The sequence below is a fragment of the Abrus precatorius genome, unplaced genomic scaffold (genome assembly GCF_003935025.1).
Source record: "Abrus precatorius isolate BTA unplaced genomic scaffold, Abrus_2018 Scaffold11, whole genome shotgun sequence".
Classification (NCBI taxonomy): Eukaryota; Viridiplantae; Streptophyta; class Magnoliopsida; order Fabales; family Fabaceae; genus Abrus; species Abrus precatorius.
In genome coordinates, this window is record NW_020874303.1 from 11392227 (window position 1) to 11536405 (window position 144179).

Below are 144179 nucleotides of genomic sequence, written 5' to 3' on the forward strand. Positions count from 1 at the left end.
ATTGTGTGGCTGAAAACAATAATGCATATTTTAATTAGCACATTATGGTTTATCAATGCATATTTCTTACATCAAAGAATGTTTGTGTTATGAATACGACTGTTTATTATTACTATTACTATTATTATAAGTCTCGATTTTGTAAAATCCTCTCTTTAATGCCTTTTCACCGTCATAATAACTTAAAATATAAAATCTACAAAATAATGTTATTAAACAAATTTTAAATACTAAGAGCTTGTTTTTGTATTATATTTTATTTAAAAAAAAAAACTGTTTTTAGAAGGAAATCAAACCAGCCTAAATATATAGCATTGTTTTCAAACATTAAGTTAACTGAAACGATGTTATAAGATTTAAATTTCCTCAATTCAATTATTAAATTAAAAGCTCCCCTTTCAATAGGTTAAATATACCAAAATTTATATAAACAAAAATTATTTAATAATTCATCAAATAACTTTATTTTAATATTACAATTTTAAAATATAAATAAATATTTAATTATACAATTATATATTTACAGACATCTTATTTATTAAAATATTAATATATATGATTAATATGGATAGTAATTTTTTTTAATTTCGTTAAATTGATGAAATTTAGTTTTTATAAGCATTAAATTTTGTCAATTCAACTCTTAAATTAAAAATCCTCTTTCAAATGATTAAGAATATTAAAATTCATACAAATAAAGTTATATTTATAAATGCTTAATTTATCAAAAACTTAATATGAATAATCAACATGAATATATTATTTTATTTAATTGTTGGACCGATAAAATTTAATATTTATAAAAATTTATTAAAGAAATAACTTGATCCCACTCTTACTAACTTTAATCCTAGAAAAAAGTCCCTTTAGTGATAGCACCCCTCATCAATCCCCCAAACCTTTCATCACAAATAAAAATAAAAAAGAGATAAAAGATCACCTTGTTTAAGGCCTCTACTAATCACGACTTCCTTCGTGAGCTCCTATTAATAAGGACCGATAAATGACCACTATATGTACAAGCCTCCATCCACCTTACCCACTTCTTCTTAAAGCCAAATTTTCGTAACATATATAATATGTATTTCCAATTGATTGAATTGTACACTTTTTCATAATCTACTTTCAACATAAAGCATTTATTTTTACTTTTCTTAGCATAATCCACTACCTCATTGACAATAAGCACACCATCTAACATGTTTGTCCTTAGTATGAATGTCGATTGTTGCTCATTTATTATGCCTGCTAGCATATCCTGCATTCTATTTGCAAGCACCTTTGAAATAATTTTATCAAGACATCCCAATAAAGATATAGGTCTATACTCACTTACACTTTAGGGATTCTTTGTCTCTAGAATGAGTGCTACAAAATAGAAGAGCAACACTTTGGGAATTGCGGCATTCACTTATGAACATGAAGTTGAATCCGTCAGGACCTAGACTCTTATCCCCCTTGCACTCTCTTACCATACTTGACACACCTTTCACAAACCACTTCTTCCCTACCTTTTGTGCCAAGGGAATATCCCTATGCCTCCTCACCTACCAAATACCATCAACCAAGTCTTTTTGCCGATTTGACTCCTCCCCTAACAAGTCTTCAATTTCATTTTTGTATCTAACACTGTAAGCTCTAATGTCATGTCATCAATTTTCTTATCCACATCTCCAAACACTTCTCGATTCCACCCCCTAAGAGCAATTTTAACATTAGTTAACCTTCCTTTAATGCGTTTTGTTGCCTATGACTTGCTAACATTGTCATTTCATATATGCCTTCTTAACTACCTTGTGAACACCGATAACATTGATCATTGATTGGGTTCAGACGATTTTGCACAAATATGGTCAACTAAAGGTAATCGAATAAGTTAAGTTTATATCCAAATTTATCCAACTACTGCTATTGATTTGATCGAGTTCGGATGATATGGTTAATGTGTAAAACCTTAATTTAATTCTCAAATATAAATAAATTTCACAAAATGAAAGTAATAAAAATATTTCATTCAAATAGTTTCCAATGCATTGTTCATAAAGTATTTCAAAATAAGGATGAATTACAATTTGAATCAAATAATAGCTATAAGACTTAAATAATACATTTCAGCTAAAAAATAGTTTAAGTCCTATAGCAGTATCATCCATTCCTTCACTGAGCTCAGTGCTGATCATCTTAGTCACTTGAAAAATAAATGTAATGGTGAGTACTCTACATTACTAAACACACAAGTATAGAGTCTCACCTGATATATTTCCACACATTCCTAACCTATTTTAGATCATTCATTAACTAACTCAAACCAATGATTTAAATATTACATTCTCATTCATGCATAGGTGCACTCACTGCACCATCAAATAATCCATACACGGGTGCGCTCACTACACCTTCAATCATTTCACACTCACATGTGTGCTCACTGCATGTAGCCACACTCACTGTGGCACTGTGATTACAAATTTCTGATGCCCTCAACCTTAGGGACTTAGTTCACACCATGGATGGTCGCCAGATAACCCCTACCTTATGGATACAAAGTGCGCAGTCATGAGCTCCTTAGTAAAGGTGTTAGTTAGAGGCCGAGTCAGGAGGAGAGTGTGTGGCCTATGGTGCACCCACGCTCACTATTGGTGTCACTACCACCCTCTATTCTCCAAGGTATTTCTACCGCCCTCATCTTCAGTGTATCGTTGAACCATTCATGGTTTCTAATCATTCCAAACATCATCACAATCACATCCAACATGTCATTCACACACGTTTCCAACCATTCAAATTATTCAACATCAATCAATGGCCAGCAACCACACACAGTCACCCATAAAAGGTTCAACCATTTCATCACACATCATATTCAACATTAATCACATTGTATTCAAACACAACATTTTCTATCACAATCCCACTATAATCAAATCACTTTTATTAAAACACTCATATTCCAATATTCCAATCATTCTCATCCATAAACATAACCGTACAAACGAATTCTAAGCATAAGAGATAGGGTGAGTCCTCCCTTACTTCAAAGTAAAGACCCACAACTTAAATCAACAATGAGGTAGTTCGCAGGCTCTTTTTCTTGAACTTCCAATGTCAAAATTCAAAATTTCTTGGTTCATTGTGTTCCTAGTTCAGAGAGAAGTCTATCAAAATCCTTTGAGCCAAAATGACCAAGAGCTAGTATTTTTTAAAAAAAAAATCAGAAAGAGTCATGCACTTATTACAGAAAACTAAAAAACTTTAGATTTGCCCAATGTTTGTAAAATTATGCATAACAGATTCAAACGAAGTCCAAATCATGATATGCAAATTGTGTTAGAAAGCTAAGATCTTAAGGATCAAAATCAAAATTTAAAAATCCAGATTTGACTCACAAAAAAGTGCAAAAAAAATTAAAATACACTCTTGTTTACGCATATTTTTTAGCTTTGCACTATTTTTGTAATTCATTTTGTAAGGCATTCATATAAAGTCCAAAATTAATATAAAAATATGAGTTGGAAAGCTATTCTCATTTAGTTTATGAAAATAAATTTTTGGGATTAAATAGATTACTCAAAAATTTAGAAAAATATTTTCTTCCACTATTAATGCCGAAAATGTAAAAATAAAGGTACCCACATATTATAGGTGATTGAGGGGACAAACAATGTCAAATTTAAGCTCAAGATGTACTATTGGAAAGATAATTCTATAAGGAACATATATCATATTTGCATGTCAATTTTGGAGACCACAAAGACGAGAAAAATAGCCTCCTTTGCTACTAGAACAATAGAATGTAGAACAAGGAAGATATCTCACTGTTTTCACTATAACTTGTGAATTTTATGTCCATTTTGAGTGAAAACACTTGCATTTAAAAGCTAATTTTGTAAGGATCACAAAGGAATGATTGCATTCAAGTTTTTGAGACCAGAAAAAATGAAAACTAATCTCACTTGTCGCTACAACTCAAAAAACGCAGAATAACAAGGAGTTTTACCGTTTTCCTTGTAACTTAATGATCTGATATTTGTTTTGGGTGAAATAAGTTGCTTTAAAAAGCTTTTTCACTGTACAATCTGAATATGTAGATGTTAGGCTAAAAAAAAATACATTCAAATGGTCAAAATTGACTCACATAGTAGTTGGAAGCAGAAAGCTCCAAACTTTTTCATAGAGAAGGTGCAAAAATTGCATCTCCTTGTTTTGATAAGTGAAAACACTAAGAAGATGGAAACCTTGTTTCAATGTTCAAAAAGACAATCTCACCTCTTTAACATGCAAGAATGGGAGCAACTATCTTGGTTCAATGGCGGTTGCAGTTTGGTTTCTAGGAGGAGAAAAAGTGAAAAGTTTGGTTCTTTCTTGCTTGGAGAGGGAAGGGGTTCTCTTTTTGGTGATGAGGAGTGGCAGTGTTGGGTCAGAGCTCATTGTAAAACAAAGGTAACTGGTAGGGAAGAAAAAAGAAAAACAAGAGTGAGGTTACTAGAGCGAGAAAGAAATCGTGAAATGTAACTTGGTGTTGCCACCACCATTCTTCCTTTTCAAGCCACCTTCTTCAACACATGACATTATACATGCTACCTTTCAACACATGGCTGCCACCTTGCAAGGTTTTGCCACCTTTTGACACACGACGTTACACATGTCATTCCTTCCTTCCTTATAACACATGCAAGAGCAAGATGAGATTTTCTCCTTTATTTAGAAACAAAATTACCACCAAGCCAGGGAAGAGATTCATTCGGGTTTGAACTTGAGATCTCCAACTCTAAACTAAAGGCTAACCCTTTTATCACTGCACCACCTTTGCCAATGCATATAATATTTACAAATCAAATATAATTAAGGAATTTCTAAATAATCCAAAGCATTGAGAATATTCATCTTTCAAATAAATCAAACATATATTTAAAGATGAATTATTTTAATGAAATAAAAATAAATATTTTTATCTCAAAACTTCTTTAACTAAAATCCTAAAATTTTGTAAAATACATTGAATTATTTTTAAAAGAGATAAAATCATGTTAATACACATGAACATGGAGGAAATAAAAATTAGAATGCTACAACCTGCCTCTTACCTATCCCTTGCCTCCATCTTAACTAATTTATTAATCACTTTCATAGAATTTCTATGTACTACTAGACCCACATCTTCTCCAATTTGCAATATTTTTTTACCAATTCTCATTTACTTGAAACTGACCGTACCTGGAAACAGAAACAAACTTGCTTCGACGTTGACACTACGACGTGTCCCAAACATTTCATCCTAACTTGCATTTAGCGGAGTGGATTGAAATGTACTTATATTACATTTTAAAACATGTTAGACGAAGGTAAGGTAAGTTCACACGTTGAGTTAAATATTTTATAAATTTAATAATAAAAATCTTTAAAATAATGTTTTTATATATTATTTTTTTACATATATAAATTTAATAAATATTAAAAGTTGAATTTTATTTCTAATAAAAATGGTTATTATGTAAGTTAGAGTTTAATTATATATATAATTTAATTATTATAATTTTTTTTTATAATTTTAAGTAGGTCATCTCGCTAATAAAATAGAACGAGTTGAACCTAGTTATTTTTTTAGAACTTCAGAAGTTCATAACAAGACGGGATAAGGTGAGGTAGATTGACCCTTTTGTCATCCTAGTGTCTTATTTTCTATAAGTGAAAATTGTGTCCAAAATTATTAATTAATTGACTTACAAAGTTGAATTATATATATTATGGCCAGTTAAGTTTAAATTTATTTTATACTTCATCAAATAAAATAATTTTAAAATACAATACACATTTTAAAATATAAATAAATGTTAACAGCATAATCACAAAAATATAATATATAACTCAATAAGTTAATTAAAACTATTCTTGAAATAACTAAATTCCTTACTAATAGATATAATGTTCTATGCTAACGTATCTATAATATATAGCATCTATAATATATAAGAAAAGAATTTTCTTTTATCAGTGTAAATCTAAACTCTTACATTTAATTTAAACTTTTTAAATATTATAATAATTTTTTAAATTTAATGATTTTTTTCAAATATTTTTAATGATCTATAGTATGTTTAATAAAAACTAATAAATGTATTATGATAAATAAATATAACATTCAATAGCATTATATTAATGAAATATGTATTACATTTAATAAGTTTGATATTTAATACCAGTATGTAGAAAAATTTATTTATACATATACGTAGTTATTAAATTCTGTAATGAATAGTTTATGTTTAATAGTAATTATTAAATAAATTTAAGTAATTTAAGAAGTCATAAATTTAATAATCAAATAATATATTTAATAAATCTTATAAAAATATTATGATTAATAAATATAACATTTTAAAGTTAATTGTATAATATATTTCTTACAAATATAACATTAAATACTAATATGTAATAACTTTTCTATCTCTATATATATTTGCTAAGTAATTAATTTTTATCATGATTATATTTATTTATTATTAATTTTAAATAAATTTTATTAATATAAGGGGTTATACATGCAATAAATATATAGATATATAATATTTAATAAATCCAATAAATATAAGTTTCAATGAAATCGTTTTAAGTTAATTGTTAAAAGATAAAAGAGAATTAAGAAGTCAAAAGATGAAAAAACAATAGAAAGTATCGAAGTCTTTATTATTTGAAGATTTTGTAGTGCAAGTCGTTGTTCCTTATTCAACATACTGTGAGTGGATAGCTACCAATTCCATGTATGTGTCGCCTAACGCACCATAAATGGAAATATCACCGTAATATGATTGAGTACTTTATTCTATCTCACCTTAAACATTCTTTCTACGCTCAACACAAAAATGCTTATATAGTCAAACTAATAACTTCAAAATAAATTAAAAGAAAAAAGAAAAACAAAATGACACAAGAAAGTTTTAATAAAAATAAAATAAAAATATCATGTGAATTTCTTACTGAAAAAATTAATGCCAAATAGCATTTCTAGTGGAAGAGATTTTAATAATATACAAGATTTAGGACCTATACGACTGCAGTTTTATATTATATTAAATATTTTATTATTAATTATTTATATTGTATTATTAATAATATAATTTTTTAATCGTATTAAGTATATATTTAATAAAAAGGTTTATATATATATATATATATATATATATATATATATATTTGAATTTAATAATTCCAGAAAAATTATCACAAAATTGATTAGAATGTTCTAGACGACATAAGAAAGTAGAATTTTTCCTTTTTTTAAAAAAAGAACATAGATAACAAATTTTATTGTTATTTAACATTTACTTTTACACTTTATAAAAGTTTTAAATCTTTGAATTATTTTTAAATTATAGTCGTTAGGAATTAACCTTTTTATTTTTTTCATATCTTAAATTTAATTATTCACTTTAAAAATTTTATTTGTTTGTTGAAAATTATATATATTTAATTTTCTTAAAATAATTATTTTTATGATTGTTTATCACCTCAAATTTTAAATTTTTTCTTACTGTCAAATAAATTCTATTAATTTTTAAATTTGTCTTTATATATACAAATTTTAAGTTATTTATTCTTTTACTTTATCAAATGAACTATTCATATTTTTCTTAATAATTTTAAAATTAAATTAAAAATAGTACTTTCGAAACAGTGTAGCTTTTGGTTATGAAAATTGCATTAAATCCTCTGATGAATATCCAAGGTAGTCTTACTTTTTTATTTTATTTGAATATGATTAGTTCGTATATAAAAGATAAATGTTAGCCAAATTAAAATATAAGCATATATACATGCATTTTAAAAGTTTTAATTCCATATGCTATATATTTCCATTTTCAATTCAATCTTAATTCTGAATTATTTAACATAAAAATTAAAAATCTATGTCACTTCGAAATTTTTGTTTTATGAAAGTCAATTTGAAAATTAATGATTTTTAATTCTTAAATCTCAATCAATTTGAGAATTTTATATTTAAGATTTGAGATTGAATTGAAAATTGGGGTATGTAAAAACATAAGCAATCGAAAAATTTTCAAAGAGTATATATAATTTATTCTTATGTTATAAACTAGCAAGTGTTGTATGCATTTTATGGATATTTTTAAATTTTTTCTATTTTAAAATATTTGAAATAATAAAAAATATGTATAGTCAACTTAAATAAAAAAAAAAGTTATAAATAGCTTAAATTTAGACAAAAACAGAATATTCTTTAAATTAATATATCTGATTTGAGAGTAAAAGCAACTAAAAATTGAGATGATATTACAAATTTTAATACTAAAGGAATCATTAAAGGTAATTAAAAATGGATAATTTTAATATAAAAATAAAAATTTAAAAGTAATTAAATTTGAGACTTGAAGAGGGAAATGTTTTAAAATTTTAAAGGATATAAAAAAAATATATTAAACAATAGTGAAATCATGCATCAGAAAGAGAAACAAAATATAATAGATGTCTTAAAGCATAAAGATAAATCTTCAAACATATAATATAAAAGTTTATTTGAGTCTTTTTCTTAAGAGTGGCAAAATGTTTATACATATTTTCCTTTTATTATGCAGGTTAATATATGTCTGTCTCAATTTTGTGACACATGTTTTGTTTGTAAGCTTCTATATTACATCAAATCAAAATTTACTTCTTCACTTAATTATTCAATTAATTGTGATTTTATGTTTTTAAATATTTTAATTTATACTTTTTCAATCAACATTGTAATAAAATATTTACCAATATTTTCTAAAACAATATTGTATTATTAAATTAATGTTAGAACTTGTCAAATAAAGTTTCAAATATTTAATATTTTTATATTTATTTTTAGAAAAACATTATTTCGTCAATATATTCAAATTTATATATTATGTTAATTTATAATATCTGTATAATTTGGAGAGAGAAAAAAACCTTATTCGCATATTTTAATTCTATAGTCGCCATTTTAGCTTGGATCCTTTTGAGTTTGATCTACTAAAGAAATAGTTTAAATTCAGCTGATTTAGTTCCTATCTAATAAGTGACATGTTTTCGAAATAATATTTTACAATATTAATCAATTATATATTATATAGTGTAATCTCTATTTACATAATAACAGTATATATATAAAGAGATTATAATATGAATGTTGTTAATTAGGAAAATAAATAAATCCCTTTACATTTATAATTTCCTTAAGCATGAAAAGCAAATCTGGTCTGCGATGATTGAATTGAATGTTACCCACTTTGAGGTTTTTTGATAAAGTAATTAATCTCTGCACAATTGATGTTGCATACATATGGTGGTAGAAAGACATGAGTAATAGCAATGTGCAGCACAAAGGGGTTGACATTGTTGGTAAACAAGCACAAAGCACCCGAAATGAACAACTAAAACTAATTCGAATTTTCTTTGAAACTTTCATTGATTCCAAATTCTGGTAACACCCCAGTGTTGGTTTCGTCTCAGTCTCTAGCATCCAATTTCTATAATGACACTTTCCTTCTATCATACAATTCATTCTCTCTCTAGAAAACCAGCTCTAACTTCCCTATAAATATATAACTCTTGCTTTGGCATTTACCAGAAATCTATCTATCATCCATCCAACTTTTTCTTCCCTTCATTCAGTTTGTTCCTTTTTTCCATAAAGTGAAAACATATGATCAGAATGTCTCCACAAAGTGTACCTCTTTCACTTTTCATCATAGTCTTTGTCTCATTTGGCTTGTGTCTTGGCTCTCCCCTAGAGGACACATATCATCTAACAAACTATCAACATTACTCTAGGCCAGGGAGGTTGATGAAGCAAAATCATCAACATTTTGGTACCATGCAAAAGGGTCATGGATCAACCCAATCTACAATGCCTCACAAAACGGTTAATGTTGATGACTATGGAGCCAAAGCTTATAATGGAAGTGATGACACTCAGGTAATTTAATAACATTAGACATATATTATATTAATTTAAGTCTATTCACTCATCAATCTCTCACTTTACTTTTCTTTCTCTCATATTTTCCTTTAGGCATTTGAGAAGGCTTGGAATGAGGCATGTTCTAAAGGGGGTGTTCTTGTAGTCCCTGAAAAAAAGGTCTATCATTTAAAGCCAATAATTTTTTCAGGACCATGCCAACCCAAAACTTCCTTCATGGTGAGACTAAAAATTTCAACCAATAATTAGTGATGAATTAGCTAATTTTAATTTACCCTTTAATGTTCAAAAAACTAATTGCAATTTCGTGTTTGCTTCATCATGCTAACTAGGTCTATGGAACAATCAAAGCATGGCCTAAATTGTCAGCATATGAAGATGATAGACGACTCTGGATTAGGTTTGAAAACGTCACGAATCTCAGAGTTGATGGTGGTGGCACTATCAATGGCAACGGGAGAAAATGGTGGGATAGCTCATGCAAAACTAACCAAAGCCTTGTAAGTTAATGAATTTGATTAACCAAAGATAATAATAATAATAATAATTATTATTAGTATAGGTTAATGGTTTGGGTTTTATCAACATTTAATTATCCTATATCAATATATAATTATTCTTGTGATTTTCGATACTGACCATTATTTCTTTACACTCCTTTTGTTTCACAGCCGTGCAAAGGGGCGCCAACAGTAAGTTTATGTTTTTCTTCGTAGGATGAACTTTTATTTTATGTTAATGCACGGCGCTCTGTTTCTATACTAACTATTTTTCTTTGAAATTTTATTAAATAGGCTGTGACTTTCTATGAATGTAACAACTTGACTGTGACAAACCTAAGGTTAAAAAATGCACAGCAAATGCATGTAAGGTTTCAAAGCTGCAACAATGTTATAGCTTCCAATTTGATCGTAAGAGCACCAGGGGACAGCCCAAACACAGATGGAATTCACGTCACCGATACACAGAACATTATCATAAGCAACAGTATAATTGGGACAGGTGAAAACCAAAATCAACACAAAAATATATAAATATAAATAAAATACTTCAATTTTAAAATTTCTAATTTGTTTATCTCACCATTTTATTGAAGGCGATGATTGTATTTCCATAGTAAGTGGCTCCCAAAATGTTCGAGCTACAAACATCAAATGTGGACCAGGACATGGAATAAGGTAATTATGATTAATTAATTATACCGCAAATAACTCAAGTTGCAGTTTTCTTTAGGTGAATTAGACATTGATTGGTTAAAAATAATGATGTTGTATTATGTTGCAGCATTGGAAGCTTAGGAGCTGGTAACTCAGAAGCAGAAGTCTCTAATGTGTTGGTAAACAAAGCCATCTTAGCAGGAACTACTAATGGAGTTAGGATAAAGACATGGCAGGTAAGTGTTGAACTTTGCTGTTAGGCACTCTACAACATTTGAAACGGTTGAGAATAAAAGCTATTTATGAATTTAAACTGCAAAAAGTGGAATTGAAATTACCCACTTAATTTAATATTTGGCTTTACAAATAATTAAACTTTATACGAATTGGGGACTAGTGATCAGAAATTGCCCAAATTTTAGGCACAATGAGACTATTATATTGGGATTTGACCAATGATACAGGGATTGGTGACATGAGGCAATAGTGCACCCAGGTTTTGCAAATGTCAAATTTATTAGCTTTTTACCTTTGATTTGACCTATAAAGTCATGAAACAAGTTTTATCTGGTGGGTCACCACTTCTGACTGACCCAATTTTGACCTACAATACTTCAACCAACCCAGTTTGGCAATTTTGCAGTCCACCAATTCCCAACTTTCTTCACACAAGTCAACAGCAATTTATTTTTTAAAAAATAATTGTAGTTCAACTCTCTTCTATCCATACCTCTCAACAAATTCGAACCAGTAAAGATTTTTTTTTCATTTGTTTTTCGTGGGATTGCATGACAATTCCCATGGCAAAATTCTTTACGGTTGAAGCCAGAAAAACACCACATTTTCTAAAGCTTAATGCTCAAAGCATTTAATAGTCAATGTTTTATAAAAGATATTCTTTCAATCGCTGGTGCATAAGCTAAATTAACATTAAACAAAAAGTTTAAATTATGTTTTTTTCTTAATAATTTCTTTCATTCTCAAATTCATCTTTATGGTTTAGAAGTTTTCGATAAAAACCTTATACTTTTATGAGTTTATCCTTTCTTGCTAATGGGTGTTGAACAATTGCCGGCAAGTATGGACAAAATCAAAAAGTTCTAGCAAAGAAAACCCATTCAAAACCTCAAAATTATATTGAAGTAAAACTAAAGAAACCTACAAAGTAATTTAACAAAGAATATTGAGAGAGATTCTTCATTATATTCAATACATAATTAGTAACAATGGAAGATCATTTTTTTTTTTTGAAAGATGAGAGGTGTTTTGATTATGATATCTTACATATTTTTCACTCAATCCCACCACAGGGAGGTTCTGGCTTTGCAAAAAACATCAAATTTCTGAATATAGCAATGCGAAATGTGACTAATCCCATAATCATAGATCAAAACTACTGTGACCAGGAAAAACCATGCAAAGAGAAGGTAATTTTTAAAGCTCTAAAATTTTGGCATTATAAAATTGCATAAAAATTGTCACAATCACAACCATCTTGGAATTGAAAAATGGCAGGATTCAGCAGTGCAATTGAGCAACATTGTGTACCAGAACATTAGAGGAACAAGTGCATCAGAAATTGCAGTGGCACTTAACTGCAGCAAAAGCATTCCTTGCCAAGGAATATACTTACAAGATGTGATTTTAACACCACAAGACAGTGGCAGAACCATTGCTTCATGTGAAAATGTAAAATATGTCCAAAGGGGAAAGTTTTTTCCTCAATGTTATTCTCGAACAAAGAAGGAAGCATGAAGTTATTAGAATTTGTAAATACCAAATTAGTTATTCAGGACTAGGCACAAAGGCATTTATATTGTAGTCCAAAAACAATTTCAAAACACCATTAATTCAATAAAACATTTGTTCTTGTCAAGTTCAATTATTGTCATTAAGGGATTTGTTTTGTGATTCTCTGTAACAGTAGTAATTTCGTAAATGCAAGAGATCTTATATAATTATGAAGTTTAATTTCATATTATCATGAAAGCTTGTATTAATTTAACAAGATTCTGTCTCTTATTAGGAGATTTAATCATGCTTTGTTTTGTTTCGTAAAAGGGGAGCAGGGAATCTTTTGATACTTAATTTTTGATAGAATGTGAATTTTAGAATGTTACTCTTCAGACAATGTAATGAGTAAATGTAAGCTTTTAAATGGCAAAACCCCTTTAATCCCCTCTCTCTCACACAAGAATCAATGTCCCTAAAGGCATTTATTAAAAAAAATTATGCTAAAATATATTAACAATCATGGTTAAAATACATTTATGACATTTTTAATAAATTTTAATTTTAATTTTTGTAAGCAATTCTTGTAGCAATGGTTAGTAATTTCAAAAAATATTTTATATATTTAGAAGTTAAGTTTTAGGGAACAAGGTAAATACATATTTTAAGTTCAAATATTTGTATAATATTTATACGAAAAATAATATATTAAATTTATATTAATTATTTATTTTTATTATAAAAAGTTATGATAGTAAAAAGGCATATTTTTTCTTTATCTTCCAAAATTAAATTATCAAATATATTCTTATTTTCGTAGTACGGGTATTTTTAGAAGATGTAATCTTAGCAATTCGTGTTTAAGTTAATGTATTCGTGCTTGGTGATATTCTAACTAACTTTTTCTGATACAAAATTTAACGCTTGTTGACTTGATGTCGTGTGATCCTTCTGTGACGTTCTCAAATATTCATCATCACAAAAGGATGAAATAACATCAATGCTTAGTTAGATTTTGTAAAAAAATGACTAATCTGGTATTTACAAATTATTTATTTAAAAAATATTTCTTAAAAATACATTTTTCATAGAATAAATTATTATAAAATTATTTTTTTCATTTTATAAAATATAATTTAAATTATTTTATAATTTCTTTTGTTTGAATTACTATTTATTACAAAAACTATTTAATTGTAAAGAAATTATAATTTAACATCAAATTTTAATATTATATAGATTTATTACTTTACGTGCATTAAAGGTAACATAAAATAAGATAAAAGTCAATATTTTTGTTAATTTTATCTTATCATTATCCAATTTTTGCTGACACTTATAATGTTATATGATTCTGTCTATTTATTTATGAGTAAAATCAAGTATATTTTAATATTAAATGATGTATCTATTAAGTAGAACATATAATTAATCTACATAATAATATCAAGTTTTTATATTCATTAATTATAATGCATTTGTGAAGTTATAGTTTTTATATTACTAAAATTTAATTAAAAATAATTTTTATTTCATAAATCTATATATAAGAAAATTTAATTGTATTTTAACATATTTGTTATTTAACACCCTTATTTTTGTTATTTATTAATTTTTTATTTTGTGATGGTTGTTAATGCATGTTATTTGAAATTAGGAGAGTTTTAAGTGTGTAAATTACAAAATTTATCCCTGTAGTGAGATTTGGCTCGCTGTAGCGAGAGAAGTCATCCAGAATAAGTCTCTCTAAAACCCTCTTGCTGTAGCTAAAATGACAAACAACAAGCGGAAAATTTTGTCTGATTTTTTTGTTGCAGCGAGAGACAGCTTGCTGCAGTGAGAATGTCGCGAGTTAAGAGGTATTTAACAATTTTCAAGTTAAAAAACCTAGATTATAATCCAAGTGATGACCCATCTCCATTTCCTTTGACCTCTCTCCTCCCTTTTCTTAGAAAATCTTTGACAAAACTTCAATCTTTCTCTGATTTAAGCTTGAGAGTTCACTTTCTTGCTTTTTAGTAAGTTCTTGAAGCTTGATTCTCTATTCCGTTGGTTATTGTTTTGTTTTTCACCTCTAAATAGGATTTCTTGTGAACCCAACCTTTTGAACAAAATCTCTCATAAACCCTTTACTAAACTTTCATTTCAAAGTAAGGATGGTTCTATCTTATTACTAAGAACATGGTATATTTGTGCTCATAAAAATATTTTGATGTATACATGATTTTGAATATACATTGAATAAAAACATATTTTTATTGTGTTTGAAGATGTATATGATCTTTATTTTGAGCATGTATGCATGTATGTATGGTGTGGATTGAGTCTGAAATTGACCAATCCTCGATAGTGATTGATTGATGTATGTTATAATAATAACTTGAGCAAAATAAAGAGATGAAAGGATGAATAATACGTTAGCAGAAAAATAATGAGTTCAAGCTATGACGACTAATGAGAGGAGTAGAGTCATAATGAAAAACATAAAAATAAAATATAAAAAGAGAAATAGAATAGACTCTGATTTTTATATAGATTTATTGCTCAACATGCATTATATGTACATAAAATAAGATAAAAATTTATATTTTTAGTTAATTTTATCTTATCTTTATCCAATTTTTACTACACTTGTAATGTTATATAATCTTGTCGACTTATTTATGATTAAAATTAAGTATATTTTAATATTAAATGATGTATCTATTAAATATAACATATAATTAATCTATATAATAACATCAAATTTTTATATTCATTAATTATAATGCATTTGTGAAATTATAGTTTTTTTATTACTAAAATTCAATTAAAAATAATTTTTATTCAATAAATCTATATATAAGAAAACTTAACTGTATTTTAACATATTTGTTAAATAAAATATATAGTTTAAACTACACAATTAAATATTAAATTCATTAGTTATAATATATTTATTATGTTATGGATTTTCATATTACTAAAATGATTATTAAATTAAAAATAGTTATGGATTTAATATCTTAAAAATATACAGTCTAAGTATTATTTTTTATTATTATTTTAAACAAAATTATAAACATGTTTCTCAAAAACAAAATTTTATAACATAGATAAATTGGTAAAATATATATGGTAATTCATTCCTTTGTTTTTTGCTTAATTATTGTTTTAAATAAAAGATTAGCGTTAATATATATATATATATATATATATATATATATATATAATAAATGTAAATGTTATTAGTTTTTAGTTAAAATAACTTGAAATTTTTCCACAAATAATTAGATAATAAAGTAAAACAATAGCTATCATGAGACTTGCACTATTTTTATAATATAAACGAATGAAATTATATTGGTGTATAGACAATAAATTTAAAAATTATTTTAAAATATAAATAATATGATAATATAAATTCATATTTAATTTTTATCCTTCAATTTTTTATTGTGCAATTTTATTTTATTTTTTTACTTTTGTTATCATTAAGCAAATTTCATTTATTTGTTAAGTTATCATTTGCGAACAAGAAACTCACGAGAAAGAATAACGTCCTTTCCATCCCCTTCACAAAAATTTGCAAATTCATGTTTTCTTCATCTCTTACTCCTTTCCCATATCACTCTTCTAGTTCTTCTCCTCTTCCTTCTTATCTTCATTGTTGTTACGATGATAACTCCTTTTTCTTGAATGTTATGTGGGAACAAATCACCTTAGAGACATGACACAATGAAAAAGAAAAATTCCTCAAAAAGTTTTTGAGATTATTTTTAAAAAATACTTTTATTTTAAAAATGGTAACTAACATTTAACATGTAGAAATAGATTTCCTCCCTTTATAATAAAAAATGGACAACAAAGAAATAAATAGATAAAGAAATAATGCTAAAAAAATTAATATAGAAAACTTCCTCAACGTGGAAAAGAAAATATTAAAACATCTCATTCTAAATTAAACCATCCATCATAATTAAAATACTATGACATAAAGCAAAATATCTCATAATCTCATTTAATAGTAAGAGTATTTACAGGTTGAGTTGAGTCGATTTTGGCACACACAAAACTATCCAACTTGATTAAAATATAGTGAGTTAGGATGAGTCAGTTTTTCTTAGTTTTCAATTGGTGATCTAAACCAAACTCAACTCAATCATGAACAAGGTGGTTCGACTTGGGTAACATAATGAAATTTTTTTGTAAAGTACATAAAATTGAACAATTATAAAGTTAAAAATTAAAAAAAAAATTATTAATATAATTATATAGACTTGATTACCAAATTGAGTCTGTTAATTTTATTTTTAGTTGGTAAGAGATTGGATGAGATTATTAGATTTACCTGACTCATGAACTCCCTTGTTAGTTAGAATGCAATGTCAATTCTGATTGAGTATAGGAAAATCTAGAATTGAGACTCTTTCTTAAATAGGATTAGAAAAACTCACTAGTTCTCACTTCTATAATCTTTTATTTGCTTTTAGGATGAGATGCTCCCTTCACTGGCAATAATATTTAAGAAATACTAGCAATTATTAACTCTAATTTATTAAAATACGTAAAATTCATTATTTTTATAGTTTTTCATTAAATGTTTTCAAGTGATTTCATTGTAATTGTTGTGCGTTTACTGCTTCATGATCATCTTAGATTCATGAAACAGCCAAAGCATAGCCTAAAATGTCAGCATGCGGAAAAGACAGACAACTCTGGATTATGCTTGATAGTGTCACGAATCTCAGAGTTGTTGGTGGCGGCACTATCAATGCCAATGGAAAAAAAAATGGTATATGGTAGAACTGATCTTTGTATAAAACAAACCAATCAAAGCCTAGTAAGATAGTGAATTTAAACTCATATTCCAAGCACGTTGTCCATTATGTATATCTTCACTAAATTGGTCAATAATATGCACATTTGAGTAACCATTTACTATTATTTTTAGTAGCAGTAGTAGTTTCAATTTTAATAACCTATGTATGACTATCCTCTATCTATCTTTCTTCAATTGTTCTCATTTTAATTTTGTCTTCTTTTATTCGTGTGATTTTTAATGTTGACCATGGTTTCTTTTGTCTATTTGTTTCACAGCCATGCAAACTAAGAGGCGCTAACTGTTAGTTAATATTCTTTGTAACATGAAGTTTTACATACTGTAATATTTTTCTCACTCTTATTTTCATTTGTAAACAAAAATAAGAATCCCTAATAGAAATATTATAACATATTTTAGCTATTTAGATTTTGTATTCAAAATAAAGATCTCATATTTCTTACCTATGTTTTAGAACTCCCCCAAATCTTTCAAATCTCTGTGTATCTTTACATATCTTCTAAACATTTTTCATAAATCTTTCATATCAAATTATACATGACAATCATCAATCAAACTTGTACTAACACAATAATGCATGGCCCACCTTGCTGAGATGTAATTACTGAATGGTATAGAATTTTCATTCTCTGAAGCATAAAGATTTCATTCGCATATAAAAGAAACATGTGGATAGTTGCAGTTCCAAATTCAATTCTAGCAGATAAAAGAGAGTCTTTAGGGATGAAATTGTGAAGTTTCGGAAACAAGGGTGTCTCCATCTGTTACCCTCACACACACCTAGTATCAACTTTCTTCTCTTTTTTTTTTTTTTTCCATTTCACTAGCACTTTTGTATTACAATTACATTGGAGTGATGGAAGAAGGAAGGGTGTCTTCAGGAAATGAGAACCAAAGCAGGTTCAAAAGGATATGTGTTTTCTGTGGTAGTAGAGTTGGACACAAGTCTGCATTCAGTGATGCTGCTCTTGAGCTTGGTAAATTGATGGTATTTCCTACTCTACTGTTGTTTACCAAATCATCAAAGAATTCTTATACTTTTAGGGGTTTTGCATGTATGTTGTCGTTTACTTGATTTGATTTGTTTTGAAAGGTTGAAAGGAGAATTGATTTAGTCTATGGAGGAGGAAGCTTAGGACTAATGGGTTTGATCTCTCAGACTGTGTTAAATGGAGGTTGCCATGTTCTTGGGTATGTTTGTACATTTTTTTCTTAATGTATAGATTCTTATAGTTTCCTTTACGAATTCATGAATATGATTGTTTATATTCTCTTTGTTAGAGTGATTCCTGAAGCTCTATTGCCTCCTGAGGTACCATTTCATCTTTAATTACTATGATCATATGCATCTTTCAATCTGAATTATTCCTCATGAAAGGCTGAGTCTGATCAAAGCCCACATTTAGATATCTGGAGAAACTTTTGGAGAAGTGAAAGCAGTTGCCGATATGCATGAAAGGAAGTCAATAATGTATGAACAAGCTGATGCATTCATAGCACTTCCTGGTATATTAAGCTTTAAAATTTCAATGTTCTGTTTAGTATTTTAAAAATTTTGGTACTAACTTTATATCAATAGAAATTTTATCAAAGTTGCACACTGTTCAGGAGGCTATGGAACCATGGAAGAGCTGCTAGAAGTGATAGCTTGGTCTCAATTGGGAATACATGACAAACCAGTATGATTATACTTGCTTTAAAATGGCTGTGAATTTGGCACACGGGTTTTGTTACTAATTTTCATTTCAACATTGAATCTGCAGGTGGGATTGTTGAATGTAGATGGGTATTTCAATAGCTTGTTGAGCCTATTTGATAAGGGAGTGGAAGAGGGTTTTATAGAAAACTCTGCAAGGCATATTGTGGTCATAGCAGACACAGTAATAGAACTCATAAAGAAAATGGAGGTAGGATATAAAAGAAAAACATGCAATTTGCAAATCCTCATAATGCCCAAGATAGACATATATAGTTAGTCTTCATTCTGAATTATTAGAGTGAATGAAGAAACAAAGTTGGAAGTGAAAAAAGTAGGGAATGATTTGTCTTGTTCATTTATTTGTTTTCATTTTTTTCTTTCTTGCAGGAATATGTTCCTCCAGTCCATGGCATAGTTGCACAAAAATAAAGTTGGGGAGTGGACCAATTATTAGAGCCTACTCAAAGTGGGGAACCTCTAGGATCTTAAATCTCCATCATCCATCACTATGAAAAACAAAATAAAACACATAATTCAGTTTAGTTCCATTTTGCTGAGAAGAAAATGACACCAAAGTACCCTGTCTCTTTCTCTGCTGTGCAAGTCTCAAGATCCCACATCTCAATTCTCAACTACCCTTTTGTTAAGCATGAAAATCGAGTGTTTCTCATCATCATCATCAATTTTGAGTGATGCTAAAGTTCCTGAAATTTAAATTCCTTGCAAAGGATAATTTGCTATGTGTTTGGAATAATTTCTTCTTTTCTTTTGTCAAAAACTCCCTTAATAAAAATAATAATTAAATATGAACTTATTATGTTATTTAAAGTGTATACCTTAAAACGTTGGGTGGGGAAAGAGTAACACAACGTTGTTCTTAATTATGATTTTATTTTAATTTTTTTAATCCGGTTTCAAGGGACTCTGTACAATGGAGTTTATGTTGTCTTAAGGCAACTTTTTTGTTTGGTCCACATTGTCTTTGACAACTTGGAGCCTACGGACTTGGCTGTGTCGCTTTCGTTGTGTCTTCCGATTGGAACTAACCATTACACGTAATATAATTGTCACAATTTACTAACATAAAACATTAGTTTTTTAAAAAAATAGTTGTAAAAAAATAAAAATATTTGAGGATATGGGATAATTTTTATAAAAACAGTGAATTTCATTAAATTTAGTTTTTCACAAATTAACGATTGTGACGAAGAGAAATATATTGTTTAGATATTATTTCAGTTATGGTCGTCAAGAATCTATGGCTACTAAAAGAAATAAAACGCAAAACTTTGACTGGTGTTAACAAATACAATTCTTACCCACACACTAAAATTAAAATTGTAATTTAGTGAAAAAGATTAGTTGAGGAAATAAAAAAATAAACTGTTTCATTTTTTATTTTTTGCTAACAAATATTAGTTCAATTTAGCATAAGGTATAATTATTTTAAACCCACTCATAAATATAAAAAGAGAAATCATTTTATTTTTGAATATTTGAATTTGAATGCTTTCCACCCTCACTTTACACAGATGCTATCCCTACTCCTAAGATATAAGCGAAGAAATGAAAAGGTCATATGCTAGTTGCTTTTCAATTTATCATGAAATTGACTTATAAAATTACAATTATATAAATCTAAATTGGTATCCAAACAGAAAAAATCAAATTAATATTTCTATTTCAAAATCCAAGCTCCCCAACAAAATTAGGACTTGTCTTATGCTATCTTACAATACACATTTCATTCAAAATTAGGTCTTAAATAAATTCTTCTGTTGAACTCATTCAACTGCAATCAACCTAAGCATTGAAAATATGGGATTGTTCACGGATGAAGAAATATCAAACAGGTATCCAAAATTACAAATTACAATTTTCTAATTTTAGTTTTTAAAATTACGAAGGAAAAAAAATACATCACTATGGAAAAGACATTGATAAATGTTTAATGAGAAAATATGTATAGTCTTTCAAAAACTACATTTGTATTAATTATTAATACTATAAGAAAGAGTTAGAGGATTAGAGAAAGAGTTAATAAATGCTATGGAACTCCAAGAATGAATGCATTAAAGAAGGATGAGAATAGATGACTTGAGAAAAGAAAGAAAGTAAACGAATCAACAAATATACATCACCCATGACAACTGATCTTATCAAGAAAGTAAGAGAAAGAAATAGATGATCTTACTCTGAGTCATTTTGATCCTTGACTTCAATCAATTTGAACCTTATCAAGACCAAATTAATTTATAGTTATCAAGTTGAAGGACCAAATTGACAATAATTATTAAATTTAACTAAATTGATTAATTTGATAATGTTAAGAGACCATATTGACTGATAGTGCCAATTTTAGGGATTAAATTAGTTGCTGATCGTGACAGTCAGACTAAACTGGTTTTTTATAACATTATGAATTAAATTATTAGTACTTTAAATTTCAAAGACTTAAAAATGTTTTAGTCGTTGTAAATATGAAATGGTAACTACCCTTGTTCTATCTCTTTCCATCTTGGGCGACCAAGTTATCATTTTCCCAGTAGAATCATAACACAATGCAGCGGTGGCGTCCAAGTAGTTGGCCATCAGAACCAGAGATTAGCATGCAAGAAATATAAATTCAATTCATACTAGTTTATAAGATATATAAATTCAATTCAAAGCATGTCATGGGTCATCAATTCATGCAGAGTAATCATTGAAACTTAATGATAAACAAAAACTGAAGAGGACCATTGACACTTAAGGTAGAGCAAGATCAAGTAAATATAATAATGATACTATAGCAACTTGAAGGAAGTGCTTTAGCCGAGCTTGCATGCCTACCACACTGGTTCAGGTTGAATATATTATAACATGATGAACACGCATAGCTTAATAGTGCTAGTTTAATATAAAATTACTCAAGCCCCATAGGAATTGAAAGTGTTGTTGTCTAGCACATATCCATTACATGTCTAGAAGGCATGAACCTAGAAAAGAACATGAGTTGGCATTGGTGATGGTAGGATCAACACTAATTAGGGCATATAAGTATTTTACTCGCCATAGCCATGAGACCTATTGACAAAATATTCGAAGTCTAATATGGAATCGGCCTAAATGCAAGTTCAAGGGTATAGGTTTCATGCTAAAGAAAGAGAATCTGGCTGGCGTTTCTCAGCACTAGTTGCATTTAAACCATAGGTACACTAAGTTTATTATTACAACCGGGTATTGTTTTAACTTTATTGGATGTCCCCTAAGGGAAAGTTGATTTGCAATTATTCAGTATACTTGTTCATTCACACCACCTCTGTTGACCAAAACAATAAACACCACTTCCTTTATACCTGTGCAGGTTTGAAATTCTTTTATATCATGTTAATAGCCTTTAAAATGTGTTGTTTGTTTTGACTGATTAAACGATATTATGATCTAAGAATTACAAATTACAAGGTAAAAAAAGTCAAGTTACTAGGTAAAAATTAGTTATATGCTATAATAGAAGCGGTGCAGAAAATCTGTGCAAGTAGTCACCGAGGACCAAACTCAACTCTCGCAGGCTTGCTCATTACAATGATAATGTTATTATTGCTGCAGCATATCTATATACGATTCTATCATAACAATGCTTAACTGAAATCATCTACTTGTAGTGCCTGGGACACCCGATACAATTGCATTTAGTTAATGGAGATCCACTACAGTTTTTAAATTCCCACAAGTACCTGAACATCTAGCAAGACTAGCATTTAGAATCTAAAGTCAAATGAGGGCCTATCACATGTACTGATACAGGTGTAAAGAAACTGGCTGCTTGAGGAGATCATGCATATGAATTCCATCAAAAGCATTTCCGGTGAACAATGGAAGGCCCAGTTTCATCATACTCCGCCTTGGTCACATGCTGATTTTGAGGAAAAACTACTTTGGCAAGTATGGCACCTCCCACCCATGCAGAATACGTAGTTATATTTTCTGGCATGTATTCTGGAGGCTGCAATATGCCAGAGATTATCCACCAGGGGAAACATGATTAGAAAGTTTAGAACGAGAATAACGATAGTGTACAGACAAGTATAAGATAAGAATGAACAACAATAAAGTTTAGCCCACAAAGCTTTATCCGGACAAAAGTGGTGTGGGGGAGGTTGCCGGGAACTATGTTTCTAAGCACGTGAATAGCAAATCAATGAAAAGAAACCATGGATGGCAGACATTTGGATCCCATATTTCATTACCATACGTACCAGATTTCAAGAATTATTGCCACAAAATTGCAGCAAGTTCTTTCAATAATTAAAATACGCAAGTTAACATAAATATAATGACTTGTTACATTATTTATTTTACAAGACAACAAAATTACCTTAACCAAAGTTGGTCGAACAGCAGATGAACTTAAGGAAGATTCCTTCTGAAACCTCTCTTCAAAACCTGCAGGAAGAAGCAATATTAGCATGCTAGAATGTACACGTAAAACAACAACTTCCTCATAAAAAAGTGGTCAGATTGCTGTGCGATGACCCTTGCCATGACCGTACTGAACAAATTGATTTCTTACACAGAATAGGTTTACTTGCTAATCAGAGAAAAGCTAAATTCCATATGCATCTAAATTAAGATTGATATCTAATTGATGAAAAGACCAATAACAAATGGCTACAATAAATAAGAACAAGCAAATAGAGGGCATCTTGCTAATCAGAGAAAAGCTAAATTCCATATGCAACTAAATTAAGAAGTCAATGAAGGCATTGTTGATATCTTATTTATGAAAGGACCAATAACAAATGGCTACGATAAATAAGAACAAGCAAAAAGAGGGTATCTTGGCCACAAGAAAGTCACCATTATCCAGACCACAAATCTATGCGTAACCTATGGCTACCAGATGAGCCTTCAGCTGATCCACTTTGCTATCGACCAATTGTCTAGATCCATGAGCAGCCAACCCAATGACAGACTGACTGGGAGGAAGAAGAACAAGGTACCAAATATCACTTTGTAAAATACAAACAAAAATGTCAAAGTGAGTTTTTATTTTACTATAAAATGACTGAAAGATAAAATAAAAGAAAAAATTTCTTTCATTAAATAAAATCATGTACAAATCATCGATGAAAGTGACAGTATTTTGACCCTAAAGTAGAAATAATACGACTAAGACCTCAAGCATTTGAATGAACAAGAATAAGAGGACAAAGTCCAACTAATGAGAAAACTAAGAAAGAAACTACAGCATGTTTGTCTAATAGCTTCAGGTTGGCAAAACTAGGATGACCTAATTAAGCATGAACCATGACAGACAATCTACCATGGAACCAATGAGAGGATTGTCAGAATCAGGGTATACCTCGAGTCTCATACAAAGCCAATCATCCTCTCCAAACTCTAGTGTTGCAAAGAAACAGATATTTGGTAAATGAAGCAATGCAATGAAGAATGTGAACGAGATAACTGATAAATAGGAGACAAAAAGAGACTTGGGAACATAAATAACACCATCAATGAAAACAGAAGGAAGAATGGGAACAGTGTCAATACCTTGGGGTTGTGTTTAGGAAGTCAGTGATAGGAGATAAATAATAAAAAGAAGTAGAAGAAAAAATAGATTTATTATCACTAATGTGATCAGTGACCCCATAATCAAGAATTTAAGGACCCAAAGGAAAATGAGAGATATCAATAAAGGAATTACCAGTCAGCATAACCAACACAGTAAAACTGGAGGTCTAATGGTATCACACGACATTACTTCAAAAAATCGTCATACGAGACAAACGTTGTCTGAGGAATAGGCAGCAATCCAGCAGAATCAGAAAGCACCTGCAGAATAATGTGAGTAACAGTGGCCACGTGAGGAGGGCAAGCATGAAGTGTAGCATTAATCAATGGTGTGACCAGGCTTATGACAGCGGTCACACTTAATACGAGATTTCTCTAATTTGCAATATCGAGTATGATCACGCTGGTGATACACTAGAGCAGAAGAGTCCATAGAAAGAGGAGAACAAACAACAACCTCAGGCGATATCTTAGCCAAGACATGAAGCAGGATGGATCAAGTAGAGTCCATAGTAGGAACAGTGGGACACTTCAAGATTTGATCACAAACATGAGAATAAGCCTCTAGCAAACCATATATGTAAAACAACATAAAGAATTGTTGGCATTGCTTGAGCTCCTTGCCAGTTTTGTCAACAGGAGATAAGAGCTCATTGAAATCATGAAAGGCCTGAGACCCGACCAAAGTAGGTAGCCAGAGAGCCATCTAGAGAGTGAGCATTAATAATGGTCACAAGGTCAAGTGCTATTGGTGTGCAAGGACTTAGCCTGTGCCCCAGATGGCTTCACACGTCTCATGGGCACACAAGACAAGCCAAAAGAGGGATGAAGGGTAGCCTTATTGGTGCAATAAAGCTGAGCATCAACCTTCCAACAAGAATCAGTCTTAGTAATAGTATCAACCTTACTAGTGTGATGGTCATCATAATCGTGCATGACAAGCCAAAGACTTCTTACTGTCCAATTCCTCACTAGAGAGAGGAGCAATGACATGTTTGGTAAGGATGGCATGTTCAGCCTTGAGGGTGTCAAGGGCAGCCATGGGCAATTCTGAGGAGAGACAAAACGACCATGAACAGAACCAAAAGTGCCACATGGGGTACAGGACCATGGATCAGACAAAACAACTACAGATCTGGAAAGAAAACGTGCAGTGATGCCGACAACGTGAATGATGGTCAAAAAAACAGTTGGACACGCTGCCTCTCACAGCAAAAGCAGCAATAGAACACAAAAATAGCACATTGTTGTGGGAGCGTGTGTGGGGCCGTTGGGGCTCTGATAAAGATGGTTCAGTTGGGATTGGGTTGCACAGGTGACAGTGACCCAGATCCATTGGTCGGTGGTCGGGAAAGTCAGTAGAAAAAGTGGGTGAAAACGATTAACAGTACTGATTGAAAAAACAGTCGCCCAAAGATGAAACTAGATACCAAAAACTAAACACACTTTCTCAAAAATTAACATCAATGGGCAGTAAGTAGGCTCACTGTAAATGCACGGATTAAGATTGCCCTCTCATCACAACCATGTTAAAAGAGGAGAAACAAGAAAGCATAAATTGAATCTGTGTTTGAATATACAACAGAACTCCCTATTTATAATAACTGGGCACATTAAATACATAATTTACAGCTATTTAAAACACGCTAATTACATAATTACCTTATTTATAATAATTACCCTATTTACTGTAATCTCAACAAAAATATACATCGTTCACTACCCTATAGATTTTATAACTAAATTGGACCAGCCAAAAAAGTAGGAATTGATCCTCTAACCATTCCAAATTTGTCATCGATGTTATTATTATCATTTTGTTGTTACTGTTGTTGTTTGTTATTATTAATACTGCCTCCTAGCAATTGTTCCTATGAGAAGCAGTATCAGCTCTAGAAGCCACATGTAACCTGTCCTTAAAATAACCACAACAGGAAATACCTGAAGACAATCACAAACAATTTCTCACTCACATTCAAAAACTTATCCTGCCCTGTGATAGGTTCACAAAGGTGTACCATAGAAAAAGATGGAAGGGAATAGGCGGGAAATTGAATAAATAGCCGTTCAGTGGGTATGCCAACTGTAATGTTTGTATTAGTCACTCTTATAAATAAGCATATGAAGGATTAGTGAGTAAGTATGTTTTTGCAATTGATAATTGGAAAGGTTGGGAGAGTGGAGTTCTCTCAAATAACTCCTGTAGAAATCAGTGTAACATTTTCACCTAAATTCTGAATCATTATATACATGGTACTGGTTTGGGAATTAAGGTTTTCTCAATAAAAATTCAAGAACACTTTTCTGTACATCGGTACCAGTTCTATCACCCTGCCCAATATTTCACATCAAAATTTACTTATGTTGAAAGCCTTGTTAGTTGATGTCAACATTTAAGACAATAGGAATGATTATGGTCTAATATCTAGTTATATTTCACTCCAATCAAACAAGAACATAGGATCCCTAGTATAAAAGTAGAAAAGTTTGTGATTCCATTTAGCATAAATTTAAATGCATAGACCTGTCCATCATGTTTTCAACAAAAATGTATATATATATATATATATATATATAACAGGTTAGAATAGAAGCTCTAATCAAGCTAGTATTAGATTCAACAGAACCAACCAAGTATTGATTTACCAATCATAGAAGAAGTGCCACCGCAAACCACAGTATTTTCCAGAAGTTGCCTATGATTATCAGATGACACAGTTGAAATAGTACGGACAAGCTGCTCAACAATGCCATGAGCCTCTAAACCCAATAGACATGGCTGGAATAAAGCTTCACCAACAGTATATCTTTCTCTTCCAATTGTTATCACCTACACACAATTCAACTACTAGGTAAAGTCATAAAATGCCAAGGATCCAAAGTTAGAATGTGAGAGCACACAGTCAAGGTAGAGAGAATTAAATCACTGGTATGGCAGTCAAAGGTAGGATAGGTGGACCAAAAAATCATAAACCAAACAAAAATGCTATTTGAAACTGACCAAAAAAAGACTGTATCCAGCAAACCAGTTTAGTATCTGTTGAGAAACATGGTTAAGCCCCAAAGGAGAAGAAAAAACTTGAAAGGAAAAGAAATCATAGTTTATTATTGGTAGAATGAATGAGAGATGATACAAGTGTGCCCTTACAATGATTTATATACAAGAGGTAAGCTAACAAACTAATAATTGTGCTCAATTCAATTATTCACAGGGAAATGAACTGCATTTAATTATTATTTAGAAAATCATATCTTCCAACAGTTAACACTTTCAACTTTTTCTATTCCACTTGGTGAAGCTTCTGTTTAGTGGCTTAAAGCCATTGTTCCCATTCAAAGCTTCCACCTCCACATAAACTGCTTGAAGCCCCTATTCTCTTGGTTCAATTGTTCGGAGCCTTGAGTGCCATTGTTCAACCATTCAAAGTTACAGTCAACTGCTGTTCAACTGTTCAAAGTTTCCATCATGGACTCAGGCTCAGCCTTGGATTTTGTTGAGCTGTGGTACATATTGTTCATCCTAGCATTCTTGAGTTGTAATGAATCACTGTTCATCCTTTCATATCGGGGTTCAGCCCATTCAGCCAAAAAGATCACATTTGACATTAAGGAATTAAAACAGAATGTATTCCAACGTAAAAAATATCAGCGATCTTCTCTCCAGTCTCTTCTGTCATAAGCTTTGTTTAAATCAAGAATCACAATCTAAAGTAAGCCCTTCTCTCTCCTTACTGATTCTTCAACCCACCCTCCCTTTCATTTGCATCCACTTCCCTATTCTATAACCAGTCCTAATTCACACTATGATTGTCAGATCTCTACAGTAAAACAAACTTCATTGAATTGATTGAATATAACATCAGGAAAAAGTAAATAAGCAAGCATCACATTGAGTCATAACTATTAGATAGACGAACCAAGAAGCATACCTGTCCATCAGGAAGAGTATGAGTCTCCACAGGACAAGAATTTTGGGTATTCTGATAAGCTAATTCATCTTCAGCACAACACGAGTATTGCTGTTTTATTTTCTCAACATCAGAGATGCTGATATTCACCAGTGGATTGGATTTGCCAAGTTCTTGGGCCAGGAAATTAGTTAGATCAATACCTCCAAACTCAAATCTTCTTGAGGCAATATGGTTAACAGCACCCTCAATCACCGGTGCAATATCTGGTTACGAAGTCAAAAAGATCAAGCAGCAGACAGAAACTAATAAGTTCAAGAGCAACCTTATTTTGAAAAAGAAATGTTTACTCAGCCATCTACTCATGCACTTAGATAGCACACACAATATTTATTTCCTCAACATCACATAGTAGCACTTAAATATCCTCTTCCTAATAGAAGAAACAAATCCAAATAAAGTAAAACAGATTCTAATAAATCCCAATTTCTAATGAAATTAACATCAAATCCTAATTGGATTTGCAAATAATAACGCCAAATAAACCATGTCCATGTAAGGTCCAATCCCTTATTTTAGTGCATCTAACCAAAATCTCTTTTAATAGTTTTATCTCTAGCCCAAGTTTCTTAAACTTGTTCATTTAAAGCTTCCTTCAACCTTTTAACTTTTGTTCTTGTAATGGGCCTACTTGGAATTTGAAATAGACTCTTGAAAAACTCAAATTAAGTTGTATCAATCCTTGATCATTTGTTACTATTTGAGTCATTTCATTCCCTCTCTCTACAAAAGAATTTGAAATAGATCTCCTAAAGAACTCGAATCATGTTCAACATCACTTAGAAATTTACCAGGAAAAACATATTCTAATTCCTTGCAGTCAAACTGCCATCGACAACCCAAGAATATATACTCTGCCTCCATAGACACCATATCACAAAGAACCTTATCTCTATACTTTCTAACAAATAAAGACACTAGAACTTACTTGTCAACCTTTAATTCATCATTGTCGCTAAACCATTGCAGCTTGCAAGAACTAGGATGTCCAGCGGCGTTCAAGTTCAATTTTTACACTATGGTAGTACTAGTCACATTGGTACAACTTTCATCTATGATCATGCCACACACCTTTTTCTTGGACAAGATGCCTATTACAGAAAATGCTTTTTCTTTAAGATTCAGTTTCCTCCATCAATTACATATTTATAACTCTCCTTACAACCAGCATGTTTCCGTATGGTTCATTTTCTCACCTAGGACACAACTTGCTTCACCATTTGATGCATACGTTCACAAATTCCCTCAATTTTTTTTATTAATTAATCTTTTAAGATCATTAGACAATACTTTCATTTGAAATAATGTTAACCCTGCTAGAGCATTTTCTTGATTTCTTATCATGTTGGTGAAAAAAAGATAGATAGAAAATAGGACCTCACAGTTCACTTGCGTTTGTCATTCTATTTTGGCTTTTTTCTTCTCATAATATCACCACTCTTACCTTTTCTTACTCAACTTTGTCTTGTGAGCTATTAAGAAAGTAAGAGTAGTTTTAAAAAAAGAAACAATAAGGTAAACTTACATCTGAAAATCAAGCAAAGCTCTAATTACCAAATGATATGAAATGAAAAAAGTATCTCATTGTTTTTCAGGTTTAAGAAAGGATATTAGCATCACTTTCAAGAAAATAGATGAAAAGGTGAGTGATAAGCCATGGATTCATTGCCACAGATTGCCTTGATAAGATCGAATTAGTTCTTACCAAATTTGTTTCATATCATTCAACTTATTTGGGAACCCAAAATTTCTAATGGTTTCAAGCTTCCAAATGTTCCTGATGTATTTGGAAAAATATTAGTTCTTACTGCATATAATTAGCTTGCCTGGAAATTTCACCAATGATTACTCTAGCAAAATTTCTCCTTTCTTGGTCATGCACAATATCACTCTAACCATTTTGTTGAGTTGTCTTTCCAACATCCTTCAATTGCCTTTATACCCATGTTTGGTACATCCCATATTATATTTTTAATTTTACGTAAAATAGGAGTTTAGTTGTAACAAGCTAACGTAAGCTTTAGATTGAGGGAAGCATTAGAATATATGAAGAATAATCAATAATATAAAAACTGTGCTTCAAATAATTTAGAATATTATGAAACACCTATGAATTTTTCATCTTATGTCGGCTATGAAGCAGTCTAACTAAAGGTGTTTGTGTGGCTTATATTTGAATTATACAAGACATGTATGATCAGATTACTACAAGTGTGAAAATTTTGAGAGGCACAACTAAGGACTTTCCTATAAAAATATGTTTACATAAAGACTCAGCATTGAATCCTTATTTGTTTAACTCAAGTCATAGATTTTCTTACCAAGACATACAAAATACTTTTCCTAAATACATGTTTTTTTGCGAATGACATAATCTTGGTTGAGTTGAGGAGTTAAGAGAAGAGGTTAATTCTAAATTTGAGCTTTGGAGACAGACCTTGGAATTAAATGGTTTTTGCTTGAGTAAGCAAGACAAAGTATATGCATTGAAACTTCAGCAAGAAACGAAATGAAAATTATTTGAAAGTTAAATTTGAAAATGAAGTCATATCACAAGTTTGTAAATTTAAGTATTTGGATATATTTTACAGAAGAATGAGGGACAATAATGAAGATATTACACACACAATACAAGTTGAGTGATTGAAATTTAAAAAAAAAAATCATGAGTTATTTGTGACCACAAACAACTATCCTTTAAGGTAGTGAATATTGAGCTTTCAAGAGAATCCACAAGAAAAAAAGTAATAACAGAAATGATAATGGTAAGATGAATATATTGCCATTTGAAAAAAACAAGATAAGAACATGATTGTTAAAATTTTGATACATCGAAATTTTTATACATCTAAGTTTATGCACAATCAAATGAGTGGAAATACCACAATTGCTGAGATTCTTGCTAGGACTCTTCAAAACAAAGGAGATTGCAACGCTCTGTAAGCACCCACCCAAAACAAAGGAGATCGCAACACTCACCCAATGGCCAACACCCAAGAACTTTCACCCATTTAACATGCATTCCAATTCCTTGAGCATTTTTTGTCATTTGGTCAATTTTGTGTTAGCTAAATGGTGTATTTAATGCCTTTTCAACCTCAACCAAACATTTAGGTCAGTCACTTGACGAGGTGTAACTCAAGCATTGTGTTATTTTGTCTTTTAACCTGTAATGTGTAATCTCAATGAAGGCCCATAATATATATTGTAGTATTTTGTACTAACAAGATACTAATGTTTAAGATGTATGTTTTTAATTTGGTTTTTTGAATTAAATTAATTATTTATTATATTTTATAAAAATTTTATAATATTTATATATATCCTAACATTCGTATCTTATGTTTTTCAAGGAAAGATGTATCACTGTATCAGACCTATCATCAATTATCTCTTAGGATTAACTTCCATATTTCCTAATATATTGTGATATGCTTATTTATTCAATTAGATTATCATCTAGTATTAATAAAATTAAGAGTTAGTATTTCTCCCTTTCTCTAATACCTAAAACACTATAATTTCAACAGATTGCTCATCTCTCATTTGTCATTTCTTAAAATTGTGCTAGACTTAACTCAATCCCAAAAGTTAGCTCATAAGAATTGTCTAAGCCCTTAATGCTCTATTTTGGACATATCTATAATCGATGTGGAATTTCAATACATACCCCTTATGAAGTTTAGAGTCTTTAGACATCTAGAACATAGAGATTGTTGAACTATTTTTTTTTTATATTTTATTGGGAAAGCCATAGAGCCAGGTAGATTGCAGTGGGAAAGTTGCAAGGCTAGGTAGATCACATCGGGAAATCCAAGGGATCAAGTTAATTACATTGGAAAACAAGTGAGACCAAGCTCAATTTTTTGGACATTTGAGAAAGTATATTCTAGAAGGAAGAAGGTGGAGCCAAGAGACAATAATTAGTTTTATTTCTTTACTCCATTGCAACATAGAGAGAGGATATAAGCACAATGGATGTCTAGTTACTCATAGAGGCCTAAGTGCATGAATATCACATGACTAAGTGCTAGACATGACATTTAGTCCCACATTCAAATTTGACAATCAGGCATTCAGCATATAAAACAAATAAACGATCTATTCATTGCAATATTTATTCATATTCAAGCAAATCTTGAATTCCCACTCCTTCAGAAGAGATACCTATTTTTCCATGACCAATATCAACTGTGCATCCAGAGATACGTCCAACAGCATATAGCGACAGCACTGCTTGTTCAGAGGCATAAAATCCAGATATGTTGAATGTTTCAAACATCAGTTGCACTAACTGTTCCTTGTTAGCCTGGAAAACAAAAAGTTGAATAATAACATGCATTCAAAGAACACTACAAACTTGTTACCCTCAATTTTATGTTCAAGGAAAGGCAGCTGGACCATATCAAATAGACAACCCATGATGCAGTTGGTTAAAATCATAAACGAAAACACACATTTTCCCTGGGCCTAGCTAGACCTAGATGAAAACCTAGTACACATATGCATAAAAAAACAGTCATCAAAATTGTCTGGCAGTACATAATAAACTTAACGGAGTAACGGAGGAACGGAGGAGGCAAATAGATGAATACACAAGCCAACATACATACACTCCAAAGACGCTTTAAGACCCTACTAGGATAAAAGGGTATATAAGTACTTTATTCAAATAAGGCTTGTAAAAATAATGTGCCTAAAATAAGCTGAACAGGAACAGATACTTCAAGAAATGGTAACGTAGGAAGGAATTTGAACAATTCAAGGATTATTTTCATAAGCTTTAATTCATGGCATTGGAATTGCGCCAAAAATAATATCATCTAGATAAGGCCAACATTGTTCACAGTTGCTTATTGCAGCTATAAGCCCAAACGAGCTGAAAAGAAGGTCATCAAAATGGGACATTGAATTTGAACAAAAACAACAAAAATCATAAACTTCTAAACCCAAAACCTTTGGGGTACAAAGCGGATCCGTGAACAGTATTTGTCCTTCATTGCCTATTTCCCATCCAAGACCAGTATACAACACATAATGTAGCAAATCCTCCATGGCATCCCAATCTCTGATATAACCTCGGTACACCGGATCGATGGCAACGTCATCAACTGCCGGGTTATCCGTCACTGACCCATCATCAAGCATTCGTTTCATCTGGGTGGGAATTATCTGAATCAAAAGAACCATCATCAGGGAACACATTGCTATAAGACACAAAATTAACGCAATTTTTAGAAAAAGTTTTTTAAGAAATGAGAACTTGAAACAATTTTGGAGGGCTTAACTGACATCATACCATGGCGGGAGTTTGGTCGGGAATTGCAAAACCGGCTTTGAGGATGCTGGAGCCCGGGTCAACAACTGCGGCTTCCATGGCTCTGCACCAAAACGAAAACCCTAACCCTAGGTTTCCCTTTCTGAAAGGATCTCTATCCTCTACTACAGACACTGAACTGAGTGATAGCGAGAAGTTGCAGCTGAAGAAAACGAAGAAGAAGCAAATGCAATTATTAGCGGGTTTAAATTTGAATATAGGATACCTTTTTTTTTTTTCACCTTTACTTTCCACTTATAATAATTTTTATCATATTTTTAATACTTAGAAAAATTATCATATTCCTCCTTATCATAATAATATATTTAAAATTTATCTATCAAAATAATGCACTTTAAAAACTAGCTATCAAAATAAATTTATTTAATAATATAAATAAATATATTTAGTAAAAAAGTAAAAAATATTACATACTACATCACATATAGCATGTTATTCTTTTAAAATCGTATTATACATAAAAAATATTAAATTTACATATTAATTCTTTAAATTGTTAAAATTAAATATTTTAGTCGATGCAAACTTAAAATATCTTTTAATAGTCTTTAAAATTATTTTTTATTCATCAATTTACTATTAAAAAACAATAATAAACTATTGAAATATCATGTTATATGATATAAAATATAACATGAATGATTAATTGCATGATAAGAATGACCATCATTATATTTTGACATGTGTTTTTTCTTTATTTTGGTTGATCTTATTCTTAAATCTTTCATAAAGTCATTCATCTTCTTTATTCTTCTTTAGCTATCATCAAAAACTATTGTTATAAGAAATTATTATTGGTGAAAATCACAAAGTCAAGTGCTAACTTATTTAATTGCTCTTTACATTTATCTTGTGTGAATGAATTAGACTTCAATTCTTACAATTTTGAGTTATCTATCCGTTTGCGCCTAGTTTACAAGACTTGAGTCTAGCTAGCGCGAAGGTTGAGCAAAGTGAAGGAGAAAAATCATTTCTAATTTGGTTCACCAAACCAGAAGATTAGAGTCGTTTCATAATGACAATAAAAGATTGGTTGAGTTTATTGGAATGTAAAATACTCTTTAACTACAAAATCTCTGAAGATGTGTTTGAGAGTGTAGAATCCTTAGAAGGATCATTGATCCCTTGCATCCTCAACCTTCTATCGATCTTTTCAAAGTGTTTCGGCTTGAAAAAAAAATTGATAGTGTCAAATAAACTCTTCTTAAGTGTTATGATTCCTTTTTGCCTAGCATAAATAATAGTTCTTAATGGTGTTAAGGGATTTATGGTTTTGTCATTGGATAACAAGTTATCTCTGCTACTCATTCCGTGGGAATCATGGTGTGATCTTGAACAATGATGATTTTTTACAATGGTAGTGTTAAGGAAGAATAAAGATAAAAAAGGATAAGTATATGAAAGATTTTGAGAACTAGGATGTTACTTCTATAAAATTGATTTAAAAAGTGGTTATAATCAAATTAGGATTAGAGAAGGGGATGACTGGAAAACGGCTTTCAAAATAAAATATGGTTTGTATGAATGGTTGGTTATACCTTTTGGTTTAACTAATGCACCTAGTACTTTCATAAGATTGATGAACCATGTTTTGAGAGAATTCATTGGAAAATTTGTTGTGGTGTACTTTGATGATATTCTTATCTATAACACTACTCTTGAATTGTATGTTGAACACTTAAAATCTGTTTTGTGTGTGCTTAGAAAAGAACAATTGTATGTCAATCTTGAGAAATGCATTTTTTGTACTGACCATGTTGTATTCCTTGGCTTTGTTGTTAGTTCTAAAGGAGTGCAAGTGGATGAAGAAAAGGTCAAGGCCATCCAAGAATGGCCCAAACCTAAAAATGTAAGTGAAGTGAGGAGTTTTCATGGTTTGGCAAGTTTTTATAGGAGGTTTGATAAGGACTTTAGCACCTTAACAACACCTCTTAATGAAGTGGTTAAGAAAAATGTGGGTTTTAAATTGGGTGAGAAACAAGAAGAAGCCTTTGCTGCCCTAAAACATAGGCTTACTAATGCACCCATTCTTGCTTTGCCTAATTTTGCTAAATCTTTCAAAATTAAGTGTGAGGCATCCAATGTAGGGATTGGGGCTGTTTTGTTACAAGAAGGTCATCCAATTGCTTATTTTAGTGAAAAGTTAAGTGGGGTTGCCCTTAACTATTCTACTTATGATAAAGAATTGTATGTCTTAGTAAGAGCTTTAAAAATATGGTAGCATTACCTTTATCCCAAAGAGTTTGTGATCCATAGTGTTCATGAGTCCCTAAAGTACTTAAAGGGACAAGGCAAGCTTAACAAGAGGCATGCCAAGTGGGTTGAATTTTTGGAACAATTTCCCTATGTCATAAAGCATAAAAAGGGAAAAAGGAACTTGTGGTCGATGCCTTATCTAGGAGACATGCCTTGCTTTATATTCTTGAAACTAAGTTGCTTGGACTTGAATCTTTGAAAGAAATGTATGTGAATGATGAGACTTTTGGTGACATATATGCTGCATGTGAAAAATTGTCTCAAAATGGATATTTTAGGCATAATGATTTTTTATTTAAAGAAAACAAGTTATGTATGCCTAAATGTTCCATTAGAGAATTGCTTGTTAGTGAATCACATGAAGGGGGCTTGATGGGTCATTTTGGGGTTAAAAAGACTTTGGAAACTTTGCAAGAACATTTCTTTTGGCCTCATATGAAACGTGATGTGCAAAAATTTTGTGAACATTGCATTATGTACAAAAAGGCTAAATCTAAAGTGATGCCACATGATTTATATACTCCTTTGCCTATTCCTGAATATCCTTGGATTGACTTATCGATGGACTTTGTTTTGGGGCTCCCTAGAACAAAGAATGACAAAGATTCTATTTTTGTGGTGGTTGACAGGTTTTCTAAGATGGCATATTTCATTCTTTCCAAAGAGGTTGATGATGCTTGTCATGTGAGTAATAGGGACATCAAGTTCCTAAGTCACTTTTGGAGGACTTTGTGGGGTAAGCTAGGAACTAAGTTGTTTTCAACTACTTGTCACCCACAATCCGATCGAGAAACTGAGGTAGTTAATAGAACATTAGGCACTTTGCTTAGGACTATCTTAAAGAAAAATCACATGTCTTGGGAAGCATGTTTGCCTCATGTTGAATTTGCATATAATAGGGTTGTTCATAGTACCACAAATTGTTCTCCATTTGAAATTGTGTATGACTTTAATCCATTGACTCCTCTTGATTTGTTGCCTATGCCTAATATCTCTATGTTTAAGCATAAGGAAGGGCAAGTTAAAGCGGATTATGTGAAAAAGTTGCATGAGCATGTGAAAGCTCAAATTGAAAAGAAAAATGAGAGCTACGCTAAGCAAGTCAACAAAGGGAGAAAGAAGGAAAGGTTTAGGTACACATGAGGAAGGAAATGTTTCCGGAACAAAGGAAATCAAAACTCCAACCAAGAAGAGATGGTCCATTTCAAGTGCTAGAAAGGATCAATGATAATGCCTACAAAATAGAATTGCCTGGTGAGTATAATATAAGTTCAACTTTTAATGTGTCTGACTTATCTCTCTTTGATGTAGATGAAGGAGACTTTGATTTGAGGACAAATTCTTTTCAAGAGGGAGGGAGTGATGAAGACATAACCAAAGGCAAGGACCAAGAGACACTTCAAGGGCTTAGAGGACCAATGACAAGAGTAAGGACTAGAAAAGCAACAGATGCTCTACAATAAGTGTTGACAACAATTCTTGAAGTTGGGCTCAGTTAGAAGAAGGAAAGCCCAAATTAGTGAATTGCATCATGGAGGACTAAATAGAAATGGCGCCATTAGCATCTTCATGGAGTGATTTATTTAGTATTTTCCAAAGCAAATAAAGGCCTAATTTCTTGTCAAAATGGCTACCAACTCTTCTTTTGGGCTGCACCACTTGTGGGCTTATTTTAATTTAATGTTTTTTAGTTGTAATAAGGCCCAATTTTGGAGGCTATTATGCAACCCTTTGGCTGACCAAATAGGCGCACTTTTCATATGCTTTAGGGATAAATTTTTAGTTACAATTTGGTTTTTTTAATAACATCATCAATTAGGAATTATTGGTAATCCTTTAAGCTTCTCTAATTGTAACCGAAATCTGAAGGCTAAAGCTTATATATATGTTGCGCCATTTATCAATAAAAAGATAGACTAGAATTTTAATTTTCATTCTTCTTCTAAGTTGTGAGAGAGATTCTCCCGTGTTCTTGAGTGATTCAAGAAGTTTGGCTTATTAAAGGATTCTCCACCTCCTTTGTGTGACGCCTTCACCAGAAGCGTGATACTTCCTCCATCCAACCTCTACCTTCTTCTGCCACCTTCTTTATATTGATCTTGTTTATCTCATAATTTTAAGAATCAAATTCCAGAATTTAATAATTTCTAGGTAGCCACCTTTTCTTTTCATTTCAGAACCTTTTCTTCACCATTTTATGAATTTTCCTACAAGGTTCTAACCCGAAAGATCCTAAGTCAACCCTTATGCAGATTAGGTTCATATCACGTTACTTTTTATTATGCGTTACTTTTTAGAGTCTATATCAAATGTCAACTATGTATTGAGTTATCTATCTTAATTATGTGTCACTCTTACTGTCAGTGTCATATGACATTATATTGTTAGTGTTGATTATGAAATATGAAAAAATAACTACAAAAAAGACATTCACATCTTTCACTGTCGATTCTCTTTAATTATATTTATTAATATTTTATTTTTAAAAAAATTCACATATCACAATTCAACCTATTCTTTAAACTAACTAGATCTATTTAGCTTGCTATCAATATCCCACAACATTTGGACAAAAAGGTAAAAGAAGAATAGAGAAGAAAGAAATAAGATGATGAAAAATAAAGTGAAAAATATTTGATGATTAAATTAGTTGAAATAAGAGAAAAATAAATAATAATAATTTTTTTTTAACTTGTTTAGATAAGTAAAAAAGACAGCAGAACAAAATAATTGAATTATATTAAAAATGTTTGTGACAAATTAAAATTAATCTTAAAATTTTATTTTTTTATTATAATAATTTTCTTAAGAAAAATATTATTTTTATTTTTATTATTTTAATATTTCTTAAAAATAAAAAAAAGTAAAAAAACTTTCCTGCCCAATCGTTCCAGGTTCTATTCATTTCCACACAATTCGAGATTTTTTGTGGTGTGATAAAAAATAAAAAAAAACAAAAGAACTTGGGGCTGTTGGGATGGAAGTATAGAAATGGAAAAAGGAAAGAAAGGAAGAAAGTTTCCATGTTTAGCAGTGGACAAAGAGGGAGTCGAGATTGCTAGGAGAGTTTTTTTTTCTTTATTTTCTTTTTTTTCCTTATTTTCTTTTTCTAAAATACAAGTATAATATTAAAAATTATAAAATTATTTTTTATTAAGAAAAACATTATAATAAAAAATATATAATTATTTAAATTAAGTTTTATTTTTATAAATATTTTTAATATAATTTCATTATTTTTTCAGTTTTATTTTACATTTATTCATATAAGTGAAAGAAAATTTTTATCATTCTTATTTTAGTTAACCCAAATATCAAATATTTTTCATTTTATTTTTCATCCTTTTATTTATTTCTTTTTCTCATCTTTTTATTTATGTCATTTCTCATCCAAATAGCTTAATTTTTTTTATTTTTTTTTACACTTCAACTCAATTCATTTCCTCAACTCATTCCTAATTCTCTAACTTTCAAACACTTATCAAGTATTTCTATTTTGTGACTTATTTTTTTAATATTTTTAAAAAATAAATTCTTAAAATAATATTTTTTGAAAACATATTACGTATAAGACTTTTTTGTCATGTTAACACCTATTTTATCAATTGTTGTACATATAAAATTAATTTTTTAATCAACTTTCGTTTTAAAAAAAAAAAACAAAATTATAAGATTGTATTACATGTCATTATCTAATAAATTTCGTTTGCTACATGGACAAAACTAATAAAATTACGCTATATGTTATCTAAGCTAATTTATGAAAATTTTGCTAGTATGAACCTTTTTTTGAATTTTTTTAAAAAAATTTATAGGTGAGAGAGACAAAACTTGTCTCTATATATCAGACTTATTTAAAAATGAATATACAATAACTTGAAATAAATGCGCATTCAATAAGATCTATCTTTAAAATTACTTCTTCTTTTTTCTAAAACCAGTTTCGTATGTTAGGTTGACATAATATATGGCACAATATTGTTAGTTTCATCCTTATAATAGACCAAATTTACCAAATTATAATATGTAATATAATTTTATAATTTCATCTAAAAATAGAACTTTATCAAAAAAATATTAAAAAATAAATAAGCCCCATTTTGGGGTGGTCTATTCAAAAATAGTGATTTCAGGAATAAAATTTTTATTAATTCAAATTGCTTCTTGTTAAATCTGCAAAACCTGCTTCTTTTCATCTTTATGGACTGAAAATCTTTCTTTCCTCTCTAATGGAGAAGAGTAAACTCTAGCTCAACTTCAAACTAAGCGAACATAGAAATGCGAAAGAAATGTGGCATTCTAAAATTTTAAGCAATCAAGTCCTTCGTTGAGCATTAAACTGGCGGCACCAAAGAGACAAAGCAAAGTTGATACTTCTATGAACAACTGGTACAGTGAGGATCATGTGAAATTCTAAACATTACAACCCCATTGTACATTTCCAATAAACACAAGTAAACTACAATTCCAAGCCCCTCACTTACGACAAATCCTAGCTGTTGGCATGGTCACACAAACAGGGGCATACTTTTTCTTGGCTTCTGGAGTGCCTGGTTTAGGCTCATCTGCCATTGCCATCCCAGCAACAGAGCAAACAGCCGCAGCTGCGGCAGCAAACATAACGCTCCTCCTTCCATTGCTGCCCTCCTTGTCATTGTCATAACTGACTTTTTCCCCTTCACCTGTTCTCACAGCATTGACTACAAGTCTCCGCTGCGTTGCCGCAGCCGACTGGTTGGTGACAGGTGGGCAGCCAAGGATGGAGGCTGTCATGGTGATTGATGCCATTGTGCAATGTAATCTGAATCCTGAACTAGTTGGCTTGCTACCTTCTATGGCGCAAGTAATTGGACCATAGAATGAATATATGGAACGTGAATGGCAAAAAAAGGGGACTGGTGGTAGGACCATGCCATATCTTATCTCTTTCAAGAAAGGACCAATAAGCTGTTGCCACGTTGAATAATTGATAATATAATAGCACCTAGTGGTCCTAGGGCGTATGTAGATGCTTCATGAAATGCGAATCAAGATCAGAAAAATGAGGATTGTACTGGCTTTAACATTTTCGTTTCCTTTCTGTTTTTTGCTTTTAAAATGCCACGTTGGCCTTATCTGATACAGAGTAATATATGCCACCCAACATTATTCTAAACAGATAATAATAGTACACATTACAAATTTCACCAAAAGTATCAGTAAACGTAAAAGCCAGAGAATTGCAGTCCCTAGTTTTAACTTAAATTTCTACATTGAATGGATTAGATTTCCGAGTCAATTGCCTATCATAGATAACTGATCTATTTATACAGCATCCTCTTCTCTTGTTTTGTATGGAGGAGGCAATGAACTGTGTATGTTAGCAAAAATATCTCCACGGCCAGATGGTGGTTCCGCAACAGCTGAATCCAAGACTGAGTCTGGAATTGCTACAAGGGTTTCTTCAAAAAATGATTTAATTGTCTGCATGGTAATAATTCAGTTAGTGCTTTAAGCAACTAATGTAATAACTGAAGTATAAAACAACAGTTACTGTATGCGAAGGTGAGATTTGATTTAAATATTATGGCAAAAGATAGCTTACAAATCGGTTAAAAAAATCTGCATAGTACAAAGTTGGCCAAACTAGTCCGATAGCATAAAAGTAACTTCAATGAAAGAGGAAAGAAGGAACTAGCTACATCAGTCAGTGTACATCCCTAATTTCCAGACACATACCAAAAAATACATTCGTTATAATATATGGACTTCTTTTGACTTATTTTAGCCATCAACCTTACTCCACACTGCCACAGTATTTACAAGGTTAATCTCTTCCCATATTCTTTTTTGTTTCGGTTTGCTTTTGGTACTATTTTTTTGTCCAAACATTCAATTAAAATTTACTGGAGAAATGTAGAGAACTGCATGACAGTTATAGGGGAAACAGATTTCCATAACACAACGTGGAAGGATATGGTGGATAGATCTGCCAGTGTCTCACCTCCACATTGTATGAACAGGAATTTCTGATGTATGCAAGTGGCAACTACAACTGTGTATGGGATAAATCTACTAACAGGATATTACATAACTAGCCGTCCTAATTACTTTCTGATTGTGCCATTAACGACTAATTCATTCCAAGATTAAGAGCACTAATTCTGTTTATAACTAATTAACACACAACAATCCCCCTTACATGAATAGGAATCGGGGAAAACGAAAGCAAATTCAGAAGACTAGATAATATTTGCTTGATTATTGAAGTTGGTTTATCTTTGGATGTTGATAACTACATCTACATACAACTGCAAGTGAAATACTGTTCTAACTCCTAAGTAATCAAATAATTGTTTTTCTCATAGTGAACTATACCGTGCAAGTTTGGAGAGCAGAATCTGCTTTTCGCTTCCAAAGTCCATTCCCAGGCTCAGAATGGAAAAAACCAAGTAAAGGCTGCAGCAAAGTAACACAATGTTCTTAAATAATAGCCAATTAAAAATGGAAGCAAAAAAGTAAATATTTTTGATAGATATATAACTTGCTTCATGCAAATGAAAGGCAGGAAAAAGGTAGAATTTTTTTTTCCAGTGCATGTGCAATCTTTTAACTCCTGATATAAAACAAGAACCCTTAAGTCAAGTTTGAACCATAATAAGAAATCAAAAAGGAAAAAAATGTGTTTATAATTATTTACAGTTATGTTACATGTATGATGTATGTAAAAGAATATAGCTTTATTATGCATTTCATTCATATCAGCTTATACAATAGCATAGAGGAACTATCATTAATGTTAGAATACAAGTGTGGAAATCAGCCAATGGGTTATATTTGTCTGTTCCCACCTTCACAACATCTCGCACAGTTGGTCCAAGTCCATATTTTTGCAACACTGAGTCCCCATACACTTGATATTTCTCAAGGACCTTGATGAAATGAGGAAAAAATAATCATCAACACCAAAATTAGTATACTCTAAGTCAAAAGTGAAGTCAGGAATTCGTGCAGCTTAATCCATTCCAATTCAAAAGTTCAGTGACTATTGACTAACCTGACGACGTGTAAGACTACTACTTGGTACCCCATAAATTGCTGAATCAACGTGTCCCAAAATTTTCCAAGGGCTGTAAAAGTTATCAATAATGGCTACTTAAGCTAGGAAGTATCAATTTATATAAAATTACATTGAGAAAGTTCAATCAACAGAAAAAAAAAATTGTTGCATATAAAATCATTTCTAGACTTCAACCAAACAATATATGTTTTTAGAAATTAGGATAGTTGGTTTTGACATAACAACATAACTGCCCACTCAAGAAGAGATGTATCCTTGTCACTCCCCTTTTGTATAACAACTGAATCTCAATAGAAAGTTGTTAGATACCTCAGTGGAGCTTGAATCAGCTAAGAACAGAAATAACATTTGGTAACTGTCATGATTAGACAGGTTGTAACTGATAGGGGATAAGGTGTAACTAAGAGAAGAAGGGAGCACGGAGGGAGAGAGAAGTCTTTGGCTTTGGAGCAGAATTGAGAGGGAGAGCCCAGGTCTTTCAAATACCTGGACGAGTCTATATTCACACTATCATCCTCTCTTTTTCTATCTCTTTACTTTATAAACATTCTTTGAGATCATGCTGTCAAATATAATCATTTTGCCATGCACTAAGTTGTAACACATCAATAGCAACATATGAAATGCCATGCACTAAGTTTAGATCATGATCCCACCCTGCATTACTGTTTTTAACAGGTTTGTATTAGCAACAGGCCCCAATTAGGAAAGTATATGATAGAAGAAATAAGAATGGTCCAAAGAGCCAAGTGAGACAGCTACTGTTAGTTAGGTTTCGCTAGTTGAAGTTATTATAGTTATAGCCTCTGTCTGGACTTTTTATAACTCCCAAGTGCAATTGTGCCAACATATGGCTTCCGAATGAACAAAACCATGTGATTTAAAGTGTCCAACATCTTCTACAACTTCACATTTAAAATTGACTTCCATGTGATTTAGAATGTGTCCAACGTCAGATTTAAACCATGTGATTTCAAGTTGACTTCCACTTCTTGTCCAACTTTAATTTAAAACAGACAATCTACTTTTTTATTTTGTGAAATCTCATGGTCAATTTTTGAGTTGGGGGGAAAAATTTTTCCCCTTTTACTGAAAAGAAAATTCCTGATGTTTGAAAGCATTTGAGACTTCACACAGACATAAGGGGGAGGGATTGAAGAAATTTTGTATTTGACCCTTACTTATTGTATGCTGCACGTCCAACCATAACACCATGAGCCCCAGCCTTTCGAGCTGCATTAATCTACAGTTGAATTTCACAAGAAAATGAACACAGACAGAAGCATCAGAACAATATGTACTAAGACTAAGAACAACAATTTCAATGCAAGAAGATGCCTATAGATTCATTAAGTTCATGATTAAACCAAACCATCTCGAAAGTCAGAAAGAAGGGCGTAAGAAATGATTTGGTATTAAATAGCACAACATCAGACATACCAGCAAAATTGTAGAAGCCAATCTTCACAATTTTAGCACAAAAAATGCAGACCAACATTATGAAGAAGCTAAATGGTATCTTGAACAAAACAATATTCGTTGACTTATATCTTGAATTCAAAGAGACTTTAGGATGGTCTCAAATAGCCTTTTAATAATAGAAACTGGCCACAAGTAGAATTCAAGAATAATACTGAATTTCTACAAGATTGTGACCATTATAGAGTAAAATCCAACCCAAAAAATACAATTAATTATGCATACACTATATTCAGTAAATATAAGGGTAATCCAATTATGTTGAATGTGAATGAACATCTAGAAACATGCACTTCTGTCTTAATTGGGATTTAAACCAAGGAATTACTAAAATAATTTATTGATCTCCAAATACTCCCAGGAGGAAATCAGTGCTAGAGTTGCTCTTTATTCCATGAACTAGAGAAAATGTCCAGCTTTATAGTTGCCTCAACCAAAAATACTGATCTATTAACTATAAGTATGACCATATTTTGAAAACTAGTAAAAATTTGAAAAATTTATACTAAATGTCTATCCCATTCAACCACTCCCGATCAAAAGATGAATAAATTTAAAATCCAATGATTTAAAAACAAAAAAGACAAAAACCAAGGCCCGTTCTAGCCAAAGCAACACATTAAATATGGATAGCTACCACCCAGAGAGAGATCAAAATGAAAACAGTATTTTCATACCTAGATGCATGCTAAACCTATAGAAAGACGACAGTTTAAAAACCCAACAAAGCTTGTACATACAAACAGCACAGTGAAAAAAAAAAAGAATAACTTTAGGATATAATACATGAAGTTTATTACACACATGTACAAAATGTGCCTATAAAGCATGAACACATGATATAGCTGCAGTGCCTGCATGTCAACCACGTGCCCAAAAATGTGTGTATGATGTGAGTGCAAGTGCATGTGTATATGCCATGTCTGACAACATTTAGAAGTGAGTCCTTGTGTTGGTGTTGGTGTCACTTTCATTGCCCATGCAACATAGAAATGTGCACTTTAAATATACAGTAACATATTTTGAATGATCGTAAAAGAGTAGGAAATACATATTGCAGCAGGAAGTTTCTCTACAATGAATACCAAGTCTCAATGACACAGAATGATCATTTAGATAACAACTAACCTCATCAATACTAGTAATACCACCATTGATTGTAAATGTTAAGTCAGGAAAGTCACGCAGAAGGCCATAAAAGTATTCATATCTGCACAAAAAAATGTGTGTAATCTCCAATTATATATATAATGATCAAAAATTAAATTTTCCAGCAGTCTGACGCATACTTCAGTGGAGGAATATTTCGATTTTCAGCTGGGCTGAGGCCTTTAAGTAGTGCCTTCCTTGAGTGAATAATGAAATGCTTAGCAGGTGATAGAGAAGAAACCTTGTAAATGAAATCACCTGATAGATGACAAAAGTGACAACATAAAGGTTAATTAATGTGTAAAACCCAACGAAACAGGCACAAACATTTTAAGGAAATAATAAGATAACCTACTATAAAATTATGGCTAATAAAACACCTCAGTAATAATAAGCTTTAGGACAACTGCTTCACAGATGCTTTATTTGTATGATAAGTGAAATGGGGAGAAAAGAAGAAAAATGGGGAAAAAAAAAAAAAGAGGGATGTAAAGAAAAGGAAATAGAGTTGAAAAGATGTATTGTTTAGATGGCTAACAATAAGAAAGAATTAAGTGGATAAATTTCTTTTTAGTTTGTTTAGATGAGTAGAAAAGAGAGTGGAAAGAAATAAATAGATAGTAAAAAATATTGTTATACTAATTAAAATAAATAAATTTAACTTCAAAAATTAATTTTTTTATCATACCATCTTAATATTAAAAAAATATTATATATTTTAGGTTATAAAAAAAGTGTTTTTAATCATTTAAAAATAAATAAAAAAGAAAAAGAAAATGCAGCACCCTTTCCCAGTGAAACCCACTCCCCATTCACTTCCTTTCTCTATATTCCACCCGTCAAACAATGAAAAAGTAGTATTTCCTTCCTACCTCCTTCCCTTCTATTTCCTTCCTCTGTAACTATACCCAACCAAACATAGTGAAAATGTGCACATCTTATTGAACAGCAATTAAAGTCAGAAGAGTGGCGAAGGGCTTGTTTATTTACTATCTTAAGAACTATTTTTTGTTTTCAAAAACAAAAAAAAACATTTTGATATGTGTTTTGTGAAATTGATTCTAAAAGAACTTTTCATTTTTCTGTTTTTAGAACAGAAATTTGAAAACACCTCAAAGTTGTTTCTATTTTGTTTTTCATGTTTTAGTTTTCAAGTCAAAACCATTGAAAACACCTGATAACAGCAGTTTTCATTAATGGCATTCCTGTAATTACAACTTGATGGAAAAACAAAAAGAAACAAGCTTGTCTTTCTGGGGTTTCAAAAGCAAAAGTAGCAAAGGTTTTATGATTGCAACAATGGGGATTGAGGGCGGTACAAAGAAAAGGTGAGACCTTTGTGCTGCAACCTATTGCTAAATGCATATTTTGTTTTATATCTTTAAAGATTAAATGACAACAAAAACCAATATCAAGAAGCATCGAAGTATAACCCTCATTCTTGTGACTATTAATATTAAGTTGCTAGAACAGTCATTTTTTAAAGACCTTTTTGAATTATTCAATTGTTATGATAATAGATTTAATCAATTAAGTTGAAATTGCAATCATTCTAAATATTATTATGTTTTTATGATAAGATTATTTACAAGTTTGTAATAAGATTAGTTTTATTCTTATTCATACAGTTTAATAAAAATATTTAAATCTTCCACCCAATTCAAGAAATTCATAAAAAACAGTTCAAATACAATCAAACGAGATTTTAAATATTTTTTGTTTAGCAAAATTGTTTTCAAAATAAATTTATCTTGCAAGTTTTTTATTTTCTTCTCTCTAAAACTGTTTTTATAATAATATTACCAAGCAGATTTTTTACTTGCTTTCTTCTGAAAACTAGTTCTTCAAAACTGTTTTGTAAAATAGTTTCAAAAAATGGGGGGGAGGGGGGTGTGGAAGAACAGAATCAAACAAGCCCAAAAGTAATTTAACAAATCTTAAAATTTTTTCCTTGACAAACAGATTTGGAAGTAAAACGCTCTGCCTAAGTCAAGTCTTTCAGTGAATAGATGGACATAACAGAATCCATACAAATGAAATACTGGCTTGTAACAAGTTCAGAAACCTAAAATTGCTATTTCTCCAAATATGTTCATTCAGTGCTAATCTAGCTTAAAATCTATATAGGATAACCTGTTTGGGATCACTGGTAAGTTTATGATTTATTTTTCACTATGTTGTATTTTTTTCTCGTAAGACCGTGACATGTCCTTATATTCTTTAGTATGATAATCACCGCTAAGGTGTTGGCTTTGCACGGATCAAAAAGTGCTACAAGGGGATCTTGAACACTGTAGGTTTGCCAACATGGAGCACAGTTTGGACAAACTTTACCTACTGTTCAAAAGCAGAAGCTCTTTGTAACCAAGGCAAAGCCAGGTGCCTAAGCAGGGATAAATTTCACAACCAAAGGATGAGGGACAACATGAAAAAAGTGCTACAAAGTAGGACGACATCTTTAGCAGGCTCTAAACAATTAGTTAAAGAAAGATACAGCAGGATTACAGAATATAAATAATAGAAGGGATGACGGAAGGAATAGAGATCAGTTTTGGTTTCAAGAATAGGTATGATCCACGACTCTAAAATAGCCAAGGGTAGGAAGAGTTAAAACTTTATGCCAGATTGCCAGAATGAGGGAGAATAGTAACATACTAACATTCAATAAAACTTTATCTCTTTCTATCAATCTTTTTTTTCTACATCCTGTTTTATTAATTGGTATTTTAGCTCCCAAATCCAGGGAGTTTTGCATGGTAAACACAACAATGGAGGCTCAGCTGGAATTCTCAGAGGGGATAAAACAAATGGATTACAACTATCAACAAGCAAAAAGGGACAGTGCTTCAAGGCATTTTTGAAGGTATGCCCTGGAATTCCTAGAGAGATAGAAACTTGATTAATGTCTGGCACAATCAATGCGGCAGGTAGGATGAATGGAGAAAATGGATAAGGATCATGGTCACCTAAAGAGCCAAAACTGGGTTCAAAGTTAGAAGGAGTGAAGATTTTTGTGGAAATTTGACATTCCCTTGTTCTCTAGAGAGGATGCTTAGGTGGGTCAACAGAGTGGTGTGCTATTCCAAGAAGCTTAAGAGAGTATCCAGTGGGGAAAGATTACTAGTGGTGATGATAGAAATGGATGGCCAAGCATTCTTTGTTTCAATAGCAGGAATTCTATTCACAAAACTCCCCTTGGACTGAATTTCAGACAGCAGTCATTTGGAGATTCCAGTTCTCAATGATGTAAAACATGAATGAGTTGCCGGTGGGGTTGAGGCATATGACGTCTGTGATCTGTCAAGGAGCAAGTTGAAATTAGCAATTTGAAATTTGAATGCTACATGAGTCCTTTGCCAGACATAAACCCAAAACATCTTAGGTATTGTCTTGAATGAGAATAAGTCAGGGCCAAATTGCAGTTGTACCCCATAGAATCTTTACATAGACAGTGGATTATGCTCACTAGATCAATGAGAAGAAACAAGCATTAAACAAAGGAGGGGATTGCTTGTACAGTGATAATGGGATAGCAAAAAGGAGTTTCCTGTTCATCTTCCAAAATAGCTACCTATGAAGATGGGTCAAGGCTACCTGTACAGACTAACCAGCAAATGGGAAGTGGAGTAATGGACTTTGCAAACAGCAAGATCAATGGCATATTTAGAAGCCAAGGAAGAGGGTTCAAAAGCTTTCCTGATGCAGAATTGAAGGAGAAAATCAAGAAGGGGTTGTGCTCAAGGTGTATAGAAAATACAATACAGATCATCTATGCAAGAACAAGGAAAGAGGATGCTGGGTAACTGCAGGATCATGGATGGATGATAATTTTCCCAGATTTCACCCTTAAGGACAATGAAACATTTGGGTGGGGGTATTGTAAGCAAACTCTTAATGTTGGTTAGTTAGAATAGTTACAGGACAAAAATAACATGCTTAGGACTTGGGAGAGTAAGACTTTAATTTCCTCAGACCATAGGAGTTAATTCTCCACATTCATTCACTTTCATTCTCCGTATGACAAATCTGTCCTAATTTTTTGTGTTCTGTGGTCATTTATCCTATAGTTTTTAAAATTTGCCATATCCTTGTGTCCAACAACACATCTATTCATGCTTCCTAGTTTTCTACAGTCTATCAATATGTTATTCATTTTCATTAATGGTTAGCTTCCAAATTCCACCCTCCCAGAACCAATAACAAACCTACTTTCTTAAATAAAAATTACTTGCTCTAATCGCAGGTCACTATTTTGAAATTAATAAGTAGTAATTTTGAGTATGGTATGACCAGAACCCACATTATTTCCTAATCAATTAGGCTACCTACATTTTAAGAAAGACATTCTTTAAAAACAAGTTAGCAGCAATTAGCAAAAGTGCAAAACCTTTTGAAATATAGCAGATGGAAGCCATGCAGGTGCAGCCATACTTAACATATATAATGATTATCTGGTAGGCTGATAGGAACCAGGAAAAAGGGCCCAGGCCCAGGTAGATGAAATGTGTTAGTTATAATTGGGGGAGTGTGTGTAGCATGTGAAGGGATATATAAGAAGAGTGTAGGGATAGCAAGAGGGATGGATTATAGTTTGTTGGAAGCTGTTTAGCTTGGCAGAGAATGCATAGGGCATTGCTTTGAAGGCACCAGAGGCTCTGGGCTCTGGGCTGGTTAGGGTTTACCTCTACTGGAATATTAATTCTGAAATTCATATTTTAATTAATATAGTTTCCTCTGTTGTAAGTATAAATTTGAGGGTTCTATCATAGGCTTACTATTTTTCCATGATAGTGGTAGGTCATTTGTAAGCACGACAATAAGCCCTAGGTAAGGCTTGTGGTGTGCCTTGACCTTTGAATGGTGTAACCTTCCCTCCCCAAGAACAAACTCAATATTAAAGGTCCTAATTTACATCTGTACAGTGTGAATATACAAAGAATGTTTTTGAAAATGGACCTTACACAATTCATTGTAAGAATCATGATCATCCACGCCAATTCGACATTTGACACTGACAGGTACATTTGTATTGGCAGCAATTACTGAAATAGCCTCAGCAACAAACTTTCCTTGTATACATTAGAGTTCCACATTAATGCAAATTGATGAAAAGAATACTTACATATTCAATCTGTTTGCATGTCATGTTTATGTACAGATGATTTTCTAACCTTGGGATCAAGCATAAGACGTACGCCAAAGCATCCACGTCCAGCTACTCTAGGACTTGGGCATCCACAGCTGGTATATGTTGAAAATAAATAATGGAATCTGTCAAATATCAATATAATAATGAAACTATAAGAATGAAGATGATACAAAAATAGACGAACTTGAAGTTGATCTCATCATAACAGTAAGCATTTGCAAGTTCAGTTGCCTTTGCCAAATTTTCTAAATTACTCCCTCCAATTTGAAGCACAATAGGATGTTGATCCTGAGAATATGCTAGGAATCTGTCCTGAGCAAAATATGCAAAAAAGAATCAATGGTTTTTCAGAAACAAACTGTCCAGATATGGTACAACCCCATCAATTTTTGCTCTTGTGCGCTTGCAATGAGATGCAGTAGATCAACCCAAAGCTAAAGAAAAAATATTGTCCTGTTAAAGAAAGGTACTCTGAACTTTTATTATGTAAAGAGCATGACTAACAGAAACACCCGTATATATTTAACAAACTTCAAACAAAAAAGTCAGTTTATGCAATATATTTTACCACAGATAGCACAATAATAATTGTGTTAGAAATATAAAGCCATATTCTCTAACTAACAATTTAAGCTCCAGTTGATCTTTGACATGGAGTCAAAGCCACTATGGCCAAGAGGTTTCGGCATATGGTATAACGGGTCTATGAATTATCCAATCTTCAAGTCTAAAGGGTTCTTCAATGAAAGCGTGTGATATAAAGACATTCATAAGTGATAGAACTGGATCAGAATAGCACCACATAATACTGTATTGTCACTGAAGTTCTGCTACTGACATCATTGTGATATCAATACAGTGGTAGTTAAGAACAGAAACAGTAGAATTCTTCTTCATTCCCCTCAATACATCTAAATAATTGTGGTTCGAACTGTAAGCTTTAAAATAAGCCTCTACCTAGCAGCTTAAGTGTTTTAACATAACTGGTCCTGGCACATATCAGTCCTTCCAAGTTTATTCATTACTCACCAGGTTGCCCTTTTGATAAACAATTGTTTCAGCCGCAAGCATCTCCGTGTAGAGCCAAGCATGTTTTGATATGAGGCGTGCAAGAGTCCGATAGTGATGATCTGTCCAGTCCATCATTGGAGCCACACTGAAATCCAAGTAAATAACAAGATCATTAAAATCGTTGACCCTAAAAAGATATCGCAAGCAAAATCCAAGAAAAGGATGAAAAAAACCAAAGAGATAAACAGTTTCCCCACCTAAACCAAGGAGGATAATAGTGGTTTGCAACCATTACAGCTATACCAATTGATTGATCCTTCTCAGCAAAAGCAGAAAACAACCCTCACCAACACAAATTCCTCAGTTATGATCCTACCAATAACTGCAACAATTTTCAATGATATTAGAACTCACATTGGAGTAAATGAAACTTCCAGAAAACCATAAAACAATTTCATCATCCCTTTAGCAAACCATAGCTTATCCATCAAATGAAAGGAAATAGAATTTTATGTTTACTCAATTTTGTTGTTAGTCATAATAACATCAAAACTTACGAACGATTGAAAAAGAAAACATATTTATTTTTCCTAAACATGGGTATGAAATAGCGTTCTATAAAATAAATAGTTAAAAAAAATGGAATCCTTCTAATATAACTTGTAGGTAACGATTCTCAAGTGAGCGAAACTGCTTTTGAACGAAACATTGAAATGTGAAATGGTTGAATTTGAAGGGAAACATATAAAAAAGGATTAATTACATGAAGGAGGGAAAATGGTGGCAGTGGCGTTCGCAGCAAATTACTGTATCCTCCGCAACTATTGGAACTCTGAAAACATGTTAGTGTGCCGCGTTTGCCTTTATCGCTTCGACCTAAGCATATAGACACCCGACTGATTAAAGAATTAAGTAAAATATATTTGTTAAAAATTTCAATAATAAACTTTTTTTAATGATTTTTAATAGAATATAATATGTTCTTTTTAAATATTTTCTATTCTTTAAATATTTTTTAGAGGCAATACTCGGCGAGACTTCTGGTATCATTACATAAATATTAATAAATTAAAATTAAAATATATTTTTAAATTAATAAGATAATTTCAACAAATTTAAATCTTTTGATGAAAACTAAATCTCTAATTTTGTTACTATTTAAGCAAATTAAAATCTATTCGAGTAAATTTAACAAAAATAACATAAAAGTGAATTAAAAAAATTATCTTTATGAGTGAAAAATATTATTCTACTTTATGTTGATGGAGGGATTGAAACTTTATATTGGATGTGAAAATAGAAGGTGTTCTTCTTACTTTTCCTTTATTTGTTGTTTGAAGTCAATTTTGGTAAAACCTATGGCAAAGCATGAAGAAAGTTCACCCATACAACTACAAAACTGTGTATCCTTTGCACCCCGTGGCACAAATATCCCATTGATTAATCTTCTGGTCTACGGGGCTCTTAGTTGTTTTGGTTACCCACTTGTCCTAAGATTTGAATTTTTGTTGCAGGTAAGGATGATATTAGAGATAGAAGGATTTGGTACTATGATGTGCATTCTGTGAACAAGTGTACCCATCAAGAAGTAATAAAAGGTTCTTAAATTAATTTCTTAGATTATCATCCCACAAGGTTTGTTTTTTTATCACTAAGAATTTCTTAATTCAATTGTTTGTGCTTCAAAGATATATAGATTAATTAAAATAAGAATTTATAAAATCAATTATAAAACTAAGAATAAGGAATACAATGCATGTCTTGGTTAAAATTATTGGAGAATAACCTAGGACATATGGATTTTCTCATTCAATCTTTTAGGTTATTTTTCTGTTTAATTCTAAGTTCGATTTTCTCGTGATTACCAATCATTTGTACAATTACTATTAATAACCAATGGTCATGCAATATTAATATTCTTTTCTCTAAACTAACATCCCTAATGATCATGCAAAATATTAATTCAAGAAAGTATAAAGCACTTATAAACTTATTAATTTAATAACGATTGAAAGAGAAAAATTGGTTTGGTCTACTGAATCCTTTGTCTCGTTTTATCCTATAGATCCATTGCTAATCAAGGTTCGGTTGCTTGACAATATAATTAATTAGAATTATATAATTATGCGCAATAGGATAAAAATTAATCACGAAACGAAACCAAATTTAGATTCAAGCATTAAAATTCTATAAATTTATGAACAAGTATTCTCATAGTCTTAGTTGTGGACTTAGTTATTCATATTAAAGAGAAAAACTAAAACAATCATAAACAAAGTTATAGAGAAAAACAAACTAGAATGAGATGAGTTCCCAATCTTCAAGTACGATAGCTCAAAGCTCTAAGTCCCGACAAAAGTATGTCAAAAATCTTGTTCAAGAGAGACGATATGAAAGGTGTATCAAAGAGCAAAAGACAAGATGTCCAACTAGATGCCTTAGGTCCCTCTTTTATAGGGTTTGAAAACTTTAAAAGTTTGTCATATTTAGGCTTCCCGCAGATAAGCACAGTTGTGCTTAAACTTGGTACATGGGCATGCTAGTCAATATGCACAACAGTGCATGTGTTTAAAACACCCCCATGCTTGATGATAGGGTTTGGCCCTCTTGACTGCTGTAAAGCTCTATTTTGCAACCAATTTGGACCTAAAACACATCTTAAACCCAGTTGTGGCCTTTTTATGCTAAACTGCACAATATACAAATAAATCAATATAAAACCCAAATAAAATAAAGGTCAAACATCAATATATAGGCTATAAAAGAAGGCCTAATTACAAACTTATCAACTTTCCCATATTTATCTTTTTACCTGTCCTTAAGCAAAGTGTTGGTTAAGAGAATAATAGAATAAATTGAGAGACAATACCACAGCAAGGGACCCGAGATTAATGAGATAAAAAGACCAACAAGATTAGTATCGCTTAATGAATCCACATTTTATTGGATTTTTACTTGTCTTTTTAGTGTTCCTTAATAGAAAAAGTAGACTTAGGAATTGTAAATAACATAGAAATATCAATTTGGCCAAATATCATATGTTTCTTAATTTTTGGTTAATTTACATTGATTTACATAGATATAATTTGTAATTTTGATCATTTGAATAATTGTGCAGGAATTTCTAAACTTATTCTATGGATTTCTAGCCGTTGAGAAAATTTGAGTTGAAAGTGACTACTTTCAGAAGTGATAGTGGATACTACAGCAAGTTAGATCCAAAGGGCAGACCAAAGTGATCACTTTCAGAGTAATAGTGAACATTACAGAGACCCCAGATTGAAAAAAGCCTACACGTAGCCACTTTCAGATTCCATAGTGACAAATCCAGAGAGGAATGACAGGACTGGGAGGCTACGCGTAGCTACTATAATTTTCATAGTAGTTACTATGGGCAATGACCACTTCATTATAAATAAATTTTTAGAAATTAGGGTTAGAGAGCTTTTATACTTTTAGATTTTTGCCATTTTGGGAACACTTGCAGAGCTTAGGTCATCCTTGGATGACAGCCAAGGACTCAACCTAGGATTTGATTCACATTTTATCCTTACTTTCCTTTCATTTTTACATTCATGTCATTGAATTCTCTTTGTTTTCATCTTGTATTTGTGAAACCCATCCTTTTCCTTCATGAATTTTTTTCTTCCAATTCCTTGAATTGAATTAATGCTTGAATGAGGGAGACATTGCTTAATTAACCCTAATTCATTTTAATGAGATTCTTAACTTGAGTTGTTTAATTTTAAGTTAATTTCTAAGGTTGCGTAATTTTGGGAAAAGGGGTTGGAGTCCATTGAATTTGCTTAAATTCGTATGGGGTTTTAAGGTTGATCTCGCTTGTTGAATTAATCTAATTCAGAGGAAGAGAGAGAGTGTTAAATGTTGAGAGGAATAGGGATAGAATCAAGTAAACGAATTAAGGATTGTTACATCTTATTGATTGAATTTTACCATTTTACTTCTTTCTTTTTACATTGAATCTGGAAATCAAACAAACCCCCTTTTCTACTTGCTTTCATAGTGAATGCTTGTAACATGTTTAATGCATATTTTTAACTAAAGTCATCGGAGACAACTTAGGCTTGCACCCTAGACTACACAAAAATTCTGCATACTTTGATGAGGATTAGCAATAAATCTTTATGCAAATTTTAGCGATCATCATGCTGAGCATAAGTAATTATTTTAACCCCATATTAGTATCTGAATATTTGCCAACTACTAATGCTAGTTCTATTAAAACTCAATAATCATGCAATGTTAATATTCTTTTCCTGAGCAATCACCCCCAATGATCATGCAAGGCAAATGGTCGAGAAAGCATAAGGACCCTATGAGTTTGTTAATTCAGTAACGGTTGAAAGAGAGGAATTAAGTGTGATTAACCTAACCCCTTATCTTGTTTTATCCTATAGTTCCATTAATTACATGCGGTATGATCGCCTACAATATAGGGATGACAATGGGTAAGTACACGATGGGCACCCGCAAAATTTACCCACAATAGGTAGGGTATTTACCGCTATATGGGTATGGGTGTGAGTAAAAACTCGCAAATTTTAATGGGTATGGTTATCTAAGTACTCACCCCGCCCCATAACCGCGCATATATATATATGCTTGAACTTTATTCTACAACTATGTATTAAATTTTTGAATTAATATATTACTTATGTGAAGTTATATAAAATTAATATAAAAATATATTTAATAATAAAGTAAACCAAAAAATTTATTTTGGTTTATATTTTTAATAGAAAATTTTATTTACTATTTTATATCATTTAATTATTACATAGTTGATATGAGATTGACTTTTTTTAAAAATATTATTTATATATGACACACATAAAATATTTTTCACACAAATATTTTTGTTAATAAAATCACATTGATATTTAAATCATAAAGTGAATAATAATAAATAATAAACATATTGTAAATATTTTATAAATTTTACAATCACCTACTATTACCATAAACTTATTATTTATTGATAATATTTAAATTTTATTTTTTATATTTTAATTTAAAATAATATTTTTCTATCCAACATATGTATTACAAGCACAACTATAATTTATTGAATCTAAATAATATTATTCTTACTATTTATTTATGTTCAAAGAAGTTTTTGAAAAGATATAAAATATAAAAATTATTGTTAATTTTTATTTGTTAATTTTTTCTTCAAAAAAAAAGTATAATTTTTTTATATACACATATATTTCTTTATTATAAAATTTTATTGTGATCATTTATCTTTTATTCAAATTCTTTCTTTTAAAATTTATATACATTATAAATATTTAATTCATTAAAATAATTTTTCAAAAATTTGTATTTTTGACAAAATACTTTCGTATAGTATATAAGTTAAAAATACTAGTATTAATATATATATATATATATATATATATATATATTAAATATGTTATATTATTTTAATTAAATCTATTATTTTTCTTACAATTTTAAATTCAAAAGTTAAAAAAATATATTTTATGTATCCACTTTTCGTTGTTAGTACTTGAACTTCTCTATCCTAACTCTACTCTCATTCTCAATATCTGTCTCATTAAAACTTAACAACTATGAAACGTTATTCATTAGAGTTAGTTGTCAATGCCGTCACAAGAGGTCACCAAGTGATCCCACACAAAGGGCTACCTATTGTGCAGATCTATTTCATTGTCGCTCTGACATTGCCGATCAATTGAATTTCACACAAGATAGGGTTATCACTGATAAATAACTTGTGTGTTTAGTCTCGCTTATTATTTTTAAGAATTTTAGTTTAAAAAATTATTATATTAAGATACATTTAACACTTGTGATCTTTGAATATTAAAATTTTGTATTATTATGCTACTTATGTGAAATTATATAAATATATTTTTCTTTATAAATATTTTTTTTTCTCAAACAAACGTGGGGTAATCGGTCACCCACTAGAAGGTACGGGTACAGGGATTAATGGTCATACCCACACGGGTATGAGGCTGGGTATGTGTATTTTTTTTTAAAACGTGAGTATGGAGATGTGTACTATAGTACCCTACCCATACCCTATCCATTGTCATCCCTACTACAATGTAACTAACTATGGGATGCTAAGGGTGATCAAATCTTAACATACACAATATAATCTAATAGAATAAAAACTAAACATTAAAGGAAAACAAATACCAACATTAAAAGTAAAAATCACACAAAATTTGTAGTAGGATTTGCTATAGCCTTAACTATGAGTTTAGTTACTCATAACAAAATAAATTACGATGAACGTGATAAATAAACTCATAACCACAAAGGAAAACTTAAACAAAAGGAACTAGAAAGGTAAAAGATGAAGAGAGTTCTCGTTCTCTGAAGGGCGCTCAATCACTTGCCATGTAATGTTATGGTGACTACCCCTATGGGTCAGCCGGTTGTGACGTCATGGGTGTGTTTGGGGTGTGCAATAATGGTACACAGTAAGGAGTTTGAGGTGAACTTAATTTGTTTACCTCTTTCTCAACTGGATGTAATTCTGGGAATGGATTGGCTTGTTGCCAACCATGTGCTGCTGGACTGTAGGCACTTTGATCTTTAGTGCAACAATGGCAAAAGTTCCAAGGCTTATGAGACAGGGAGTGTGGGGGAACACAGTAAATGTCAAGGCTTTCATGGTTATGTTCTCAATGGAAGTCGAAAGTGTGGTGGAGCCAGAGTATATTCTGGTGGTGAGGGATATTTTGGAGGTATTTCCCGGAGATGTTTTCGAGCTGCCACCTGAGAGGGAGATCGAGTTTGCTATCGACCTCATTCCGGGAGCAAGCCCAATTTATGTGGCGCCTTACAGGATGTCACCGGTGGAATTAGCAGAGGTCAAGAAGCAAGTGGAAGACCTATTGCAGAAACAGTTTGTAAGACCGAGTGTGTCATCATGTGGAGCGTCAATGCTCTTGGTGAAGAAAAAGGATGGGATTATGAGGATGTGTGTGGATTACCGGCAATTGAATAGGGTGACGGTTAAGAACAAGTACCCACTTCCAAGGATCGATGATTTGATGGACCAATTAAGGGGAGCAGCAGTGTTCTCAAAGATTGACCTAAGGTTAGGGTATCATCAGATCAAAGTAAAGAATACATATATACCTAAGACGGCATTCAGGACGCGGTATGGTCACTACGAGTACTTGGTTATGCTGTTTGGAGTGACCAATGCGCCTGCGGTGTTCATGGACTACATGAACATGATTTTCCACAAGTTTTTGGATAAGTTTGTGGTGGTGTTCATTGACGACATCCTAATTTATTCAAAGACTCAGGAAGAATATGCCGAACACTTAGGATTGTCTTGCAAATTCTGAGGGAGAGACAACTGTATGCGAAATTCTCCAAGTGTGAGTTTTGGTTGTCAAAGATCCAATTTCTGGGACATGTAGTGTCAAAGAAAGGAATCATGGTAGACCCTGCAAAAGTGAAAGTAGTGGCTGAGTGGCCTAGGCTGACGAATGTGACAAAGGTGCGCAATTTCCTCAGATTGGCGGGCTATTATAGGAAATTCATTAAGGGATTCTCTAAGATAGTGTTGCCCTTAATGAAGTTGACCCGCAAGGGAAAGGAGTTCAAGTGGACCAAGGGGTATGAAGCTAGTTTCTTAGAGTTGAAGATAAGGCTGACTTCAGCGTTGGTGTTAGCGCTACCCAACTCGGAGCAAAAGTTTAATGTGTATTGCGATGCATCTGGACAAGGACTTGGTTGTGTCTTGATGCAAGATGGGCGAGTAGTTGCTTATGTCTTAAGACAGTTATGCCCGCATGAAATCAACTATCCAACTCACGATCTGGAGTTAACCGTGGTAGTTTTTGCTCTTAAGGTATGGAGGCACTAGCTGTATGGAGCGAGGTTTGAGGTGTTCAGTAACCATAAGAGTTTGAAGTATCTGTTTGATCAGAGGGAGCTAAACATGCGACAGAGGAGATGGATGAAATTCCTCAAATACTACAACTTCACATTGTCTTACCACCCTGGCAAGGCAAATGTGGTAGCCGATGCGTTGAGCAGGAAATCATTACACGTGGCAGCAATGATGGTGAAAGAAATAGAGTTAATTGAGGAATTTCGGGACATGAATTTGGCCATGGAGGTGAGGCCAGAGAGTTTGTATCTCAGAGCGACGACGATTCACAACGACTTTTTGGTGTACGTCCGAGATGCTCAGCAGGGAGATGTTTGCAGGACATGATGAGACAAAAGAGTGAAGGAAAGGACTTGGATTTCCACCATGATGAGAACAGAGTGGTTAAGTTCCAGAATCGAGTGTGCATTCCTCAAGTGGATGAGCTGAGACAGATGGTGCTAGAGGAAGCACATAAGAGCAAGATGAGTTTTCACCCCAGTGCAACTAAAATGTATCAGAATCTCTGAAAGGGTTTTTGGTGGAATGAAATGAAGAGGGACGTGGCTGAATATGTGGCTAAATGCCTAACCTGCCAGAAGGGGAAGGTAGAATACCAACGTCCACTGGGTTGTTGCAACTGTTAGAGATCCCTGAGAGGAAATAGGATAGTATCTCAATGGACTTTGTTTCTGGGTTACCAAAGACCAAGAACAACCACGACACAATCTGGGTGATAGTGAATCGATTGACCAAGGCTGTACACTTTCTCCCAATCAACATGAGGTATAAATTGGAGCGACTTACGGAGTTGTATGTGCGGGAGATAGTCAGGCTGCATGGAGTGCTGACTAATGTGGTGTCAGATAGAGATCTGAGGTTTACCTCGAGGTTTTGGGAGAGCTTGCAACGGGCGTTGGGGACTAAGTTGAGACTGAACTTGGCTTATCACCCACAGACTAACGGTCAGACTGAGTAGACCATCTAGTCCCTGGAGGACTTGTTGAGGGCTTGTGTCCTTGAGCAGCAGGAAACTTGGGAAGAGTGCCTACCTCTGGTGGAATTCACGTACAACAACAATTACCATGCTAGTATTTGAATGACACCGTTTGAGGCCTTGTATGGACGGAGGTGCAGAACTCCGTTATGTTGGTATTAAACCAGAGAGGTGACCCTTTGTGCGTTGGATATGATCCAAAGGCAGAATGAGCAGATCAAAATGATCAAAGATAAAATGAAGGCTGCCTAGGATTGACAGAAGAGTTATTATGATAAAAGGCGGAAGCCGTTGAAGTTTCAGGTGGGTGACCATGTGTTTCTGAAGGTCTCACCTGTAACCGGAGTGAGGAGAGCTCTGAAGTGTCGAAAACTATCTCCTAAGTTTATTGGGCCATTTGAAGTGTTGAGTAGAATTGGTCCTACTGCATATCTGATCGCGCTGCCTCCAAATCTCTCGAATGGTGTTCCATGTGTCACAGCTTAGGCAATATGTGCTAGATCCTTCCCATGTGATTGATCTTAACCCAGTTCAAGTAAGAGAAGACTTGTCGTATGATGTGTACCCGGTGAGGATTGCAGATCATCGTGTTAAGTAGCTGAGGGGCAAGGACATCTCATTGGTGAAGGTAATATGGAGCTCGAGTGATGAGAGGGATGCCACATGGGAAACGGACAGTAGAATGAGAGAGTTATACCCGGAGTTGTTTGGGTAATTTATGTGCGGGGTTAGTTGAATTTTGGGGATGAAATTCCTTAAAGGAGAGGAGAGTAGTAACGCCCTAAATTTTGTAATATTAATTATTGTTATTTATATGAATCTAAATGCATATATATGTGTGTATAAGTGCAAATAGATGTTGAAAATTTGCATTGGATGCGTAATGATGATGTTTTGTGTGTAATGAGTATGAATATATGTACATATATGTATGTTATGGATGTGTGTGTATATATATATGTGTGTATGTATGAATAGATAGGGTTGAAATGGGCTAAGTGCCTAAGTGCAGGGCGTAATACTAGGTTGTCCTCGCTGCAACGAAAGGGTTCTTGCTGTAGCAAGAAGGCCCTGGGAGGAAAGACTGAAACTGTCGCCTTCTAGCTGTAGCGAGAGACATCTCGCTGTAGCGATAGACATCTCGCTATAGCAACAGAGCGACAGTTTGAGGTGCATTTCTGGGTGCAGTCTCGTTATAGCGAGATTCTGCAGAAACTAGGGTGCAGTTTCGTCTGAGATTTTTGCTGTGGCGACAGAGGGCATCGCTGCAGAGAGAATTTCTCGCTGTAGCGAGAGTGTCATGACTAGAGAGGATTTAAAGGGGTTAGGGTTCGGGAAGATTTCATTTCTCCCTTCTCCTTTGAAATTCCTCTGATCCCTTCACTCCCAAACCCTATTCTACCGATTATATTGCCTCCAAAATCGTTCATGAGCTAGATTGAAGGTTGGAATTAAGTGGGGAACGCTTAGAAGTGAGTTTCAATGGTTAAGGTTTCAATTTTTCATCCCCTTTCTCTATTTTCATGGTTTACCTGGGTTCTTATAGGGTTTCTCCATGTGTTTAGGACAAAATCTGTGAGGAAAAGAACTTCTTAGTGTATTTAGCGTGTGGGTCTTTGATCCGAGGTAAAGGGGAGACTCTATCCTACTCTTTTTTATGTGTAATTGATTAAATATAGAGTTATGGCTGAGTTAGAAGGTAGAAAACGTGCAGAGAATGAAAGATAATTGAGAAATGTAATGTGAGTCATGCGCATTAATATGTGAACATTGTGTGTGTTTACCCAAAATGGATGAATGTGAATTGTATGCTAGATGTTGCATGATAGAATGAATATTGTGAACAAATGTGGGCTCGAGAGCCGTGTAATATGAATGAATAATTGTAGGCTATGTGTTGTGATCTGTGAAATGAAATGTGAGGCCTAGTGCCATATATTATGAATGAAATGTGGGCTGTGTGCCATGTGAAGCACGATTGCATGTGTGACTGGGGCGTATTAGCGCCGTTATAATGTGCTGTGAATGGTTCAGCGATACACTGGGGTGTGGAAGATGAGGATGGTAGAAATACCTTGGAGAAGAGGGAGTGGTGGTGACACCGACTGTGGAACGGGTACACCACGGGCCACACACTCTCTTCTTGACTAGACCTCTGACTACGATCTTTGTTGAGCGACCAGTGACTGCCCACGTGGTATCCAGGTAACCGGTGACCATTCATGGTGTAAATCTGTAATCACAGTGCCACAGTGCGTGTGGCTAGTGTGCGTATGCACGAGTTTATGAATTGTACTTATGAATGTGAAATGTTGCCGATGCCGTGAGTGTATGTGTTAATTTGACCTGAGCTGTGTGATAATGTTGCCTGTGATTATATTTCTTTAATGTATTGGAAAAGTGCTAAAGGTGAGACTCTATGTTGACTGTGTGTTTTTGGGTAGTGTAGAGTACTCACCCTTACATTCATTTTTCAGGTATTCAAAACGATCAGCACCGGACTCAGTGAAGGGGTGGATGGAATTGCAATAAGACTTAGGATATTATTTTAAAAACTGTTGTATTTGAATAAGTCCTGTAGCAATTGTTTGATGTAATTTTAACCCCCTTTCTTTATTTGAAATGTTTGATGAAACTTGGATTGAAAATAAAAATTTCATTATTTGAAAAATTTGCGAAATTCTTATTTATTGAAATTAAATTAAGGTGTTACAAATTTCGTATGAAGCATGACATGATAGTGATTGGATGATGTGTGTGATGAAATAAATTTGATTGATATAGGATTGTGATGGAAATTTAGTGTGGAATATAATGTAATTGATTGTATATATGTTGACATGTCATTGATTGATGATAAATAGTATAAAATGGGTGAGAATACGTGTGGATGACATATGATGGGAGTGTAATTGTGATTTTGTTTGAAATATTGAAAACTATGGAAGATGAGGCGGTAGGAATATCTTGAGAAAGAGAAGGTGGTGGTGACACCAACAGTGGGTGTGGATGTACCACAAACCACACACTCTCCTCTTGACTCGGCCTCTGGCTAACACCTTTAAGTCCCTGGTTAAGGGCATCAAGAATCTGTGATCACAGTACTATAGTGAGTGTGGCTAAGGTGCAGTGAGCGCACGTGTGTGTATGTGTGTGGAATGTTTGGAATATTTGAAAAACATGAATATGTGTTGTTTGATGCATGATTTGATTTATGTTAGAAACATGCAGAATGTGCAAGGTGAGTCTCTATGCTTGTATGTGTATGAGATAGTGTTGAGTACTCAGCCTTACATTTATTTTTTTCAAGTGACCAAGACGATCAGCACCAAGCTTAGTAAAAGGGATGGATAAAACCGCTATAGGACTTAGAAAAATGTATTTTGAAAACTTTGATGTAGTGATAGTCCTGTAGCAATAATTTGATTCAAAATTTGTAATCCATAATTTATTAAAACTATGTATTAGAAACAATTTGAATGAAATTTTATTATTCCCACTTATTGCAAAATTTATTTATTTAAAAAATTAAATTAAGGTGTTACAGTATCATCCAATATTCACAGTATGTCTATTATTTCAAAAATATCAAATAGCAATTTTAACCACCTCTGAACAATATTTACTAGAAAAATCATCATATTTATCAAAATGGTTCTATTCAAAGCTTTTTCTACATGTTGTATTTAACTAGTCCTAAAAATAATCATGAATTTTTCATGTCAAAAATCTCTATTCCTACCCTTGAGATTTTAAGAAAACATTTGTATTCTAAGGTCCTTATTAGAAAAATTTAGTATTTTCAAATCAAGATACCAAAAAGGAGTTAGGATTTGAGATCAACTCTCTTTACTTGAAATAGGTCTCTTAGGCCGAGTTTTCCTAGAGATCCAAAGGAGATGTATAACGATCTTGATGGGGGATAACATACGAAATATTAAGTTTTCCTAAGTATTTCGAAGTAGACATCTTATTATAAAGAGAAAATCGAAGAAAGGAATGAAATTAGGATCTGAACTTTGAAAAACTTACTTGAATTCAAATGGAATAAAGGTTTGAGCTCGGATCTGAAAGAGATTTAGGGTTCGGAAGAGTTTTCTCTGAGAAGAAAAGGTGAGAGAATAAAGAGAAACGAGGAGCAAAGGCTGTCTGAGGAGAAAAATGAAAGTTCCAATGCTGAGGTCCCTTAAATACCCCTCCAGATCCTCGCATTATCACTTGAGTGAGCCCTACTCTCGCCTACGCGAGACCTTCTTCGCCAAAGCAAGAACATCCTCACCTAAGTGAGAGACAATCTTGCCTGAGTGAGCTCCATCTTACCTGAGCGAGAATGGGTCTAGAATTTCCTATTTTTCTTGTGACTCCTCGCCTGGGCGAGTTTCGTCTCGCTTGGATGAGCTGTTTCTCACCTGGGTGAGAGGACAATTGGAGTAACTTTATCCTATTTTGCTGGAGCGAGATTTATCTCACTGGAGCAAGAATGCTCCATAACGCTTTCTCTTAGAAAACTCTATCTCACTTGAGCGAGAAATCCTACACCAAAATTCTTATTTTTTCCATACAAGGACAACAAAATTGAGAGTGTTATATGTTGCTCTTCCACTGAAGTGATGGTGTTTCTACACCTCATAAGGGTACTCCTCACTTTGGACCTTGGTTTTTGTTACTCCTAGAGAAATTATTTGTCTGCAATGGAGAAAGACCCTTCTCTTCATTCTCACAAAACCCTAACACAATGCTTATTTTGATTATCAAACAATAGGTTTTTAATCTTATATTCTATTTGAAGTGAACTAGATGTGACAAGATGTGATATAAATTATATATAAATGATAAAATTACTATTTAACACAATTATATTAAAAATTTTATTTAAAATAAACTTAAAATATATTATTTTACTATTTATGTATTAGGATTTTTTATTTATAATAAACTTAAATTTAAGCTTGAAAATAATTTAAAAAATAAATTTTAAGCAAAAATTAAAAATCTTAATGTATAAAAAATTTAAATTTTTTAAAGCTACATTTAAATTTTTTAAAAATATGTTATTAATTTAAGTTAGACATAATATAACAAAAAAAATTATCCTATTTTAAAACCACACATAAGATTATTTAAAATTAGGCTTGAAAATAATTTAAAAAGTAACTTTTATAATAAAATTGAAAAAAATTACCAAAAAATTTAAATTAATTTTTGAGATATATTTAAAACTATTAATTTACGTGCTTGATTTAAGTTAGACATAATATAACAAAAATGTATTTTATTTTCAAAATAAACTATAGATAAAATAAAAGTATGAAAATTATATTGTAGAATATGACACTTAGATTTTTCTTATTCTATTGTCCAATAATAAAAGGAGAAAATAGAAACTAATAATTGTTAAATGGATAAATAAATTCGTTGATCTTTTGAAGTTCTTGTTACAAACAAGTTTCAAGAAATTACTCAAAAGATTAAGCAATACAAGTAATGTTTATCAAGCATAACTAATCATGTAATTAGAGAAACAATAGATGCTAGGTACTTAATGCAAAATCGGTAATCTACATAGAATTTATTATATTAACGACTTCACAAATGCTAAACTATCAATATGATGACAGTCATAAAATATATGTAATTGATGGGACATGAATAAAATTTTATATGTTATGGTAAAATGTTTGTGTTCTATTAAATTTATTTTCTTTAACTTTGTCATGATGTTCCTAGAACCGTCAAATACATCTTTACTAACTTTATGGCAATTAACAATTTTCCTTTGATTGTTTTGTGTTGTCTTCTATTCTTAATTGAGATATGTTATTAGTAATTAAGTTTCTCTTCTATTCCTTTTCTTCAATTGGATTTTCACATTGTTAATTTTTCTTGTACATGATGATTGAGTGACAAATCTTGATGGAGTTCCATCTCTAATAACATTGTCATTATTTTATTTATTTTTCTTTATTTATTTCTTCAACAACATCAAGATGGTACAATCTTTTCCAAAAGCAAGAGCAAGCTTATCAAGTAGTGGAATTGGTGATTCCTATAATTCTTTTCATTTAGGTGACTTGAAAAAAATTCAAATTAAAAAGTTTTCTTAACTATAAAATGAATAATGAATGAAACAAAAATATTAAAAAAAACATTTAACCTTTAGGAAGTCGGATTATACATCTTAATTCTCCATGTCAATTATTTTTATTTATCATCCCAATCAAATTTACTTTGATTTAGCATATCATAAATTATTCCATAAATTATCCTTAACCTCTTCGTTGCAAACTTAATATGTGGCTTCATTTTAATTTCACATCTAGATAACTTTTATTCTAATTTTGTCTTAGTTGTTCTTAAGGTATATGTTTTACATTGTCTAATGTCACATCTTTGACCTTTATTTAAAGCTTCAATCAAAATATAAAAAAAAAATTATCATCTTCGTTAAAATATCTCTCTCTCTTCTTTTTTTTACCTTTATTTAAAGCTTCAATCAAAATATAAAAATAATTTTATCATCTTCGTTAAAATATCTTTTTTTTTTACTATCTTATTGCATACTATCCTTAAATTCCATTCATATCTCATTACCAAATTATAGATCACAAAACTTTAATCAATGGTGTTATTTGTCAAAGTAATAGTTCAAATTATAAAATGCAGTGTAATAATTTCAAACATACATAAATGTTCCAAAATTTTTAAGCAATACATATATCAAACAACCATACATATATCATATATTGAAAAATTCATGGCATTGGGAATATATGATGCAACTTTTAATAAAATTTTGTATCAAGAAAGCATAAATGTGTTGTTCTACCACCTTATTCTCTATGTAAATTTTTTGGTTGTGTTAGTAGGCTACTCATGATGTGGGATGATCTCCTAAAATTTAATAGACCATTTTGAAATACATATAGGTTCACAAACTAGTAAAAAAATAAAAATATTGTTAACCTAATCAATAAAAAGAAAAGAAAAAAGAAGATAACAAATGAAAGAGGAATGTTGGAGAATGTAAAGAGTAGTGAAATTAATTAAAATGTAATCTATTATTTATGGTCTTTGATTTTAAGTTAGTTATGTAGTAAAATTAACAAACAATTACATAAAATGTTAGAAATATTTGGTCTAATATGCGATAGATGTTAGCCTCAAGGTTCTAAGTATAGTGTGAGACAATTTCCTAAAATTTAAAATAACTTTTGAAATAAGCTTGGGTTCATAAATTCATATAAAAGTAAGAATATTGTTAACCTAATCATAAAAAAAAAAGAGAAAAAAAAAGAAGATAATAAAAGAGAAAAAGACGTTAAGAGATGTAAAACAATATTGGAGCTAATTTAATTATAATATATTAATTATGGTACTAAGTTTTCATGTAATAATATTGTGAAATTAACTTATAATAATTGTTCTAATACGTGTAAGACTTTGTCTTTAAAATTTTATTTGTAGTGCAAAATACTTTTTTAAGATTTAACATACACTTTTAAGATAAATCTGGGTTCATTAATTAATAAAAAAAATAAAAATAGTATTAACTTAATTATCAAAAAAAAAAAAAGAAGATAATGGAAAAGAGCGGGAGAGGGAGAGAGAGAGAGAGAGAAGCATGTATTTTTGTTGACTTTTACATTTTTTCATTAAAAAAATTTTGTAACAAAAACTTGACAACAGGCCGAACAAAAGCTGAAAAAAAACAAAACTAACCCAATGGCATAGAGGCCCAACAGAGGGGGGATAATATTATCGTTACCATAACTGAAACATGTGGCAGTGGATAACTACCTCAACCACACACAAACCTCTGTTTCTCAAAAAAACACTCATCACTTACACATACCATAGCCATGACAACTCTGAGCTTCAACCCTGCAAGAATCAGAACCCCAACATTCAAACACTCCAAACTCTCCTCTTCATCTAAACCCATCACAATTTCATGCACCATTTCCTCCAACAACCTACGAAACCACCCAAAACTGCTTCGCTTTCGAACCAATTCGGTGTCTGAAAGCTCGTTGTCGATCCAGAAAGAAGCACCTGAAGAGGTTGTCGAAGACGAAGAAGACGACCCAACTGCCGAACTATGCTATGTTGACCCAGCAATCGACCCTGAAAGCATCACAGAGTGGGAACTTGACTTCTGTTCAAGACCCATTCTCGATGACAGAGGGAAGAAGATTTGGGAACTTGTTGTCTGTGACAAAACGCTGTCGTTGCAGTATACTAAGTATTTTCCAAATAATGTCATTAATAGCATTACTCTGAAGGAAGCTATTGCTGGTATTAGTAATGACTTGGGTGTCCCATTGCCTCAAAACATTCGCTTCTTTAGGTAATTTAACTAAAGACTTAAACATGGTTTTAGTGTTTAAAAATATAATTGTATTTTATTTGTAGTTTTTTCTTATAAATTTTAAAAAATTACCCCTTATTATCATAATCATATCACATGAGTGACTATTTTGGAGTGGCAAGTGACATAACATGTTGGATATATGTCACATTTTTAATAAATGATGGCAGAAACAATTTTAAAAATTATAATTTATGAAAATTAAAAATTAAAAAAAGAATTAGGGGATTAATACTAAATTTAGTCATACTGAAAACATATTTTAACCTTGACAAAATATCTTGGTTTACTGGCATGCGTGAGTGTGGTATTATTAATAACACATTTGAGTAAGAAATATTGATTAAGTGTTTTGTTGCTTTGTAGGTCACAGATGAAGACAATTATTACAAAAGCTTGTAATGAGCTTCGCATAGCGCCTGTTCCTAGTAAACGGGTGAGTATGGTTAATTGTCCATTTTTTGTTTGGTACTGTGGTTTTGAAATTTCATTGTTTAGGAGAGAACTATAGGCTTCCCTGCTGGTAGAATTTAGGTAGTTTGATGAATGAAGATTGAGAGTGTATGAGACATTATTCAGCTATAAACCAACTGGTGAATTGTGATCTTATAATGTGATGTGACTGACAAAGCTTGATTCGAAAAGCTTAACTTGTTGGTGAAGTTGCCGATAATAGGTTTCATATAATGGAATTAGAATGTGTCTGTGTACTCTAATCAACTTATGAAGGGATGAAGTAGTTAGTGTTGGCTTTATGTTTGGATATGGTGACTGGAATCGAATGGAGAAGAATGGAGTGGAATAAGTTACCATTTTATTATTTGGATATTTTTATGATGGAATGTGAAAAAAGAGTGGTTCCATCTCATATCTCAAATTGGAATTGGAATATCATTCCATTAATTTCTATGAAAAGAGTGGTTCCATCCTATTTTAAACAATCCAAATAATGGACACTAATATCATTCCATCCATTTCTATGTATCCAAAATAAGCGCACATAAAAACTTTTCTTGTTTCTTTTTCCATCTTAAATTGTGGCATATTTTATTGTTGATTATGGGACATGCGCCGCAGCATATGTTATTGACAAAAATGAAAGATTGAGACTTGAGAATCTTCTGGAGTGCATGAGATTTCCATTCATGTGATGACTCTATTGCCAGGGAATCTTAGATTTGTAATGACTCAATGAGTTCATACATCCTAGTAAGAAGTGCCAGTGCATATATTTTATGAGGTCCGTCTGATCCTTTTCAGTGCGTGACATTAATTCTGTGGCTAGGGGAGCGCTATGAGACCGTTTATCGGAAGCATCCTGGATTTCAAGAAGGATCCAAACCTCTTTTGGCAGTAGATAATCCTTTTCCAACAGAACTTCCAGATGATCTTTATGGAGAAAAGTGGGCATTTGTCCAATTACCTTACTCAGGTATAGACACAGAAGCTTTGGTGTAATTTGTTTTACAATTGCTTGAATAAAATGATATCCTTCTCATGGTCTCAGACACATGGTTTTCTTACTTTGTTGATGCTAGTTTAAATTTTAGATACTAGCTTACATAAAATATAATGATCTCATTCTTATCATTTTTAGGACAAGATGATTAACATGTATGTTTACTACTTTAAGTTGTTCTCCTAGGATAGATACCTCTCTAACTTTCAGTAACTTATTTTGAAGCTGTTCGAGAGGAGGTGTCATCCTTCAAGGCAGGATTTCGTGGTGCTGGGTTAGATCTTGATTTATTGGGTCTTGAAATTGATGACAAGACATTGATCCCAGGATTGGCTGTTGCTTCTTCTCGTGCTACGGAATTGGCAGGTACAGAAGTGCAGATTTTCATATCTTCTTCATATATATTAATTTTATGTCCCTCTCAACACACTCTTTCTATTATTTCATTAAGAATTACCTAAGTTTAAAGTGAGTTTTATGCATGGAATCTATTATTTAAAGAGGTAGTGACTATCTGTCCAATCTGATATCAAGCAATTTGATATGTTACTGGAATATGTTGCCCTACAGCATTAAGATTTCCTCTACTTGAATAACAATGCATAGATAGGTCCATCTCAAAGCCATACTACAAGGTTGTTGAATTATTACCTGTCTTGAGCTAAGACAGTGTGAAGCACAGAACTGCAATTGCTGCTGTTCTTGTCATACACTTTAACGCACTAGAGTGCATTCAGTTTTACAAATTTTATCTGAACAATTTGCTTGGTAAGCAAAACTCTGGCCCTAGTATATATACACAGTAATATATATATATATATATATATATACACAAAAAATCTGGATTGGTGTCACGGTCCTGAGATTGGTGAATAAGTAAGACTAAAGTATTATTTGGATTGGCACAGCTTTTTTGGACTTCTTTTTTGAATCTCCTCTAAGGCTTTGTTTGAGAGTTTGGAGGGGAGGGAGGGGAATGGTTTAAAGGGGGAAGAAGGGGAAGGAAAGGGAGGGGGAAGGAGAAGGATGTTAAACTCCTCCCTTGTTTGGATGTTTAATATTGAGAGGGGAGGGTGATGGGGGTTTAATTATATAAATGATATTATATTATTATGGGGAATGCACCTTGGCTGTTAACTTCTACTTAATATCTTAAATATTAATGAATATAAGAATGGTGTGAACTTGGTTCACCAAACATTTTTTATGCTGCAAAGCTTTTGTATACTTGATGCGCCATATCATCACTAACATGCCTTGTATAATTGTAAATTTCTTTTATCCAAGAAACTTGTGTTCTAAATTCTCCTTGTAATTTAGTAAACCTCCACTTACCTTTTGTTGTCACAGCTTTGATAAATGAAGTGGAGGCTTGTGCTGTGGAAGCAGATGCTGCTCGTGGTCGATTGATTCTTTCTGTTGGAATTTCTACTCGGTATGTATATTCCACCTATAAGAAAACACCTGTGACAACAAGTGAAAGTGAAGGATGGGAAGCAGCTAAGGAAGCTTGTGGAGGTTTGCATTTCCTTGCCATCCAAAAAAACTTAGATTCTGAAGATTGTGCTGGCTTCTTTCTTTTACTAGACTTGCCATTTCCACCTGTATAATCATACAAATGATTATGGTTCAATATTCACTGAACAAAAAAAAATATATTATATTAGAATTATTAGATTCATGAAGTTTTTCTTTGACCCCAAAATCAATTGCTACCTAAAGTGACCAAGTAATTTTTTGCAGCATTACCATTCTCAACGTACTAGATCTAGATTTTAGCATTCCTTTTAATGATCTAAGCTAGGAGAGTATTGAACTATAGTCTAAAAAGAAAAATTAAGGTATAAAGGTCAACATGCTATTGATTCTTTTGCATTTTTATTGGCTGAGTGGAAATGTCTGGTGGACAGCCAAAACAATTTCAGGTTGGAGAGAGCGGTATCAAGAAAAATATACAAGGAAGGGAACAAAATGAATAAACTTTACATAATTATATTAGTAAATTACAATATTACATATTTATTTAAACAAAAAAATTAATCTATATATATATATAGCATTTTAAGAAATTCTGGGAGAGGATTTAAACGTTTTGTTACATCTCAAAAACTTCTTTAAAAACTACATTTTGATTTAAGACAAATTATCATCTTGATCTAAAATCAATGTTTTCAACGATTGTTTTTTTTCATGGCTGAATGTAATTGGACAGATATATGCAAATCCTCGTTGTGAAAAAATGTATTACAAATAGTATATGCATATACATAGTATTGAACTAATCATAATGCGGTTCATATTTAAATTAGAATAATTTATTATATATTATAAATTATATATATTTGATAATTAAGCCAATAATCATTGAATTCTCGTTAATTTCCCATAAAATATATATTTGTATTTCATATCCATTGTCAAATAAATATATAACAAACTTAGTAAAATTTAAATAAGATTTAACAATATTTTGCCATTTTCTTATATTTAAAAAAAAACTTTTTTGAATATCATACATAAAATTGGAATGACTTCTCATTTTTATCTAAATTTAATATTTTTAAGTTTTCTTTCTCACTTACTCTTGAAAAAACAACATATAATTAATCATGAGAGAGTTTTGACCTTGCTATGTAAAGACAATCTTAAAAAATGTTTATTCTTAACTTTTATTGATAGTCGTTGCAACATAAAAAGTTAAAAGAAATTGTTTTTTTTTAATTAAAAGGCAATTCCAAATTTGAAGAAACTTAATTATTTTTAGAATAAAATATTTTTTAAGTAATATTTTTTCTTGTTTCAATAACTATAATTATATTTCTTTCTAATTTATTAACAATCAATGTAATTTCATTATATAATTTATTTGTTTAATCTATATTTCTCAAAAACATGATAAGAATATTTATCTTAAAAAATAATCTATGGTTTAAAATTTTTGAACACTTAATTTTATTAAAAAATTTAATTGTAAACTAATCATTTGATTTGACATTTTTATTAGATAAACAAGTTGAATAAGAATTTAAGTATTATTTTATTTTAAAGACATTAAAGATAAAATAAATTTATTTACTTTCTTAACACATTTTCATTAAATAAACAAGTTGAATAAGAATTTAGATATTATTTTTCTTTTAAAGATATAAAGATAAAATAAATTCATTTCTTCCTTAGCATTTTTTAAAGTAAGCATTAATGTTGCCATCTTTTACTAAAAGAAAAAATAAAATAAATATAAATTTTCACTAAATTTAAATATGCAAAGTCAATTAAAAGCTTCTAAACTATTATCTGTTTCAAAAACAAAGAACTCATTTGAATTTTAATTTCTCCATCCCAAGTTATAGAATTTAATATGCAACAAACTTTATTTCATTTATATTATTAGCATTGACGTTAACAATCTCATATTTTTTTTTTTTAGTTTTAGATTCATGCGAAAATAAATAAATAATCACGATTAACTATGTTATTTCTCAAAATATAGTCCTGTATTGGGTAATCTACGAAACACTGTGTATTAAATTTGAGTTTATAACGAGAATATCTTCCTTATTATGTCATATCCTTTCTCTTATATTAAATATTTAGTTTTTTAAAATTTTTATTCTTTTCAAATTCTAATTCTTTGTTTTAATTTTAATTTGATTTAAAATTTAAATCTTGATCAACTGAATTTTCAGATTATGATATATATTTTAGACAAACTAAATTTCTTGTATAATAATATTTTAATTTAATTTTCAAATTTTTAATTTAATCTTAATTTAAACTTTAAACTATTATATTCTTCCTTAATTTTAAAATATTCTTTAATTTAATCATATTTAACATAATTTAATATTATTATTAATGATGAAAAACAATGTACTCTTTTCAGTTTATAAAATTTAAAAATAGTCATACAATATATATTTTTATTTAAAAACATTTGAATTTAATAATACCTTCATGGTGCATAAAATTACTCAAAAATGTATATAATTTTTTAAGGGAAAATAATAATAGTTTTCCAATTTAAATATACAATTGAAAATTAAAATATTTGAATGGTCAAATTTTAATGATTAAAAACATATTTCAATTATAAGTGATATAAATAGAATAAATACATAGATTTTTTATTTTTTAATTAACTAAAGTATCTTTTCATGTGATTCCTTTTTAAAGAGATAGGAAATTAAATTTACATGAATATAGTAAGTTTTGTTTGGGCTAATTTTTTCTTTTTCTTTTTTCTCTCCTAGTATAAAAATGAAGTGAACTATAAGTATACTAATAACTAAGTTAAAGAATTAAAGTATTCATTTTATTTTATAGTTGAATTTTAAAATTTTGAAACTATATGAATTATAGTAGCTAATTCATACTAAATAATTGAATTCAAATATAAAATATATTTGCATTTCAAAGTTCTATTAAATTCTAGTAGTGTAACGTATTCTATGAATAATATAAAAATAAAAAATACTCTTTCAATCAAATAAATATTTGAACAATTCTCATATTCATATTTTCAAAATTATTAAAAATTAAAAAATATAAAATAAAAAGAAATTGCCCACATTGAACTTAAAAAAAATTGTTTACTTTAGTAACTTGTCCAAGGATTAATATAAAAATAATAAATAAATTATTTATTACACATGGGAGAAAAATTTACAATAGCAGCTGTGGAAAACTGCGAAGGTAAGAGGCTGAAAGAAAATATGAATGTCATGTTGCTGCAAAAGTATAATGGTGACAAAAAATATAGTGTGCAATTCACTTATCACTATATTCATCATTTCCTTATTGCAGGTAGTAGTTTGGAGCTACATCTAGTGCAGACCTTACGCAAGATTTGGGCCGAGGAAGGTAGTAGTATTCTTTTGGCGTCTATTGCTTAATGTAGCTCCGGTGCAGAAAAACTTGACCAATCGTAGATTGATCATTCCCTCAGAAGCTTGTGAGTTGTGTGATACTGAAGATAAGGACATATTGCATTTTTTTTCTGCATTGGTGTCTTCCTAAAACTGTGGTACATGGTATTTGAATGATTTCACTACTACAAAATCTGCACATATAGACGGATTTTAAAATCCGTCTATGATATATTTTACTATTTTTGTTATTTTTTGTTTATATACATGATTATTCTTGCCTGTTCTTGATTATCACAATTTATAAACATAAGAAAAACTACAAAATTAAATTTAAAAATTCAAAAATGATTTATAAAATGTAAAATTTAAATGTCATTACAAATGAAGACAAAAACATCCAAATAAATAATGTTAAAAATAAAATACAAGTGTTCATCACGAATAATCTGTATGATCATCATCTGAAGGAGTATCATCATCAGTAGACAAGAAGTCGGAAGAGGAATGATGCATGGAGCTGAAAACTGGTGGTGCTGGAGCTGGTGGAGGAGGAGGAAGAGGTGTGGAGGTACTTGCTCTCATGAGCTCAAAATATGCATGCATTTGTTGCATCTGCATATGTTGTTGCTCCATCTGCTGCTGGACTTCCCTTTGCATCATCAATGTCACCTTCTACTCTATCTTCTTCTCCATTTTCTTTGCTCACTTCTTCTTCCATGCACTTTCTTTGCTCTTCCACATCTCCTCATTCTACTTCTGGAGTTCTTCATTGAGGGCATGGACTTGAGTGCAGACCATGTCCTCCACTTCCTCAGGTGCAAGAGAATGAGCATTTCCAGTGACAGATGCAGAGAACATGGAGTCTGCAAAGCGACCCCCCATGCCATAAATCTGACCTTTATAAAGGTTACCCACTGTCTGTGACCACATAGCATCCTCATCAACTGACTCTGGATCCTGAGAAGATGTCTCCTCAAGCCTTTGAACATAGTCATCCTACAGTTCAGTTTAGATAATTAGATATTAGTTTGGAGAATTATTTAATAAATTACTAATAATAACATATAGTATCAATAAGAATGACTTACATATGTGGCTTGAGATTATGTATCAACTCATAGGTTTTTGCCTCCCCTACGAGTGTGTGTCTCCTTGAACAACTCTCCATGCGTAGGTGGCCTCTTCAACGACTTCTCCTGCAATTCTAATTAAATCACAATCTCAAATATGAAATTATAGATAGAGTAAAATGAATTTTAAAATTATATACCAAGTTTGTCGTAGTGTGAGCCAAAGTTATAGAGTCACCAGTATGCAGTGATCCCCCCTTATTAGATGCCTTATTTGTCTTGTTCTTTATATGTACCCCAATACTCCTGCAAGGTATGAAGAAAGTTGGGTGCTATCCAATTAGTAGTATAAAGGTCCTGACGAGCCTATGTATACATTTGTCTTAGTCACTTTCCAGTACGACTTTTCTAGGCCTTGAAAATCATCTTTTCATCTTGGGGGGAATGGAGAAGTTGCTCTACATAAACACAATTTCATTAGAAGAGGTACAAACAGTCATATGTAATTATACTTAGTTAAAATTAATACACTATTATTACCTTCCAATCTTTGAACCATTCCATCTTTGTATCCTTCGACACCTTTGCAAAACTTGTGTAAGGCACATCAAACATCTTCTTAATGGTATTTGTGACCTGGTGGAGACCTTTCTGTGGTGGTATCCAACTGATAACACGATAAAATAAAATAATTATTATAACATTCACATAAAGTACACAATGTTAGACATACTTTAAAGGAAACTTACCAAGTGGCCTATCACATCTCAAAGTTTCTAACAATCTCGATGATGCCTGGGTTTGTGATGATTGTTGCCCACTTATAGCTGAGACAGTAGTGAATCCCTCTCCTATACCTTGTGTAGAAGGTGACTGTGTGGCCTGTGTAGTAGGCGGTGCAGAGTGTGAAACTCGTTGTATTGGAGGGAGAAGAGCAATATACCCAGGATTAGACACCATGATAAATTGCTCCTGCTCCCTAACCTAGAAAGTCTGCACTATAGCTAGTGTAGAAGTCAAAGCGGGAGCGGTGGATGAAGGAGTGTTACCACGATCAGGATGCTGAGTAACACCCTTCTTACCTTTACCTGCCATATCTGAATCAAATACAATATATGTTTAGAGACGAATACCATAATCTTTATAAATTATGGTTAATATTGGTGATAACTCAAAATAAATAATCATAGAAACATAGTAAATTGACAAACCTACTTAATTTACCTCATTTACTCTTATAGTTCAAGACTACCTTCATCATCACTTGATGAAATGTCATCCATAAATCCTTCCTCCTCATCTTTAGTCATGTCATCCATTTCATTATTTCTTAAAGCTTGGGGAGGAGGGTCAATTATTTCAATTTCATTCAAAGGAGAAGATAAAATTGGAGGGACAATAGTGTTTATTACTACATGTAAAAGGATTGAGTCATCAATTTGATATGCATCTTCATCACTTTTAATTCGACCCCTTGGTTTAATTTTTATTACAATCCTCCAACTTTTATTACATTTTGTAGGGTAAGATAAGAAATATACTTGTCTTGCATTTTGTGCAATGATGAAGGGGTCAAAGCCTCTATATCTTTTGATATCGTAAATCTCAATTACATTGTAATAGTTATGTTTACGTGTCCTTGTTGGGCGTATTGGATCAAATCATTCACACTTGAATAAGACAATTCTTTTTATGGTTTCACCATCATATTCAAGTTCAACTATTTCATTAAGTTTTCCATACCAATCACAGTCACCATCACTTGAATTTCCTCTCACACTAACCTTACTATTATCTGTTTTTCTCCCTTTACATGATTCAATGGTTTGGAATTTATATCTGTTAACATAGTAAATTGGCCAACAATATGCTTTATTTTTTGGACCTCTGGACAGGTTTTATAGGTCAATATCTGTGATATCATTACTAGGATCACACACCTACACATACCATTAAATATGTCAATTGATTGAATAATATTAATATTAAAAAGTTGATAAACTAAAATGTTCGGAAAATTCCATGACGTACATCACTTTTGAACCATGATAGAAAATGATTAATGCATTCGTCACCATATAATTATTCAAAATATCTGTAAACATTGCAACATCATTAATTAGATTTGAATAACCATGATTGGGAAAAGTCATTAAAGTAATCATAAGTCACTTACATTCTAAATGGTTGAACTTCATCACAATTTAATAAGATGTACAAATGTGCAGCATCTGATTCATCACCGAAGATCCATCGTTCTTCGTATTTCCTATATACACGACCTAGTTGGTTGAATATAGATAAAGTTGGATCATTACTGCTTTCTCCCCAACATCATTTCGACCAACCCAAGTCCTCCTTGATTGAACATGAGGTTTAAAATAATATGTCCAAAAATTTGATGTCTCCTTTGATATATATGCCTGACATATGGATCCTTTCATTTAAGCTCTATTTTTCACAGTCCTTTTGAACTCTCTGATTTCTCGTTCAAACGGATACATCCACCTATATTGTACTGGTCCACATACATGTGCTTCATACACTAAGTGTATAGGCAAGTGCTCTATGGAGTCAAAGAAATCAGGGGAAAGTATTCTCTCTAATTTGCACAAAATCACAGGAATATTATTCTCCATCACTAATAGGTCTTCAACCCTAAGAGTATGTGAACACAGGTCCCTAAAGTACTCACTTAACTAAGTCAATGGCTTCCAAACATGGTCAGGTAGTTCCCTAAATGCAGCAGGTAGAAGACACTCCATGAATATGTGGCAATCATGACTTTTCATCCTAAAAAATATTCCTTGTTCAACATTCACACAACGACCGCGGTTTGAAGCATAATTTTCAGGTATTTTCAAGTCCTTCACCCACTTACACATCTTGTCTTTGTGATAAAGTCAGAGTGTAACTTGTTTTTGCCTTTGACCATCGACCATCTGCAAGTTGTTGTAACCTCAACTCTGGATGCCTACAATATTCTTCTAAATCTTGCCTTGCCTTTACATTATCTTTAGTTCGATCAGTGTCCATTACAGTATTCATGATATTGTCAAATACATTTTTTTTTCCATATGCATCACATCTAAACAATGGCGAACTAAGTTATCCTTTCAATATGGGAGCTTCTAGAATCTACTTTGTTTGGTCCAATTATGTGTTATCCCATACCCAGGAAACCTAATGGATTTTCCTACTTCTATTATTTTTGGCAAGTGTCTAACTCTATCCCATATTTGATCACCATTTAAACAGACGGGAGGGTCCTCATTCTCAATAGTTACTTTTCTAAATTTGTAGGCTTAGCGCTTATAAGGATTTTACATATCTAAAAATCTCCTATGGCAATCAAACTATGAATTTTTTCCTCCATGTTTCAAAGTAAATGCCTTTGTATCCTCCATACAAATTGGGTGTAATACCCTGAATTTTTGTAATATTAATTATTGTATTTATATAAATCTAAATGCATATATGTGTGTGTTGACTTACTTGATAATGATGTTTATGTGTATTAAGTGTATGGATGTGTGTATGCATGACTAGATAAGGCTGAAATGGGCTAAGTGCCTAAGTACAAGGTGTAATATTAGGCTGTTCTCGCTGCAGTGAGAGGATTCTCGCTGTAGCGAGAGGGCCTGCGAGGAAGAACCAGAACTGTCGCCTTCTCGTTGTAGCAAGAGACGTTTCGCTTTAGCGATAGAGTGATAGTTTGGGGTGCATTTCTAGGTGCAGTCTCGCTGTAGTGAGATTCTATAGAAACCAGGGTGCAGTTTCGTCTGATATTTTTGCTGTAGCGTGAGGGCGTGTCGCTGCAACTCGCTGTAGCGAGAGTGTCGCGACCAAAAAAAGATGTAAAGGGGGTTAGGGTTCGGGGAGATTTATTTCTCCATCTCCCTTCAAAATTCCTTTGATCCTCTCGTTTCCAAAGCCCTATTCCACCGATTAATTGCCTCCAAAGCCGTTCGGGAGCTTGATTGAAGGTTGAATCCGTGTGGGAAACACTTGGATGTGAGTTTTAATGGTTAGGGTTCTGTTTCTCATCCCCATTTCTCTGTTTCCCGGTTTCTTGGAGTTTTCATGGAGTTCTTCCATGTGTTTTAGGCTAAAATCTGTATAGGGAGCACGTCCGTTGTCAAATCCGATTGTGTGTCTTCAATCCGAGGTAAGGCAGACTCTATCCTACTCTTTTGTGCATGAATTGTTGATATTCTACTGAATATTGTGTTGTGGCTGAGTTAGTGGGTAAGAAATTGTTGAGAAATGTAATGTGGGCCATGTGCCGTGATATGTGAACATTATGTGTGTTGATATGAAATTGATGGATTTAGATTATATGTAAATGTTGTGTGATAGAATGAGTATGGCCACTTGTGCCATATATTTGAATGAATATTGTGAAAATGTGGGCCCAAGGACCGTGTAATATAAACGATAATTGTAGGCTGCGTGCCATGTATTGTGAATTGAATATAAGTTGTGTGCCGTGTGCAAGCATGAATATTACGTGCATGAATGAAATGTATGTGAATGAGGCGTGTAGCACTGTTGTAATGTGTTGTGAATGATTCAGCGATACACTGGGGGTGTGAAAGATTAGAACGGTAGAAATACCTTTGGGAGGAGAGAGTGGTGGTGACACCGACTGTGGAACGGATGCAGCCCGGGCCACACACTCTTTTTCTGACTAGACCTCTGACCATTGTCTTTGCTGAGCGACCCGTGATTGCCCACGTGGTATCCGTGAGGCGGAGGTAACCGGCGACCATTCATGGTGTAAATCTGTGATCATAGTGCCACAATAAATGTGGCTGGCGTGCATATGAATGTGTTTATAAATTGTACTTATAGATGTGAAATGCTGCTTGTGATTGTGTTTGTTTTAATGTGTTGAAAATGTTCTGGAGGTGAGACTCTACGTTGATTGTGTGTTTTTGGGTAGTGTTGTAGAATACTCACCCTTACATTCATTTTTCAGGTAATCAAGACAGTCAGCACCGGACTCAGTGAAAGGACGGATGGACTGTTATAGGCTTAGATTTTATTTTTAAATTGTTGTAATTAAACTAGTCCTGTAGCAGTTATTTGATATTAATTTGTAACCCTTCACTTATTTCAAAATCTTTTATGAAAAATTTAGTTATCCGATTTGCGAAATTATTATTTAATTGAAATTAAATTCAAGGTGTTACATTGGGCATACTAATTTCCTTTGAGTCATCCATCCAGACAACATTTCATAAGCAGAAAAATCATTTATCGTCCATATCAGTGCTGCCTTCATATTAAAATTTTGCTTCCTTGATAGGTTATAAGTTACTACACCCTCACACCATAACTTAAAATTTTGCTTCCTTGATAGGTTATAAGTTACTACACCCTCACACCATAACTCTTTCAACTCATCAATCAAAGGTTGAAGGTATACATCAATTTTAGCCTTTAGATTTTCTAGACCAGGAATTATACAAGTCAAGAACAAATATAGATTTTTCATGCTCATTTTGGGAGGAAGATTAAAAGGTGTAATCACAATAAGCCAACAAGAATATGGTTTATTAAATTGATTGTTTGAAGTGAACCCATCAGCACATAATCCTAACCTTACATTTCTAGGATCATATGCAAACTCAGGATACACTTGATCAAAATATTGTCAAGCCTCAACATGAGATGTATGAGTCATTATCCTATCACTCCTTTTATTTTCAGCATGTCACGCATGTAAGAAGCTGAACTTATAGATTCATACAACCTTTTTAGCCTAGGAATTAAAGGCAAATAATGCATTCTAGTTTGCGGTACATCTTTATATTTATCACTTCTACCACATCTTCTTGGTTTAAACCTAGGCTCTCCACAGAATTTGCAATTTGTCAAAATAAAATCATCTTTGTAATACAGCATGCAGTCTTTCAAACAATAATCAATTTTGACTTCTTTTAATCCAAGTTTGGAAACTAATTCTTTTGCTTGGTAAAAGTCTTTTAGGATTGAGTCAGGTTGGGGACTAAACTCACTAATTAATATAGCTCATTGATCAAATAAACTCTGACTTTGATTGCCTTTTGACTTTATGCTTAACATTCTTACTGCTAAAGATAACTCTGAATGCGCACACTCATCCTATAAAGGCTTATTTGTTGCCTCTAAAACATTAAAAAACTTTGCAGCCTCTCTATTAAGTTCTTGTTCAACTTTAAAATCACAAAAAACTCCAAATTCAAGACTAACATCATAAACCATTTCTTGATAATGACTATTGCTTTCTTCTCAACTTACATTACCTACATCCTCACCTGATTGCAATATATTTGAATTGCCTACTTGATTTGTCACATTAACTACTTCCCCATGCTCAGTCCATATCTAATAATCATGTTTAAATTCAAACTTATACAAATCATACCTAATTGAATCAATATTCAAAAACTTTCTACACTTGCACTTAGAACATGGACATTTAACTTTTTGGTTGGTGATGAATTGCTGCGAATTACAACAAGCACGTATGAATTCCTTTACACCCTCAAAGAATTTTAGGTTTTATTCTCTCCCAACTTGGGTGCACCTATCATACATCTACTGACGATTTCTAAAAAACATCTGAATCAAGAACTATATAAACCTAATAAAAATACACAATGTTGTATCAACCTTCTATTATACATTACACAAATTTTTAATATAAATTTTGGCATAATCTCCCCTAATACATGTTAATTTCCTTACGTTTGTTTACCACTTTTTTACAAAAATCAAAATTTTTACCACACATAACTAATATATTATATGACAATATATATTAATCAATGCATAAAACACAAACACATCACAATCCTAAACCGTTCAAAAGCACATCCCTTTGTAACTCCACAACATGCATATTCTACAAACTCCACAAACATAAACAATCTCACAATATACAATAATCAGGTTCGGAGAAAGACCTCTACGCCCCTCCCCCAATCATACAATCTTCAATCCTATAACTCTATCTTAGAAATTTTAAATCTCTAAAATACATCAAAAATAAAAATAAAAACTAAACCGATAAAAAGTTAGAGTATCGTACCAGGAACACAATGATGCAAATTATCTTTCAAATGAATGCTTTTATCACTCGCAAAGGCAAAAAAACTGAAGCTCTTAGAGAGAGGCAGAGAGAGAGAGGCGAGAAAGGAAATTATGCAAAATGAGAAAGAAGGAGGAGGCGCGGTTTTATGTGTTTCTCACATTACAGATAAAAAAATCCATTTGTAAATGGATTTATCCATCTATAAATTTGTCAAATACAGTTACAAACAAAAAAATCTGTCTGTAAATTGTCAAATGAAAAGTCGGTAAAAATGGTAATATTTACAGACAGATTTTCTCATCTGTAACTCCTACTCCAAAATTTCTTTCCATTTTCAAATTACAGACAGAAAATTTCATTTGTAATTCCTCTCTATAATACTTCGCATCAAATGGCGGGTCAACTACATACGACTATTACATATGGAACAAACATATTTTTTAGAAAATTTAAAAATAATAAAAAACCAAAAATTTGTCTGTATTACAGATGGATTTGACTGTCTGTAAATAGTATTTTTCTAGTAGTGTTTGGTGTCAATTTATGTTTACGTGAAAATTTGCACGAGACTTAACTAAGCATGTGTGGAATCCAATGTGAAAAAAAGAAATAGAGGGGAGTTGTAATGATATGATTTGCAGCAGCATACTCTTCAATAACAGTATGTTAAATGTTAGTAAAATGTTTGATTCTATTAAGTATCGTACTTAAAAATGGCTTGCAACTAGGCCTTTAGGAAGATTAATTGTATTTGTGAATTAGATTAATAATCTCTTAATATGTATTGTTAATTTCCTTTAGAGTTGTAATAGGTTAGAGTACTCTTTATACTCTAAATTTATTCTTAATAAAATATGGATGTTTAGAGAAAAAAAATTCATTTATTGCAATGTATTAAAAAATTTTAAATTTTTATAATTTAATTTATTATAAAATTATTTTATCTGTAAAAAAAAATTTTGTGTTACTATTATGTGCATTAAAATAAAAATTAAATTGTAATTAGATAAATAATTTTTTTTACGTATGAATTAAAATATTTTATATGATAATAGATTATATATTTTACTCCTTAAAGTTATGATTTACGAAAGAAAAAAAAATCATAGTAGAGACGTGTATAAATTTATATAAAAAATAATTTATTATAAAAAATTATGAATGATAAGAACAATAATATAGAACCATATAATACTTAATTAAATTCGCAATAATGTTATTTAACTTATATAATTAAAATATTAATATGTTTCTTCATAATAATTTATTTTAATATGACATTATGTTTTAATATGATATTAAAATATGAACAGAGATCAAATTATATAAATATAATTTACATTCACTTTTATACATTAAATAATTTAATATGAAAAATATTTTTTTATTAATTTAATCTTGAATTATAATTATATATTATTCAGATTATTTGTCTCAACTTTTATTAAAATTAAATATTTATAAGATTTGTTATAAAAATTTTATTTTTATATATTTAAAAATATATATTACATTAAATTTAATATATATAAATAAAGTATCACGTAATTTTAAATTAATCTTAAATTTTAAGATACACGTGGATATAATTTTTAATATAACAATTGGATTTATAATTAAATTATTCAATAAAAGTTTATTTTTTTATAAAATTTGATAATTATAAATTAATTATAATTTAAATTTATACCAGGTTATTTTAATATAAATAAATTAAATAAACGATGTTTTGTGATAAATTTTATATATAAATATACCGATATAGATATTATTTTAAAATTTAAAACAGAGGAAAAACAGATAATATTGCGATAAGAATCTGGATTATTTCAAATCTCAAACCCTAACGTCTATTAGGGTCATTAACCATTGGCTCTTTATATATCAGTGCTCCTTTTTCAAATTTCATTGAACCTCTCGTTGTTTCAGAAACTCCATGGATGGATGCCATTGTAGTGCATACCCACTAATCTCTGCCTCCGACTCCGATTCAGAAATCAATCCAGTCAACAGCGATAATCCATACTTCAATATAAAGTTTGAGTACACGAATACGTCCGTTTTGAATGCTAGAAGCTCCCACGTCAATGGTGATACTACCTATCACAAATTTTCAAATATCTCAAAGGATGAATTGATGCAGGAAACAACCATTGTTTCTTGGCTTTCCCAAATGTGTGTGCCATGTTTTGCTCACAAGTTTGTAGTGGAAAATATATTGAAATGTGCACGTTGGATGGCTAGTAGCACCTGGAATAAGTGCACAAAGGTTCTGTATATGTGTGTCGATGTGGTAATCACTAGGCCCAACGAAGAAGTGGAAGATCGTCGTGAAGAAGAAGTGGAAGACGACGACGAAGACGAAGACGAAGACGACGACGACGACGACGATGATCGATTGGTGCCAGCAGCTAGGTCAGTAGTTGAGGGGTTGGAGGTTGAAAAAGATGGGTCTGCTGCGAGAACGTGTGCTATTTGTTTTGAAGATTTTCTCGATGGTGTTCGCATGCCATGTCTGCACATGTTTCATAAAACGTGCATCGTCGATTGGTTGCAAGTAGGCCATTCATGTCCTGTGTGTCGTTTCAAGATGGCCACGGATGAAAACAAGTGAAGAAACCCATTTTTGAAATATTTAGATACCTTTTGGTAAGATGATCCAATTACCAATTAGTTTATATTTGCTTATCCTTTTTTATTTAACTTAGGTTTTTGGTTCTATAGATATACACAAGATTGTATTTTGGGACGTTTGAAGATTTTATTGAAAATAGCGCTCTCCCTCTCTCTCTCTTAAATTTTTAGTTTTTCCTTTATCGTCAACATTAGTTTTTAGTTTATTTTAATAACTTTTTATGGTTAAATTTACGTCGTAAGTTTTTATATATAAATAAAAAATTATTTAATAAGAAAAAAAATTAAAATAATGGAAAATAATAACACCCAAGAACTATTCGAGCTTCACCTCACGTTCGACAAGCCAAATCTAAATGGTATTAGATGTATTTATGTATTAAAGATTTTTTTAATTTAATATTACGTATTAAAACTGTCTCAAAAAAATATTTAAATTAAAATAACAAAATAATATTGAAGGCACATGTAGCTTTTGAAGATGGGTTCCGAAGCATTTTTCAAATAATGCTTAACTAGTGATAGGGATGAAGTGGAAGATTTGTGATTTATCCATGTTTTTCGGTTTATAATTCACGACTCACATAATCCTTATATCCTTCATTAACTCCTGAAACTTAGCTGTGAATCCCAGCCACTGGCTCTCGCAAAAGCTTTGGTGACAATTGTTCATTAACAAAACAAAACTAAGAAGCAAAAATGATGATGGTGTCCTTGGTGGTCAAGGCTTCAAAGAAGAAGTAAAACAATATAATCAAAAGAAAAAGCAAGATATCTAAACACTAATTTTTTGGCTTGTCAATATGGCTTTTGGGTTGCCAAAGGAAGCGATGGAGGCTCTCGAGCCAACTATATGTGGCGACAAGTTAGGTGTCCTCATTATGGAAGTAGCTAAAAACTTTGCTCTGTTCATAGGGATGGTGATTGCATGCAATGTTTTACATTTTCTACTGAGGCCTTTTTCGCAACCTCGCATTACTTCAGATATAATTGTAAGCTTCTCTCTATTTTCACTTTGATAAAAGGTCTACATTTGATGTTATTGCAAATTAACCAGCTGAAACTCTAGTTTTAGTTTAAAAAATTAAAAAACAATCACTAAACAATGTACCTAAGAAACTGAACTTCAGTTCAGTCCTTTAAAGGTGTTTTACGATGTTATTTTTAATTTATGCAGGTAGGACTAATCATGGGCAACATAAAATTTGTGCGTAAATTGTTTGAGAGATTCAACAGAACGTTTGGATTTATCATTGATTTTGGTATGATTTGTTACATGTTTGCATTGGGGATAGAAATGGATCCTTATGTAATATTTGAAAGACCACATAGGCATACTAAAGTTGCTTTTGCTGGGGTTATATGTACGTTCATCGTGGCAGGTATTTTAACACCAATGTTTGAATACTTCCCAAGTGAACATAAACTACTAGGTTTCACCATTTGCCTCTCTACTATGCTTTCTAGCACAGACTCACCTGTTCTTACCCGTTTAATAACTCAGATGAAAATAGGCAAATCTGATATTGGGAAGCTAGTAATTGCAGCAGGGGTGCACTCAGATTTTCTGTGCTACTTGTTCCTTACAATTGGCTACATAGTCTTGCCATTGCCTCAATTTTGTCAAAACTTGCAAGGGAAGATTGTCTTAAAGAAAATACTTATAACTACATTTATAATTGCAGGGGAAGTACTTGTCACTGCCTTGGTTTCACCATTCATTTTGAATTGGGTTAACAATGAAAACCCTGAAGGTAGACCCATGAAAGGTCAACACTTGGTGCTCTCAATTGCCTTCATGGTCTTAATGTGTGCCTCCTCCACTTTGTATAATTATAGCCCAATTTTAAGTGCTTTTTTAGTGGGCCTTTATATTCCCCGGGAGGGTAGACTTTCCAAATGGGTTATAACTAAAATCAACTATATGTTGTCCACCATTTTCTTTCCCATCTTTTTCTTGTGGATGGGGTATGAAGCCAATTTTAAACGGTTTGAGGTGCATGATTTTGACACATGGGTAAGGTTACTTATACTCTTGGCAGTGTTAATAGTTGGAAAAGTTGCTGGAACAGTTGTCTCTGGTGCAATGCTGGGCATTCACTGGCCTGAATCAGTTGCAATAGGATTGCTTCTCATGACTAAAGGCCATTTACATATCTACTTAGCTGTCAAAGTGGTGAGTGAATCTTTATGCTTAACATTTCTTTCTTTGATTAAGTCAGACAAATTAAGTTTCTCCAGGCCTAAATCTAAGTTTAACTGTAAGCCTTTTGAAACTGATAAAAGTAATTTACTGAAATTATTATAATTTTATTTAAAATTTATCTTTCAAATTTTTTAATATACAAAATTACTTATCAAATTATCATAATCAATTTTGGTTAAAATTTTAATCATAGGTAGTAAGGTGCAACCTTTTAATCCAATAGCAAGAAAGACAAAAAAAAAAAAAATGCAACCATAAATAACATGAAGAGAAAAAAGAATAACGTTAGAGGTTTGATAATTCAAACAGTTGTTGTCGTTATACTTATGTTTGCCACTTTGGGTCTATAGCACCATTCTGGACTAACGTGATAAAAGATGATGAAATTTGCGTGGAGTGATTTGTAAATTGACGTAGTGCCATGTTTCTTCTAACTATGAGAAAGGCATGGACCACCATTTCTATGTGGTGTAATAATTTTAAATAACGGGTTATATTCCTTTGACAATTAATGATACAAAATGCTGTAGATGAGTCTTCCTTGTTATGCCTCTGAAAATTCATGTCATTCATTTGAAAATACAGGATCAGAACATTATGCAGCTAATGCCAGAAGGCAGAAGTTAACAGTAGAAAAATATATATATTAACTTCGAATCTATATCACTTTAGAATACAGCAGATAGAGACAACTATGTAGTAGCTAGCTACATCTTTAATTTATTTATTTTTCAGAATTATTATAACACAAAATACCTGAAATAATGTGTGCCATTGGGTTACTTCAATTCAATCTCTTAGGCTCATATCTTGTTCTTCTACTAATTACCAGATAGGTTGTGGTGGTACAAGTCTTTCCACTGGCATTGTGATGATAATCGTAATCTTCTTAACAGTAGTGCCTACTCCAACAGTTGTGACACACATCATAAGACGTGCTAAGAGAAGGGCACCTACTCATCGTTTGGCTCTTCAATTGCTTGATCCCACAAGTGAGTTAAGGATCCTTTTGTGTGTTCATGGACCTCAAAATGTACCTGCTTCCATCAACTTGGTGGAGATTACAAAAGGCATAGCTGACTCGGGCATTTTGGTGTATGTAACTGACATGATTGAGCTTACTCAAGAAATATCCGCCACATTAGAGAGGGATGAAGGGATGCAAACAGCAACTGTGAAGGACAAAGAAGTCATGGATATGAGAGACCAAGTTACTAACTCATTCCAAGCCTATGTGGTCGAGAATGGTGATGGTATTACACTCAAAAGAACCATGGTACTCTCAACAATCAATGACATGCCACAAGATATATGTGTCATAGCAGAGGACTTGATGATTGCCCTCATCATACTACCATTCCATAGGAGCCAGCGTCAAGACGGAACTTTGGATGGTGGTAATCCAGGGTTCAGATACGTCAACAGAAAGGTAATTATACAGAACTAGAACCTCAATTCATCTTTGATACTATCAAGAAAATTTAGTAGGCCAAAGACGAAGAAGAAATACAAATATCTTATCTCTACTTCTAGCATACTACACTTTGTGAGAAACTCTGCTATGAACTGGAACCTCAACATGACAGTTCCAAGTACTTTTGGTCTATTAGTACTCACTAGCTACACAAGCATGAACTATTTTAAGTGGACTTTAATAAATGTATTGTTCGACAGGTATTGAGAAGTGCTCCTTGTTCTGTGGGGATCCTAGTAGACAGAGGACTTGGATCATTTGAACAGCTATCAAGATGTCAAGTGCCACTAAATGTGGCAGTCATATTCATTGGAGGAAAAGATGATAGGGAAGCACTTGCCTATGCTGGTCGTGTGTCACGGCATCCGGGAGTTAAGCTCACAGTAATAAGATTCCTAGTAGATAACAGTGCAGAATCCTCTAGATTAGTTGGATACAGGATCATCCTTCCAGAGCAGGAGAAGGAGATGCAGTTGGATGATGAATGCTTTGCACAGTTCTATGAAAGGCATGTGATTGGAGGCCGGATTTCTTATCAAGAGAAGCATCTTGCAAATGCTGCTGAGACCTTTTCCACTCTCAGATCATTTGAAGGACATTACTCACTTGTCATTGTTGGAAGAGAAGGAGGAGTCAATTCTATTTTGACAAGGGGCATGAATGATTGGGAACAATGCCCAGAATTAGGACCAATAGGGGATGTTCTTTCAGGACCAGACTTCTCAATGACTGTTTCTGTTTTGATTATCCAACAACATAGAATTAAAGGAGAAATAGATGGGTTGGATGAAGACTTCTCTGTCATATAAATGTTAATAGATTATAGGTATGCTTAGTGTAGAAGTAGATAGTAACTGTAGCAAGGAATCAGGTAATTGCTAGAATCAGTTAGTCAGAATTGAATAGACAAAATCATCTTGTTTATGCTCCATTTAGTATTAGGAATGTGCCATCTTGATGTTTAGTGAGGGGCATGAGCATCTTGAATGTACATCAATAGTTCTTCAAAGCTTCACTATCTCTGTCTTCAATTAGAGTATTACAATATCCTAATCCTTCTATTGTTCTATAAACGGTTTTTTTTAAGGCAAATCAAAGATTACATAGTAAGAATTTGTACATAGTACAGGATATTACAAAATTGAATGCATTGATATATAAATTTTTATCATGTGTGTCACTGGACACAAAAGACATTGACTAAGAAATAATAATAATATTTTACTGAAAATCTCGTGATGCATCAACAATAATGAAAGTGAGTGTATTAAATGTTTTTCAATGAAATATTTATACTTTAAATTTCTTAACCAGAAGTATAGGAGCACTTGCTAATGTTTTGTTTTATAAAATAAGGATTAATATAAAAATACATGTATTTGTTTCTTAAAAATAAAAATGTATTTAATATTTTTTTATTTAATAATCAAGGAGATTTATAAGAATGAAAGGTAGAAAGATTTAGGACTATTCTTGTAATTCATACTCTCGATCTCAGCAAAGTGTAAATATTAACAAACAAACAGCATCTACCGCTCTCCAACTTGATTTATGCAAGCAAAAATACAGTTATCTCATCATATCGTTCGTATTAACGCTTAAAAAACTGTTCTTTCGTAAAATAGGAAACTGTTAATACCGGATAGTATCATGTATGTTTTATCTTTTGAGGTTGATAGATTAGAGTACAGTAACCATAGTTGTTGAAACAACTCAACTGAAGATCTTCAGGTTCTAATAAACTTCAGTCTTTTGTGCTTTTATAGTTTTATTTATTTATTTATTCGTTGTCTTTCAGGTATAGAGTTCCGTCTCTGAGTGAGTATTATTATTAAGGTTCCCCCCTGATAATAATATTATGGGTCAAATAGCATTTTCAACTAACGTGTTAATCAAATGCAAAATCGACTTTTTTTTATAGGCAATTGATTTGTCAGAATGAAAAGTAAAGATATGATGATAAAGTTAAAAGTTATCAATGAGTCTCTCTGAATCACATAGAGGCGCTTTTTGCTGCAACTGACTTTGGACCTTAATGCTGTTTGCTACTAATTAAAATTATAGTTTTAGACGTATTCGGCCAAGCTGCAGTATACATTAAAAGCATTCTAATTCGCCTTCTGAAATTCAGTTTCCTTTAGAAGAGGTAAGCTAATACGTTGTCATAAGCTAAATTGCCTCCCATTTTGTTTCCTCTATTTCATTGTTCTTTGTGCAACTTGATACATATGCCTTGCTGTTGATATTTGTCACCCCAGTGAGTGGCTTATAACAATTGAAGTTGCCCCTTTTTATTTTTTGATTTAGCGTGTGTAGTTTTGTATTTCTCATGTGCATGCATGAGATGGACTTTTCTAATATTGTTAGAAAGAAAGGAATAAAAGAAAGAATAGGAGAAAAAACTGGTTTGAGATCTTATAATTATGAAACAAGAGATATACAAGTCTCTTTTATGATTCATGTTGTGTGACCAAATAATGCCAAAATTGATGTATATCTACTCTTTTTGTATCAAATTAAAAGTGATGGACAAAGAGTGGAAAAAACTACCAAGGTATAGTAAATAGTATATGGATGGTGTTGAGTCATTCTTAGAAAGCAAGAAAATCCTATAATTTGGTTAAGAAGGCAAAATTCTACAATTTGCAGGAGTATCTCAATTCTATTTTGAAACAATATTCTTATGACATCAAAAAGATTAGAAATTCTAGTAAAAATCGTGCTAGAGCAAAACAACCCAGAACTGGATAGAGGCTTTAGATAATATAATGGCAACTGCGTTGGAAAATGAAGGCAATGCAGCATCACCACGTTCAACTATATCATCCAATGTTTCTAACTATGAAAAGGTATAACTTTATTTGCCAAATCTTCATTTAGCAATTATTATGCGTATTCATAATTGAAGTTGTGACCCTAAGAAGAGTATGGCTTTGATGAGGAGTCATTGTATATCTTATTTAGGATTTTCGTGGTTTAATACCCGGTTTTGACACCTTGAATTTTGAAGCTATATTTAATTTAAGTGTATTGGGTGAATTGGAAATTTGCACCTCAACTATCTCATTTTTGTTTGAATTTAATATTAAACTATTCATATACAAAAACAAAAATTTTAGCCACAAAATTTGTACAATTTTATAGTCTTATATGTTCTGTTCTTATAGCAACATGTATCTAATGTTAAGCATGTTATATTTCTTCTCGTTATAATATGCGAAACCCTACTTTGAATTGTTACCTAGTTATTCTTGCCTTTGGGATCAAATTGGTTACTGGGCAACCCACCAAACTCGTTTTATAGTTTTCATGCTTTGGTATATAATCTTTTTGGGTCTAATTATTGTTATCCGTTCATGTTTATCTTATAGTGAATATAAATTAATCATATTTTGTATTGTGGATTATAACTTTTTTTGGATTTAATCATAATTGTTCATTTTATTGTCTAGTAATTATTTGGTCACTTAGAATTTTGGAAGGTCAATCCCCTTTTACATACATTATAATATCTAGTAATTATTTGCTGATTCTGACTCATAATATACATGTTTATGTATTCATGGGTTATGTTGTCAACATAAAATACTAGTAACTCTGGATGAGCATAAATAATATATTCCTCAAACCATACATTCGCGCTAACTCATCAAGTTAAATGAAGTTCGAAATGAAATTTAAAAGAATCCGCGAGACGCAGATCACGTTTCTACAAAGCATCCGCAACCCATCAAGTTTCATTTCTAAATTTCAAGGACTAAGAGGCCTAGTCTTCATCTTCCTCAAAATCAGAAAATTCTGAAGCATTGCCATCAGAATCATTGTCACTTTCAGAGTCACTCAACACATATCTTGTTTGCCTACGATTGGCCCTCAGAGGCCTAGCTCTTGCTGCTGGTGGTGGTGCAATCTCAACCACATCCTCGGTGCTAGGAGAAGAGTTAGAAGCAGAACCAGACAAGTCTTCACTCACATTTTCTTCTCTGTCAGCAGTAGCAACCCTTCCCAGCACAGAACTACTTTTCTTGTTAAATGGAGATGCCCTCATCTTCCTCACCTTCTTCTCTGGTGATATCCCTGTAGGTTCCAACATATCAGTAAGGAGTTTTTGACCCAATGTCTTAGATTGCTTTCCACCTACGTTTCTCTTCCTGGTAGCTGCAGGTGCCTTCTTAGCATTTTGAGCAGCAGGCTTTCTCCCTGGCTTCTTTTTCCCTGCTTCTGTTGCAACCGGTTGCTGTATTTCAAAGTCATCGTCGTCGTCATCGCCTTCATGAACTACTTCATTATCACTATCAGACACATCCAACACTACGGTACTTGAGGCCTTCTTTCTCGGAGCACCCCTTCTTTTTGGCACATCTTTCTTCCCAGCAGCAGGTACAGGTGGCTCTTCAGCTTCCATGGCTGTGTAAATAAATACCAAGTATTGGCATCATGCCATATGGAATTAATTGGTATTCAACTATTGTTGCCCAAAAAAATTTACCTGCAGATTGATCACTACTAGATGATGCTCCAAAGTTATATGCAGCTAAGCGTTCTTGAAGAGATAGAATTTCATCATCAGAATCCTGTTAATAGGTATATGACACGTGTTAGTGCTCCACAAAACTTGCTACATTTATTATTATACAGGGATCGGCATTACCTTCTGAGTTTTCTGAGAACCTGCTGTGCCTTTTGGCTTAGTGACTTCCGCAACATTCTCTGATGATGCAAGTAGAAAAATTTTAAACATTCGAAAGCGGACATACACAAAAATAATAGTTATGAATCATATCGTAGTAATTTGCAATACTGACATACTTAAGACTTACCGACTTCCATGGAAGAATTATCGTGCTCTGGCTCAACGTTTTTGGCCTTCTTAGTGTTCTTCCGGGGTTGTGGCGGCTTCTTAGCTGCTCTAGTAAAAGCTTCTGAAGCACCACGATTTGATGTCTTTTTATTCGCTTGACTTGATCTTTTTCGTTCCTCCTCTGCCTCTTTATTATCTTGTTCCTGAAATGTGGAAAAAAGAAATTTCATTAACAATAAGCGTAAGATAAATCATTATTATAATATAACTGAAGATTTTGAAATTAGGTAATTCACTCTTACATCAAGTTTCTTCTCAAGCTCATCTAGATCCTTCAACCACATGGACTTCGATGGGGTTGCCTTCAAAATCTCGAACTCCTTTTCCTTTTCATCCTTTTCAGCTAATAGCTTCTGAACACTTTCGAGGGTCAAAGTTCCAATAGGCATGGATAATAGATATTCATAGTCACCTCGTTTTGCTACTTCGGCACCACCAGTTTCCTGCTCCTTCGTGTTGTTTTCATCTTCCTGCTCCTCTTCCTCATTTGCCCCAGCAACTTGCGGCTCTGCAGATTTAGTTTTCCTCCGCATGGGAGTGAAACCTTTCTGCTGCAGCTCCATGAACAAATCAGCCTTTTTCCGGTTGCTCACAACAATTTCTCCATTCACAACCCCTAATATAAACCTTACTTTGTTGGACAACACCAACAAAAGTCGTTCAAGATTGCCCAGTATATGTGTCTGCAAGCATACCCAAAATACATTTCAGTTCTCACTAGTAGTAGGTTTAGAATATGAAGTGACCTATTGCCCATCACCAACAAAACAACCCACCTTTCTTCTCTCGTAATACTCCAGCCGAAGTGGGAAGAACTCTTCGAGAACTGCAAAAAAAATAACGTAAAACATTATGTGTGTAAAACATTTTATGATATTATTCAAAACAACTTCACATGATAAAAGGTTATACTTTGTTCCGGATTGTCATATTTCCTTATTTTCCCTTCTGCATCAAATAGATGCATGTTGCTTGTGCTGATAGTGCTTGTCAATTTAAATTTCTTAAGCAGTCCATCTTGCATGATGCCCACTATTTTGTCCAGCTTCAACCTGATTTCTATGTCCACAACTGCATCATCACCATTCTGTCTGAAATCCTGCAGAAAGAAAATTTCCATGTGAAAAATTGACACAGGTTAATTCAGTGTGAATATGATGGCGAAATGTTCACGTCACGTTACCTCAATCAAAGGATCCTTGACATTAGGCGTCCCGTCAGTAATAGATTCAAGAAACTGCTTGTAATCTTGAGTCCATTTACGTATAGGCAGCTCAGTGATTCTGAAAGTTTGTTCATTTATTTCCTCTACGGTACCATTGACTATGTATCCACCTTCCTTGGCGCTTTTCTCAATGGTTCCTTTGAATCCCCTGTACCATGGATCCATTGGCACCATTGTCTCCCCATTCAACAAACGCCTAACATTGGCAATAATTTCCCTTGGATTATAATTCGGAATGTAAGAACTCCAGCCGGTCCCAATTCCCTCACTACCATTGACAAGAACCAAAGGTATAACTGGTATGTACCTGTGAGGCCGGACAACGGGAATTTGTGTAAGTTCCTTACTTCTTACAAGTCATAGACAACAGAATTTTGAAAAACAGGAGTAAACAAACTACCAGTTGGGTTCAATTGACTTCCCATCCTCGTTCAAGTACTCAAGAAGATTGTCATCCTGCTCGTGGAAGATGCAGCGAGTAATATTATTTAGTTCAGTGTAGATGTATCTAGCACTTGCATGATCTTTACCTCCCTGAAAGAGCGAATTACACGGTAAACACAAATCTCACAGTAGAAGCGAAATGAATAATATTGTAACAAAGGTAAGGTTTTGAATCAAATGTCATATACAGATTCAGCTCACCAAGTTACGAGTACCAAATTGACCGTTTGGTTTAAGAAGATTGATATTGTTACTACCCACAAAATCCTGTGCCATCCCAATAATTGTGCTAGCCAGACTTTGCTCACCATGGTGGTAAGCAGAGTGCTCAGACACATAACCAATGAACTGACCCACTTTTATTTCTTTGAACAACTTTTTCCTAAATGAGCAGAAAAGTATCTTCCTTTGACCAGGCTTAAGTCCATCAACCATAGAGGGAATGGACCTTTGAAGATCCGCCCTGGAGAACAATATAAGCTCTTTGTTGACAAAATCCCTGTAGTTTATGTATCTGTCCATATGATCACGACATGTGCCAGGCTGCAAAAGAACAGGGATCAGATTTGTATTAGAAGTTACTCCCCTAGAATTAGAATAACCAATAAAATGCACAATTCTCATTCGTAATACTTCATACCTCAAAGTTACGAATCCAGGTCTTCCTATCTTCGGCTTTTTTCTTACTGAATGCCAGCTCAATTGCACTTCCATCTTGGTCATCTTCCCAAACGAAGTCTTTCTTATGTTTATTAAGATCTCTAAAGTATTCCCTCCCTTCTTGAGGAGTACTTGTACCCAAACCCTGTACAAAGAGCACAAGCAGAATAAGCACATTAAAATTGAAAGCAGAACGATGAATTCTAAACCTAATGTTGAGGTTCTCCATGCTTACAACAACAAACCTTATAGTACTTTATCTTCCAACCAGTTGCATTATTCCCCAAGCTTTCTCTCCATGATTGATACTCGGGCATGGAATAAAATGAAAACTTTGTCCCGTTTGAATGAAAAGCCTGCAGAGAAAGGGAAAAACCATATCCAATAAAAGAAAGTTCTACAAAATAGGATGTAGATTCAATTCTTTCTTTATCAATAACAACAAACCATACTAACCCTTATTATTGGAGTGGTAAATTCAACCATAAAAGATGGAACTTTTAGCAGTGATGGCCAGAAGGAATGAATGAAGTTGATCAATAGCCCTTTGATGTGGGAACCATCGTAATCCTGGATCACACAATAGTTGAGTCATTATATCTCCGTGGAAACAAAGATGAAGTGAAGACAAAATTCAGAACAAGAACACTATCATATGATATCCAGGTAAACCCACCTGATCAGCCATAATCATCAAATGGCCATATCTCAAAGACTTTACGCTTGTGTACTCTTTGTTTTGCTGAAGTCCTAGAATCTTCTTTATATTTTGAATTTCTTCATTCTCCATTATCTGTTTACTGCTGGCTTCCCGTACATTTAGCAATTTGCCTCTCAAGGGAAACACACCATAATGGTCTCGACCCACAACAGAGAGCCCAGCCATCTTCATATAGAACAAACAATGTCACAAATCTAAAATATAACTTTGTCCGAGATTGAAAATATATTTCGTTACATACAGTTGAAGAGGTAAAAAACTAGCCATGGGTAAAGATGACTTGGCTAAACTTAACTATATGCTGACTTTAAATTTGTACAGTATATGGGGTAGCCAACTAGTCATGAGTATAGAGATGGAACTTAATTCCATGTTCACGTAGCAATCTTCATGCTATTATCATAAAAAATAAAAGAAAATTTGATTGAAGCTCTTTCAAAGTAGAAATTCTGTATAAATCCTGAGCATTTGGATTGACTTTCATGAATGATTTGCTTTTAATTATTCAGTTGTATTTAAGATCATTTAGGTTTGTGACAACAATGTAACTTACAATCTTTGTGCTATTTTATCTTTAAACTGACTTTAAATCTGTCAGCAAGGTAAATTTTCTAAATTTTCAATTCGTGTGGATGACAACTTACAGCAAGGGCCTTTGCAGAATCCCCCTCTGTCAATATCAAGGTACACTTCTCAGAGTTCCTTCCACCAGCATCGTTGGCATCTTCTAGCTTTACAATCCCACGAATTCTCTGGGTCTTTGTTCCATCAGTTTTCTTCAGATCTTTGCTCTGCTTAAAATCAGCCCATGACATGAGGGTATCCACTATTCCAGAGTTTGCAACTGCAAAATTTGCAACATGTAAGCATAAAACAGTTTCGTGTTCATTGATTATATTATTGTAAACAATCGACGACGTCGCACCACCAACCTTCCTTCAGCATCGACTCTGGAATATCACATTTGGAACCAAAACTAGCCTGCCTAGTCGTGAGAGTTTCCTTAGTTTGAGAATCAAATGCAGGGTTGTCAATAAGAGCATTGACGAAGACCCACAAATGATTCTTCACATTGTGAGCTTTGACATTGGCATCCTTTTTCTTCTTATTTACTTTACCCATCACAAAGCTTGTAATCTGATTGGTGATGTAATCAACATGAGTCCCACCCTTGATTGTAGCAATGGAATTAACAAAGCTGACCTGGTAAAAAGAAATTAAGGGTGTGTAAGATAAAAAGTAACAACAATAAGCATCCTATTAGTTACTTTGCTTCTCACTAGTTACCTGCTGAAACTGTCCATCACTTAAACTCACGCAAATCTCCCACCTATCACCTACTTTTGCATGAATCCTATCAACAACAACAAAACCAGGTTGTCATAGCAATAATTGAAAGTTAAAACAATGCTCCACAAACTACATTTCATAGGAAACAAACCTTGGAAGTGGCATTGGTTTGGATTTCTCAGCTGATTTCAGGTATAGATCAGCATAATCACGGAACGATTTCATACGAATCAAGCTCCCATTAAGTTCAACCTTAACAGTCTTTCCAAGGCACCCTGCCATGTCCACCACACGCTTTTTCATCAGAGCAACGACATCTTCTTCAAGATAAGTCATCTTGAACTTTTCCAAGTCAGGCTTGAAGGTCACCTTGGTCCAGTTTTCACCTTGTTTGCATTTTGTTATCATCGGTTCAGACTTTTTCCCCATGTTGTTCGAGAACACCTTCAACCACAAAAATTACACTAATCAGCTTCAGAAACTGCCTATAATGGAATTACCTGCTCATTCCCAAAATCTAAAGCACAGAAAATTAATCAAACTAAAAATCCTGAAACAGGATCATCAAATATGTCCACAGCTACTCAATAAATACAATCCTCGCGAGTAGCGATTGAAAAATCAACCAATGAAAGCAAAACCAACAGCAAAATTAGCACAATAGCCGACACAAATCGAGCACAACCACCACAAAAAAAGACTCAAAAACCCAAATCGCGCGAAGATCAGACCCAAAAAGCTAAATATTCTACGAAAAGAAACACCATCCCAAATTGACAAATCCACTCCATTTCTAAAGAAAAAAAAAACCCTAGAAAATTGACAAAAATAACATGTAACCACACAAACCCCAACAAAGAAGCAAAACTGAACAAAGATTTTGAAATAATACCTGTTTATACTTCTTCTGGCGCTTTCCATCGGCAGTTTCAATGACAAACTCAGTGGAGAAAATATTAGTGAGCTTTGCGCCGTAACCGTTACGGCCACCGGTGGTCTTCTTGACGTTATCATCGTAGTTACTGCTAGTGAGCAAGTGACCAAAGATGAGTTCAGGGACGTAAACCTTCTCCTCCTGGTGGATCTCGACGGGGACGCCATCACCGTTATTGAACACGCTAACGGTGTTCTGTTCGGCGTCAATGAGGACTTTGAGAGAGTCCATGGAGGGGTCACGCTGCTTGTTGTCGGCAGCGTTGACGAGAATCTCGTCGAAGATTTTGTAGAGTCCAGGGACGTAGGTTATGGGGCGGTGAACCATTTCATCGTTTTCGTAGACCCAAAGGGTCTGCGTGTGTTTCTCGATGGATCCGACGTATGTGTCGGGTCGGAGAAGGATGTGTTCGAGCTGCGTCTTCTTCTGGTACATTTCCTCGATGGTTTTCTTCCCTGCTGCGGCGACATTGGCGGCGCTGCTGCTCTGCAAGGGGAGCATGGTTTGGGGTTCCATTGGAGTGTGACACGGAGGTGGTGTCTGTTGAGAGAAGAATGTGTTTATGAGAGTGTGTTTGGGTTATGCCTTTGTTTAATTCAAGGGTGAAGGGGCTAACGGTCCACTCGAGAGTTTGAATTTGAAAATGTGTCACTTTGAGCGGGATTTTGAAATTTGATTGTTATAACTGTGGAAACAACACTTTTTTTATATATTTTTTATTTTTATTTTTTATTAATGGAGATTTTCTGCAGTAATCAATGAGAATAAATGGTGAAAATTGCAATTATACACTCTCCAGTCATTTTCTGTATAAAATAGAAATTTTGGTATATTTGGTCCGTTTCAATCATGGAAAATATTTTTTATTATTTTTTTAGAAAATATAGTACAAAGGGATGACACTTTTAATCTTATTGATTAGGGCATCACTAATAAATTTTAGAGAATGACAAAGACTCAACCAACAAGTTTTATACACAATTAAAGTTTCAAGCAGTATACATAACTTTATAAACTATCTATTACAGTTTATACCCCAAAATCAAATCCAAAATTTTTTTACTAACCCACATTTGAATTGTTTATTGTTTATTGTTTATAAAATGATACTGATTAAAAAAATATTAAGATCAACCTTTAAAATTAATTTTAAGCGTATATATAGATAATTTGTTTCAAGCAACAGATGCCTTCTTTGGCAATAATTTTTTTTAATTTTAACTGCACAAAATTAATCCTAAAAATTAGTATAACAAAATTGTTAAGAAAATAAACTAAATTTGTGCCAATTCTATTAAAATACTATTTCTTTTTCTCACGAATAAAATTATGAAATAAAAAATAAATTCCACAATCAAGTTGTTCCCAAAATAATCTACTTAAAGTTAACTTTGAAAAATAGAGAATTTTATGATTGTATAACTATATTAACAGCAATACATAATAATTAGTGAAAACAAGCTAAAATAATCAATTAAAAGAATTTCTCCAATAAAACTAGAAAAATATTATTTACCTCAATCTAGCTTTAAAAAATATATAATTTTTCATTCATTCATTTTTTGTTCTTTACTTTGGAAGTAATTTTTAATTCTCACTCATACTTTTTTTTTACTTGAATAGGAAATTAATTTCTAATGTTTGTTTCTCATCGAATTGGGACTAGAATAATTATAGGAGCTTGATTCATATTTAGAATTGCTTGTTTGATGCTTAATGATTTTTGGAATTACTTGCTTAGCTGCATAACACCTAGTTAAGCTTTGTTTGGACTAATGGGGAATTGCCTTGGAATTATTTGGATAGAAATATGATGATGATAGGACTAACATGAGTCTTAAGGTATATTTGGGAGAGGATTTTTGGATGAGGAGGGAGGAAGGGTTTATTTTTATATTTTAAATAAATATATTTAAAATTAAAAAATTTTAAAATATATATAAATTAATATAATAACAAAAATTTAATGTATTAATACTATATTTGTCATCCTAAATAATATATAATTATTTTAATATAAAATTAAAAAAATAAGTCCTTCCTTCCCCTCCAAAAATCCTCTCCCAAACATACCCTTAGAAAAAATGTGAGTGTTTTGGAATGTTTCAGACACTTTATGATGTTTGTGCTTCACTATTTTGCAGAAATTGAAATTTTAATTTTGATGTTAGAATGTTAGAAAAAAAAAATAAGTTTCAAAGAAAATACTTTATTAGTAATATTTTTAACTCTACAAGATTTTTGAAGTGATTTTAATCAAACGATAACGATAACTTTTTAATTATTTTCTAAACTTTGAAGAAAATAGCATTTTGGCATTTCACTAGGCTAGATTTAAGTTTCATTATGTTTTCGAAGTGGTTTTGATTAAAGGATAAAGTTTTCTATTTATAATTACTAACTTCCGTAGCTATATTTTTTTATTTAATTAATCCTAATAAATTTTGTGTTTAGCCAAATATCAAACTGCAATACAGAATTTTATGTATGACTCTAGGCTTTTTGTCAATGAAGTCACTGTTAAAATACAAAAATATGTAAAGAGGTATTTGTAGGATAAAATTGATGCCATAACTGTGAAGCTTATACTAAGAAAAAGACTTTGAAGAAGGTAATAAATAATTGTATAATGTTTTTGCTTTGTAATTTTGATAAAGAAAAAATTTGAAAATTTTATATTTAAATGTTGACTCAGCATTCTTATTGTAATGTAGTAAAAAAAAAAATAGAAGTTGTTTCAGAATTTTATATTTAAAAAATAGATATTAGTACATATTAATGTGAATAGGTTCAAATATTTTGATATGGTTATGCTATTAGCTCTGCTTATTGTTTGTGCCTTAGAGTTTTGTTAAAGAAAAAAAAGAAGAGAATCTACATGATAAATGTTTCAGGCTTGAATTTACAATCATAGTTTATCTAAAATAATTAATGCTAATAGAAGTATACGTCTCATATGATTGCATACTTAACCAAAGTTAATCAATTTTAAAATTCATTCATTTATTCAATTTCAGTTACCACAAAAACTGGGTGGTATAACTTCTTGATGCTATATTCATTGTTGTATTATAATTTTAAAAGTAAGCTTGACTAATGATTTTTTGACTCACTATTTTGGATATTCTAGGAAAAAAATTGCAGTGTTAAAATGTTAAGAGGTACCAAAAAAGACTTGTTAAAATATTACAATACCAAATTTTACAAATATGTAACTTTTAAAATCATATGTTATCTACATAAAGAATAAAAAAACCCTTACAATAGCATGTCAAATTTACTTGTGCTATTGCACTTCGCCCTTGCTAGTTGTCTAGAAAAAGATCTTACACATATGCATAGCATCAGAACAGAAGCGGAAAAATAATTTTATTTATTAATATTAATGAGATGCCAAAATGTGCAGTTAGACGTGTAGGCAGAAGAGTCAAAAGCGTGTATCATGTAGCGGATTATTTGAGGGAAAGTTCTTGTATCAAGTGAGCAAGTAAACACACAAGCATATGAAACTGTACTTTCAAGAATTCTAATATTGCTCTAAAATTGCACTTTCAAGTCTTAATAACAATGAAAAGTAAAGCAAGTGATGGAGAGCAATCAAGCAACAATAGATTATCTTGTATCACCATTGAAATTAGTTATATAAAAAGGTATACTCACAATCAAGGTCACCAAGGATCTCCACCACCACCAATTATTTCATGGGCAACCTTTGCCTGTTCGGCTATCAAACAAGATTAGAGCAACCCATTTTAGAAGAAGATGGAGACAAAAACATGAACTCACCAATGGCACTACAAGGTGGGATGATGGTGTGGGAGCAACGACAGTCATGCAACAACGTTGAGTGCAAATAAGTTAAGACTGAATGTTAAGGAATATCTTAGAGCCTCTTTTATTTTTAAAATAAAATAAACTTTTAGTTATATTTTTTGTCTCTTTAGTTAAGTTCACGTACAAATTTAGTTTTCTTAATTTTTTTTAGCTATTTAAGTCCTTTAAAAAATTATGCAAATTTAGTCCATCCAACTAATTCTATCCTACTTAAAATGCTTAAATTATTATTCTGTTCAACTTTTAAAGGAGTTCATGATAAATTTATTACATAAAATAGTTTTCAATGTTTCGAAGTAAAAAAAATAGTGAAATTTTGACATAATTTGAAAAAAAATTGTGATATAAATTTGGGATTTGAAGAACTATGCTAGGAAGTTACAACTTTAATTTATCAAATATGTTGAAATTAGTTGAAATAAAATATATTAAAATAAATCTCATGTTGTTTAGACTTGTAAAAGAAGAGGAAAGTCATTGTTATATATTTAAGTCTTAAATTTTTTATTTTAGAATATTGTTAGATGTTTAAATATTTACTTTAAAAAGAATAGGTGCACTAAGATTATAAAGTGATTAAGAAAAAAAATATGTATCATAAAAGATTTCACATAGTATTATCTTTTAGTTGTTATTAAACAACAATTGTAATTTTCTTTTTATAATTTCAATGTTAATTTGTGTTACAGTTATGTAATCTTATTTCTCTTTTTAAAACAGAGTCTCAAGGAGAATATACTATTTTTAATAGTTTGTATATGTAAAATTCTTGACAAAATTCAACCAACTCAGATTAATTAAATTTAATCCTGAACCTTTTCAACCTAAAATGATATAATTTCACATTACTAATTTCCTTAACCAAACATTGTTATGAAAATAAATTAAATTCGGTCTCATATTCTCTGGAGAAAAACAAAAAGGAAAATAGGAAGATTGAATAATAGTTGACAATATCTTTCAACTTCATGCAATTATACAAAAGACAGGCTCAAGTGATTAGCAAAAATCTTCATTACTACGTATTACAGCAAAGGTGGAAAGGAACTCATTTTTAGGCAACAGGGAACACTATAACTCGATCAATAACAGGGCCACAGAGAGAACCATAGTCATCAATTCTTGTATGGTAGAAGGAGCTGTAGAACGTGAGTCTAGTTCTGGGTGCAATTGCTTTGAACTTGTAGCTCACAGTCGTGAATCTGCCCTTTCCTTCTGATTTGAAGGGAACTTTAAAGGTATCTTTAGCAGCAAATGCTTCAACCATCATTGATCCATGGCATCCATTTTTGGCATCTCCAACTGAGAATGTGATGTTATAGGTTTTGTTGGTAACTGTTCTGATGATTTGAGCAATGGCACTTTCCCTGCCTGCCACAAGCTCCACTGCTCCCAGCCCAAATGGGACATTGAAATGCTTAGAATCAATGAACTTCACGGCTTTCAGGGACTCAATAATCCAACCAGGGAGTGGGGAGAACCGATCTTGCTGTTGAGGAGGGAGCAGAACACCATTTGTGGAGTTGAAAATTGGGAATGGACCTTCCTCAAAGCCAGGGTTTTTCACCAAATTAACTGCAACATACCATATAACGGTTTTATCAGAAGATGAACTCTTAATGCTAAGTGAAATCATAGACATATCCCATATTGAATAAAATAATGATATTTTCACACCCCATTTCATTAAATTGAATTTTTCTACTCCTTTTTAATATGAAAGGTGAGGGTGTAGGGTAGTGTCAAAAAACGGAGTGCGGTAAAACCATTTTTGTATCTAATGTGCCATTATCAGGGGCCATCCACATGGCTGGCTAAGGGAAAGATCTAATTTCCAACCACTTTAAAAAAGGCAACTTTCAAAAAAAGCAAACAAATTTGGGACGCAGTGGAAATGTGATGGCACCTTGGGAGACCAAAAAAGAGCATGGAAATAAGTAACAATTGAAAACTCAACAATCGGATTAATTCATGGATTCCTACAACTTCAATGTGTTAAAACTACAGAAAGATCAATGCTACAACTAATTTGTGAAAGATATTCAAATATAAGCAAGATTCCATAACATACCCAAGTAATATTTGGTCAAATCCAAAATATGTAAGGTTCCTAGAGTAGAATAATAGCATGGCATGTGGTTTGATTACCTCTTGTAGGCCTTGGAGGGTAGAACTCTCTGATTGCAATAGCATCCAAAAGAGGGCCACAATCTGGATTTTCTTGAACTCCAGGGTTGTGGAAAGTCACTTTGGCAACATCAGAAGTGGCCTGGAACCCCCAAGCAATAACATCACCATTGAGGTTATAAAGGGTCTGCAAAGGAACGTCACCAGTCTGTGGAGGCACAGAGATTCTCAAAACTTCATCTTGTGCACAAGTCCTTGAGGCCCCCAGAATTAGAGCATACAATTGACCGGGTTTGACCTTGATGGTCTGGGAGATTGAGGCATCATTGCCAAGCCTCACAGCATGTATTCCATGAGTCACTGGGAAGAACATGCCTCCAGGTTGAGGACCCCCAGAGACATACTCAACCAATCCATTGATTTCCCATTTGGGCAAAGCAAATTTCCCAATGAGTTTCGTTTTCTTCAGGTATCTGGGGTTTGGCTGCTCCTCAAAGTTGCCATTTTGAAGGTAAGCTGTGAAGATAAAAAAGCACACAGGACCACAAAATTACAAAACTTCAGAATCAGTGTTATTAAGTGCAAATAAACAGATCCCAGCATAGTGTCTCTCTTGCTTTCATCGTAATGTATACTATATTCACTTTTGATTTGAACTAAGGTATTTCAAAAACTTTAACACTCAACTTTTACTTTTCACTTTATGTTGCTTTCTTTAAGAAGAGTCAAATCATAACATGATGGATAGATCTAAAGATTACCCACAAAAAATGTAGCAGAAAGGAACCCATAGATCCATTCCAACTAGGACATTACAGTGTAATACATTCCATAACTAAACCAGGTTGAGCATAGACAATGTCCTCTCTCAGAAACTGTGACTAAAAGAGCACAATGCAGAACAAGGGTTTTAAATAAGCATATAACAAGTGGACATTAACTCAACTTAAAACAACAAATCATGGGTTTTTTTTTTTTTTCAGATTTCAATATATCTAAATGAAAGGGTTTCAGATGTGAGCATCACCTTCTGGCACTCTAGGCTGAAGGGAAGCAAAAGCTGAAGCAGCAAAAAGCAAAGCCAAAAAGAGTGTAGATGTTAGTGTCACTGCCATTTTCATTTCAAAACTAAGGACTAGAAGAAGAGAAAAGAAGAGGGTTTGTTGCTCTGGAAGAGCAGGACTTGGGTATGTAAGAAAAGTGAACGGAGCTTCACTAGCTTTTATAGTGGAAAGAGAGCATAGCCAGTGACATAATAATGGAAAGAACTTAGCAAAAATCACGTAGAAAAGTGCATTTTGTGGGACATGATTTGTCTTTAAAGGTGTGATTTATTTTCCAACCGGCTTTTTCTCCACAATTCATGCTATGCACATCTAACATCTTTGAATTTATGTTGCAATTCCATCTTACAAATATAAAAGTAAAAACCATAACGTAGCAATTCGTGTTTTGTTAACCATTTTTTGTTTTATCTTAGGATGTCGGTGGTTATATTTTAATCATTTTTTTGGTTGCAATGCCGGGGATGAGAATCCGAGATGGTATGAGGATACTTCTAGCCCTTTCTCTGCCTTTATCGGTTAGTTAATTTTGGCTTTCATTTTAAGGATAATTACTTATTTTGGTTTTGTAATCCATGTGACGTGCTTAGCTTTTTGCCGAAACTCTTAAATTATTATTTGAATGAAAGATGTATAAACAAACTTTTGTCCAAATCGTAATTCAGGTTTTTTAAAGAAGAAACTACATGCCTCCTAATAAATTATGAATTAACTAATAATTGTTGAACATAAAAAAGTAATGTTACTTTAATTGGTTTAAATTTTGAGAATATAAAGTTTGTAATAGCCCTCTCTCTTCAATTATGAGTTAATTATCTTGTTTTCAGTTTCTTTTCTCCCTTCTACAAAAATTATAACTCAGTTTTAATTGATGCTCACTAGAAGTCTATTAATAATATTTGTTGTTAATAAAAAGTAATTAATAGAATAGTTTAATTATATTTCACTTGATTTTACTTTTCCCGATGCAATAATTTATTCTAATTCATTTATAAACACATTGAAACCATACGTATATGTATAATGTTGCGTCTCAAGCGAATACACATACATAACAACAGCTTTCAATTTGTGAAACGAGCAAGTACAGAACTCATAAGAAAAAATGGTACTGGATTTGAATACTTTTTAGTGTTTTATTTTAGATGTTATTACATTCTTGCTGTTGTTAATTGGCAAATCCGAAACCAAAATGTCAAAGCAACTGAGTATACAATTTATTTTGGTTCACATTTACAGAACTACCAAAGTGTCTGTGCGAGCAGTAATTCAACTGCAAGCAATTCCCAAATTTGTAAGAAAAATAAAACTAGAAAAAATATACTGATGAAAGGTTGTTCTCATATCATTAGATTCATTCTTTATTTCTAAGTTGAAACTAGAAGTGAAGGTGGTTTCATGTTCTATTGTCTCTTTGGACCACCTGTTTCTTTAATTGTGTATAAACAAGTAGGTCCAATGATGGTAACACGTTGCTCCACAGTGAGTTGATTCCAAACGCATGCTTCTACAGTTCTACCCAGTTGGGCTATTTGCTTATTTAGATTTTAAGAAAAAAATTTAAGTACATTACTTCAATTGTTTTTAGTACACAGTCTAATAAAAAAAATATTTAATTTCGTCTACTTTGTTGGATATATATATATATATATATATATATATATATATATATATATATATATATTATTTTTTTTATTTTTTTTTCTAGAGTCGCACACTTAAATGTGTTGAGTGAGTCTACTACTAGAAATTTTTTACATATACAAGGGTTCAAACTTGAGACCTTACTTAAACGATACAAGCTTTTGTTGGTATTAATAATTTATTTTTATTGTTTTCGTTCTCACAACAATATTTTTAATGATATTGTAATGTAAATATTAAGATAAAATAACAAGTGTTATTTAATTCTGATAATTATTCTTTATAGACAAAACAAGTTGATTCAGTTTAAATTAAATTAAATAATCTGATTTAATTTTAATATTTTTTGAGTTGATATATCAATTAAGATAGTTAATATTTTGAAAGAGGTGTGTAGACTATAAGATGATAAAAATGAAAAAAAGAGAGAGAGAGAAGAAGTTATAATTAGATTGTGTAGATTTCTTTAGGACTTTTTCTATTAGTTGTATTTTTAACTCAGTTCATTTTACACGTACATGACAAGTTGAAACTTTATAATGTTTTTTCAATGTCTTTGACTGCATATTCTCGCAACTTAGTTTTTCGATTAACAGTTTTAGGATAAAGGTTAAGTAAATTTTTCTTCAAAATTAAGTTAACAAAAATGTTACACGAAAAAATAACTATCTTTTTTTAGAGATTAATTTATTTATTAGCAATACACTTTATTTTAAATATGTACTTTTATATTTAAAATTTTTAAAACGTTCCATGAGAGTCAATAAAATGGATTGAACTTTTTTAAGATTACTAAATTATAGGATTTTAGTTTTAAATTTTTTTAATATAATTATGAGTTTTTTTTGGCTGACTTGCTTAAGATTTTTTTTTTTTGGGATAAAATTTGAGCCAATTCAATCTATTTAAATGCAAAATATAAGTTAAATTAGATTAAATCTTTAATTTAAGGTTGAAATAAAAAGTATACTTTTTTGCCCAATCCACCAAAATTTGAATTGGACTAGTGTGATGTAACGCTCTGAATTTTTTAATAATATTTTAATATGTTAATATAAGTGTATATGTGTATTTTTATGTGTTTGTATGTTTGATTTACATATATGGTGATGTGCATATATATGTATGACGTGGACATGTGTGAATATAATTGTGAAGATGTCTGTATATTGTGGTTGAAATGTAATGTGGATTGTGACTGAGTTGGAGTTTATTGAATATATATGTACATATGTATATATGCAGGTTGAATGTGGGTGCTGCAGGGTATTCCCGTTGTAACGAGATGATTCTCACTATAGTAAGAAGATCCTAGGCGTAAGGCATGAAACTGTGTCGTTCTCGCTGTAGCGAGAAAGTACTAGGAGAGAGGGGGTGAAACTGTTGCTTTCTCGCTGCAGCAAGAGTTCTCTCGCTGTAGCACGAAGGCGACAGTGGAGGGTACATTTTTTGGTGTAGTCTCGTTGTAGCGAGATTCTGTAGAAATCAGAATACAATTTCCTCTGAAATTTTCGCTGTAGCGAAAGAGAGTGTCGCTACAGCGAGGGGTCGAGGGTTTGGAAAAATCATTTTCCCACTTCTCCCTTTGAGTCCTCTCTCATTTTTCTAAATTCTCAAGTCATCCTTACCGATTAAATTGCCTCCAAAGCCATTTGGGAGTAAGATTGAAGATTAAAAACGAGTTTGAGGCGTTTGGAGGTAAGTTTGGGAGTTAGGGTTCTTGGATTTCATCCTCTTTCTATGGGATTTTCCCTATATTTAGGGTGAAATCCGTGTAGGGATGCTTCCACTGTTGATCTACGTTGTGGGTCTTCGATTTGAAGTAAGAGAGGAACTCTACCTTATCTCATTTTGCTTGAAAATCTGTTTGTATTGTTATTTGTAGAGTTGTGATTGAAATAGTACATAGAAAGGTGTGCATTTAGATGAAAATGACTTGATTGTAATATGGTATAGTGGAAATCTTGTGTGGAACCTAGTGTTGCTGACATTAAGAAATGTTGTATGTAATAAAGTGAACAATTGAAGAGAAATTGTGATTAAAAAAATGTATGATTGCACCTTGTGTAGTGGAGTATAGGCATATGTGACGTGTGTTATGAATGAATGTGGGCCTGTGTGCCATGTACAAATATGAATATTGTATGTGGCTGAAATGTGTGTGAAAGGGCATGTTAAATGCAGTTGTGAATATGATTTGAATTGTTCAACGATACATTAGAGGTGTGAAAGATGGGAACGGTAGAAATACTTTGGGAAAGAGAGAGTAGTGCTGACACCAACAGTGAGCGTGGGTGCACCACAGGGCATACACTCTCCTATTGACCAGACCTTTGACCAACACCTTTGCTGAGTGACTTGTGACCGCACACATTGTATCCATGAGGCGGGGGTAATCGACTACCATCCATAGTGTGAAACTGTGATCATAGTGTCATAGTAAGCGTGGCTACATACAGTGAGCACACATGTGTGAGAATGTGGGTTGATTGATGGTGCAGTGAGCACACCTGTTTGTGATTGAGAATGAATATTTTGTACTTGTTGACGTATGATCAACAATATATTAGAAAATGTGTGGGATGGGCAATGTGAGACTCTATGTTTGTTTATATGTGTGTAATAGTGTAAATTACTCACCCTTACATTTATTTTTTAGGTGATCAAGACGATCAGCACCGGACTCAATAAAGGATAGATGAAACTACTATAGGGCTTCAGAATTTATTTTGAAAATTTGATGTATTAATGAAGTCCTGTAGCAATCATTGATACAAATTTGTAATCCATCTATATTTCAAAATATTTTATTGAACTATACTTTAGGAACCATCTGAATGAAAAATTTTATTATTTCTAATTTTACAAAATTTATTTATTTAGAAAATTAAATTACGGTGTTACATGTGATGTGTTCCAATAATTCAATTTACCAACTCCACTTTGTAGGGTTGCTTTTTGCTGTTTTAACTTGTCACAACACCTTTTTTTATTTTTTAAAAAAATTGTCCCTAATATTATTTAAAAAGAAAATATCCATCTTTTTTTATAAATGAAACTTACTTCGTATACGAAACTTCTTATCCTTGATTGAAATTTTGATTCACAACATTATTCATTTAGGTACCTTTTTCTATTTTATTTCTTTGTTTTGATTCTATGTTTGCTTTCTAAGTTGAATGTTATTTCACCTTTAAAAATGGTATCAAAAATTGAAAAGTAGGAAAACTCATGATCAAAATGTTTTGGTATATGATATCAGTTATTATCTTCTCTCAATAACTTTCTCTTTCATGTTCAATTCATCTTCTTATCTTTATTTAAACTTTTTTGTTTGTTCTCCTATGGATGGCTTTAACTCTTTCTTAATCCATCTATCAAATAATCCAAGTATTCTTTTTGTTTCTTATCATCCTGATGTTGAGAATTTTAGTTCTTGGATCAAGGCCATGAAGATGACTTTTTTTGGCAAAACTTTTGGGTTTGTTCTCTCATGGATGGCTCTAACTCTTTCTTGATCCATGTGACAACCTCAAAATTCCATTCTAGAATACTAATCAAACATAAGGATTGTATGTCACTTTGAGAAAACCACATTTGAAAATGGGAGAGTTAGTCTGAGTAGCGTTAATAAGTACTATTCAACATAACAGTGATTTAAAACAACGTATCAAGTAAGTTTCACCAAAATCATTTGACTAATATGCTTGAGCACTATCATAGAGGATCCATCCTCATTTTCTCTCTAGTTCATGACAGAATATAAGCAATTTTAAAGAAGCTACATTCAATCATTTTCTCTTGCTCGGCTCAACGTCATTTGTACAAGCTTTAACACCAACCCCAATCAAAACAAATGGAAACAATTGATAGTTATCAATATCAAAAATTTGGAAATCCCAACATACATTTTTTCTAGTCATTCTAAATCATTTTTGGCACCTGTAGATCTCACTCATTTCAAGTGAGTCCTGGAAACATTTACCTTCCTTTTTTGCACATAATTCCAAATAATAAACAAGGACATGAATCCATATCAAGAGAATAAGATAAACAAAGATATCACTACACAAGATTGAAATTGTAATACTAGAGTGTAGGCATATAATTATAGAAAAGTGAAAGTTAAACATGTCCAATCCAAATCAAACTACTAAAGAGTGAGTATAAAGAAAATAACCCCCAACGTACAATATTTCAAAATGGATCAAAACAAATCCATCCTATGAGCAATATCAACCCATGACTATATATATATATATATATATATATATATATATATATATATATATACATGTAAAACTCCAAAGGAAGGGAATCTTTGCTAGGATCAAGTTCCATTCCATTGGAAGAGAGCAAGTCATTCCTCATTTGAGGATGAGGAGAGGGTAGCAAGCAGTAGCAAGTTGTCGTCATCACTGTCTGTTCATCTAATGGTAGGATGTGACAAGCGTGATGCAAGTGGTGGTGGTGGTGATGGATGTCGCACAAAAGGTCTAGCTTCATTTGAAGGTGGAAAGGAGACTATTACAGGATGACGGGGGTACAGGTCGAATGGAGGACTCAACAACTCCTATATCCTTCCACTCAAGCTCAGGCGTAATGTTCTGTTTAGGAGTAGGTGGGGGTTCAGGACTCATGGGGCCTTACCTTTGTCAGGATTTTTGGGGGGGTTCAATGGGTGATGTTTGATTTAGTGGTACTAATGGAGAGGTAGGAGGGGGAAACAGGGAGAAGGGTCCATTCTCTCGAAGGGTGCAGAAATATCAGCAAAAAGGCAGTCACTCCAATAAGGTTTCCAGCCATCATCAGTAATAGGTCCTATGCTCATGTTAACCATTCCTTGAAAGACATATCGGTTGGTTAGAGGCTCTATGTCCACATCTCTCCCCCATAGTCTATCCCGCAAGTCATCGCCTGATGGGAGTCCATCTGAAATATAATCATACAAGTAAATAAGAGGAAAAACCAAATAGAAAAGAAAACAAAATAGAAGGGTGAGTCCATCATAGTAAAGAATAAGTTTCAATACAATTAAAATGAACACAGGAAAGAGATTAAGGAAGAGTGTCCATTCCAGGTGTCAAACATCAAAACATTACATAAGCACACCACATTCTAATGCAAAACCAAACAAGTCCATGAGATGAAATGCATGCTGCTTAGAGATTTCACTCTCTCTAATTTCCAACATCCCTCTAGTCAAGGTGGTCAGAGGTCCTCACTCCTTACTTGTACAAGTGCAATATTCTTATTAATTTCAATCTTTAACTTTTAGGAATAAGCCTGTCACGATCCTTGGTAATGGATGCTCTCGTCAAGATTAGTAAAATTTTGTTGGTGACATGACACGACCGCGATGAGCTACTCCACACCATTGGGTGAAGGTAAAAATATCACATGAGCCTTGGTCAAAACATATGCACCGATTATATACATAAGAATGAAGAGCTATTCATCATACATGGTTCCTATCTAAAAGTAATAATAATAAAAAAGATAAGGCCACACATTACAGAGTGAAATATACATATTACCAACCAAGTATATAATGAGATATTTACATATAGCATACATAATTTCAACTTGGCAAGGTATTACAATTGTATCTATAAAAAAGGTAATAAAATATGAAAGCATGCATTTCCTCGATTCAGCTACAAGAATATACTAACGCAATATATGTAACGCCCCAAATTTTGTAAAAATATTTTATATATTAATGTAAATTGTGAAGTTTTATTTGAATGTGTATTTGATGTATATGTTGATGTGAATATATATGATGACGTGGACGTGTGTGAATATGTGAATATAAGTATGAGTGTGAATGTTGATTTTGTATTAAGAATGTTTGACTGTGATTGGTTTGGATTAATTGATAAAATAAGCTAAGTGTGTGATGCAGGGGCATTCTCGCTATAGCGAAAAGGTCCTGGGCAAAATGTGTGATTTTATTGCGTTCTCGTTGTAGCGAGAAGGCAACAGAGAGGGGTGCATTTCTAGGTTGCAGTCTCACTATAGCGAGAGGACCTCGCTGTAACGAGATTCTGCAGAAACTAGAGTGCAGTTTCTTCTGATAGTTTCTTCTTCACCGATTAAATTGCCTCCAAAGTTGTTCGTGAGCAAGATTGAAGGTTGAGATTATGTTTAGAGCGTTTGGAGGTAAGTTTTATGGGCTAGGATTTCGTTCCTTCGTCTTTTTCTTTGTTTTATTGATTTCTCATGGAGTTTTCCATATATTTAGGGTGAAGCACCATGTGGGGAACATTTTCTATCGTTAGATTACGTTGGGTCTTCATTCCGAGGTAAGGGGAGACTCTACCCTATCTCTTTGTGTCTTGAATCCATTTATATTGATAGATAATGCAATGTGGTTAAGATATGATGAAGGAAGATGTATATCTAATGAGAATAGCTTGATTGTAATTGTATTGTGATAGAAATTTCATGTGAAATGTCGTGTGATTGATGTTTGAGTATAATGTGGTAGATGTGGGGGAATTGTGTGTGATGAAATAAATGATTGTAGGGAGATTGTGATAAAAATTGTGTGATTGAATATTGTGTGGTGGAATATGAGTGTATTGGCCTTCGATTGAGAATGAATAATATGAAATAAATGAAATGTGTGTGTAGAAGGCATGATGAATTGTGAATATGAATGTTTTTGAAATAGTTGGAAATTATGAATGATTCAACGATACACTGGCATGTGGAAGGTGGAGGCGATAGAAATATATTGGAGAAGAGAGGGTGGTGGTGACGCCAGCAGTGAGCGTGCACCACAGGCCACAGACTTTCCTTTTGACTGGACCTCTGACTAACACCTTTGTTAAGGGACCTGTGACTGCACACATTGTATCCGTGAGGCGATAGCTAACCGACAACCATCCATGGTGTGAAACAGAGTAAGTCCCTGAGGTTGAGGGCGTCAAAAATCTATGATCACAGTGCCACAGTAAGCGTAACTATGTGTAATGAGTGCACGTGTGTGGATTGTTTGATAGTGCAATGAGCGCACCTGTGTGTGAATGAGAATGGAATGATGAAATTATGATCTTATATGGTGGATGCATGATTTAAATTATGTTAGAAAATGCGTGGAATGGGCAATGTGACACTCTATACTTGTGTATGTGTGTGATAGTGTAGATTACTCACTCTTACATTTATTTTTCAGGTAATGAAGACGATCAGCACCAAACTCAGTAAAGGGATGGATGAAACTACTATAGGACTTAGAAAGTTATTTTTGGAAATGATGTATTTAAATTAGTCCTGTAACAATGATTTGATTCAAAATTTGTAATATATCCTTATTTTGAAATACTTTACTGAACTATATATTGAGAACCCTTTTAAAAGAATTTTTATTATTCCTATTTTATTTATTTAAAAATTAAATTAAGGTATTACAATATACAATAATTTCACACACATCATAATAATCAATTAAATCTACTATTATATACGTAGTAGAAGGAATATAAATATTGTATCTCTCAAATTTTTACTTAGTCATCAAAATGTCACACTAAAATATTCACTTTCTTATCCATGGGAGGATTTATCATGTTGCAGATTACTAATGATTTAGTCAAACCAATGATTACAAGCATTCACTTTTCATCAATCACACTAGAGATTAAGGAAAATAATGTAACATGGCAAACTCTTGTTATCTTTTTGTATAGGCAGTCAGAATACACAAACAAAAAAATAAATCTAGCTTTATTGTCTAAGAAATCATGTTTTGATCTTTAAGGCCAAACTGAAGAGAAAATAAAATAAAATCAATGAGTAACTTGCAGTGTGGGTCTACTTAATATTATCTATTACAACCAGTAAAGAAGCATATTCACATAGGTAAAATTATAAAAATAGAAGGTCAACAACATGCAGCGTAATCTACTCATAATCGCATCCATGCAAGCAACAAAATATCCATCCACTAACAAGGTTTATCAAAATATCGAAGGATGGAGAAAGAATCATCATGCATGCAGTTTTTACTAAAAGCGAAAAGTGGAACAAGGATGGAATAAACACATGCAACAAGTGATTTCATGCATTTGAAATCAATTTCCCAGACTCTCCTTACCTATGCAGAAACACAAATAAGGAAAAGGGTAGAAAAGTCACTTTTGCTTGCAATGGAAGTCCAACGCATAGTTTGTGGGTGGATGGTAAGGTGACCAGAAGTAGAAGATGAAATCATACAACATAGAGGTAGTACTCGTCCCTTGGTCCTCTCAGTGTACTTAAATCAGTGTGGTCTTGTTTGTGAAGAAGAAACCAAATCAAGGTGGGATGAGTGCTTACATATATAGAAGAGTTAGAATGTAAGGGCGAGCGAAGGTGGAGAAGTGTTGATTTAAAGGATCATTGAGGCTCCTTAATTTGATTAAGTGTCACTAAAGTAACTGTCACTTAACCGGTAATTAAACCCACACTCACTCTTTCTTCTCTATCCACTATGAGTCTTTGCTACATGACTATCCATTTGCCTTCACTCAGCCATTAAGTTGTTGCGTCTTTCAGAGTTACCCGCACCATGCACGAAGTTGCTATTACTAGTATTTAATATGGAAATAAATTGAGAGAGGGGGGAAGGGTGGAAATAAAAAATTCAAATGCAAGCTTTTTGGGATAACACACCCTAAATCTGAATAGTCGACCTAGGGGATGCGTCGGTTAAAGTCTTTCATTAAATGCAGGTTGGCTATAATAATTTAAGTCTAGGAGGGATTAATCATATGGTCTATTGGGATTCTCTCAAAAATTGAATGTAGGGAAGAAACAAATGAAGTGAGATTTAATGGTGCAATTAGTAGAGTATATGGAAGGTTTTAGTCAGGTGGAATGGAACATAGAAATTAGAGAAATTTATAATGTGTTGTCTACGTGAATTGTGCCAAAATAATGGCAAAATGGCTAATCTAAAATTGACGTATAGGAATATGTAAGGTTTGCACCCAATGCAATGTCTAATATTGGCAATAAAGTCGCAATAGAAACTGTTATGGCTAGCCTCACTTTCTCTTAGGCATTAAAAGATTTTCGGCTACAACATTTAAAGTGGAGTGAAACAATCATAGTTTTGTCTCTTGGTGTTCTCACATGAGTTCATGACATGGGAGAGGAATGGTTATCTGAGAGATAAAATGCTAGTCAGCCAACAATCACGCTGTTTCTAATGGAATTCAAAAGGTTGGACTCACGGTGCGCATGGAAAAAGTGGGGTAATGAAGGGATCTTCAATTATTATCATTAAATTCAAGAGGAGCTATAATACATTCATGGAGAAAAGAGAATTTTGAGTAGACTTTAAAAGAGAAGTGGGAGAGTCACATGTGCACTACTTTAATGACAAATTAAGAAAGGCTTTTCATCTCCCCTCTCCTACATTAGTCCGAGAAGTATTAAGGGAACTGGGTAATTGAATGGACACAATTAAAGGTGGAACCAGTGGAGTGCAAGGGTTTAGCATGAGAAAAGTAAAACGACATCTAAATGACTTCTAAGATTAGTCTCGGCACCTTGATCCAGCACCCCCCAAACACATTTCTCATACAAAACGTAAATCGTGCATTTCCAGAAAGAGAATGAGTGAGATATAGCCCCTCAGACTTAAAGCATGAACATGCACACATTCTATACCAAAATTCTTTCACAATGATATGCAACACTTAAACTGAATTAAACAAAAACAATAAGAGTAATTATGAATCAAACATACTAGATGGAATTAAAAACTAAGAGATAGTTAGAAAAAGAAAGGAAAAGAAAGAAAAGGATAGAAGAAGAGAAAAAAAATTTCCTTCAAAAAGTGTCAATAGTTACAGGTTAAGGTTTAGGAAATGATCTAAATTTTTTAGGATGTTACAATCCATCTATCAAATAATCCAAGTATTCTTTTTGTTTCGTATCATTTTGATGTTGAGAATTTTAGTTCTTGGATCAAGGCCATGAAGATGACTTTTTTTTGCAAAACTTTTAGGTTTGTTCACCCATGGATGACTCTAACTCTTTCTTGATCCATCAAATAATCCAAGTATTCTTCTTATTTCTTATCATTCTAATGTTGAGAATTTTAGTTCTTAGATCAAGGTCATGAAGATGATTTTTTTTTGGCAAAAATAAGTTCACTTTTGTTTATGGTTCCATTGTTGAACTTGATCCAACGACTTCAAATTACATAGCATGAGATTATAATAATAATAATATAGTTGTGTCATGTGTCATGTGTCATGACTTTTTAGTTCTCTCATGGGATATGTAAGCTATTATTCCGCAATTGTAATTATATGAATTAGGATATGTAAGCTATTATTCCACAATTGTAACTATATGGATTGACCTTAAAGAATGTTTTGAACAAAAAAAAAGGGCCAAAACTCTTTCAGATCAACCGATATTTGATGGTTCTTCAAAATGTTTTCTATTGAGTTTGCTATAGTTAGTTTAGAGTTTGTTATTTTATTATTTTATATCATGATACTTTTTTTGTGTGTGAAATGAAATATTTTTATATTTCTAAATTCAATATATATTAAACTTGGTTTATCAGCTTCTCGAAACTTAATTTCTAGAATTTAGTTTTTGGAAGCTTACTGATATAAATCCAATAAATAACAAGTGAACAATGATAAACTTTACAAGTTTTTGGAAACTTATTGATATCAATCCAATAATAACAAATGAGCAATGATTGATATAACTTAAATTGAGTTTTTTTAAGAAATTTATTTTAAATTTTAAGCAAATCTATTACAAGAAAGCAATTTAAAAGCAATTAAAATAAGTAGTTGAACCACACATATACATTATTTAAAATTATTATTTGTAAATCAAATTATGGTTTGAGATTAATTTCATTAGAATATGTGATTTATTAGAATTTATTTTTATTAGCTTTTATTTTTTACATTAGAACAAAAATTTTATTATAACACATTAAACATTTTTATTTAGGATTTCTTTTCTATTACTTGTTTTGTATGATATTTTTCTATAAATAAGAAGTTGTGCAATTCAAAAAAAAAGAAAAAAGATTAAGCTAAGTTGAGTAAAATTGTTTTTTTTTTTTCAAATTATGAGAGCTTCTCTTAAATTTTAAAATAAAAAATTAATATAATTTTATCACGATAATTAAGGTAATTTATGATAATTAATTTATTTTTTTTACCTAAAAATCTCTTTTTTTAGTGTGTTGTCAATATCTTTTTTTTTTAACTTAAATATCTAAGACTTATTTTTAATTTCATAACATTTAGTTTTGAAGAGTTCATAAGACAAAGTTTAGTGACAAAAGGAGAGTAATGATGTTATAAAAATGAGAAAGAAAAATTTATCTAACAAATAAGGAAATTACGAGGTCCTATTTTCTATTTATCCTTCTTCATTGAAATGACACGAAATCAAGAACAACACCGGTAGAGTTAACATTTATTTAAATTGAAAATATTAACCAACTATCTTGTAAAATTAAATGATAAAAAGCTTATACAAATTTGTGGTTATATGGATCAAATGGTAAAACAAGTTGTTGCTAGCTAAACTCATCTACAATGAGAAAATCAACCACATGAAACCTTGCAAGTATAAGAAGAGTTATGAATAAACAATTGAAGAAAAAAATTCAAAGAAAGAATATTTTTTATACTAAGTATCTTATCTTTTTATAATATGGAGGCAAAATATAAACTCTTTTGACTGTTCATAACAACTTGAAAGTAAAGAATTAATATTTTTAAATAAAATTTTAGGTGATGTCAAAAGAAATAAATTCAATAATAACAAGTAAATAATGATCAATACAATTTTATTCAAACTTTTTAAGTAATTCATTTTAAATTTTAATTAAGTCTATTATAAAAAACTAAATATTTAAAAATATCTTAATTTAAAATAATGACTTATATTACAAGAAAGTAAGTTGTAATATAATCATTAAATTATCTAAAATTCATTTTATAGAGGAGTAAATAGGTATCACAATGGGTGAAGTATCTGATGGGTTACTCGCAAAATTTACTCTCAACAAGTAGAGGTTTTGTCCATTAAATAGGTTCAGGTATGGATACTTAAGTACTCACTCCGTCTTATATCCGCATATATATATATAATTAGTTATGTTACTTGTGTGAGGGAGACCTTAATTCAAAAGTCTATGATGGAAGAAAATTAGGATTAATACTTTATATATTTGGTTAAGTTTACTCTACAATCATTAACAATTATATAGTCATATGAGTTATTCTACAACTACAACTTGTCATTTCAAAAGTTGTGCTTTATGGGTGTAATTTATAAAAAAATATTTAACCTATCACTTCTTATAGAGTTTAGAGATCAAATAATCAGTATTTAAGTTCTTAAAATTAATTTTAAATAATTAAAGTACTAAGTTTTTAAAAATATATTGATTATATTTTCAGTTTCAATGACTAATATTAACAAAAAAAAATTTATAAATAAAAACCAAGATTTCGGGGGGAGAAATTTTTTTAATACCTATAAGATATTAAACTCTGTTTTGACAGAAAATTAATACTTAAAACTTTAATTAATGTTAGCCAAAAACGACACTACTTGGCTGCCAGCACTACTCATTTTCAATTTTTTGAATATTTTTAAGAAACAAAATCCATTGAACGGATGAAGGTTGTTTTCTCCACAGTTCAAATCCACACCGAATCTAAGAGGGGTCACATGGCTTATATTGCTCTCTTTGGACCACTTTTTTTCTTCTTCTAATTTTGTTCATTTAAATATAGTAAGTTCATGCTTAGTATCTTTCACTTATTTTCTTTCTTTCTATTTTTAAATTAATATGTCAATCACCATTTCTTTGGAAAGATGATATATTATTATTTTCGTGTTGAACTTGTTTTGATAATAGATTTAACCCCTTAGTCCATAGATTTAAACATCTCAACCAAATCACGTTAAATTAATAGTGATTTTTTTTTTCTTTTCTTTTATTTACTAACACTATAGAAGTGTTTATAAGAAGAAGAAAAAATACGCTAACTCGTGTTTAAGGGAGTTGCTTAAGAAATGAAAAATAAAAAAATTATTAAGAATTACATTAAATTATATTATAAGTGATAAAAATGTTTTTTAAAATTATTAATATCCTAAAAATACTAGATATCATTTGTTTTAAAAAAAATATTGTGGTCTTGCATTCAAACCTGGCGTGGTCATCAAACGAAGTTTTAAAAAAATAATATGACCCGTTTGATTAAAGTGAAATAAACAAAAATATAACACTCTTGTATTATTACTAATTTGTCAACACACAAAATTTAGGTGTATTTTGTGGTGTTTTAAACAGAGGTATTTAGGAATTGAATTGGATTATTTTGAGTGAAAAAAATATTTGATCCAATAAAAAAAATTACTTTGTCATTTAGATTGAATCATTTATTTTTTTAAATATACACTTCCAAAGTAAGTGTGTAGATCTAGCAAAAAAAAAAAAAAAGTAAGTGTGTAGTTAAAAATAAATAAACTCAACAACATAAATTTAAAATTCTTTAAACAAATATTGAATAAATATTTTCAAATATCTATTGAGCATAAATCTCAAACAGACACTGAAACAAAAGTCTTCTGCACTTAACTCTTTCTTTTTTCTTTTTTAAATTACTTAGAAGGAAGTAAATAAATTATTTTATTATCTTTTCTATAATATTTTTAATTGAAACTTATAATTTTATAAATATATAATTATATAACTAAAAGTAAATAGTTAACTTCAGAATTAAAATTATATATAGACAAAAGTTTCATTTAAATTGGATTAACGTTTAAAATTATATCCGAAATTTGATATGATCCAATAAAATAATCCAAATTTTGTGGTTTTTAATTTGTTTAATATTCAGTTAATTCAGTTTTTATTTTTCAATTTAATTTATCCAGTTTCAATTAAATTAAGTGGCATGAAATTTCTGAATTTTAGTATTATTTATAAAATAAAATTTGAACTTTATCATAATAAAAAAAATTATATTTAATACCATTACATATTTTTTAAGTAAAATTCTAATCTTAAATTTTTAATGATAAATATACATAAATTTTCTCTTTGTTAACTAAAAAGCGAATGGACAATTGCGCACTTACACACATCATATAATTTATTTATAAATTAATTAAATTATAAATTTATTTAACTACTTTAAATTTTTTTGTGAAAAAGAATTCATTTTAATATTTTATAATACTTTTTTTGGTTATTTTTTTAAGTGTTATTTTGTATGATGTTTTCGTTTATAAGTTTTGTTTTATTTTATTTTATTTTTATGTTTAATATTATTGCAAATTTTCCTTTATTTTTTTAATTTGATAATCCTTGGACAGATTCTCTCTTTTATTTAATAAAATATTTTAAATGAAAATAAATTTAAAAAAAATTATCTTAATTTTAATATAATAAATTATTTAAAATAAAAAAATATAAAATAAAATAAAGGTTTTAAAATATTTATAGTTACCAAATTTCAAATTAACATTAAGCATTAAAATATATTTTATATTTATCAATTAATTAAACCAATCGACTAATTCTTTAAAATTTGAAGGCATTTTACACACTTTTATGTAATATATCCATTAATTTGACTGAAGACATAGCAACTGGCAAGTATTGGGTAGAAGAGTTGTATGTAGGAAAAAACAAGAGCATGTGCAGTGGGCCCACAAAATCAAATACTGATATTGTTTATATAATATTAGTATGGGAATATCTCACTGCTTCTCCAAGCTCGCATGTGATCCATTCAAAGAAAGAATATAATTATGTAATATTTATTTAGGTTTCAAAGTTTTTTAGATGAAAACAAATTATTTGTAAATTCTTGTAATTCTATATTTTAAATTTTTTTTAGAATGAAGAATTTTGTGTTAATCGTATTTTTATTTTTTATTTTTTATTTTTACTTTTTAAATTATTATATTTTATTTTAAACTCTCAAACAAAATCTATGCTTAAATATAAGTTTAAATTTTGTAATTATGAATTTAATATAAAAATTATAATTAATAATATTGAAATAAATAAAATTTTATAACCATTTAAATACACTTTTAAGTCTTAATCATATATTAAGATGAATTAAAACAATGTTTGACAGAAGAGAAAATGATTTTTTTTTATTTTTAAAAGAAATATTTTTAATTTGATAATTCTTAAAATAAATTTAATATTTTTTTATCTTTTACTTTTTAGAAATATTATATACTTTTAATTTAAAATAAAAATATTATTATCTTTTTTTTAAAACTATACTTCTAAACATATCTTAAAGTCATAAAAATCACGAGACCGTTTGTTGTTATTAAACAAGCCTTTAATTAATTTTTTTTAATGTTTTTAAGGTTGTAAAACATGACTTAATAATATAATTTATACAGCTATTGATATTAACTTTGTTATCTGATTTTTTTATTTTATTTTTATCTATCTTATAATTGATTAATTCTTCTGTTGTTTATTATATTTTTATTTTTACAACTTTACGATGAATATATAAATAATAAAACATTAAATAAAAATAAAGATATAATTAATATATTAGTGAGCATGTAAATTTACATGTAAGAATTATTCTAACTTATTCTTTCATCTCAAGTTAGAATTTCAATAAAAAAAATATTGTAGTTGAATTAAACTATATATATATAATAGTTTTTACATAAAAAGAAATGGATATTGTGTTACATTTATGTTTACGGGGAGCTAGATAAATGGGATATTGAGATCATTCTATTTGAACGAGACAGGGCATGTGGTTTTGGTTTCATTGGATGCTACTAACTTCACTTTTCTCCCTCAACATAGTCGATGCATAGTAAAAGAAAGACACGTAAGGTAATCAGCCCGTGCCACACCATAGACTAACTCATTCTCTGCTAATTTCTCACACCGTAATTATCCAACACAACAATTTTATAACCTCTCTCTATTTTAGAAGGTTGGGTATGCAAGAACCCAACCTACTTTTATGTTTTTGCAATTAGTAGATCGATTTATCACTTACCTAAGAGGCATAATAGAAGATGTCTTAGTAAAAGTAGATAGGTTTATCTTTCCTGCAGATTTTGTGGTGCTTGATATGGAAGAGGATGATGAAGTTCGCATCATCCTAAGAAGAGCTTTCTTTGCCAAAACAAGAACTATCATAGATGTAAGAAGGAAAGCTCATTTTGAGACTAGATGATGAGGAAGTCATTTTTTAAGTTTTCAATTCTTTAAAGCACCTTTTTAGCCAAGAGTCATGTAATTGTGTGAGTAATATGACTACTACTCCTCCTCCTTTTATTTATGAAAAGCATGGAATGCTAAAAAGGAGGCCATGAAAGAAACAACTTGTCACAAACTCAGAGAACACTAACTAGCAAGTGTATTAGATAGTTGTAACAAGTAATAAAAATTGGAATTTAGTTTGAGTCCTAAGTATTGTTCTCAGGGATTAGTTCTTTCAATTACCACTTCACAAATTAATAACTAGTTGAGCTAAATGAAATTTGAAGTGTTTTGAATAATTTGATAACAAAAGCAATAAAGTGAAGAAAATTAGAAAGTAATAGCAAAGCATATTGCAAAGTTTAGAAATGAAATGATATGTGGATGGAGTTAGAGAATTACTTCACCAATTTATCAATTGCAACTTATTATGTTATGGACTCCTAAGTATTTTAACTGATAATTGAGTTCGTTGATTTAATCAAAGGATAATTCTTTGACTCAATGATCTAATGTTGAACTTAACTACCCTAATCCCTTAGGTGTAATTCAATTAAACATTGTATTAGGTGTTAGAAACCATAGGATTACAAGATTATAAAGACTTATCCCTAAGATATCAGTAATCTTGATAAGTAATTCAGATATGAGAAACTAACTCAATGTCCATTAATGAAAATTCCTCTAGGTTCAATTGAATTGAATAATACATCTAATAATTGCATTAAAAACAGAATTAAATGCTTAATTCAATTAAAACCTCAAGGTCCAGATTCATAATCAAATTACAAAATCAAATTTGGATCCATCAATCCCTAACAAAAAGAAATCAAAACATGTTCATAAAAGAAAAAGAGAAAGAAAGAGTAGAAGAGGGGGTAAGGAAGAACTCCATGAATCGAAGTCCCAAGCCTGATTTCTCAAGGATTGTGCCTTGAAATTCACCCCCAATCCTGTCTCTCTCTCACTCTCTAAGAGTATAGAAAAGAAAAAATTGAGAAAAGATTCCAAAAATATTGAGTTTACAAAGTGATCACATGTACCTCTGCATGATCACTCTGAGTGCACAAAGTGATCACGTGTAGGTTATTTCTTTCTAACACACTTGCACGTGTTCACTTTGAGTGCATAGTGTTTACACGCAACCCTTCTCTTGGATTTTGCTTCTGAATTGTTCACTTTGAGTAGAAATAGCAAATACTTTCACTTCTTCTTCTAGATAAAGGCTTTGAAGCGTTCGCTTTGAGTAGAAATAGTGAACACTTTCACTATATTTTGCTGAATCCACTCCAAAGTTGTTACTTTATGCGCAAATAGTGAACACTCCCAATATACAACTTCGGATTCTTCACTCTTTTTGTACATATTTGCCACTTTCTTCTATTTTCTCTTCTTGAATCCTTATTCTCAAGACTCTTAGCTTAGAATCCCCTACAAAACTAGTTTAATCAACAAAATTGTATTAGAATTCTATTAAATTCACACAATTTGAGTTACTAAAAATAAAAATTGACTTTATTGAACATTTATATATTTTTCACCTTTCAAATTACATTTTTCTATCAAAAACTACATAGAAAACTACCTAAAAACATAGTAAAATCTAGATTTATCACAACTTGAGGATGAGGAAAGACAAAGGCTCAAACCACCCACTGATAAACCTCCAGATTTGAAACTTAAAATCCTTCTCTTTCCCCTCCTATGATTAACTCTCCTGCTGTGACATGAGTTATAGAGGAGAAATTTCTAAGAAGACAACTACATATCAAGGGAGTAACCTCTAAGACTCATGTCTTCTTTCCACCATAATTTAATAGGATCGTCAGGCTTGTGATATTAAACACATATTTCCAAGAGCAAACTTGCGTTGTTTATTTTAGTTTCAGTTATTTTTCTTTACTTATTTTAATTTTATTTTGTTTAGGATAAAGAATAAGTATACAAGGAGCTTAAAGGAGTTAAGTTGATTCATAACAATCAATTTAAAGCTCTCAAATAGGCACTTTCAACAGACTTATTAGGAAACCCATTTCCTTTTTATCTTAATTGTCTTCTTCATATATATTTAATTGTTCCAGATATTGATGACAATATTTTGCTTTTAAGTATGAGGGAGTTCCTAACAATATAACTATTGTTGCATGTTCTTAAGTAAATACTTGTGCCATTTTTCATAATAATTTGAAATTTTTTTCCCTCAAGAAACCCAATTTTCCCAAGATAGAAGAGCATGTTGAGTGATTATTATCAAAGTAAGATTTTTATTTGAAAACTAATAATTAGCCAAGTTTCCTACTTTTTTGCTCTATGTTAAACTTTAACCCATATATATAAGTTTTGAGCCTTAGAGGGGATTTTTATCCTAATTTAATTATTTGTACCCCCTTTCCTCATTATTTTGTGTGATTATCTCCTTAGGAATTATGCTCTAAAACTTGATTTGTAATCGACTTAAGGCTACTCTTTTTTTATTGCATGTTTTAATATGATTGAGACATAATAGGATTTTTAATCTTAGCCTTCAACATGTTTGAGATACGACTAATTGCTTACTTTGAGCTTTATTGATTTTTCTTGACCTTTGCATTGAAATTATTTTGTTGACCTTGAGTTTATAAATTGAGTTGTTGAATTGTTTGATAAATTCTCCTCTATATCTCTTATGTGCAAAAAGAAAGAAAATATGTACAAATATAAAAGAAAATGAAAATAGCAAAAAGAAAAACAAAAGGTTACAAATGAATGAAAGGAGGAAGGAGTAAAGATATTGATTGGATGCGAAGTATAAAAATTACTCTAAGAGTTTCAATTATAAACTTAAGGGATGTTTGTAAATTTTATGATTTATTACCCCTTTGTATATTCCTTCCCTTCATTTATCTCACCTCAATTATTATAATCCTTTGGAGGTTCCTTCCCTGCATTTAATTTATTTAGTGGAGAGTTGATTTATAATCAAGCCTATAGAAATGCATTTTTCTTTGGAAGAACTGAGTGATATCTTCTTTCGTCCCTAGACACTTAGAGAGAGAGAGAGAGAGAGGAGAGAAGAGTATCTTAGTTTGGTATTTGAATGAAAAGTTAGGGAATATAAGATTCTAATTGGGAAACTTTTTGATTACTTATGCTCAGTAAAATTGCTCTTCTTATTCATTTTATCTCATTTGTCTTGGGTTCCTTGCTATGGTGATATGTTTTAAGTTATTTTATTACTCTTTTAGTTAGGACTTTGCTTGAGGGCGAACAAACCTTAAGTATGAAGGAGTTGATAAGTTTGTATTTTAGCATGCTTTTATAGCCTATATATTTATGTATGGCCATTATTTTAATTGAGTTGTAAACTAATTTATATACTAATTGTGCAGATTAATATGAGAGTTCTTGATCGCAAAACGGGGTCCCAAAACTCCAATAGTTGTCAACGATGAGCCATTGTCGAGATTGAAGATGTCAAAGATGCTTAAGTCATTGTCCATGAGGTTCCTTTAATAGGGTTTCAAAAACCCAATATTTCTTCAAAGTTAGACTTTTCACAGGTAAGCATAGCTGTGCAAACCAATATGCACGATCGTGCACATGGTTGTGGTCTTCTTATGTTAAATTGCATAATTAATGTAAAAATTAGTGCAAAATCCTAATAAAATAATAACCATACATAAATATATATGCTTTAAAAGAATACCAAAATACAGACTTATTAATAACACTTTATTTCGTGGTGATCTTAAAGAAGATATATACATGAAATTATATCTTGACATCAAGATGTCAACATCAAGCATGGTGTGTAGGTTCCACAAGTCCCTTGCGGTCTTTGCCAAGCTCCCCCAATGTTGGTTTGCGAAGCTTTTTACTACTTTTCTCCAATATGGGTTTCACTTTTGTCCATTGGATCACTTTTTGTTTTGTTTGAAAAAGGTTAGCCTACAAATTGTAATTTTGGTATACATTGATGATCTTATTATTTTGGGTAATGATTATAAGGTCATTCAATAGTTTAAAGATTATAAAGACCTAGGCAAGTCAAAGTATTCCTTCAGAGTGGAAGTTATGTAGTCTTTTTGCGAAATTTTTTTTGTGCCAACTGAAATATGCATTGGACATTATTCATGAAGTGATAGACGATGCCAATTCACTATCAAAACAACTAAGTTTTCTAAAGATTTTGTAGTATAGAGTCAAACCTAAGTCGATTCACAAGGACACATTCTCAGTCAAATTCAATTTTAAGTTTTATTTTAAAGAATGCAAATAAGGTTTTTTGAGGTTTTGAAAATTGTAAAATTAAATTAAATTACCGATAGAATTAAAGTGAGTAAAAATGAATTAAGAAAATCAATCCATAGAATACCAATTGCGTGTAACTCCAACTATCATAGTATCTAAAGATTTAAATCTACGTTAGAACAATCACACAATTCAATTATTAATTCAATCGAATAACCTGATTGAATAGAGTTATAAATTAAATCAAACAATCATTTAACTTAATTCACATTAATTATCAAATTAAAGCATTAATCGAGTCCTATTTTGAAATCTAACAACAGAAAAGTCAATCATAATCGCAAAAAACAATTTTGAGATTATAGAGAAAAAGTGAACAAACTCAAAATAATTAGCGCAGAACTCAAGTCAAAATTACAGTGTTTGGATTCCGTAGATTGAACGAGAGGTTTAGCCTTTCATCGAAATGCTTAACTCATGCAAGAATGAGAAAAGAACGAGAGTTCAAGAGAAAGTAAAAATAATTATTTTTATTTCAGCCAAGTCTCAAAATCTCAATGTGTCTAATCACTTCCTCTTTAATTCAGAACCTTATTAGTCTATTTATAGGTTCTGATTAGGGTAAATTAAGTGGCCAAAATGCGGGCATCAATAATATCTAAAAGTCCAAATACAGTTTAAATAATAAAGGTCCAAATGTAATCTCATAACAATATTCAGCAAATCTGTCTCAACTTCAAAAAATCGTAAAAAATAAAAAATAACTTCAAATCCAGTGATCCATATATGCATTTTGAAACCCTGGATGTGTAGAATCTAATGCAACTAGAATCAGCCAAAAATGATATATGTAGAAAAAGGTATGGCTAAAAGAGTAGTCAGAGGTTAGAATAACTGAAAATACAAAATTAAAGCATTTACTTGTAGGCCCAATTTATTCAAATAACTAGAAAATGATAAAAATTCTAAAAATAAAGCACATAAAAAGTATTTATTAATCAAAATAAAACTATAATTATAAACCTAAAATATGCTACATTATGAAGTCAACTTTCTTGAAGCAAAATCGACAAAAGCTCTAATTGAAGAGAACTATCATCTGGCTTTGGCCATGAGCCCCTTGCTATATGACCCTGGCTCACATCATTGTTGATTACATGGCTTATCTACCTATGCTTCCCACAACCAAAGCTCTCTTATAGTGTCCATGTCCTAACTTAATTCATACAACAACCAAGAGAAAAGCACTGGCAGGTTGGTTTATATAAGGTATGGTACCTTAATGGCTAACTTGATCAAGGTATATAATTGCATAGGGATAATAATTTGCATCACTATAGGTGGTGTGACTCTAATTAGGTAGGTTATCCTTTCACCCAAAGATCTCTTTCCAAATAATTCATTTTCTTAGGTCCCCTTAGTGTCTTAAAAGACCAAGAAACAATACACAGTCTCTAATCCGTATCAAAGAGAAATATCAATCAATGACCACCACCATATGAGAATTAAAATGTGAAAGACATTCTTTCTATTCTTGGTATCTCTCACTTGAAACCTTTGTGCCTACACTGTGATAGCCAAACTACGCTCTATATCACAAAGAAACTTATTTTTCATGAACACGCGAAACATATTAAATTTGATTACCACTTTGTTTTGGATTAAATTCTGTGTGAATACTAATTTTTGTTTCCCAAAGAAAATTACCTCCAAACAAAATATAAAAATAAAATAATAAAGTTGTTTTATAGAAAAATAGAAAACTTTGAAAAAAAATATTGGTTCCTAAAATGAAAGTCCTACATAGTGCAGGCTTATACCCAATATCAAAAATTGACTTTATATATGAGAAGAGGAAAAACTCAGACGTTTGGCATTCTGTGAAACCCTAAAAGCAAAAAATAAGGACCAATATAAGTATACAATTAAGAGATCCAGAGAAGGAAGAAATATTTTTGGGGATGAAAAAGAGGCAACAAGTTTTTAGAGGGGGGAGGTTTTATGGACTTAGCAATTTTTTTTTAAGAAAGAGATCTGATATTGTTAGTAGGAAATATGTGTAGCATATGGAAGGAAAACCTTATTTTTGTTTATTGCATAATTTGTACGATGATACCATCTAAATATATATACACCAGTAAAGCCTCTAAAATAGGAAACTATATAAGGATATTTTGATTGATATGATTACTAAAATTGTAGTAATAGATTATGCTAAATATTGATACAAAATCTTCTATAAATAGGTATAACCTAATGATTATGCTAACACCCTTTTTCAAACTCTAGTTGGTATAGTAGATGCCATCTTGAGTTTACTTAGGAGATTCTGGAAGCGAGCAGGTGGATGAGCTTTGGTGAAGATACCAGCTGTTTGGTTGGCAAAGGAGACAGGAATCAACTGAATGGTGCCATGAGTAACATGTCGACAAACAAAGTTGCAATCCATTTCAATGTGCTTTGTTTGCTCATGAAAAACATCATTGTGAGAAATTTGTATAGCACTTATATTGTCACAGTGAAGTGTAGTAGCGGAAGGATGAGTGACGCCCATATCAACTAATAACCATTGTAACCAAAGTAATTCAGAGGTAGCATCAGCAAGAGTGCCTTTAATGTATTAGAGAATCCAAAGCATTGCAGAAAAATGGGATGAGCGAGGAGCAGTCGTAAATTGATTGAGTAATATCAGGCCAAGTAACAGTGAGGTAAACAAGACTACCAACAAGTTTGTCTATACAAGGTGGGATCATCAAGAAAAGTGCCATCAAGTGGCGTAAGTTTGCAATTGAGTTCCAATGGAGTTGTTTTAGTTTTGCTATCTATTATACCAGCTCAAGAAAGTAAGTTTGAAGCATACTTCGCTTGTGAGAGATAATAGCCTTGAAAATTTTGGGAAAATTCAAGACCCAAAAAATAGCTTAGAGAACCAAGATCTTTCATTTCAAAATGATGACTGAGAGAACACTGTAATTCTAAAGTTCTAGGCTCATCATCTCCAGTTATTATCATGTCATCAACATAAAGTAGTAGTAGTACAATGCCACCCTTACTTCATTGAAGAAATAAGGTAGAATCATGCAGATTTGGAATAAAGCCAATTTGTGTAATAGTGGAGCTGAATTTGGCAAATCAAGCTCTGGAGCTTGTTTTAAACCATATTAGGTGCGACAAAGCTTACAAACCTTATGAGGAGAATGATAACCTAGAGGAGCATGCATATAGATCTCTTCCAGCAAATTATCGTGAAGAAAGGCGTTTTTGACATCTATTTGATAAAGCTTCCATTTATGAATTGCAACAATAGCTAAAAGTCTACGGATAAACGTTACTCAAGCCACTGGAGCTTCATAGTCTATCCCATACTCTTGAGTATATCCTTTGGCTACTAAGCGAGCTTTGTAATGCTCAACAGTCCCATCAGAACAAGTTTTGATTTTGTAGATCCCTTTGCAACCAAGAGGGGTTTTGTTGGGAGGAAGATCAACTAAGTCCCAAGTATGGATTTTCTCTAAAGCTTGGATTTCTTCAGTCATAGCTTGCTGCCAAAAAGGGTTAGTACTAGCCTCACGATAAGAGGAGAGCTCGTGAAGAGTTGCAATAGTAAAATAACAGTGGTAATTAATAAGATAATAAGGAGTTTCTCTTACTCGAGTGGAATGACGAGGAGCAAGTGTAGGATAGACAGTTGGAACAAGATCAATAGGAGCAGGTGGGGGAGGTTCAGTTTCAAGCATATCAGAGGTACCTGGATCAGAGTTGGAAAACAATTCAATGGAGGAATTAGTAAAAAATTAAGTTGTGGTGGTGAGAGAGTGATGAAATTTGGATAGAGGAAAACATCGTATTTTTCCATAAAGTAACATGGCGAGAGATGTGCAATTTGTTGGAAATATGATCCCAATAATGAAAACCTTTGTGTTCAATGCCATAACCAAGAAAGCAACATAAATGAGCACAAGGTTCCAATTTTGTATGCTCATGAGGTTGTAAGAAAACAAAACAAGCACATCTGAAAGGTTTAAGGATGGAATAGTCGGGGGGCTTACCAAACAATTTTTCAAAATGAGACAAATTTTGAAGCACCAAGGTAGGAAAATGATTGATGGTGTACACAGCATTAAGAGCAGCTTCTCCCCAAAATTTTTCAAGACACAAGGCAGAGAGGAGAAAAGCACGAACAGAGTGAAGGATATGTTGATGCTTGCGTTCAACTTAATCATTCTATTGTGAGGTGTGAGGACAAGAGCGTTGAACAATAGTTCCTTGCTGATTGAGAAATTGAAGAAAATAATAATCACGATATTCCATTTCTATGTCAGTACGAAGAGTTTTAATAGTGCAAGAGAATTGAGTTTTAATCATATTTGCAAAGTTAATATAAACTTGAGATAACTCAGATCAACATTTCAGAAAGTAGATCCATGTATACCGAGAACAGTCATCAACAAACAAGATAAAGTAACGAAAACCATTTATTGAAGAAACAGGGGAAGGACCCTAAATGTCAAAATGAATGAGACCAAAAAAACTGTCTGGAGTAGAATTACTATTTGGAAAGGATAATGCAGGTTGTTTTGCAAGTTTACAATTGACACATTCAAAAGACTTAAACTTTGTAGATCCTAACAAACCACGAGGAACTAAAGGCTAAATTATACTAGCTGAGGCATGACCAAGTTGAAGGTACCATTGGTGAATGGAGGTGGCAGCTGCATGCAGTCACACATTTCTAAGGAACATGGAGAGATTGAAGCTCAAATAATTGACCCACCCTGCGACCTATCCTAAGAATTTGTTTCGTGTGTGGATCCTATACCTAGACACAAAAAGGAGAAAATATCACATTTAGCCCACGTTCACACAACTGACCAACAGAGATAAGATTGAGTGTCAAGTTGGGGATATAATATGTGTCAGGAAGGCTGAGATTGGATGTAGATATATGGCCAGTATGAGTGATGTTCATTGTGATGCCATTTGTTGTATGGATGGGGGCAGGGAAGAGGTAGGTGTGGTAGAAGGCAAGAGCTTAATATTAGTTGTCATATGATTACAACATGTAGAGTTAAAGAGCCAAGGAGAGTTATCCGAAGTAGTAGACATGGCAGTAGAGGTATTGGAAGAGATAACCTATTTGAGTAAAGCCTCAAGATCACTCATATTGAAGGTAATAGAACTCTCTGTAGTAGCAACAAATATGAAGGAAGGTCCAGCCTTTGGGACAGTCTTGAATTTTGAGAATCTGCCTTTTGGTCTAGGAGGTCGTGTGGGAAAGTGTTTAAGAATGTGGCTAAAACCATGACAATATCTGCATTCTACAGTAGGACAAGTAGAAAAGTTATGACAATTTTTATTACAATTCTTACAAAATTGATTGCTTAGTTTCTGATGTGTGGATCGAGTAGTTGCAAGAGCTGTGGCAAATGTAGGGGATTTATTCAGGTTAAGGCAAGTTTCTTCAAAAATGATTTCCTGAATGGCAGCATCCAATAATGGAAGTGGATGTCGATGTGGTAGAGAGGCTCGAACAACTTTATACTCTGGTCGGAGAGCCATGAGAACATGAATGAGATGAAGATGATCGTTATTGATTTTGGCCTGAGATATTTGATTCCAAATTAGTTGCACTTAAGCAAGAAAATCATTCACTGATTGACCAAAGTCTTGTTTGAGATTGAGAAGTGTTGTCCACAATTGATAGTAGTGAGCCAATCCAGTGGTTTAATACCAGTTAGCTAAGAAATCTCATATTGCTTTTGTAGAATCGTATTCAGCAAATTCAACATGAATTGATGGGATAGAGGTATTGCAGAACCACGTGATGATATGATGATTTGGTATCAGTCTCATCTTTGGCTTTGGTGGGCTTAGTAATATCTCCAGTAACTACACACCAAAGCTTGCGACCTATCAAAAAGCTTTTCATTCCTTGAACCCAAAGGTTATAGTTGGAGCCATTCAAAGTGGATGTAATGGGTGTTGGGACATCAGATTTCTCCATGAGAAATAGAAAACAGAGAAACAAAATGGGAATATAGTAGACAAAGGCCATAGAAAAAAAGAAAAGAAAAAATGAGAACAGGAAAGGATTCTAGAACCTAAGCTCTGGATACCATGTTAGTAGGAAAGATGCACATTAAATGGTATCATCTGTACGATGATACAATTTGAATATATATATATATATATATATATATAAACACTAGTTTTTGGATCTCTGCTCTAAAGTGATGACGTCCTTCTGACTGTTGCTGATGTGGCCTGATGTGGGGAGGGTACCTGCAAAAGGCACTCCGATGCTAAAGTCAGGATTCGGTTCTCAGCAATAAGTGCTATTTAATATTGAAAAGCCAACCATTTACATGTACTTCCTACCTTCCTTTTATAGGCAATGATATGGGCCAATGGGCTTGTTGAGTCAACCTGATTTTGGCCCTTTAATTAAAGTAGATAATGATCTATTAATTACTGCTAATTAAGTTAATTACCTTTAAATCCTAATATGGGATATTCGGCCATGTTAGGCCGAAGGGGTACTCAGTTACCTTTTCCTATAAATAAGTCCGAGGGGGTGGATAGGACTGAGGAGTGCTCTATCCAGTACAATATATATATATATATATATATATATATATATATATATATATATATATATATAGACACACACACACAAGTAAAGCCTCTAAAATAGGAAAGTGTATAAGGATATTTTGATTGATATGATTGCTAAAATTGTGTTAATAGATTCTGCTAAATATTGATACAAAATCTTCTATAAATAGGTATAGCCCAATGATTACGCTAACAGATATTAAAAAAAAAAAAGAAGCAAAAATCACAGAGAAAAGAGAGCAAAACACTTAGAACATGTTTGATTACTATTTTTAAAACAGTTTTTTATTTTTAAAAATAACTTTTAATACAAATTTATACTAAAATTTACTTTTAAAACTAAAATACTATTTTTAAAATAGTAATCAAACATACCCTTAGGAAAGTTTCTTCTTTAGAGGGGAGCAGAAAGGGAACAAAGGAAAATTGAGAAGGAGGAGAAAGAAAAATTGTCATCTTTAGCAACCGTTGAAACATAAAAAAGCTAGCACTGTTGAAACAAAAAAGCTATTTTTACGGTTCAATTCCGTTGTCTTCTTTAGGCTCTTTGCAGCAACAAACTCTTTTAGGTAAATGTGTATTCCTTACTCTTAACTTTATTAAAATTGGTGATATGTAAACTTGAAATAATGTTTTTTTTTTCATTTTTATCGAATAGTTGTCAACGACATGTGAACAAAAATTGCATATATCACTTCTTTTACCGCGTATGTCTAGTCTTTTCTTTTTTAAAAATATAAAAAGTGAAAAAGTTGATACTCAATTTGATGTTGAAAAAGTTGATACTCGATTTTATGTTTTTTTATCTAATCATTCTTATGCTCACATATTTTTATTTTTACTTGTACGTGTTTTACTTTTTATTCATTCACGTTAAGGTTTTTGGTCACTTTTTTTCACTTTTCAATGTAAACATTTTTTTGCTTTAGTTATCCTCTTCATGCAATTTGGTATTTTATATGATTAACTTTTTTAAAAAATATGAGTTATTATTATTTATTTATTTACTTATTTAGACATAATTGTTAAAATAGATTTTTTTATTGTTATTAATTTTATATCTAATTTTATTTTATTTATTCTAGTGTTTTATCGCAATATTTATTTTATTATAAGTTTAGATATTTTTTATTCTGTAAATAATAATAAAATAATAAACTTTTTAATGTATCATCTCATACTTTATTTTAAATTTTTATCTAGTAATTTAATTTTAATGTTTAATTCTTTGAGTTATTATTATTATTATTATTATTATTATTATATGAAATGGATATAAATGAATTTAAAAACTAATTTATATATATAATTTTATTTTTTTTATTTAGTCATTAGTATTATTATCGTCGTTTATTTTATATATGTATGATATTGATATAATTTCATATAAATTTATGTGTTATTCCTTTTTATTTGCATGCTAAATTATTAAAAAATTATCTAAAATTAAGCAAGTGGATAATAAAATATTTATATTAACATATGATACTAAGGTGTAGCTTTCTATTATCAAGTGGTATAAATTGATAAGATCTGTATATACCTACGTTATTATATGTCTTTTACAATAAAATTTATTATGTTCTAATTCTAATTAATTAAATACTTATGTTGTCAATAAATAAAAGTAGTTTTCACATATTTCATCCCTTAATCATCCAATAATTAATTTACTAAATTATTAATTAAGTTAAAATCACATTAATGCGACGATTTATAATACTAATGTATAACGTCTCTATCTTTATGTGTTGTAAATTTGAGAAACCTATGTGTATTAGTATTACCTTAGGTTTCATGCTAATTTATTTATTTATTTTTTATTTATCAAACATTTACTTTTATTAATTAATTACAATGTAATATCTATTTGTTAAATATTTTTTGTGTTTTAAATAATTAATTTAATTATCAAGATTTAATTTTCCCATTCAAATAATTAAATATCTAATCACTTAAACTATTTTAGGCTTTATTTTTTAGATCGATATATAATTTATATTGCCTTCAATTGTCCAATAAATTATAAGGAATTTATGTATACTCTGTATTGTCTTAAATTCTTTTCAATATAAATTTTTATAATTCAAATATTTTATTTACAAATAAAAATATTTTTAACAATTTACAATATAATTGTGTGATCTTTTTTTTTTATATTGTTTATTGTAGGATGCATGTATAACTGTGTTGTTTTGTATTAAAATCGAATGATTTGTACTATTTTAGGTATTAAAAACGAATGATGCCAATACCAAGAAAACTCTTGTCACTGCCCAAAATCCATGCTCTATGCAATCAACCCACATTGATATGGCTATTATGGCAACAAATTACTCTCACAGCGAAGACACAAGGAAGATTGATATGATGAAGTTGTGCCTATAAGCAATTTAGCCTCATTTTGAAGGCGAGAACAACATACATTTTTAAATACGTTTTTAATGCATTTGATACAATGTTAAATTTAAATTAACATTTTACAAATAAAAAATAAGTAGGTTTTGTTCAATTTTACGGGTGTGTCAGTGGTATAAACTCATGCTAGCTAAAAGAAACATATTTTCTATTTTATCTTTATTTCATTTATTATTAAGTACTTTATCTAAATTCACTCTAAAAGAAATATATTTTTTATATTAATTTTATTTAATTTCCTATTAAATTATTTAAAATATTTTAATTTCTTCAAAAAAGTAATTTGATGTGTTCAATGCCTTATTTTAGGATTTGTTTACACATAAATCTTTTTCAAGAAAAAATAATTTTTCTTTATTTGAATAAATAAAAATAATAATAGAAATAAATAATGAAATTATATTTAAAATAGTTAGAATAATATAAAATTAATTTACTAAAAATTTAAACTTTAAAATATGATATTATGTTTCATAATTTATTTATTTATTTTACATTAAATCAAAAATTTCTTCTTTAATCCCTTCAACATAAAATACTTTTTTTTTTCTATCTCTTTTTAATTCTACCCAACTAAACAAAGTCCGAGTTTAAGTTTGCCTTTTTAATAGGTTAATAGCTCTATTTTTTAAATTATGAGTTAATTATATTACTTTCGATTTATTTTCTCTTTTAAACAAAAGTTATAATTCTGTTTAATTTAAAATGCTATAAAAATATTTAATGGAGTAATATTATTGTAAACTTAGTTTAAATAAACAATTGTAATAAATAAGATAAATTAAAAAATAAAATAAATCAATTTTTTTAATTTTTTTCCAACGGTTGATACACTCTCAATCAGTATATTGATCCAAGTCAAAATATGTCATAAGAAGGAAGGTAACTAGAGATAGAAACAGGTCACACCGCCTAATAGAGGCCTGCAGCTTGCCCTGACCTTTTTAATAAATAAACAACGTTTAAGCTTTTTTTTTAAGGTCTGTTTAATTAAATAAATCAGGCCTGAACTGTTTGTAAAGCCCGTTAAGTCTGACAGGTCGGCCTATATATATATAAAATTTAAAAATACAGCTGTCAAAATATGTTTAAATAATAAATTATTTAATAATATATTTTTAATTTTTTTATATTAAATTAATATATTATGTTATAATTCTTTTAATTTATAATTATAATAAATAGAAATTATATTCTATTAAAAATTAAAAAAATTTATACATGATTACACTTTTTAAATAATAAATTTATTTAATAATAAATTATCATATTTGTTATATTTAAATAAGTTAAAGAGTGGTTAAATCTTTGAACAGAAATAAGACGCAATCAAAACTGAACGAAATAAAATTTAAAAATAAAATTATAATATTATATTAATATTTTTTTATATTCTTAATTTTATTATTATTACTATTTAATTATTATATTAATATATTATGTTTAATTATTTTTCTTTATAATAAATAAAAATTCTTTAAATATGAATTATATTTTATTCAAAACTAAAATTTTATAAAAAAATAATAGAAAAATAAAATAAAAAATTTCATATACAATATATATATATATATATATATATATTTATATATATATATATATATAATAGGACCATATAGTAAATAATATAAATAATATAATTTTAAATAAATTATATATAGTAATATGTACTTTTTATAACTTAATATGTATTTTATTTTTACTAGTATAAATTTTTTACGTAAAGTATCTGTAAAAAATTTTACATACCAGACATAAATATAAATATGTCAAATTTTAAATAACTATTTTTCATAAATTTAACATAGACATAAATAAATTTTTCTTAAAAAATATAGTTATTAATATACATTCAAATATCAATAATTAATAAATATTTACAAAAAAAAGTATAAATAAAAAATTAAATTATTAATTAATTAATCAATTTATAATATATATATATATATTTTAATGTATTATATCAGTAATATTTTATATATTATATTAATGTTATAGTATAGTTAATTGTATGTATATTTGTTAATTTAAAATAAAAATTAATAAAAATTAATAAAATTAATTTAGTAGTTATTATTATTGTCATTATATATATATATATATATATATATATATAATTTTATTACATATTTTTTGATTAAGATAAAAATTTTGAAATATAAGTTATTTTAATTTAAATATAAATTTTATTAATTCTTACTATGCTCATACGTTATTTTTCTACATCCTTAAATTTTATAATATAAATATTTTTTATCTATTATTTTTACAATAACTATTTATTTATTTTTAAATATAATCATTTTCTTTTAGCTGATTCAACAAATTTTGTGAGCATTATTTTTTGTTATCAATTTTATGTCTTTACTGTAATTTTATTTATTAAATATAAGATGTCTTTATAAAAAAAAATTTATCATAAAAAATAATTAAAATCTTTAATACTTTAATTATAGTTATTAACATATGTTTGAAATTCAATAATTCACAAATATTTACATAAATAAAAAATTAAATTATTAGATAATTTATTAATTTATATTTTATATATAAGTATATATTTTAATTTATTGTATCAGTAATATTTTTTTATATTATATTAATATTATAGTGTTGTTAATTTTACATGTATTTGTTAATTTAAAATAACAAATTAATAAAATAAATAAAATAAAATATTTTTAGTTATTTTATTTTTCTTTTAATTTAATAGTCATTATTATTGTCATTATATATATATATATATATATTATTACATTGAATTTAAATTTATTTATTTTTTAAAATATAATAATTTTCTTTCAGCTGATTCAATAAATTGTGTAAATGTTATTTTTTGTGATCAATTTATGTGTTTACTATGACTTTATTTATTAAATATAAGATGTCTTTAAACAAATAAAATATGATCCTAAAAAAAACTAAATTTTTTAATAATTTAATAATTTTTAAAAATAAATAAGAAAATATAAATAAAATTTTATTTAATATGAAACATTTATAATTAGTGCTCAAATAATATTTTAAAAATTATTTATAAAATTATATAAAAATTATTACAATTATTTAATAATTATCAATAATACAAATGAAAATTAAAAAAATATGTAAATTAATTTGATAATAAAATATTTATATTTTCATTAATGTTAAGATTTTTTTTTTTGAACAAGCTTCAGACCAGGCCAGACTGAAAATAAAGTCTTTAACAGGTAATAGGCCAAACTCATGCCTAATAATTATGTTACAAGTCAAGCCTATTTAAAGTAAAGTCTAACTTAGTGTGTTTTGAGTCTAACTTAGTTGGTGTTTTTGTTAATTAATGATGGATTAATAGCAGTTTTACAACTCATTGCTGTGTATTTATTATGCACGAGATAAAAATAAAATAAGAAGCATACATCTTTGAATCTGGAGTGATATTATAAAAATGGGATAAATTAGCTAAAAATCTGAGTGAGGCAAAAAAATACAAGAGATCAAGAAGTAGCAGCAGCATAGCTCTACGACCTCAGTGAAGAAGCCAATGCGTTGTCATGTTATAGCCCTGACACAAATATAAATGGTTATACTCTTGGCGTTGGGCCAACTCCATCAAGAAGTGAACAAAAACAAATTAGAATCTCTCATACCCATTGAATCTCCGATACCTTACTTTGCATTGTTATTGGGTTACTTTGGTGTGTGGACTTATTTTAAAAGGGAAAATGAGGTAAGGACTTATATGTCATTTATTAAATGATAATAAATGCATAATTAATTTCTCCAAAACTCTTTTTTCCACACAACTTGTAAGAAGAAAAAGTAATGCATATAAGGATAAAATAATACGTAAATTACACAAAATTTATGGCGCAGAGAATCTTAGTAAAATTAACACGAATTTATTCATTCAGTTACTCTTTTTACTTATGACTAAAGTAGGTAACCTATATTCATTAAAAAAATTAAAAATATAAATTCAATACAAAATTTAAAATTAATAGTATTAAAATAAACCTAAATTCATACCCATATAAATATAAATCTAAGCATGATATTAATATTTGAATTATAACTAATAAATCTTAATTTACCAAAATCTGGGACCTATAGTGTGGGAGCAGGGTAATAATCTCCTTTACTCTAAAATTTTGGTTCCGCAAATAGAAGAGTCGCATGATTCAGAAAAAAAATTTAAGTAAAATATCTCTTAAAAATTTAAAGATGCTTGTTAGAATAACTTAAATTTGAGAAGATACTGTATATTTTTTAAATTAATGATTGATATTCTTTTAAAAAACAAAAAATTAAAATATTTACGTTCCTTTTTAATAAATCATTAATTTTACTATATCTATTAATAATTATATGCGTGAGAAATTATAAGATATTTTCTTAGTTTATATGTAGTAGAAGTTACTAAATTTAAAACAAAAGGGAAGCATCCTAGTAAGTTCAATTAACAAAAAATGGCTCTTCAAAGATGAAGCAAACAAATGAAAGTGGGCCATAACTATAGGCCTGAGCCCAACGTGGTAATGACCAAGTACATGGAAAACGGTTTAAACTTGAATGGAGGGGTGGGTTTGGAAAGAAAGCGAAATGAGAGAGGGCATCAGAGTCAACATCACATGCTCGCACATTCACTCCCCACACACTCACCATCTCTCATCTCATGCACAAAACTACCCATCCATGTGGACGCACCTATCCACCACCGCCACCGCAGATATTATTACCCAAAAACGACGTCGTTTTCGTCCCAACCCTCCAACCCTATCGCCGCCATGATCCCTCGCCTTGCATGCTAACCACCCTCCTCGCCGCCGCCTCCTCCTGGCTCCGTCATCGCCGAATCCGCTACTTTCTCCTCTTTCTCTGCTCCCCGCTCCTCCTCCTCCTCCTCTGCGCCGCCCTCCCCTTCCTCTGCGTCTCCGAACTCTGCCTCCGCCGCCGCCTCTGGCGGAAGCTCCTCCGCGACGATGACGACGCCGATCGGCTCCGGCGATGCGAGGAAGGCCGCGAGGAGGAAGAGGAGAAGGGGCTCTTGCATAGGTACCTCGAGGATCAGCTTCTTCTCGTTGGATCTATGTACGATTGTGGTGACGAAGATGAAGAACACGAACAAGAAGAAGATTCCAGAAGGTTTGAAGATGTTGAAAGTCAAGGTAGTTGTAGAACCCCTCTGTTAAGATGATAAAATACCGAGAAAAAAAATAACAAAGGGAAAAAAAATCCTTTTTTTTTCTGTCTACAATTTTTTGGTTAACTCTGTGTATATAGAAATCTAATTTTGATGTTTGATTTTTATTCTATAAATAGAAAAAAAAATTGTATTGAGGTTCAGAATTCTTGCAGCTAGTTGCAACCCTGTTGTATTGTTAATCCCTGTTTTTCCCTTTTGGTAATATTTTAACTCTTTACCTTTATTTATCTGTTGTTCTAAGGAATTACCCGAATTTGGCCATGGAAAGATGTTGGGCAACGCATTTTGATCTGC

At 31.4% G+C, this 144179-nt stretch overlaps 11 protein-coding genes and 1 pseudogene across 14 annotated transcripts in view; 6 read left to right on the forward strand and 6 right to left on the reverse strand.

Moving 5' to 3' along the window:
• The first annotated feature begins 9682 nt into the window (after positions 1 to 9682).
• Positions 9683 to 12861, forward strand: LOC113855621 (polygalacturonase). Its single transcript, XM_027487253.1, has 9 exons — positions 9683 to 9946; positions 10043 to 10168; positions 10282 to 10449; positions 10621 to 10641; positions 10744 to 10951; positions 11046 to 11127; positions 11234 to 11342; positions 12417 to 12533; positions 12622 to 12861. The coding sequence occupies exons 1-9, from the start codon at positions 9683 to 9685 to the stop codon at positions 12859 to 12861; spliced, it is 1335 nt and encodes a 444-aa protein (XP_027343054.1).
• Positions 12862 to 18368: 5507 nt separating this feature from the next.
• On the forward strand, positions 18369 to 19990 carry LOC113854856 (cytokinin riboside 5'-monophosphate phosphoribohydrolase LOG1-like). Of its 2 annotated transcripts, XM_027486132.1 has the most exons (7): positions 18369 to 18647; positions 18753 to 18850; positions 18941 to 18971; positions 19066 to 19165; positions 19268 to 19338; positions 19423 to 19566; positions 19746 to 19990. In XM_027486132.1, the coding sequence occupies exons 1-7, from the start codon at positions 18516 to 18518 to the stop codon at positions 19785 to 19787; spliced, it is 618 nt and encodes a 205-aa protein (XP_027341933.1). In that variant the 5' UTR covers positions 18369 to 18515; the 3' UTR covers positions 19788 to 19990. The 2 variants fall into 2 exon arrangements, with proteins under 2 accessions (XP_027341933.1, XP_027341934.1); XM_027486133.1 differs by lacking the exon at positions 19423 to 19566.
• Positions 19991 to 22824: 2834 nt separating this feature from the next.
• On the reverse strand, positions 22825 to 34374 carry LOC113855325 (actin-related protein 7-like). The gene is made up of 7 exons (XM_027486921.1): positions 34182 to 34374; positions 33839 to 34054; positions 33050 to 33191; positions 28844 to 29088; positions 27561 to 27744; positions 23716 to 23783; positions 22825 to 23343 (listed from the first exon to the last, which is right to left on the reverse strand). Exons 1-7 carry the CDS (start codon positions 34257 to 34259, stop codon positions 23191 to 23193), a joined length of 1086 nt encoding a protein of 361 aa, XP_027342722.1. The 5' UTR covers positions 34260 to 34374; the 3' UTR covers positions 22825 to 23190.
• A 6199-nt stretch (positions 34375 to 40573) lies between these two features.
• LOC113853773 (tRNA-dihydrouridine(20/20a) synthase-like) lies at positions 40574 to 53196 on the reverse strand. 2 transcript variants are annotated; one of them, XM_027484377.1, is made up of 13 exons: positions 53088 to 53196; positions 52582 to 52706; positions 52343 to 52469; positions 51498 to 51625; positions 51336 to 51405; positions 51126 to 51228; positions 46305 to 46422; positions 46144 to 46153; positions 44718 to 44779; positions 43513 to 43585; positions 43307 to 43387; positions 42834 to 42914; positions 40574 to 41939 (listed from the first exon to the last, which is right to left on the reverse strand). In XM_027484377.1, exons 2-13 carry the CDS (start codon positions 52614 to 52616, stop codon positions 41781 to 41783), a joined length of 1047 nt encoding a protein of 348 aa, XP_027340178.1. In that variant the 5' UTR covers positions 52617 to 52706; positions 53088 to 53196; the 3' UTR covers positions 40574 to 41780. The 2 variants fall into 2 exon arrangements, with proteins under 2 accessions (XP_027340178.1, XP_027340177.1); XM_027484376.1 differs by having other exon boundaries at positions 46144 to 46225.
• On the reverse strand, positions 40953 to 41264 carry LOC113855622 (photosystem II 5 kDa protein, chloroplastic-like). The gene has a single exon (XM_027487254.1). The coding sequence runs from the start codon at positions 41262 to 41264 to the stop codon at positions 40953 to 40955; it is 312 nt and encodes a 103-aa protein (XP_027343055.1).
• A 13585-nt stretch (positions 53197 to 66781) lies between the features above and the next one.
• On the reverse strand, positions 66782 to 67449 carry LOC113856654 (annotated as a pseudogene).
• Positions 67450 to 68986: 1537 nt separating this feature from the next.
• Positions 68987 to 82128, forward strand: LOC113854671 (protein TAB2 homolog, chloroplastic). 2 transcript variants are annotated; one of them, XR_003502788.1, is made up of 7 exons: positions 69007 to 69556; positions 69944 to 70013; positions 70838 to 71009; positions 71262 to 71402; positions 72387 to 72554; positions 75840 to 75987; positions 81956 to 82128. XR_003502788.1 is itself a non-coding variant. In XM_027485817.1 (5 exons), exons 1-5 carry the CDS (start codon positions 69069 to 69071, stop codon positions 72644 to 72646), a joined length of 1131 nt encoding a protein of 376 aa, XP_027341618.1. In that variant the 5' UTR covers positions 68987 to 69068; the 3' UTR covers positions 72647 to 72777. The 2 variants fall into 2 exon arrangements, 1 of the variants encoding a protein (XP_027341618.1); XM_027485817.1 differs by lacking the exons at positions 75840 to 75987; positions 81956 to 82128 and having other exon boundaries at positions 68987 to 69556; positions 72387 to 72777.
• A 3863-nt stretch (positions 82129 to 85991) lies between these two features.
• Positions 85992 to 86669, forward strand: LOC113855623. The gene has a single exon (XM_027487256.1). It carries the CDS (start codon positions 85992 to 85994, stop codon positions 86667 to 86669), a length of 678 nt encoding a protein of 225 aa, XP_027343057.1.
• An 823-nt stretch (positions 86670 to 87492) lies between these two features.
• Positions 87493 to 91178, forward strand: LOC113855624 (cation/H(+) antiporter 28-like). Its single transcript, XM_027487257.1, has 4 exons — positions 87493 to 87681; positions 87867 to 88865; positions 89728 to 90324; positions 90570 to 91178. The coding sequence occupies exons 1-4, from the start codon at positions 87493 to 87495 to the stop codon at positions 91176 to 91178; spliced, it is 2394 nt and encodes a 797-aa protein (XP_027343058.1).
• Positions 91179 to 94135: 2957 nt separating this feature from the next.
• On the reverse strand, positions 94136 to 101020 carry LOC113855625 (DNA topoisomerase 2). The gene is made up of 19 exons (XM_027487258.1): positions 100463 to 101020; positions 99722 to 100014; positions 99568 to 99634; positions 99213 to 99483; positions 98925 to 99124; positions 98236 to 98445; positions 98016 to 98129; positions 97805 to 97915; positions 97540 to 97704; positions 97101 to 97442; positions 96856 to 96989; positions 96414 to 96762; positions 96143 to 96329; positions 96007 to 96056; positions 95473 to 95913; positions 95190 to 95373; positions 95021 to 95079; positions 94859 to 94943; positions 94136 to 94776 (listed from the first exon to the last, which is right to left on the reverse strand). The coding sequence occupies exons 1-19, from the start codon at positions 101018 to 101020 to the stop codon at positions 94136 to 94138; spliced, it is 4461 nt and encodes a 1486-aa protein (XP_027343059.1).
• A 4350-nt stretch (positions 101021 to 105370) lies between these two features.
• LOC113856073 lies at positions 105371 to 107762 on the reverse strand. Its single transcript, XM_027487709.1, has 3 exons — positions 107493 to 107762; positions 106487 to 106981; positions 105371 to 105913 (listed from the first exon to the last, which is right to left on the reverse strand). The coding sequence occupies exons 1-3, from the start codon at positions 107584 to 107586 to the stop codon at positions 105393 to 105395; spliced, it is 1110 nt and encodes a 369-aa protein (XP_027343510.1). The 5' UTR covers positions 107587 to 107762; the 3' UTR covers positions 105371 to 105392.
• A 35517-nt stretch (positions 107763 to 143279) lies between these two features.
• Positions 143280 to 144179, forward strand: part of LOC113856409 — a 951-nt gene continuing 51 nt past the window's right edge. The window contains exon 1 of the mRNA XM_027488210.1: positions 143280 to 144179. This exon is cut by the window's right edge and continues 51 nt beyond it. Coding sequence (XP_027344011.1) covers positions 143355 to 143876 — 522 coding nt within the window. The 5' untranslated portion in view covers positions 143280 to 143354 and the 3' untranslated portion in view covers positions 143877 to 144179.

Coding starts and splice junctions, on each gene's coding strand:
- LOC113855621 (XM_027487253.1), top strand. CDS start 9,683: ATGTCTCCACAAAGTGTACCTCTTTCACTTTTCATCATAGTCTTTGTC. Junction 10,169..10,281: donor AACCCAAAACTTCCTTCATG/GTGAGACTAAAA, acceptor CATGCTAACTAG/GTCTATGGAACAATCAAAGC. Junction 10,952..11,045: donor CAACAGTATAATTGGGACAG/GTGAAAACCAAA, acceptor ATTTTATTGAAG/GCGATGATTGTATTTCCATA.
- LOC113854856 (XM_027486132.1), top strand. CDS start 18,516: ATGGAAGAAGGAAGGGTGTCTTCAGGAAATGAGAACCAAAGCAGGTTC. Junction 19,166..19,267: donor TGCATTCATAGCACTTCCTG/GTATATTAAGCT, acceptor CACACTGTTCAG/GAGGCTATGGAACCATGGAA. Junction 19,339..19,422: donor TGGGAATACATGACAAACCA/GTATGATTATAC, acceptor TTGAATCTGCAG/GTGGGATTGTTGAATGTAGA.
- LOC113855325 (XM_027486921.1), bottom strand. CDS start 34,259: ATGGAAGCCGCAGTTGTTGACCCGGGCTCCAGCATCCTCAAAGCCGGT. Junction 34,055..34,181: donor CCGACCAAACTCCCGCCATG/GTATGATGTCAG, acceptor CTTTTGATTCAG/ATAATTCCCACCCAGATGAA. Junction 23,344..23,715: donor TTCGACCAACTTTGGTTAAG/GTAATTTTGTTG, acceptor GGCATATTGCAG/CCTCCAGAATACATGCCAGA.
- LOC113855622 (XM_027487254.1), bottom strand. CDS start 41,264: ATGGCATCAATCACCATGACAGCCTCCATCCTTGGCTGCCCACCTGTC.
- LOC113853773 (XM_027484376.1), bottom strand. CDS start 52,616: ATGGTTGCAAACCACTATTATCCTCCTTGGTTTAG. Junction 51,229..51,335: donor GTCTTATGCTTGATCCCAAG/GTTAGAAAATCA, acceptor ATACAAGGAAAG/TTTGTTGCTGAGGCTATTTC. Junction 43,586..44,717: donor GGACGTGCAGCATACAATAA/GTAAGGGTCAAA, acceptor TAACTTTTACAG/CCCTTGGAAAATTTTGGGAC.
- LOC113854671 (XM_027485817.1), top strand. CDS start 69,069: ATGACAACTCTGAGCTTCAACCCTGCAAGAATCAGAACCCCAACATTC. Junction 69,557..69,943: donor CAAAACATTCGCTTCTTTAG/GTAATTTAACTA, acceptor GTTGCTTTGTAG/GTCACAGATGAAGACAATTA. Junction 71,010..71,261: donor TGTCCAATTACCTTACTCAG/GTATAGACACAG, acceptor CTTATTTTGAAG/CTGTTCGAGAGGAGGTGTCA.
- LOC113855623 (XM_027487256.1), top strand. CDS start 85,992: ATGGATGGATGCCATTGTAGTGCATACCCACTAATCTCTGCCTCCGAC.
- LOC113855624 (XM_027487257.1), top strand. CDS start 87,493: ATGGCTTTTGGGTTGCCAAAGGAAGCGATGGAGGCTCTCGAGCCAACT. Junction 87,682..87,866: donor GCATTACTTCAGATATAATT/GTAAGCTTCTCT, acceptor TAATTTATGCAG/GTAGGACTAATCATGGGCAA. Junction 88,866..89,727: donor TCTACTTAGCTGTCAAAGTG/GTGAGTGAATCT, acceptor ACTAATTACCAG/ATAGGTTGTGGTGGTACAAG.
- LOC113855625 (XM_027487258.1), bottom strand. CDS start 101,020: ATGGAACCCCAAACCATGCTCCCCTTGCAGAGCAGCAGCGCCGCCAAT. Junction 96,057..96,142: donor ATATGACAATCCGGAACAAA/GTATAACCTTTT, acceptor TTTTTTTTGCAG/TTCTCGAAGAGTTCTTCCCA. Junction 95,374..95,472: donor AGCTTGAGAAGAAACTTGAT/GTAAGAGTGAAT, acceptor TCCACATTTCAG/GAACAAGATAATAAAGAGGC.
- LOC113856073 (XM_027487709.1), bottom strand. CDS start 107,586: ATGAAAATGGCAGTGACACTAACATCTACACTCTTTTTGGCTTTGCTT. Junction 106,982..107,492: donor TCAGCCTAGAGTGCCAGAAG/GTGATGCTCACA, acceptor TTATCTTCACAG/CTTACCTTCAAAATGGCAAC. Junction 105,914..106,486: donor CCCTCCAAGGCCTACAAGAG/GTAATCAAACCA, acceptor GGTATGTTGCAG/TTAATTTGGTGAAAAACCCT.